Below are 144179 nucleotides of genomic sequence, written 5' to 3'. Positions count from 1 at the left end.
TTTGCAAAGCATCATTCTCATTGATCTCCCAATAGTTTAACCAGGCCCTTGTGTCCTTATGCCATCCTCGGTTAAGCCTCCGGTGATTTTGGCTGGAAGTTAAAGCTAGCTTAGGAAGTCTATGATTGTCTATGTTATTGAGCTTGTGCTTGTACATCAGAAACCTGAGCATAGCTAGGCTCTCAATAGAAGAAAGACCTGCTTCTATAAGGAGAATAGGATAGGGTGTATTACTTTTAATTTTCAGGTTATAAGTTATAAAACGCTTCTGGATTTGCTCAATCTTCCTCCATGATTCTCTGGAGATGCTGCAGCCCCAAACTTCACAGCCATATAAGAGGAACTTCTTTTTATCCCACATTATGAGGTTTGCTGTTTTACAATTATTTTCAAGACCAAAATAAGCTTTCCATCCCCCATTGATCCTTTTCTCAATGCTATGGTTCCAGTTGAGCTTGTGATGGATATCAATTCCTAGGTACTTGTAAGAATACATCCTTAATACCATGCATCATAGACTTTCCACTATTTACAATATTTTGTCTCAATTTACTATGGAAATGAGATATGTTGATTATATAACTGCATTTTAAATTATTATTATTATTACTATTCATTATATATATATATATATATATATATATATATATATATATATAGATATATATATATATATATATGAGCTAAACACAAACATAAGAGCATGTCAGAAGATTTTTTATCCTAAAGATTTATCTAGATTTTATCACGAAGATTTTTAATTTTTAAATAAGTTTTGTTACAATAAGATCAGACAATATCTTGTCTTATCAATAACACATGTTCAAAGAACTATTTCACAATCAAAATATTTTATATTTATTTTTTAGTCTTTTAATTAAATTGAAAAGAAAAAAAGAGTATAATTACTTTTTTTAGCTTAAGTAGGTCACAAATTCACCCTAAAAATATAGATTTCTCAACCATATTTTTTTAAAATTTTAGTTGAATTTTTTAAAAAATCTAGGTTACAATTGTCAAACTATAGAATTTGGGGTGCCCCTAACTTTTTGAGAGTGCTAAATTGCTAAATTGGCAACTAGGGCCAAACTCCATGTGGGTCATCTTATTTATGGAAGCTAATATTTTTCTTGGATTCCTCTCATTGAGAGGTGTAGGATTGATTTAATGATCATCCGTTTCCAAAATGTATTGATGGAGATATGAATTTATTTGTATTTCTTGACAATTTGTCAAGGTCGGCCAGCATGTAAAATAGTGTTGCACACCCCCAGCTAAACCTCAACGTGGGATATAAATAGAGGAGACCTTGAGGCATTAGATCAATCATCTCATCCTCACATCTCTTCTCTCTCCTTGTCTCTTGGGCATAAAAAGGAAAGAGAAGGCAACTCTCACATGGGAAAGAGGACGCAACTAGGGCATCATTATGAGAGGATGCAGTTAGGGTAGAAAGGATGTAGGAAGGTACAACAATCTTGTTTGGGGTGATTTAGGCCTGCGCTGACCAGCGTATTTCCTTCATTGACTGCGGCTTTGTGTGTGCAGCCTCTCCTAGGCTAGGGACACCTTTGTTGACTTGCTGGAGAGCTCATTTTGGACAACGTTGATTGGTTAGGGTTGGTTTCAGTATGATGTAGCATTGACTGTTGTTTTGACCATATTACATTGACTGTTTTGGGTTGCTATCACTGTTGTTGGAGACCAAATTCTCCTAAGTTGTCTTGGGCACATTTGGGAGCTGATTGATCACCCTTGCTATTGTTGTTGAAGGGTTTCATTACTGTTGCTGTAAGTCACATATTTGTGATATTGTACTATCTCTCTCTCTCTCTCTATTGAATTATTGAAGAATATAGAAGAATTGATTAAAGAGTTTCTTCGCATTGGGGTTTGTCCCTAGCTAGCACCACATCTTATGTCTCTTGTCTTGGCTTGTCTTCTGTTGATTTCATTTATGTTCTATCAGTGTTTTACTTTCATGTTAATGTGATTGCTATACTCGAAATTGACATTGGGCTAATAAGAAGAATTGAAGTAAATTGCTCTCAGCATAGAACATACCATAATTTAACATGGTATCAGAGCTAAGGTGAAGACAAAGGCCAAGCAAGAGTAAGATCAATTAGCAAAGACAGTTGGAAAAATACAAAAGGCTTCATGGGTTCCTCATCACACTTCCCCACTGAAGACAAGCTCCATGAGAAGTCTGACTATCATGGATGGAAGATGTCTCTTGATTTGAAATTGGAAGAGTAGAAAGTTTCAGACTATGTGAGAGGCAGAATGATGGAGCCTCCATCAAATGCACCTACTACTACAAGGAACAAGTACACTAAGGGTGAAGTGAAATAAAAGAAGATCATCTAGGACTCAATTAACAAGCGTTTGGTGGCCTATGTTTCCGAGTTGAACACCTCCAAGGAGATCTACGATAGACTAGTAAGCTTGTTTAAAGGTAATGATGCAAATCAAGTTTTCTTCCTAAAAAATAAGCTGAAGGATATTAAAAAGGGTAAGGACGAGGATATTCAATCCTACTTCTTAAGGATCACTGAGATCAAGAATGATCTCATATCGATTGGAGAAGTCATTTCTGACAAGGAACTAAATATCACTACTATTGGAGAACTCCCATTCGAATGGTATGTATTCATAACCACTCTTCTCAACAATGATCGAATTCTTGGACTTGAGGAATTGAAGGCAAGATGCATTCAAGAAGAGACAAGGATGGTGGAGCAAGAAATTCTTTCAAGTAAAGGCAATCCCATTGCTTTCTCCTCTCAAGCCAAAAGGAGAAATAATTCTAAGTCTAAAGATCACTTCAAAGGGAAGACCGAATCGAAGGGTGGAAGGAAGGGAAGATGCTTCGCTTGCAATAAATTTAGCGACTATGCGAGGGAGTGTTCAAATTAGAAGGACACATCTCATGAAGATGATAAAAATCACTCCCGAGGCAAGTCAAATCACAATCAAAGGAATGGCAGGTTCAATGGAAAAGGAAAGAGGAATGCCAAAAATCAAGGAAGTGGTCAACCCTCCAAGAAAGCAAGGAACTCAAGGTATGAATCAAATGTTGTTAACAATAAGAAAGATGAGTATTATTTGATATTGGCCCTCTCCATTACCTCTTCTCCGAACTCGTTGGAAAATTGGCTTATTGATAGTGGTGCATCAAGGCACTTTTCTAGTTACAAGGAAGCTCTCTCTAATCTAATAGAGAAGGAGACAAACTTGGAGATCATTCTTGGTGATAATTCCACCTATCCTGTTAAGGGTGTAGGGAATGTTACTCTTCAACTAAATCAGGGTAACACAATTCATTTGCAAGAGGTCTTATATGTACCTGATCTTAAGAAGAACCTAGTGTCCATTTCGGCAATGGAAGACAAAGGCTACAAGGTGGCCTTCATCGATGGCAAGGTACGTGTGTGGAAAACGAATTTTAAAGATGCTTTCACTCTTGGGTTTCGAGTTGAATCTTTAGATCAAGTCAGAGGAAGTCTGTTGGGAGTCATGTCTTGCAACACAACTCTACAGACTGAACTATGGCACTGGAGGTTTGCCCACCTTCATTATAAGGCTCTACCCAATGTGAGACAGATGGTGACTGGGATGCCCGAGTTTAAAGTAGAGAAAGAAGGTGTATGTCTATGGTGTGCCGAAGAGAAGCTTAAAAGGGGACCATTCCCCTCAAGCCATAGTAAGACCTCCAACATTTTGCAGTTGGTTCACTATGACATATCTGGTATGCTCCCCGTGAACTCTTTGGCAAGATATTCATATTATCTCACTCTCACCGATGATTATTCTCACAAGAGTTGGATATACTTCTTGAAAAATAAGGATGAAGTGTTCTCCTGGTTCCGTCACTTCAAATCCTTGGTCGACAATCAAATCGAGAAGAGGATCAAGACCTTAAGGACTGATAATGGGACCGAGTATGAATCCAATGAGTTCCATGACTTTTGCAAGGAAGCTCACATTCAGAGGGAGGCAACAACACACTCCTGAGTAGAATGGTGTGGTGGAAAGGAAGAATCGTACGATTATGGAAGTTGTTCATTCCATGATCCATGACCAAAGGCTTCCAAAGTTTCTATGGGACGAAGCTGTAAATACTGCCGTATATGTTCAAAATCGGTGCCCTCATTAAGAATTCGATTCCAAGACCCCTGAAGAGATGTTCACTGGTAAGAAACATGATGTCTCTCATTTTAGAATTTTTAGAAGTCTCATATATTTTCATGTTTTGAAAGAGAAAAGAAACAAATTGGGTGCATCTGGAAAGAAGGGAATCCTTGTGGGCTATAGCGAAAATTCTAAGGGCAATAGAATCTATGTGGCTTGTTAAAGGGAAGTCGAGATAAGTCATGATGTCACCTTTGACAAATATATGGTTCTTAGCAAGGATGAAAATATTCCTATTCTAAGGAAAGATAAAGAAGTTGACACTAGGAAGTTGGATGAAAAGGAAGATGAGACGCTTCTCGATGTGGAAGAACCTATGGATCCTAATGATCCCCCTCTGCAAGAGCCTTCCTCTTCTAGGAAGAGGCCAAGGAAAATTTTAAGGATGGAAAGTTTTCTTGAAGTTTAATAACATTGGCAGATCTCAAGAATCCCTAATATGCAAAATATAAAATGTTTATTGATATATTTGTAAAATTATTCAAATTTATAATGATTATATATATAGTCTCTATATAATGTTGGTAATTTTTAAGGTAAAATAATTCTATATTCGAAAATGTTGGCAAATCGTCTTTTATAAAAATTGGAAATTGATGAATCTTTTTTGTGGAAAAATCATGGAAAATTAGCCCACTAAGCTAACATTAGCCCCTAAAATTTTCCATGGAAGAGGCCCTCATTGCTTAGGGGGACACTTGATGATGCCGAAGGACGTATTGCACCCAAAGGGACTTTTAGTGAAAGTAAGAAGCTAACTAGGTATTAGGAATATTTGACCATTATGAGCACCATCATTCAAAATGAGTCTTCATCGTTCGAAGAAGGCGTGAAGAATCAAGTACGGAAGGATGCTATGAATGAGGGATACGAGTCCATCATGAAGAATGATGTCTAGGATGTGGTCCCTAGACCCTAGGACAAAACAATTGTCACCTGAAAGTGGCTTTACAAAATAAAGCATGGAGCCGATGGGAGTGTTGAAAAGTATAAGGCTCGCTTTGTTGCTCGAGGCTTCTCTCAAAAGGAAGATGTAGATTATGATGAGATATTTGAACCTATTTCCTCGTACACCACTATCCACTCGATCATAGCCCTTGCCACTTCGCAAGGATGGAACCTACATCAGATGGATGCCAAGACCGCATTCTTGCATGGTTCGATTAAAGAAGAAGTTTGTGTGGAACAACCCGAGGGGTTTGAGATTCATAATTTGGAATCTCACGTATGCAAGTTGAAGAAATCTCTCTATGGGCTGAAGCAAGAACCCCGAGCTTGGTATGAGAGGATCGATAGCTACTTGATGAAGCTGGGATTCACTAGGAGTGAAGCCTATCCAAAACTTTACTTTAAGGTTGAGGATGATAAGCCTCTCATACTAGTGCTATATGTTGACGACCTCTTTTTGACAGGGGCAGACCCTCTCATTCACAAATGTAAGAGGGAGTTGGCTTCCGAATTTGAGATGAAGGACCTAGGAGTGATGCACTATTTCCTAGGACTGGAGGTTTGGGAAAACCCATGAGAGATTTTCCTATCTCAAGGAAAATACGCAGTGAATATTTTGGAGAGATTTGGTATGGTGGACTACAAGCCCATGACTACCACGATGGAGCTTAACTTCAAGAAGTTATGCGGTAGTGATGTCAGACCTGTATTGGGTTATGATTCTAAATATCATCAACTCATAGGAGCATTGATGTTCTTGGTGAACTCACGTCCAGATATATGGTTTGTAGTCAACACATTGATCCAATATATGGTTGAGCCTCATCACTCACATTGGATTGGTGCCAAGAATCTTCTGAGATATCTTTGGGGCACAATCACTCATGGGTTAAGATACACTGTCGGAGATGTGAGGCTACATGGATATTCTGATGTTGATTAGGCAGGCAGTGTGGTGGACTGAAAGAGCAGTTCCGGGTGTTATTTGTCTTCAGGTTCTGCATCGATCTCCTTGATGAGTAGGAAGCAGAAGTCGGTGGCTTTGAGCACTGCTGAGGTAGAGTATATTGTTGTCAGTATGGCCTCCTGTGAGGCTGTCTAGTTGAGGAATCTCTTCAGTGAGATGTTTGGACACACGTTGGATACTACCGCGATCCTTTGTGATAACTAGAGTGGGATTCATTTATCAGAGAATCATGTATCTCATGATCGCTCCAAGCACATCGATATCAGGTACCACTTTATCTGGGATATGGTACAACGAGGAACAATAAGGCTCCATAATTTTGGGACAGATGAGCAGGTCGCTGATATTTTGACGAAGCCCCTAGGAAAAGTAAAATTCTTGTCTTTCTGAGGACTACTAGGAGTCATTGAGAGACCCTCTTATGAGGGTCCTGTGTGATGCATAGGGTCCTGTGTGATGCATACATTAAACTCTGGGAGCTCCTGGGGGCTTGGGGTACTTCTTGGAGTGACAAGCAACCATAGGGTGACTCACCCTCCCCTAGTTGTGCGTTGTATACATGGTGAATGGTTCCTCTGTGATACCCCGTGGTTACATGTAGGCATGAAGAATGGTTCATGCTTCTCCTACTAAGACATCCTACCATGTAGTCTAGGACGCATGGGAAGTACCTCTCATCTGGCCAATGAGTAGGGAAATGAGGATAGGGACCATAGTAGTACCGATGGACGCATCGTGTATCTACCATACTCCCTATGATAGGATGAAATTGATTTGGGATTAATTAGAATTGAATTCGGGTCAGTAAGAGTGATATAACTCATTGTCTTTTGGAACTGACTTCGGGTTAGTAAGAGTGGTATGACACACTATGTTCATTGGGATTGACTTCGGGTCAGTAAGAGTGCTATTTGGCACTCTCTTGTATCTGGGATTGACTTCGGGTCAGTAGAGGATGGTATGATACATTCTCTATCATTTCGTCTTCTTCATAGTTCAACACAGCAGAGCAGAGAAGTGCAGGGAAATGCATTTGATGGCTGAGATACTATCAACAGACAGATGGATTAGTAGATGGAGTTCTCCCTAGTTGAGAGGGAGTGTTTGTTATGAAACCAACTCACAAAAGGATAGAAAAGATAGATCAAGACCTTAGAAATAAGCCTCTTCGAGGGGGAAACCTCCCTTACGTTACACAAATGAATTTTTTTTTGGATGATACAAATGACAATACCTCCTTTCTATATATAGGAGTCTAAGGGGTCATAATATAATAACAGCTGGCATAACAATAATAATGTAAGGGCACAAAAATAACAATAGTGGGCTTCTATGGGGCACAATAATAACAATATGGGTACTACATGGGCACAACAATATAATAAGGGGGCTGCACTAATAATAATAAGGGGTTACAGTAATAGTATAGGGACCTAACATGTCCCTCTCCTTCAAAAAGTATTGTCCTTAATGCTTGAGTAGTTCTAGATGCTTCTGTATAAAATTATCATCCTTTCATGTGGAATATTCAGTGGGTAAGTTCTTCCACTTGACGAGATACTCTGAAATTGATCGATTTCATAACTGTTGACTTCTCGGTTCTATGAATGCTTCAAGTTCCAATATGAATTTTCTTTCCCTGTCAAGTGCTAGCAATATTGTTGGAACTGGGATCTTCGACAACTTATGAATGAGTTCTCGCCCTGGTTCGCCATTCTTCCATTCATCCCTTGCTATTTTTATCAAATTTGGTTGGATAATTATATGAACCTCTACCATTTCTGCAACAATATGTTCAATTTCACTCCTTTGGGCATATGGATATCTATAAGGCCTGATGTTTGGAGGAACACTTCCTGGAATCAAATGAATAGCATGATCATGATCATGAATACGTGGGAGACCTTTGGGAGTCTCAAATACCTTGGAATGATTGTTCAAGACTTTTCGGAGATATAGAGAAATAGATGATTTCGATGTTGGAACCATTAGCGAACATAATTGTGCAATTATGCCTCATTCTTCTTTCTTTAGAAGCTTTGTCATTCCGTTAGAGCTGATTATCTTTCCTAGTTTCCCTGTGATACCCTTAATTCAACTTCTTTCCTTTCGAAGAAAATTTCATCAAAAGTTCTTGAAAATTAAAAGCTATTGTACCCAAGGATTATAGCCATTGGACTCCTAGTACAAAATTAGCACCACCAATTGGAATGGAAAGAATTAGGCTATTCAATACATAGTCTCCCTTGGATAGCTTGATATTATGTCACTTTCTAGAGCAATTTATGGTTCCTCCACTTACAACCATCACTCGACACTCTGGCGCTGCATATAGGATGCAATTCAATTCCTTGGCTATCTTACAATGAATAAGATTATGGGTGATACTTGAATCAATCAACACTATTACCTTTTTATTCTTGATATGTCCTTCTACCTTTATAGATTGAGGAGTGGTAATTCCTACCAATGCATTACAAGATATGGTCGGATTCATTTCTTTTTTCTCTGGGGCTGGTTCCTGGTGAGTGTCCTTTTCTTTTGATGTTTCTTGAAACTTTTCTTCATGATATTTCACTGCTTGAACCTTCTTCTTCTTGATATGTATTTCTATCTTGAGAGTTTGAGGAGTGCTAATTCCTACCATTGCAATACAAGATATGGTTGGATTCATTTGTTCTTTCTATAGGGTTGGTTTTCGATGTATATCCTCTTCTTTTGACATTTCTTGATCCATTTCATCATTAGGAGGCCTTTCTTGTAGCAGCTTTGTCCCACCTTCCTTCAAACCTTCCATGTCTTTCTTAACATCTTCCATGCCTTTCTTCCAATATGCTTTCATACCATCGATATCAGCTTCCATGGCATAGATAAAACGATTTATCTTTTGCTTCTCTAGAATATCATTTACCGTTATATTCAACTTTTGAAAGTCCTCAATGTGTTCTGCAATTTAATCCTTTTATTTGAGATTTATCAATTGGCTAAAGAAGGTGTTTCTCTTTGTATCCTCATAATGTGCTATCATTTCCTCCATGAAAATTAATCACATGAGAAGTAGTTTACGAGAACAAAGCCCATTATACCATAAAAATTGATTTGGATCTAAATAATTAGATGCAATACGTACCTTTTGTAACAGTGGTATACCATGTAGATCAAAATATTTCTCCATCTGTAGTATCCAATTTATAGGATCCTTGCCATCAAACTTCCTCATCTCGCTTTTTGTTGATTTTAGGAGCTCGATCTTGAAATGACTGTAACTCTGTAATTTAGGATCTTTAAGTTTTGAAATTTCATCCTGTAATAGCCCTATGAGTCCTCTTTGTAACTCCACAAGTCTGATCACAATTGGATTCCTGAAGAAATATTTATCCCCAATTTCTCACGATCACCTAATTATACACTATTTCTGTAGAGTGAACTTGTACGACGTTCCACGTGTCACTGTTTCAACCTTGGGTTCTAAAAATCATACCCAAACCAAATACAATACGTCCTCTTTCTATAACTTCTTATGAAATTTCAATCTGATGCTCAGAGAGAAAGTTATGATGATTTTCCCAAGGTCACCTATTTAGGATGTAATTTGGGAGTCTGCAAAAACCCTAAATTCTTCAGATCATATATCTGACAATTTAGCAAGAAAAGATCTGAAATTTGGACCCAAGGTTCACATTGATTTCTTGTCAAACGGGTTTTTCTTTTATCATTTGAAAATTTGTAGAGAAATAGTTATAGCGAATATCCCACGATGACCTATTGTAGATGAAACTTTGGAGCTTCTAAAAACCCTAACTTCCTCAGATGATATCTCTGAAACTATAGTGAGACAAGATCTGAAATTCAGACCCGAGGTTCAGAGAGATCTAGTCTCAAATGGGTTTTGTTTTAGCTTATGAAATGTCGCAAAAAAGACATATAGCGAAAATGCCATGATAACATGTTTGGAGAAGCGAAACCCTAAAATCCAAAGCTCTGATACCAAATGTTATGAAACCAACAAACAAAATAGAAGAAAGTATAGATGAACACCTTCAAAATAAGCCTCTTCGAGGGGGAACATCCTTTACATTACAGAAATGAAAAATTCTTGGATGATACAAATGACAAGGCCTCCTTTCTATATATAGGTGTCTAAGTGGTCATAATATAATCAGAGTCGACATAACAATAATAATGTAAGGGCACAACAATAACAATAGTGGGCTTCTATGGGGCAAAATTATAAAAATATGGGTACTACATGGGCACAAAAATATAATAAGGGGGTTGCACTAATAATAATAAGGGGTTACAATAGTAGTATAGGGACCTAACAATGTTAAAATTTGAAACTAGGGCCAGACTCCATGTGGGTCATATTATTTATGGTAGCTGATATTTTTCTTGGATTCCTCTCATCGATAGGTGTATGATTGATCTAACGATCATCTGATTCTGACATGCATTCATGGAGATATGAATTTATTTGTATTTCTTGACAATTTGTCAAGGTTGGCTAGCATGTAAAATAGTGTTTCACACCCCCAGCTAAACATCAACGTGGGATATAAATAGAAGAGACCTTGAGGCATTAGGTTACTCATCTCATCCTCACATCTCTTCTCCCTCCTTGTCTCTTGGGTATGAAAGGAAAGAGGATGCAACTCTCACGTGGGAAAGAGGATGTAGCTAGGGCATCATTGTGAGAGGACGCAGGAAGGTACATCAATCTTGTTTGGGGTGATTTAGGCCTGCATTGGCCAATGTATTTCCTCCATTGACTGTGGCTTTGTGTGGGAAGCCTCTCCTAGGCTATGGATAGCCTCCGTTGGATTATTGGAGAGCTCATTTTGGACAACGTTGATTGGTTAGGGTTGGCTTCTGTATGTTGTAGCATTGACTTCTATTTTGACCATATTACATTCATTGTTTTGGGTTGCTATCACTGCTATTGGAGACCGAGTTCTCCTAGGTTGTCTTAGGCACATTTGGGAGCTGATTGATCACCTTTTCTGTTGTTGCTCAAGGGTTTCATTACTGCTATTGTAAATCACATATTTGTGATATTTTACTATCTCTCTCTCCCTCTGCTGAATTATTGAAGAATATAAAAGAATTAAGCAAAGGTTTCCCTGCATTGGGGTTTGTCCCTGGCTAGCACCAGATCTTGTGTCTCTTGTCTTGGCTTGTCTTATGCTGATTTCATTTATGTTCTATTGGCATTTTACTTTCATGTTAATGTGATTGTTATAATGGAAATTTACATTGGCCTAATAAGAAGAATTGAAGTAAATTTCTCTTACCATAGAACATACCATAATTTAACATAAATCTGTTTCTACCTTCAAAATCTAGATTGGAAATAAAAAATATTGGATTGTGGTGAAGAAACTACTATTAAGACTAAATTGCACCATTACTTTTGAGAGAAATCTTTACCCTCTATCCCTCTCTATTATGAGAAATATATTATAAATGCTATATAAAAATTAAATCCTTACCATTTAATTATTAAATGTAATAAATTAAATTAAAATTCTTAAAGTGATATTACATACACTTACCCATTTATTTATTGATATTTTTTAAAATAATAAATTATTATTTTTAATTCTAAACGAAATAATATAAAAATATATATTAAATATTTTAAAAAGTTATAATTATAGTAAAAGTTATATATATATATATATATATATATATATATATATATATATATATATATATATATATATATATATTACTTAATTAAATTCATTTCATACCTATTCCTTTCACCATATACCCAAAAGTTTGCTCTCAATAACATTTTAGTGATTATCATAGAGTAATGATAGTTATGAGCAGAGTTAATGATGAGAGTTGGTGTGGGTACCTATTATTATTATTATTATTATTATTATTATCTAATTTTAAGTTTGATAGACAATAAATTTTTGTATGAGACCCCCTTGTTTGTGGGACTAGGGACCCAACTCCGAGTAGCCATTTGAGTGCTAAGTCTACCTTCATGCATGGATTTGACTGCAAAACTATTTTAGAGTGAAAAGAGATTTGATTTCTCTTAACTTTGAGTTAAACATGGATCTAGGCTAGTTATATTTTAATTGAATCCACATGTAAATGTTTGCAAACATGTACACCTGGATCTAGGCTATTTATTTTTTAATTGAGTCCACATGTAAATGTTTACAAACATGTACACCACTACGACATCTCCCCATTGTTTTTTGCTTTTAGATTTAATTTTAAAAATATATATATATATATATATATATATATATATATATATATATATATATATATATATATATATATATAGATAAATTAAAATTAAAATAAAATATTTATAAAATATTTTGATTTTCAAATGAGTTATAGTTTTTAGGAAAACGGTATTGATAGCCCACGGTATTGTAACACAACCTATTTATAAGTCCATAATGACCATAGCAAAATGAGGTGAATATCCACCGCTAAGAGTCTTGTTAAGTTGTATCTTTATTATAGTTATTAAGTTTAATTAAAAAATGTAATAAAATTAAATCAAAATAAAATATTTTTATTTTTATTTTTATTTTGAAATGAGTTATGGTTTTTGGGCCTGTGGTATTGATAAGTCACGGTATTAGCCCATGGTATTGTAATAAAACCTATTTGTAAGTTAATAATATCCATGGTAAAATGGGGCTAAATATTCATTGTTAAGAACCTTCTTATATTGCAAAAATTAAATTTTTATGTGATTATTAATTAAATTTAAATATAGTTATAAGTCATTATTTTAATATATAGGTAAAATAGATGTAAATTTATAACCATTATTTATATGGTGTTTTAATGTGATATGTATATTATAATTTTCTTTTACCTAAAAAATATTGGTAAACAAAATTGCAATATATAAAAAAATTGAATTTAAAAAATATTTACTTCTAAAATCTCACATCAAAGATGCGACAAGAATATAGAAATATAACCCCTACAAAATCAATTGAAGTATATCCACTATAGGAAAGTACCAAATGTTAACAAGGAGCCAATGTCGTGGCGGTAGTTGCCGAGGTCTGCAAGGACAACACAAATGGATTGTATACTATCTGATTTGAAATGGGATTTGAAATGGAACTGAAATAGTTCACCTAGAGCTGTCAAATCCACGGTGATGTGCAGAATTTGATATGCAATTGGGTTTTATTCGAAACCTATGGATTTTGTTTTAGTTAGACCTACTGATTAGCTGAAACAGAGCTTATGAAGGGTGCAATTTTTCCTTTTCCTTTTGCTTTTGCGGTCACAGATTGTATTTCCATTAACTTATTTACATGGTGTTAGCGTAGGGTTGCTTATTGAAAAGACGAAAACATAGGTAAAATAATACCAAATACAATACAAACCTATTGTCATGTAAATTGTTTGTCTATTGTCATGTAAATTGTTGTATTAGAGTAATATGCAATGTCAAAAAACACAAAGAACATGTTAAAATGTAAAAATATTTTGCTAAAACTGATTGCTATCATCTTCAATCATCCAATATTAATTTATTCTAAATTAAATTAAATACAGGATGTAGAAAACTAAAAATTCTTTTATTGTAAATGTTGAAAAAAAAAAAATGTAACATAGCATCCACAAGTAGTGTAGACTTTAAGTGTTACATTATTATTTCTTATAACATATTAGTAGAATAATTGAATATATATATATATATATATATATATATATATATATATATATATATATATATATATATAGATATATAAGTAATATCAAATTTCAAATACAATTATGTAATGATGCATAACATAAATACTAAAATTTATTGACAATTTATAATAAAAAAATAAAAATAAACTAGTTAAGACAATTATTTGGTAAAATTGAATACACATTTTCACTCAGAAATTTAATTAATTCATAAAAAATAATAAAATTTATTAAAAAATTATAATAATAAAATAAAATAAACTGGTTAAGACAATTATGTGGTAGAATTAAATAGACATTTTCACTCCAATCCAAACAACAAATATTACTAAAGTGAAAATACTAAAACATGGTCTTACTTTTCTCATCTACTTTTCTATTCATTCATTAACTTTATAACTTTATATACCTATGACACTTACTTTAAGACAAACTAACTAATAAGTAATCAGTAACATAATTGCGTTGCCAACTTGAGACAGAACTCTCATTATATTATTATATACTTGCATATATTATATTATATATACTTGCCCCATTGGCACAGTTATATATACAACACGCGGCACCATAAGCTCTATCCCATTTTCACTGAGGTAGGGAATTTCAATGTTTTAAGCCGAAGTGAATTTGAAAGATGGAGATTTTCACTTCGAAAGATGGAGATTACAATCTTGAACCATAGGTTTTATATGATAAAGACTTTCCAGCCTTCTTTCCTGAACCCTTACCCACATTATCCAAAAAAACAAAAACTAACAAAACAAGATGGCTTACAACAAGCTCATTATGACTAAAATTTGAAGCGACAACAGAAATTTCAATTTCCATAAACATTTCAGCTTAATATATTAATAATACATTAATATGTAATATTTAGAAAAATAAAAAATATCAATAATAAAAACATTTCAGCTTAATATATTAAAAATACATTAATATGTGATATTTAGGAAAATAAAAAATATCAATAATAAATAAATATTTCAGCTTCAACGTGAAGCAAGTTAAACATTGAAATGCATAAATAAATATTTCCTCTTCAACGTGAACGAGGTAAAACACTGAAAACATAAATACACGTTTCTATTTGAACGTGAACAAGGTAGAAAACTGAAATAAATATGTAAAAATTGATTTGAAGTAGCAATCGAATTCAAAATATTGAAAGTACATTTTCTTGGTAAATGAGTGGAAATTGCAAGTTAAATAGTTCTATTACAGTAAGACCATAATCTTTGCGAAGTGCAGAACTTTCGCAGGGAAAAACCAGAATGAGTGATCATGTACACATGCGTACGAGTAAGTTACTCTTCCAAATTTCATGTTTTATAAAATATTTTAAGCAATACTAAAATTTTTAACAAAAGCATTTCAGTGTTTTTTCATGATAAAAATATGAAAATTACAGATTCAAGTGAATTCTACCTGCGGTCAGACGTGGTTGGAGATGAAATATTTTGAATGGTTATTTGGCCATTCGGACCAGTCTCTGCCTTTTAAATACTGGCCATGTCAAACTATCCTCCAAAGGAAAGGTCGGGCTCTGCTTGTCGTGTGGGAGTATGCGGCGACTTGCATGGACGATCCCCATATCGCGGCTGATGGTTTCACATATGAGTACAGCACCATCAACACTTGGCTTGAAAACAAGATCAATACGTCCCCAATGACTAATAACCAGACCCTAGACAATAAGTTCCTCATTCCAAATCATGCACTTAGGTCTGCAATCCTAGAGTGGAAAATTAAATCTGGATTCAACAATGCAGATTATGACACTAAACAATACTTGGAAAGACATAAAACTTCAAATAAAACCACCAAATTTCAGAATAAAAGAGATTTTCCATTCATAGTCAGGCTTGCAAAGGTTAATAATGCATATTTTCAATAATAATAATGCATATTTTCAATAATAACTCTTTTCAAAATAGAAAGATGATACTATTTACCGCAAAAGGCTCGGGATTTTGGAATGTTTGACACATTGTCTGCTATGATAGAAGGTTAGAAACAGAAGCATATGGACAAACCTTAAATATGAAATCGGAAAAACCACCTCCGAAGCATATAGCAAAGAAATAATAATGAAATGAGAGTGAAATTAATTCCTGATGAATTAAGAAAACACTTTATATAGTGAAAGCTTGAGTGATAGAAGCAAAACTATTACCATGAATAGACGAAGGGAACAGTGCAAAGAGTTACATGCCATCAAATAACCATGTTAAATGTTTGTAGAAATTCAACATTTTTTTATGGTGAATATTACATTAGATGGGGAATGCTTCGTTCGGTCTGGGAACTTACAAGTTGTAAAGGTGAAGCTCTGCTCGACGCTCTCTGCTCCTCTGCTCCTCAAGTTGTAAAGGTGAAGCTCCGCTCTCTGCTCCTCTGCTCCTCAAACTAGCTGCTCCACACTCTCTGCTCTGAACTTACTCCGGAGAATTAGCTGCTCGATGCTCGACACTCTCTGCTCTGAACTTACTCCGCACTCCTGACAAGGCATTTGTAGACCACCATGGACACCTATGCATATGCAAATAGCTGGCACTTGCAGCAGCACACTGCATGCATGACACGGAGAATAGGTAGCAAAAACTTAGGACAAACTAATAATGAATGATATTTTAATTTATTTTAAGACTTGATTTGCAATGAAACATTATATAATAACATGACATATATGTTAAACTACGCTATCTTAAAATATAAATATATGTAATTATGAAATTTAATTTTTGCATCCTTGTATGCCATTTAAAATATGCTTGGTTATTTATAATTATTTATTTCACATATTCACATTGATGTTAAAATATGAAATAAATTTCCTAAACCTTAAGGATCAACCATATTTCTTCCACTTACTAATGGTAAAAATAATGGATAGAAAAATATCAACTATTATTATCAAATGTATACATATACAATAAATTCTCATTTTGCATAATAATTGAGAGATATATTAAAATAAGTAATTTTTTAAAAAAAGAAAGCATAATAATTTTTTAGTTTGGTCCTATAGCACCAAAAATAAATATATTGAGATTTAAGTGATTCTTGAAAATCACCACTATTTATAAAAGTGATGCTCCAAACATAAAGTTATGTCAATTAAATAAGGACAACACCTAAAAATAAAATAATAATGAATGGTATTTTAATTTACTTCAAGACTTGATTTGCAATTAAACACTATAGAATAACATGGTGTATATGTTAAATCACACTATCTTAAAATATATGTAATTATTATAGAATTTAATTTTTGTATCTTTAGATGCCATTTAAAGCATGTTTGGTTATTTATAATTGTTTATTTCACATATACACATCAATATTAAATAAGAAAAAAAATTCTAAACCTTAAGAATGTAATCTACCATCAACCATACTTCTTTCGCTTACTAATAGGAAAGTTTATTACTAAAGAAATAATGAATAAGAAAAATTCAACTATTATCATCAAATATACTTATATACAATAAATTCTCATTTTTAATAAAAATAAATAAAACAGATTTTCAAAATTTTATAATTATTAAAGACATAGTTTAACAAATATATAACAACAATGTAAAACTAGAACCTGACACTACGAATTTTCTTACGTTTATATAATTTCCATTATCTTAGTCTATAAATTACTTATTAGCAAACTGCTTATATAAATTACTCAATCTTTATCTGTAAATTACTTATTGGTAAACTACTCATTTATGACGTGCACCCTAAATAATTGGACCTCAAATTTAAAGTAATTTTTGTTCACCCTCAAATACGTTTGAGAATAAAAAATTGTTCCACAAAACGTCAAATTTCCGCGACCCAGACTCCAATTTTCACATTCCACCAGGTATTCTGGTCCACCGATATGGCTCTGATGTACATTGCCTCAATAAGTCTGTACCCGTATATGATTTTCATGGAAAACATTTTTTCTTTCACTAATGTATAATGTATGTTTATCTCTGAAAACTTTGGATAACAAAAACTTTTCATCTCTGAAAACTTTGGATATCTTATTTTTACCCCGAACATAATGTCTTGAAAACTGCGAAGCACGCAATAAGACCCCCAACTTTGTTGTCCAATCAAAAATTACATAATAAATTTTATATTATTTTGTAATATGAAAACTTTGGTTAAAGTTGTGATGTACAACAATATTTTTTGGTCAAACAAGAGATTAATAGGCCGTCAACCCACAATCGATCACTAAGAGTCCCAAGCAGGGACTAATAACACTTGTAAATTGAAGGAATTTTTTTGAACCTCACATTAATTACCTCATTAGGTTCATGCCTATATTTAGTCAATGTCGACAAGTTTGGGGGATTTGATAACAACATACATAATATCAATATTTTTATTTCATATAGAGTTCTTGTTGGTTAGATAGCATTATCTACTTATCTGGAAATGTACATGGATTTTTGTATTGATTATTGAAGTGTTTTATGTACTGATTATTGAAATGTTTTATAGTCCAATATGAAAGAGATGTAATCATGAAAAACATAACATTAAATTAAAAATTAAATGAAAATTAAATAATTACATATCTATGAAAAAAATCTAGAGATATTTAAGTGTATTTTTTTTGTATCATATCATTTAATTCCATGTCATGTATTAATTTATTCATATTGAATGATTAAAAAAGTTACACATTAAAAAATTGATCCTTAAATTTGATCCCTCTCCGTATTTGATAAATCTGAATTTAATATGTATTTAAACTTGTATATAAAAAATATAACCTACTATTTTAAAAAATAGACCATAAGGTTTTCTCCATTTAGAGAACAAGGATATGTACATATTTCCTTTACAAATAATTATATTGAATTACGTAATAGAATTTTTTATGGAATTAGAGTCAAATTAAATTAATTAAAATGGAATTATTATTGGAATATAATTGTAATTAAAATAATTGGGTAGGAAAATTTCAATCAAAATTAATTTAAACTAAAATTGTATTTTATATCTATATCTATATATATATATATATATATATATATATATATATATATATATATATATATATATATATAATTTGCAATTTTTAAATATACAAAATGGTTTCAAATATTTACCATAAAATAAATTAATATTTCAATTAATAGGTGTGTTTATTTTGGAATAGGGTTTCCATAGTTTTAATTTAATTATAAATAATCAATATGTAATGGTAGTGATCAAAGGTTGAGATTTATCTCAAAAGTAGTTATGTTTTGTCTACCCATTTGATTAAATTGATCAATAAAAAGAAAAAAAATCATATGAACAAGTGCATATGAAATGGGTTATGGTTTTTTGGGCATATGGTATTGATAATTCTTGGCATGGGCCTATAGTATTATAACAAAACCTATTTTCAGGTTAAAAATCTCCATAGTTAAGAATCTTGTTACATGTCTTTTTAAATGTATATTTGATTAGCTCCTAGATTAAATATTTATTTTTTTCTAGTTAAGACTAACCTAAGTACCCACCGGGATTTGAACTGGTAACCTATCACAACGAGTGCCTTAACAGCGCACCCATTCACCATCAATCCAAAGCCCCGTGGGCTCCTATATTAAATATTTTTATAAGTAGTACTAAAAAATAATTTAAAATAAATTTATAATTTAGTTATTTATGCCAAAATGCATGTCTATTTTTGAAGAAGGCATCGAGTTTTAATTTAATTATCAATGTCTATTTTTGAAGAAGTCTTCCAAATTTTTAATTTAATTATCAATAATTATTTGATGGGTGTTAAAGATTTATATTCCATAAAATATTATATAATATTCTTAGTAGTATAAAATAGGTTAAGATTTATTTCCAAAATAGTTATGTTGTTTTTACAACCATTTAATTAAATTCATTAATTAAAAAAAAGTTTTATGGATAAGTATCATATAAATGTTTTTTTTTTTGGATATGTGGTGTTGATGAGCATGTGGTGTTGATCACAGTGAAATATCACAAAGAATGATAAATAAAAAACATTGTAATATATGCAAGTCACACAAGGATGAGTTACTGTAAAACAAATCCTCAGAGATAAGCCATTGTATTATAAATGATCCAATCTCTGTGATGTGATCTTGTAACATTTGTCAGCAATCACTGTAATGTTGTTTAGGAATATAAATGAACTACACCATAGACAATATATGAGCTCCTACAATCCGAATTCCAACTAAGTGATCTCCATACCTCCAAAGCTTGGCTCTCATACCATGTTGAAAAATATATAGGTTCATGAATTAGGGTAGATTTCTCCTCCTTGATAATTGCTTGTGAATGTTGTTGGTTTTTTATTATTGTTTATTATATCTTCTTCATCAAACGAATGTCAAATGTACAAAACATGAAGATCGCAAGAATACAAAGAACACAAGATATAGGCTCCAAGCTAGGACAAAACCCCGCCAAGGGGAAAACGAAGAAAAATTATCTTCTTATAGAATCAAATCAGAGTGAGATCTCTAATATCCATGAAAAATAAAGGACTCCAACCCTCAATATGCCAAGTCAAGCCCTCCTCCTAGATAGGAAATTCATCAAAAAAAAGAGACCAAAAAATGTACATCATAAGTAATAGATCTTCAACAAGAGATACATCAAGCCATAACTTCCATAAATCTAAGCTTAAGATAAACCCTTATTCAATTTCAAATTTTGGCCCTCCTTCCTTCTAAAATATTTTAGAATAAATCACGTGAATTGTGTGTGTTCAAATGAACTTAACTCTCCCTCTATTTATACTTTCTGAAGGGGTTCAAATAGACATGTCTTCTGGGGCAGGGACGACATGGCATCTAGAGGCAATTTTGACCCAAATTACATATTTAAAAAATATTTTTCCAGACTATAAATAAGCCTTTGAATTTGACCAATACAAATAATAATGAACATGAAGAACATGCTTCAATAAAATAATAATTTGACTTGAACATGAAACCCATGCTTGAAAAACAATTTCTCTTTTCTTATTTTTGTTTTTACATCAAATAAAAAATTACATAAGTATAAAAATGATTATGACGACCAAACCTAGTTACAAATTCCAACACAAGTATGGTAATAAATAGGTAAGAAAATAATTTGTTCAAAACAATGAAAATTGAGAGGGAAAAACAAGAAGATATAAATGAAATATTTAAGATGTGAGGCCTTAACAAACCCTTATTATCTTTAATATTTCCTTTTCATGTTCTTGCTTTCCCTCTTAATTTTTCTTCCTTCTTTTTATATTTTAATTAATTAATCATTTTTTATCTATTCCTCAACCATTTCCCCCTCCTTTGAATGCTTAATTTTATTACCTATTTATTTCACTTTAGTATCATTTTATTATGTAGTTTCTTAAGTCTTTGATTATTCTTAGAGTGATAAACAAAAACTTTAGACATCTCCTACAAATGCACATAGTTTATTACATTATTTACGATTGCGAAAATTTTCATGAACACTCATATAATAAAAATAATTTTGCATGATTTTTAGGGTGAAACTTTGCATTTTTCAATAGGAAAAACACAATGGGATAAAACTGATTGTCATCATTTCCATATGAAGAGAGTTGAAGATGAAAATCACTTTCCTTGTATTAACCATCTTATAGACTCATGTGATCTAATTTTCAAAATATTTGTCACACTACAAGATTTCTTGACTTATTGAGAAAAACTATAGAGAAAACCTAATAATCTCTCACCTTTTTAGGGTTTGAGCCTTAGTGGAGGCTAATAATCATCTAATTTTCAAAATATTTGTCACACTACATGATTTCTTGACTTATTGAAAAAAACTATAGAGAAAACCTAATAATCTCTCACCTTTTTAAAGTTTGAGCCTTAGTGGAGGCTAATAATCATCATCATAAAAATTGTAAGTCATAATATGATTATGATTATAATTTAATTTCTACATTTTTGTTTTCTAATTAAATTTATAATATTAATTCATTATCCAATGCATTAAATGAGATGTTGTAGTGAAATTTTAGATTAAATAATAATAATAATAATAATAATAATAATAAATAATGTCCCCTAATTTAAAAACTAATAAAAAGAAAAAGAAATAAAAAAATAGTAGTATTGCATATATCTTAAAACAAATTATAAATAATTTTTTCAACAAAAAAATCATAATGTGTATCAAAAAACAATAATGATGATTCATATTAACAACCATGATATTTATCCTAGGTTCCCTAATGGGGCTCTTACCAAGTTGTTAGAATAGCAATAGTCTCTTACATGTCGTCTCACTTCGACAACCATTTTCTGGTGGGCATAATAATTTGCATGCAAGGAATTTGTATGGGATTGGAGGTGGCAGACCTCGAAGAGAGAGCCGAGCTCTCCATATGGATCCACATGGGCCATGCATGGCACATCCTCGACTCACACCATGGGAGCCACCAACCAGGTTCTCATCGCACTAAGGTCGCATGCAAAGGGTTAAATTTTTCATTTGGATCATTTGTTTGGTTAACGTAACCCCTCTCATTTGCACAAGCATGGAACATATCTCCCATGGTGGATTGGTTATCATAGGACCTCATATTGATAATAAAGGAATGTTCATTTATGACCTCATTCTGGGTCATTGTTTTGGGATGGGGATAACATGGAGTCTGCAGTACACTTACATACTACTAAGGAATTTGTAGAGAAAATGTTTTAACTATGGTAGTCATGACCTTGCACAGATAGCTATTTATATGGACTTATTCGTTGGGTTGGGGTGGTGGAAAAATGGTTATCACGTGGTCTACATTCTTCAATTGAAGAGGTTATGTTGTTATTCATGGTCTCAACCTAAAGAGGTTGTAGTGGATGATATGATGGATAACCTGGGTATTTTCTCAATTCCTCAACCTCTCTTACTGGTTCAAAACTCTCCCGTATTGCATCATTAGGTACTCATATTTTGCTTAACTTGTTATAGTGGGAAACTATGTTGGTTTCTGAACTTGTTTTTGCATTATCTATGGTTTCCATGTGTTGTTGTGTTATTTTTACACAATTTTGGTTTGGGTCCCTTGTTTGAACTAGCTGCAGTACTTCCTTTCGCAACCTCCCAGAGTTCTGAACCAACGATCATTTCATTGAGTTGCAAAGTGTTGGTATGTGGTGTATGGTATCAAAAAACTCTTTTGGTCTAGTTATATTAGGTATATTTCCATCTGTCACCTTCTCATTTATCAAAACACGCAAACCCTATCATGTTTTGGTTTTCAAGTTATCTAGGTCTCAATGAAGGTATTTTGTTGTGAGTCTTTGTCTATTAGAGAGCAACCAGTCTTATGCAACCACAATCTATTTACATTCCTCAAAGTAGTCTGCAACCGATAAAGTAGCCTTATTTTGGGGTTGCTTTCCCTTTTGCGAGTTATCCTCAACATGTTTGCTTGGTCTCTATGGAGGTGTTTTTATTCGGAGGTCAAAATTCATTTAATCTTCAAGTATTTTCATATATTCCTCTTATGCCTGGTCGGTCGTTTTAAGGAGGGACCAACAATCATTTATTCTCTCAGTTTCTTTGAGTCTTGGTCTTGTGTTTTGTTGGCAGGCTAACTATGGAAATGGAACCACAACAATGGCTTCCCTATCATCGAGGAGGTGCTTCGAGGGCATATTCATCCAAACACCATTGGTTGTTTGGTTCAGAATCAATATCTAACTTTTTTTATGCGGCTACCATGGAATTCATACACGAGATTCTGCATTTAGAAGCAAGGGGGTTTTGGGATCGCATATACCATTCTGATTCTAAAATTGGTGGTAGTTCTCTGAAATGGTTTCCCGATCATGGGAAATCCAGAAACAGAGGACTGCATTTTCTCCATTCCATCACCCTACATCTCCAAATGGAAACATTTCTTAGTATGGTAATTCAGGACAAGCATGTAGAAAACTATAAGATCTTTGATGGACAAGATTTAGTTTGTTCTTGTACATTATAAATGGCTTATAACAGGTACAAAATGACAATAACTTAGGCACTTGTCAAACCCGCTCACCCCACTACTAAACAGTTATCTTAATAAACCTAGAACACAATGTTGGTCACATTTGTACCTCTATCTAGTAACCTTTATCTCGTAACCTTTACGGCTACTATTCAAGGTATAAATATATCCACATATGTATCTTATTAGGAAAGTATATGTTATGAGTTACAATGTAAGATATCCTACACCAATTACCATGATAAGAAAAATATTCATGGTATCCATGACAATCAAGTAAACCTACTGCCATTACCTAACCAGATGTCCAAACTCACGGTGATGAAGAGTTAGATCCTTGCTTCACAATGCTCAAGTTACCAATGGAAAAAATAGTCATCCTAAAAGGAAAGAATTAAATCATCTAATCCAACGAGGCATCAGTAAACCCCTCTTTTTTATGGTCTAGGGATTTACCTGTGGCATAGAATTCCTAAAGTACATCTCAACAAAATTTGATGGAACTAATTGTATAGGTTAGATAATTTAGATAGAAAATTGATTTTCCCTGCATGGAATCACAAATGAATTCATGAGTCTTTATGAGAGTCTTATATTTGGATCTTTAATGTTGGATATGGTCACAATCGAACAATAACTCATAGAGGCATTATCATGGTTAGAAAATATTTTTATTGTACCTTTATGAACATTTCCAATTAGACCCTTAGTATTTGGGACAACTAGAAAAGCTTAAACAATTTTGTTTAGTTAAAGAATCCATATCTTCTTTTAAGAAAATTTCCATATACATCAAAGGAAAATCTTATACCTTTTTTGGGGAATTATTTATTATTGGTTTGAAAGAAGAGATACTTGCACAAGTCTTGGTTGGAAGCCTCTTAAAGAGTCAAAGAATCCTAAACGCTAGCAATTTATCAAATTCAAAAAATGCCATCTATTCCCTACCCCTATTACACAATTCTCCCCACCCCTTCTACAAATGTCTATTTGTATTCTCCACCCCTCAAAATACACATGTTAACCTAAGAAAAAAATTTGGAGGAGAAACTTAAAGGTTTCTAGTACTACTATGATGAGAAATATTTTCCTAGGAAAAATGTATAGAGTAAAAACTTTATGGAATTTTAGATAAAATTTATATTGATTATGATCAATATATGAGTTTGGAGAATATTCCTCCATATGTTGAATACATTCTCTCATATACTCCATAGAATGTGGAACTAGAAATATCCTTTCATGCCTTTATTAGTATCTATACCCCTAAACCATCAAATTGACTAACTGAATCAAACACTGCAAATTCATTAAATCAATTGAGAATGATGGAATGCACAAATTCATTCAATTATGTGTATCCGAAGAAATATATTTTTACATCCATGTTGTGAATTTTTTTTAAATGAAGATCACTATTAGAGGTTCTATGAAATGTAATGGTGATTGTGAAAATGTAAGGCTTCAAATGGGTGATTATTCCATGAAAGAATACATGCTTGAAATTGAAACAAGTTGTTTTGACATTGTATTTAATATTGAATGGTTAAGGACATTAGGTTCCACAATTATGGAATTTCACTAGTTATGCATGAGCTTCTAGTAGGAGTGGCATCCCCACACTTTTAGGGGAATTAAATTTGGCTTGAAAAATATCATTATCTCTAGTCATATGGAAACTATTCCTAGATAAGGGAATCAAAAAAGTATTCATCATTTTCTTGCCATTCAAGCCTTTGAGACATGTTATCAACCCATTCATTCTAAATTGTGATTAGCATTAGCTAAACCCTAATATATCGTCGAACCTCCCCAGGGACTACCACCATATCAACATAATAATTATAATTCTCTTCCCCTTATACCAGGTAGCCTCCTGTTGGGTCGATAATATACCATTATTATTATCACTTTTAAACACGTATCCCACCCATTTCCACTATTCTTCATGATATCATTTGTTATAATTTATCATTTAAATCCATTTTATAAATGATTTATGCTCTTATGAATGAATATTATCTATTCTCCTTTATTTCTAATAAATTGATGATTATGCATTATTTTATCAATGATAGTTCTAATAAGTTGGTTATAGCATTATTCACCATTTTTAGCCTCCAAGGTAACTTCCAGATTGAAGATTTGATTTTTAAATTTGCCAACTCAGAAATTCGCTGGTTTAAGGAGTGACAGTTTTGCGGTTGAGATTTTGAGCCAATGGAGCAGAATCTGGAAAATCCGGAACATGGGTTTTGTCCAAAACGGGCCCAATTAACTTTCCCTAAAGAACGGTTTGCCCAAATTCGGCTTGTACAAAGAAAAACGTAGGGTTCTTTGAGCACGATTTTCTCAGATTTGTTGTTGCGGCCATCCTCCAAATCTCAGCTGCAAACACAAATTCATCTTGATTTTGTTGAGAGATGAAAGGAAATATATTTTCTTGTTGATCATCTGGTTAGAATCAACCCAAATTTGTAAAAGAAATCATGTTGTAATTATCTATGTTATAACTGCTCCCTGATCTTTCTCTATTTAAATGAAAACAAAGATCAGAGAGGGGGAGACTTGAGGATGACTTTGGGGATTCGAATGATGGTGAATTGATGATTTGAATTAGAGATTCAGAAGCAAGGATTCATGATAGGATAGGAGGAAGGAAGAATTGTTTTATGCTGTAAGTCTCAAAGCTTCAACTATTGTAATGATTTCACTATTTAATTATTAATACATAATTTGGGCGTTGCTGTTCACTCTTTTCCTTCTAAAGTAACCCAGAAGCGTCTGCTAGCGGCTAAGGGCCCAGCCTCTCGTGGAGTACGCTGCTGCTGTTGTGTGTCATATCTTTACAATTGTTGTTGTATCATTATACTGTGATTTATGCGTGGTTTGCTTATCTTTATTACTCGGTAATCTGATATATCTTTCATATGCTATGTTATGCTCTGTTATGATCAATGCACTAATGGTTTTTCTCAGGAAATCTGTGTAATGACTCTGCATTGTATAATTGAATCTTTTCAGAGTTGATCGCATGCTTTTAGTCTCAACCAGTTATTTCTGTTACAGAGCGTCTGTATTGAATATTACTGTCATTTGATTCATTTGAAATCCTGATTATGGGAATTCTGAAAGTAATTTATTCTATTTGGAAACATAGCCATATTATCCTTAATTGTCAGATTACTATATTAGTGTGAGGTGTGCATATATGATCGATGAGTGTTATTTCATAGCAGAGTGTGAGTAAGTTGGTTTTGACTCGCGAGATTTAGTTCTTTTAATTGCTGTTTCATTTACTGTTGTTCTATTTCCTTTTGCTATTTCATTTTACTTTCTGCCATTCCATTTACTTGCAATTGCTGCTTTGGTGTGAGAGAAGGTCTAGAGCTGTAGTGAGTCAGCAAGTCGCTGCTTAGCTCCCAGATCTTTGGTCCATGCTCTAATTTCCTTTCCATCAATTTCTAGAGGAATGAGTTATTGCTACTGTATCCTCGATTGATGGTTGTTTGAATGAATGATTTAGTTTAGAACATTTCAGTTTCTTGTTGTTCCAATTAGATTTATTTTTCAAGCATTCATTTACTTTTGGGTTTTAAGCACTATACTGCAAAACATTACTCTTGAGTAAATAGCCGCCTCAGACTGAGTACACTCTTGAAATACAAAGTCGTCCCTGGGTTGATAATTAATGTGAATGTAATTACGAGTTCAAAAGACACCTTTTTATCGCTCCACATTTTGGCGCCGTTGCCGGGGAGAGTGTAGCCATTTCTAAAGAGTAGTGTGAATCTTATGAGTGCCTGCTAGGGAAGAGTTGGATCTTAAAAACGGAAGGTAAGAACCTGCGTACGGAGCATGTAAAAGCCCTGCTCCCTCGTCCGCTTTCCAGCAGGACTGTCAAAGAACCTAGGGTAGAAATAGATGTTTGAATTTTTGTGTGAATGATTAGGAAAAAGATAGAATTTTTAAAAAAAATGAATCACATGATCTCACGCAAGTGGTGATGTAAGCACCACCCATTTCACTAACCGATTGACAGGAACATTTGAAGAAGGAGCCGCGAAGAAACACATGAAGAACATCTTAAACTATGGTAAGAAATGGCTCACGTTTCTACTTTTGAATTTCCTATCAAAGATCTAGGAGGAGTGACACAAATGCACATAATTCCCCCATCTTTACCAAATTTTCATGGTTTAGCAAATGAAGATCCAGATACATTTTTATTTGAGTTCAAAATACTTTGTAGAGGATATGATTATTGTACTAATGATCAAAGATTGAAAGTGTTTCCTCTTACTCTAAAAGGAGCAGCTCTCTGATGGTTCATGAGCCTAGGTGGGAATTGCATCCAATCATGGGAGGACATGGAGAACATATTCTTGAAGAAGTACCAAGACTATTGCAAATCCAATGAAGATATTTTCGGTATGATACAAGGGGAAGATGAAAGTTTGGAGGACTATGTAGATCGATTTCAATACAACCTTCAAAAATCAAAATATAAGCATTTGGAGAAAGAGATCTTAAAAACACTCATTCTTAAAGGAATCAAAGAGGAATGTTTAGAAATCTTAAATCTGATAGGAAAAGGTGATGTTTTTCAGTTATCATATGATGATGTTTGTGAGTTGTGCATAAGGTATTCAAGAGGAATCTCCAAGGCTGGTAAGAATTCTAGAGATGTTTGTTCTTTCTTTTCCAAATCTGCTACAAGAATAGGAGACATAAGAGCTGAAATCAATGTGTTATTTGAAAATTTTAAAGTTGATTTTATTAGCTCTCTAAATGAAAAATTGGATGTTTTGCAGGTTCATAAAAATCAAGAATTGGATGAAGTGTTTTACCCTCAGGACCGAAAGGAGCATCTCATAGATACTCACTCTTCCTTATCTAGGATGGAAGTAGCATATCAAAGAGGTAAGGAAGCTGCAACAAGGTCAAAACCACGGAAATCATGGCCTACAGGTATGGTTCAAAACACTCCCTCTCCACTTTCTTACTTGCATAATCCATTATGGAATACTAATGTGTTAGGGCAGCCATGTCAATCTCAATATAACCACCAGCAATTTTCCCTACAAGCTTGGCATGGTTCACCTTATGATTGCATGACTACTCTCCCCCATCTTGTAGCACAAGCACATTCTCCATATTCTCCACCAGCTCTTCCACAATATCTTGCTTGCCCATCAAAACCATTCACACAACCCAATCAACCATATCATCAAAATGCTCCATTCCTTACACATTTTCCTGCTCAACTAATTCCACACCCTCACCATAATAAACCAGTACAACATACTTACAATGTTGAACTGGCAAATTTACCCACCCTTCCCACCCATTCTATCTCACATGTGTTATTAGAGAAAACCTACAATGAGATTCAGAATGTTTCAAATGCAAAAATTGTAGAAGCTATGGAAGAAAATGAGGTTTCTTTTACTATGCATCAACAAATTATTTTAAAAGCTCAAGAACTTCATGATATGATGGATATGGGAAATCAAGAAAATAAAGGATACATTGAAGATTGGTTTCACTCCATCATTTGTTTGCAACATCACTCCATGCTTCAAGAATTTTTGATATCATTTTTTGAAGGGAAGATGGCTTCTCATACCCTAATTTTCATTAATATGCATTTTTCAAATTTGGGTATGTGTATACATGAATCCTTATTTCGAAAATGGCTTCACTGGAAGTACTCATATACGTAGTCATATTCATTTTTCAAATCAAAATAGCTTAGTGTAGAAAATAAAACAAATAAGGGAATAAATAAATGCATTTTGTTTTTCCATGTAAAACTAGTGTTTTTGTTGCAACATGCTATGCAAATCAACATTGGTGATAATTTTTTAATTCTTTTGTGTATGTAGATGACTTATAATGGAAATAATAGCTCTACAAACAATCATATTAACTTTTATCACCAATTTGAGAAAATGCTTGAATATCATATTTTTTTGGCTTGTGGGCTTGATGGAATTTCTGCAAAAACAGTCGGGACAGTCATGTTTTGAGGGACCAAAAGTAAATATTTTTAAAACCTGTTTCTACCCTAGGTAACCATTGATGTATACTTTATAACCCAATTTGAACCACTCAATTTGGATTTGAAACGAAAAAGTTAGAACCAAAACATTGACCGGATATCTAGCGGGCAGCTCATGAACAGAGTTGGGACAATCAATTTTTGGAGGCCTAAATGACCATATTTTTAAAACCTGTTTCTATGGTAGATTCCCCTATGAATCTAGTTTACAATGCAATTTGAATCACTCATTTTCAATATCGTATGGGGAAGTTATGATCAAAATACTGACTGTCTATTGTAAATCAGCACTCTTAAAACTATGCCTTTCCGGCTGTTCCTTACAATATTTGACCTTTGGAACAGCACTTTTGCACTTTCATGTTTTTCTGTTCCTTTTCGAAATGGAACAGCTACTGTTCCTTTTTGAAATGGAACAACACTTTTGCACTTTCACGTTTTGCTGTTCCTTTTCGAAATGGAACAACACTTTTGCACTTTCACGTTTTGTTGTTCCTTTTCGAAATGGAACAGCACTTTTGCACTTTCACATTTTCCTGTTCCTTTTCGAAATGGAATAGAACTTTTGCACTTTCACGTTTTGCTGTTCCTTTTAGAAATGGAACAACACTTTTGCACTTTCACATTTTGCTGTTCCTTTTCGAAATGGAACAATTGCTCTTCCTTTTCGAAATGGAACAACACTTTTGCACTTTCATGTTTTTGCTGTTCCTTTTCGAAATGGAACGACACTTGCATTTGTTGTTCCGTTTTCAAAGGAACGGCACTTGCGTTTTTGCTGTTCCTTTTTCCAAAGGAACGTCATTTCCATTTTCACACTTTTTTTGTGTGTATTTTTGTTTTTTTGGTGTGCATTTTCTTTGTTGTTTCCTACACGGAACACCACTTTTTGAGTGTTTTTGTTGTTCATGCAAAAGAGCAACACTTTGGGATTATTTTCAAGAGCAACCCTTCTTTCTTCTTGTGAGATTATTCCTAATCCATCTCAACCACATTTTACTAATTCCCCTTCATGGCATGAAGTACACTATTTTTATGAGGACAAGAATTATGGGTTCTTTTGAAGCAAAGTTAATATCATTCACGTTATAATCTTTAACCGGACAGCTCCTTGATGATAGATTTTTTTCAGAAGGGACACAATTATTTATATATCACTTTACAGCATTGTTTTCTGTTGAACATGATATTGATTGACCATGTTAATACCATGCTGGTTCCACCCTTCCTGGTTATAATCTTCTCTGTCTGTAATAAATGAGATTATGGGTATATTTTTTTTCTATTGACATGTTCAACTTCTTCCACCATCCCTGCTCTTAAGGAGTACTGAGCCTCCCTCTTTTTATCATCAACAGGTGTAATAATAACAAAATTTTGTTCGCAGATGGGGGATAGGGGGTCTCATTACGAGCCAGTCTACCATGTTCATAAGGCTGTAACAGAGTGACATTCCCGTTATGGCCACCACACCAGGGTTATGATCCATTGGATAGCCAAATTATCCATGGAACAGGAGGTCTCATCACGAGCCGGCCTGATCACTCTTGCTACATCCTAGTGAATGGCAGTGTGGTTATCTGGTTACCATGCCAGCACATTGATCTCTTCTGTAGAACAACACTGAAACTCTCTAGTTATAAATTGAGGATTCTGGCTCATATGGGTTAAAAAGCAACCCTGCCGAGGCTATGGACGCCTGCTGGCAGCAGCGGCTCTGCTTATGGTATTGAAGTTATATCTTATCGTCAATTATTATTATAATACCCTTTTCTTATTTTTCATTTTATCAGAGAAGTTATTTCCTTAACTTTTTCCCTGTTTTGAACCTTTCTGCATGAGAAATTGTTTTATGATCAATCGCATCATTTTCAACTAGAATACTATCAGTAAAGCATCTTATTGACATATTGTTGTTCTTTTTCTCTTTTTCATCACTTATCATCAATTCAAAGCGTCCTATCTCTTATTCATAACTATCTTTACACACTCTGCTCTCATTATAACCATAACTCTCGTCGCCCTACCATTGATATGTGTACTCTACTGTTGTATTGTTCATTCCCTTGCCTTGCCATCAGCATAACCCCTCTCATACGCTTTATGGTCATGGAATTCATTTTCCAATTAGAGGGGGGGGAATGTATGCATTATGGAATTGCATGCGATATGATTACTACACTCTGCCATAACTTGTTGATTTGACAAAAGTTTTTCTGACTGAAAGTTTTGCATGCATCTTATCTATTTCTATTCAAAACTAACACTATGGATTCAAGAACATTGTATGCAAAATAGTGCTTTGTTTACAGGCGAACAAAAAGTATGGGCAGAATTCTATTCGTAGCATGACCACACTATTGCACTTCACAGTAGAGGCTCGCGAACGTGAACAATTCTTCAGACATGATGTGCTTCCCTGGATTCCACCTTTTGCATCACTTTCAGCACCAACTCTGCCTACATCAGCTTCAACAACTGCCAGTCCATATATGTCATTCCACATTTTTGGAGGTAAAACTTGAGGTAAAATTGCATAGTTTTCTAATTTATTATCAATTTAGGAGAATCTAATGACAATCCATTTTGAGCATTATTTGTCATCCTTCATTCCACATCTTTACCACTTCCCCTTTTTCAGCAGCATGTCATTTTCGAGTGTGGGGGAGTGTTCCTTTCATTCATTTCTTTCTTATGACCATGCCATTCATATTCTTTATCATCCATTGCTATTCTTATTCACTCTCAACACCAACCTTATTCCATGTTGTTTTACACCAAGCATAGAATTCAACAACTGGTAGCAACCACCTCTATTTGTTTTCTAGCGTCGCATGAGGACATGCTAATTTTTCAGAGAGGGGGAGGAATTGCTATGCATGATGGATGTTTTCTACTTTCTTCCTTATTTAAAGCATACAATTTCATTTTTACACAGTGCAGAAATTGATTTCCACATATTTTTAAAACTATGAACTCAATTCTTGTAATTTTTGGAAAACACATACGTATCATTAATACAAACCCACACAATTTCAAGAAATATTGGTTCATAAAATTTCAGAAATCATGCACTCTCACCTAAAACCATTTTTTTTATATCTCATGATCCATGCATCAAAACGATCTGATTTTTGGATCATAGAAGCCTTCATATATTACAAATCTACTTGCAACATTTCAACAAAATCTGGTTTGTAGTTTTTGGGAAAATGGTTAATGAAGTTTGCTATTATCTATGTCATATTTTGCTGCAACTTCATACATATAGTTGACTGTCAATGTAAAAATTGTTATGCCTCCATCGCGATTGCTAAAATTGAATATTCATTAATTAAGGAAGCATTCATTCTCAAATTTTTATTGTTTGGTTAACACATGGTTTTTGTCTTTGGGTTGCATGAGGACATGCAATATATTCAGTTTTCGTTGCATGAGGACATGCAACATATTGAGTGTGGGGGTATGTTGGGTCGATAATATACCATTATTATTATCACTTTTAAACACTTATGAATTGGTATAATACTGTGAAGCCCCTTACCTAAATAATATGCATTGTGTGATTATGATTGAATCTACGAGATCCTTTTTTCCTATTGATTGTATTCCATAGCTTAGCAGTGATCCATTGTTAACAATCATGAAGCAATGTGGTCTATTACAATAGGGAGGTTCGAAGGTCCAAAACTATTTGGTGATAATTATAAGAAATGAAGCCTTATCAATTTTGTGATAAATAAATAAATTTTACATATATTATAATGTTTTCATTTTGAATCCTTGTTGTGAATTATTTATAATAATGCTAGGAATTCGAGCTAAATTTTCTTGTACAAATTTTTGACATGTTTCTATACTTATATACCATTGAATAAATGATAATCTGATGATGGATAAACATTTTTTTTCTACTTATGTTAATGATACATGGCAAGGTGAATTGCATGAGACAATTATGGGTTGTTGGCTTATAATGAGTATAACTTAATGACCATCAACAAAGTTTAAATGGTAGGGGAAATTTGTTAGCATTGTTATGGAATAGCATAGTTTTATTATGCTTCCTTTGAAAGAAAAGAACTTGGAGGATTTTACTAATGATGGCCTTGGATAGCTTAGGAAAATTTCATGGCTAGATTAAATCATGAAGTATTGGGTTATCCTTTGTTAATGTTCCAATGAGCCTTGATTCACCTAAAGCTATCATATGCTTAATAATATGCTAATGAACTAGCAATTTAAACATAATTAAGGTCATGTTTGTTTCAAAGAAGGAAACCATGGGAATTAACACACCCACCCTCCAACATTTTCAATGGCAAGGGGATTTAAAATTGAGAAGTCTTGGACTATTATAATGGGAAGGGAAACTATTTAGCTAAGCTAATATATGGATCTAAGCTTTAGGGATTATTATGAAACTACTAAGAACATTTCCTAGTTACAGGTAGTTGATGCATGTCTGCAATAGGTAGTCAAGGCTATATCCATCCTTAGTAATCCACAAGGAAAATATTACCTTGTCATATTCATATAAAGTCTTGTGCAATTAGTTGGTAAAATACCTAAGAATAATGTGACATCCTTGAGAAATATTAGGATTGATGATCTCAATCCTAGACTTGGTCACATGGACTAGTAGGGGCCATGGTAGTCCAAGCTAAGATAAGGGATTAAACATAGGGAATTGGGTTAGGAGGAATTTATTTAGTCTACTTATGATTTAGGTCGCCCAACAATCAATGGGATGGTTGAATAATTAACCAAAATAGCAAACATTTCCACCTCTTTAGTCTAAACTTTACCTCCTTAGTGGCCTAGTGCCAAGAGGTCTGGTGTACTCATTTACCTAACTAATAATTTCACTATCGAATAAAAATAATAGTCTCCCAATGGCCCATTTCTCGATTGACAAAATGACAACTAAAGGGAAGAGAAGTTCTCCAAGTTTAGAGTTATTCAATTAGTATGGACCAAGTTAAGAAATATGAGGGTATTAGGAAAGGCCAGTGTCTAGTGTTTGGTTAACATTATAGGTAGTATATAGGATATATATATGGAAATTTTTATCATTAAATCAATAATATTGGAACAAAGTAAATGAGGAATGTGTTTTGTTCTGCATCGGGGTGGCTAGTAGCCTAGATGCAAAAAAGTGATATGGAAATATGGATTTTTTGAAAGAGAGTGACTGAAGGTTTTCTCAAAATCGATATTATAAAATCTTTGTAAGCCCAACCCTTAATCATGTAAGGTCACAATACAACAATCTTCACAATAGAAGGAAAATCCAAAAATTTGTTATAGCTCTCATTATTTCTTGGTTAGATGTCATGGAATGAACAATTCTTGTGCTTCGATCAAGGTGGATAAAACCAAGTGCCATAGATTTCTCTTTCACCTTCATGCAGACATGTATAACACAAGAAACAAAGATGGAGATCATGTTGTGCTCATGTTGTCTAGTCCTCCTTCTTTTTAGGGAACTCCACAGAAGTGGATGAATAGCTTTAGAAAAATCAACGCTGGTGCAGGAGCATAGAAAGAGTGCATTTCAGCATTGATGTGTGCAAAGATCTGAGTATTGTGGATGGGAGTGGTGTGAAGCAGTGGCTTTTGGGTTCTCACCTTCTTCATGTTGGTGATACAAAGCATGCCCTTCATGTTGAAATTGAATGAATATATATTTAAAAAAGAGTAAGATCCTAAGTGGATTATCTAATATGAGAGATCAGAGTGAAATTATTGAGAAACAACTCCTAAAAATTCGGTGTAGTTGTTGTGGTGTAGTTTAATAGTTTGGAAGCTTTCACAAGGTTAGGCTAGTTGGTGGAGCTTCATTGTTGCCTTTGCTTGGAAGTCTACAAGTATTTTTTACACCACTGTGATTGAAAAAAAATTCATAGTGTTGGCTCTAAGTGGAAATACATAGGAGGTTTAGTTCCACTCTAATTGAAAAAACAGGTTTTTGGTTCTTTAAAACAAAAAGAAAGTACCATTGGTATTGTTTATTATTGAAAAAACAATATTCATGATATTTTTGATATAATGCATCTATATTAAGTCATTTGAAAACAAATGTGTGATGAAATATGTTTGCCCTGAATGTAAGGCAACATACTCTTTTTGTTTTTTTCCTTAATAAATGAAAAAAAATTGTCTAATTTCACCCCCATTTAATGATGGGAAATCCCCTTTCTCTGATTCTTTTCAATTATTTTTGAGGTAATATTGGATGAAATCTTAGATTGTTGAACTCAGTAGTACCTTTATCTCTCAAGTTCCATAAGATTAGATCCATCCTTTTTCTATGATGTTTTTTGATCATTTTTTTAAGATAACAGTGAATGAAATCCTTGATTAGTGTATCATTTAATAATACCTTTAATGTTGGAGTTTTATAATCTTGATTTGATATATCTTTAATAAATGGGAATTACCTTATGAGTTTTACAAAAAGAGGACTGCTACGCCTCAAAATCTACAAGGTGAGGAGCAAGGTACTTGCATCAAGTAAAGCATCGTGAAGGAATTATCAATGAAGGTGAATATGGTAGGCATTTCTTATACATATATTTCAAACTTATGATCCCATATAACTGGTTGGCCTTCCTTTTCATTTCATGTCTCTTATTCTCTCATACAATTGCCCCATTTATGCTAGCATCCATGCATATTACACATAGACACTAACATAGTTTCAAAAACAACAAAGACGTGCTTTACATCATTGTACATGACCCACATATCTATAATTCACCCATTTCAGTAATAGTATCAAATCAATTTCTTTCCTCACCCTTCTCTATCTAGTGAACCCCATTTTTTCATTGTAAGAAGAAAAAAATAGAGGAAATAAATTCCAAAATGACAGATTATCTTCATCCGCTTTATTTCTTGTTTTGTGCATTCCATTGCTTGGGAATGAAGGAAGACAGATTTTATGAGGTTTTTGAGGCAGAATCTCAAGCAGATGCCATTGTGATAATCATAGGAGTAGACCAAACAGTAGAAGCAGAGGGGCTTAACAGAGTGAACCTATTATTGCATGGACAACAAGAACAACTGGTATTAAACACAACAGATGCAGCAAGAGGAACAATGATATTAGTAGTAATGTTAGGGGCAATGGACATTTCATTTTCCATAGATAATTTGAAGATATGCAGCATTATGTGGGTGGGATATCTGGGCCAAGATGGAGGAGATGCATTGACTAACATAATTTTTGGTTAGCACAATCTAGGTATATTTACATGTCTATCTTGACCTTTCTATACTAGCATAGATTCATCTTAACCTCAAAATCATAGATTCATATTAACCTCAAATATATTGAGTCACTGGAACCGTCGAATTGCCAGAGATGTCAATTTAAATGTTTTTATGACCAATTATTTAAGAATATTATAATCACTGTCATAACCATTAGCATGATGAAACAATCAAATTCCTTCTTGAATTTTACACAGGTGGGAGATTGCCTATAACGTGGTATCCTGAAGAATTTGCAACAAAAGTGCCCATGAAAAACATGAACATGTGTCATGATCCTACAACTAGTTACCTAGGCTGAAATAACATATTTTACAAAGGGAAATCAGTGTACCCATTCAAATATGGACTGAGTTACACAACATTCTCTCACTCTCTAGTCCATGCACCAAAGTTTGTTTCATTGTCCCTTCATGAAATCCTACTTAAGCCATGCCATGGAATGAACAATTCATGCACTTCGGTCGAAGTGGAGAACACCAAGTGCTAGGGATTTCTCTTTTACCTTCATGCGAATGTGCATAATACATGCAAGAGAGATGGAGATCATGTTTGCTAGTCCTCCTGCTATTCAGGGAGGACCCTGTGTTGGCATTTAATCTAACATTCCTAGTGAACTTCTTCACCTCCCATACAAACCTGAATGATTGGGGAAGTTCACTAAAAACCCCAGACACTAAAGCAAAATATAGTGTCCTCACAAAGGAAAGAAAATGGAAATACCTTCCAATACCTCAACTTTGTGGATACTTAACTAAATTCATCCCTACTGCTATGGTGTAACCATACAAATTTTGGATTTTTCCATTGTTGCCTCCTCATGCATTTACTCCCATGGATTTGAAAGATGTATTCTACATTAAATATTACATCAAAGCAATAGAAAAAAAGAAAAGTAAAGAATGAAAATGTAGAGGCAGAGAACTACCTAAAGATGAGTACAAATAATGAACATGAAGTTAAAATGCAAGTGCTAGTTCACTCCTAGTATCAGTGGGAGTATATAAGGAAGAATAAGTCTTAGGCCTTATCTCCTCTAGTTGTTGGATGAAAACCTTAATATCTAGTCTCACTGATGGAGAATGTGCACAATAACCCATCGCAAGTTGTAGTGCTCGAAGTAATCCATCATCTACAAGACTTCTTAATCCCCTTAAGGTATCAATATCAAACAGATCCAACATACTCTCCACCAAGATAGTAGTCTTCACAATAGAAGGAAAATCCACAAATTTGTAAGAGCTCTCATTCTTGCCTCATTTCTTCCCAATGAGTATTTCTAATAGGAGAATGCCTTGTAGCCCTCAAGTGTAGTTGCATTCATCATCTGAGCAGTAGATGGCAGGGTCATTAACTTGTCTAGACTATAATTAGTAAGATATGCCACATAGTTTTCATCCACCAAAACAATCTTGTATTTGAGTTTTCCATGAATGATGGGTGTTTCAAGCCCAGTGTGAAGGTGGGAAGTCCTCTTGCTGCACCAAGAAAAATCTTGTGCCTGCGAGCCCAGCTCCCGGCCTCCAACCTCGAGCATCTTCAAAAGCAAGGATATTTTTTTATGAGTAAGACAAAGTAAGGACCAAGCACACATACCTACAAGATGAGGATTTTCTTGAATGAAGAAGAGAGCATTGCAAGACTTCATATTGAATCTAAAGCCTAACTTAAGTGTATTTGAGATGCATAAATCTAGTACATTCTTCATATTTTTTTAATATCTGGCTATCCCATGGCCTCTTGAATCTTATTATTGCAATCCTAACTTCAATTTCCAAGTAGAAGCAGTCTGTGGATACTTTCCAGGTAAAGTGATAGTATTTTCTACTTGTGCTATATATTTGGGAGAAATGCATTTATTTTGGAAGTGAAATTCATGTCTTGTCAACAATATAAAAACTCTAAAATGAAGAGGCCAAAAGGCCATCAGTTATATCAGTGCAATGGCCCATTTCACATGGCCCTATGAATGTCGTTTTGCTGGTTATAGAGGATATAGCCAACTTTCAAGGCCAAACTTTATTTGAATCTTTGTAATCCATGTATAGTTGATATTCTATGAATGGAGGATATAATCTAATCAATTTTCCTAATTTTGGAGAAGAAACAAAAGACAATAGAGAAAATATTCCTTAGTCTTGGGTTTCAAAATGGCAACTTACAATAAAGAAGGTTAGCCAAGTTGCCTTTCTTCTAATAATCATATACAAGAAGCTTCTCTCTTGTTCTTTCATAAAATTCTCTGAGAGGGACTATATTTTCATGAGGAAGTGCATAACACAAGCAACATAAATGGAGATCATGTTTTCTAGTCCTCCTGCTATTTAGGGAGGACCCTGTGTTGCTGTTTAATTTGACATTTTTGGTGAACTTCTTCACCTGCCATACAAATCTGAATGATTCAGGAAGTTCACTAAAAACATGACACTAAAGCCAAACAAAGGGTCTTGAAAAAGGAATGAAAATGTAAATACCTTCCAATACCTCAAATCTGTGGATACTTAATTAAATTCATCCCTACTGCTAGCGTGTAACCATGCAAATTTTGGATTTTTCCATTGTTGCATGCTCAGTTATTTACTCCCTTGGATTTCATAGATGTCTTCTACATTAAAGATTACATCAAAGCAATAGAAAAAGCAGAGTAAAGCATGCAAATGGAGAGGTAAAAAAGTACCTAAAGGTGAGTACAAATAATTAACATGAAGCTAAAATGCAAGTGCTAGTTCACTCCTAGTATCAATGGGAGTATATAATGCAGAAGGAGTCTTAGGCCTTATCTCCGCCAGTTGTTGGATGAAAGCCTTAATATCTGGTCTCACCGATTGAGAAGGTGCACAACAACCCATTACAAGTTGTAGTGCTCAAACTAATCCATCATCTATAGGACTTCTTAATCCCCTCAAGATATCAACATCAAACAGATCCAACATACTCTCCTCCAACACAGTAGTCTTCATAATAGAAGGAAAATCCACAAATTCGTCAGAGCTCTCATTGTTTCCTGGTTTCTTCCCAATGAGTATTTCTAACAGGAGAATGTCTTGTAGCCCTCAAGTGTAGCTACATTCATCATCTGAGCAGCAGATGGTAGGGTCATTAACTGGTCTAGACTATAATCAGTAAGGTATGCCACATAGTTTTCATCCACCAAAACATTCTTTTATTTGAGGTTTCCATGAATGATGGGTGTTTCCATCCCAGTGTGAAGGTGGGAAAGTCCTCTTGCTTCTCCAAGAACAATCTTGTGCCTGTGAGCCCAGTTCAAAGAGGGCCTCCCACCTTGAGCATCTGCAAAAGCAAGGACAACAAAGAAAATCTTCCTTAGTCTTGGGTTTCAAAATGACAACTTATCATGAAGAAGGTCAACCAAGTTTCCTTTCTTATGATAATCATATACAAGAATCTTCTCTCTTTTTCTTTCATAAATTCTCTGAGAGGGACTATATTTTCATGCCGAATGCCACCCAAATCCTTAATTATAGGCAAGTGTTTTTTCAGTCCTTGCAAGTCAGGGGAGCAATAGTTCCTCCTTGGCTAAGATTGGGTTTGTAGATAGTGTCATATCTGGTCTTACCTAGTACTCGACCTGATGCATTCAACACATACTCAACCGTGAGGTTATCCCCTTCAAAAATCACTAATCTACCCTCCACTGTTTCTTCATCTTCCAATTCATTCAAAGAGGGGTCCCCTCCTCCTCCCAACACTTTCATATTGTGGGCACCTCCAATGCCTATCAACAAGGACACACAAACAACAATGGTTGTCATCAATGCAATAACAATTCTTGCAACTTCCCTAGGGTTCAATCCATAATGCCTATGAACTTGAGTTCTAGCACAAGGTGCAAGAGGAGGCCGACAGTGCTTGTTTCCTGCAAATGACTCACTGCCAAAACTTAGTGAAAACAACGGAATGGGTCCACTGAGATTGTTAAGAGACAAATTCAAACTTCATAAATTCAGTTGGATAAGAGCTTTATGTATTGCACCAGACAGATTTATTGCTCAGATCCAACTCTTGCAGGCCATGAAACTATTTAAGAAACAAAGGCACGAGCCCTTGCAGATTGTTACTACTGAAGTCTAAAATTTGTAAATTATTTCATGTAACATTAGGAAAAGCAGGCTCTCGTATATAACTGCTCAAATCATTACCATCTAAAACAAGATCCACGAGCTGCGCACAGATCCAGACGCATGGATTTCGCTTGTGCTACATCTTTCTCTTTCCATACCTAAAGAATCATCTGTGGAAGACACACTTTTATCCAAATCAAGTGGTAATGTGTGCAATTGAGATGGTAAAGGTTGGAATTTTTCATCCATTTGAACACTATGTTTACTCAAACTCATTGGTGCTTGACCATATTCTACAAAGTACCTTAATCCTTGCCCTCGATTTTCTGGTTTCTCATCTCCAGTAAAATGTTCCAGTTTTTCAAGAGCCTGGTTTTTCTGGTTGCTCACACCCAATAGAGTAGCCAAGCAGCTTTCATTGCTCCAAGAACTCACAACTATCAATTGATTTGCGCCATGCTCTGGGTACATCACAAAGACGAGTGAGCGACCTCCTTCTTATAGGTTGAATATATTTTCTTGCAAGAAAGAAATACCTAAAGAATCATTTATGGAAGACACACTTTTATGTAAATCAAGTGGTAATGTGTGCAATTGAGATGGTAAAGGTTGGCATGGTTCATCCATTTGAACACTATGTTTACTCAAACTCAGTGGTGCTCAACCATCTTCTATAGAGTACCTTAAACCCTTTCCCTTGATCTTCTGGTTTCTCATCTCTAGTAAAATTTCCCATTTTTTCAAGAGCCTAGATTTTATGGTTTCTCGCATCTGATAAAGTAGCCCAACAACTTTCGTTACTACAAGAACTCACAACTATCAATTGATTGGCACCATGCTTTGGGTACAACATGAAGACAGAGCATCCAAGCAGCTTTCGTTGCTCCAAGAACTCACATCTATCAATTGATTGGTGCCATGCTTTGGGTACAACATGAAGACGAATGAGCGACCTCCTCCTTCATCATGACTTATAGGGAAACTAACACACCTAACTAACTAAAACTCACATTTGACGGGTCATAGTATTTCAATCATCGATTAAAAACTAACACACCTAACCAACTAAAACTCGCATCTGACGACTCATAATAGTTCAATCGTCTAACACAAGATCGACAGTGCCAAATGGTGTAGAGTGGCATTTGGGGGGAGTTCTTCTCAAAGGGAAACACATTACGGCATAATAAGTCATGTAACCTAAGACTATCAAACAAAGAAATGAAAGAATTAAAACTATAGCTAATGATAAGGTTGTATACGCTAATCTAAAAAATAAAAATAAAAATAATAAAAAAACTTAACCATGATTAGGGGGAATCTACTTGTTCCAGTGAAGGTGAAACCTCCTCTTCCTTGTTCTTAGAAAATCCTAATTCTACTACTTTCTTGGAAAGAGAAGTCACCTTGTAATCCAAATTGTACACTTGTAATTGTAGACTATCTATGCATAAGAGAATCTCCTATTGGGACTCACTTCTTTCTAACATGAATTTACCCAAGGTAGTTTTTATTTTCCAATAGATATATTATGTTGTTTACATATATTGGGTGTCCCTTGATCTAGTATTTCCTAGGTATGGATTCCACTGTCGTATATTTTATCCAACCTCTGTATCTGATAGAAATTTTCTTCCCACTCTTTATTCATTTTCAATAATTTCAATTCCTCTCTATCTACCCTAGGGGTTTGCTCCAAATAATATTATACAAAGGTTTTTATGTCATCTTGTTTTCTCATATGCAAGGAGACTCCTTGACCTTGACTTATGTGATGGCTAGGGGAAGAACAAGGATGAGACATGGATTTTGATAAAACAAGGTATTGGTGGAGTGGGATAGGGGACGTAAGGAAAATATCACATGGGAGAGACCAACAAAATAGTGTCCACCAGCTTGAAAGATAAAGCAGATCTACTTGGAACCATAATATCAATAGAACCAAATGGGATTAAATTTGGGCGCCAACTTATTAACTAATTGTGACCTTCTCCATCTTCACAAGGTGAGGTTCATGAACAGGGCCATAATTACAGTCATGTGTTTCCATAATCATATTTGAATACCTTTGTTTGAGATGATGGAAATTATTTCCTTTCATTCCATCCCTTTTATGTATGCATTTGTGAACTCCCATATGACAGCCAATCATGGAGATGAGCGGTGATGGTGTCTTGGGAGGAGTTGGTGCTATCAATGTTATTCAGAGAAAACCACATGGGGTTGTGTATATTGAATATTATTGAAGAAGTTTTTCATCCATGATGATATCGGTGATGATTTGTGTGATGTATAACCTTCAACAATGGGAGAAATTGTATTGTATTATTTTCCATGACAATAGTAAGAGCACTTTTTTTTCTAATGGAAACATACAATTGTTTTGCAACAAATATGGTGAATATGAAAAATTCTAATGGGACATGGAAATAGTGCTTGCTACAATTAGTATGGTGCATTGATAATAAAGATGATGATGAAATTGAGGATATAGAGAAAGTGTGAAATAGAATATAAGGCATGGAGTATGAAGATGATGATGATGATTCTTGCGAAGAGAACTTGTAATAGGATGCATAATGTTTCTTTGGTGTGATGACTTTTGTATAGATACATTAATCCTTCCAATTGTTTTATTGGTATAGGTATCTTGAAATGATTTGTTTCTCAATCTAGTTTGAGATCTTCATTGGCCTATTGCTAGCCATATTTAGTGTCTGTGTACTTGAAAACACTTATGAACCAAAAGTTTTCTTCTCCTCCCTTTTTTCCTTTGTTTTTCATTTTTCTTGTCAAGATATTGATGCCATTTCCGGTTTTCACTAGTGCCTTACCCCATTTATCCTAATAGGGTTTTCATGAGGAGGAATGCCTTTATTTAGACCTAAGGTTGCCTCCATGGTGGTTTTCAGCCAAAGGTCTATCCCAAGTGAATTAATGAGGTTTCCACTTGGATATTATATTATTATTATTATTATTTTCTTTTTTCATTTGTAATGTTTCTGATATGTAGGTGGTTTGAGAGCATTTTCACTCTCAACCACACCAAAATTTTAGGCTTTGAATATGGTTGACTTATTCCTTTTATAGAGGCTTATTATCGATATTTTATAAGGAGTGACTACAAAAATCCTTGGATTTCTTAGAGATTCACCTTTTTGTACTAGTGATTCGCCATGATTTTACAAGATAATATAATTTGGTGAGAGATTCGCCCAAAAAATTATATATACATATTATATTATTAATAAAATCACCTTCCACTTTTCTTACATATCACGGGGATTCACCCATTTATTATACATATAAATTTAGGGAGGTTCTTAAAATTTTCCTTGATTTACAGGCTCCAACCTAACGGAAATTCCAATGCCTTGGATTATCAGCTCCAATTGGAAGGACGCTCCAACACCTTGGTTTACAAGCTCCAACCTGAAGTATGATCCAAAATCCTATTTACCAACTGCAACTAGAAGGATGCTTCAACACGATGTGTAGGCTTCAATCTATCCGACCACCACCATTACTCCCTAAAGTGTTCTTATGCTCCAACCCGAAGGAGACTCCACTCTCCTTCCTTGAACCAACCTGCCACTTGTTTTGAACACTCCAACCTTTAGCTCACTCTGATAAGCCATGTTTAACAATTTTAAGACTGGATCCAACTATGCTCAAAATAAATACAAAATAACCTGCAATATAATCTCTTCTCAATCCAATCTGGTTCTACTCAAATTGTACATCGATGTTAGCTTCAATCAAATCTTCTTCCGTTGAACCCTAATTTCAAGCAATGTCAAATTTGCAATACAATGTCATCAACAACAAATATATTTATGCTCATCATCAATTCATGTTGCTAAATAGGCTTTAACAAACTGCAATACAATATTTATCCAACCATAAAATCTATTTCTTCTCATCATCAATATGTATCCAACAATATAAATGTTGATACTACTTAGGAACAAAAATAACCTTTGTCAATTTCATTACAACTTCTCTGCTCAAGTCATTAGATCTACTCCTCAAAACCCTAGCCAGGTTTGCACAACAATATGTCAATGATCAACCCTAAATTTTTCAACTTCAGAAGTAGCTCAACTTCTTATTCTCGACAAATAAACAAGAAAAATACTTTTTAAGCATATATTTGAAACCCTAGCATCCAGAAATATAAATCACAACACAAATCATCTATCCACATAAACATAAACACTACCTAACAACTTCAATCAAAGCCAACCAAACTCTCGACAAATTTCTACTAAATTATCTTTGCTCAATACATCAACATGGCTCAAAGATACATTCAACAAATAAACCCTAGTGTTACCACTATTGATACCATGCACTTAATATACTCCCACTACTTTGTCCAATTGTAAATTTCTGATATGTAGCCACAATACTACTATTAATGTCACTACTCTTGTAACTGTACTTGAGATATGTACTTCTCACTATATTACTGTCATTGTCCAACCACTACCATCAAGAACATTGCTTTAGTGCCTTTGCTTCTTATCAAAATATTGATGTCAATACAAGAACCACAAGCCTCTGTTATACATGGCATCAATAAGTTCTCCACGATACCCTATTCTCCACACTCGTACTGAAAAATTTCTAATTGGTATCAACCTGCAACATAAATTCTCCTTCTAAACTTTGTTTCAATTGTCAAACACACTGCCAACACATGCAACACTACAATATCTAGAGCATAACACTATTTGATTCATCAAACATTCACAGTTCCTTACACGGGCAGTAATACAATCCCTTCTATATTCTCAATAGAACATACAAACCAAACAAAATATACATCAACAATAATGTAATCAACAATAACAACTTTGCCTCCATAATCAATAGTGATAATTCATAAGAAGAACCTCGAACAATATATCGTTTCACCCCTTCACTACAATCGATATCTGAGAATGGACATTTTCTTATAGTTATTACTTTGGTTGTTATCCCGTTGATTCATTCAGTGTTCGAAAACCATAATGTAACCATTTTCTTCATACCTAGTCTCTTTGTTATTGACTAATCACTGTTGTTTCATCCCATAAAAAAAGGATTAAAAGTAATCAATACTCGACAACTAGTTACTATTTTTAGCAGAGTTAGGCCATACAATGGATCAATTATTACATAGCTTGAAATATATAAATCATGAATAACAAGTTTTCCTTGTTTGAAGACGAGGTTATAAAGCAAGAGATGCGAGAAATATGCAAGCACCTATGGAGTTTTAAATTCTAATTGTTATATGTCCATTTCAAAATAAATTTTAAAACTCTCCACAAACAATTTTTTTCCATATTATTACTTGATTTAATATTTTTAGGAACATTTTTCTAAATGTTTTCTAACGGTTTGACAAATGGAGCTTCCAATTGATGATATATAGTAAGAGCGTTCAATAACTGACATTGGCATCAATGAAACCACCATTCAAGAAATGGTTCGCTATAACGTTATTTAAATGATTGTAAGCTAGCCTTGATGGCCACACTAGGGTTTAAGCTAGAGATCAACTATGTCATATTTATAGAAGTGAGTTTAAGAGAGAAAGCATTGGGAGAAATTTTCCATGCAACATAAATCTCTTACATGCCTCATGAACTATCTTACATTGTTTGTAGGATATTGGACAGTGCTAAGATGGAATGTGCACTGGGACATGTAATTGAGTGGATGGATTAGATACATGGTCAAGCTATGTAATGGACATATTTGATAGTGAAGATAATGGATTTAAAGTGGGTTTACCTTTCTGTGTCGAAGTTTCCCACTATAAAACTATGGTTTGTATTTGATGGGTATGTGCTTTGTTTATGCTTCTTGTATGTTCTTGTTCCTTCTTGTAATATGGACTACACAAATGCTTTAACTATGGGCATGGAATGACTTAATGATTAAGACAATGTTAGCAAGAATAATTATTATAGAGCATGTAGGCTTTGTTGTAGCTAGGGTTTAATACTCTAACAACCCTCGTGAAAAGTTCATGTAATAAAAGTTAATAAAGGAAAAATAAGACCACAGTTAAGGGACACTTATTCCAAGCTAAATTTTGGGCAAAGATATCCTAGTGGGAATCATTGGATGTGTGTTTTGGCTAAGGAAAATTGGCAAAGGCTAAGGTAAAGGCATTAAAAGGGAAAAACAAATTTTTGGCATATTTATTTATGAAAATTAAGGAAATTAGGAGAAAAGTAAGGTGAAAAGTCACAGGTTGCATGTGAGGAGAAAATTAAAGGAAAATAATGGAAAATGAAGATAATAGAGGACTCATTCGTAAAAAGGCTTCTGAGGATCAGTGCGCAAGATTTTGGCTAACCTTTTCTTAGTTCAATTTTGCAGCTCTCTCATTATTTCCCTCTCTCTCTTACTCTTGGTAACTTAGAGTTTTTTGGAGCACTTTAGCTTTGGATCAAGGAAGGAAAAGAAAGAAAATGGAAAGGAAGGAAAGCAAGTATCAAGGAAGGAAAAGCAAGATCAGGCAGCTTCAACAGGAATACTAAAGGTGACCTTTTGCATGTATGATGTCCTAGATGGTTCATACATGCATGGCTTTACATGTTGGCATATGGTTCTCTTATTGTTGGTGGCATGGTTTTACCAGGTTATGACAGTGATTTTCAGCCTAGCCTTGCCTTTTTCTGGATGCCATGGTGTTGGGATGTTTATTTGGTTTTTTGAGCTTTGGTTTGCCGAATGGATTTCCGAATCCAGGGTGGAGGTGGTCTCAAGGTTCATTCCGAAAGGCCTAGGAATCCCTTAATCAGTTTTGGTGGGATACATGGTAAAGCCGGAGGGAGGTCTTGGATTAGGGCCTAGTGATTTAAGTTCTGGTTGCGGAAGCCTGAGAGACTGTTCTAGGCTTAGGGCCTAGTGATATGGTATTGAGAGACAAGGAGACATAAAAATCCTCAAGGATAGTGATGGATTCCATATGGCATTCCAAATTCGGTTCGTTTGTGATCGGAGCACCGGTTTTGGTGTGATCACAATTTAGTGATGGTGGAGGTTGTTTAACCTCTTATTTCCTTGGCTTTTCTTGGATTGGTTGTTCTATGAGATCCCACGTTCATGCTTGGAATATGGCACAGGGGTGACTGGCTAAAAGAGAGATTTGGTTCAACCATGTCTATGGTCGAGTAGTACGTGGAAGTCCCAAACCTGGTCAGATTTGCCGATGATTAATACAAGCTATGTTCTCTCACTTTTGTAATTGTTTATATGTGGATTTAATGGTTTCCATATCTCTCATATTTATATGGTTTATTGTTGGTTATAAGCATGTTTATCTGACTAGTTCATGTCCTGTTTATTTCATGTATTTACTTATAATTGTTAGATGGATGGATGAAAGACCTAATTGATGATATAATAGTTCATTGGAGAAGGAGGTGATCCTTCTAGTTATGTTTCATAAGTTCTTTTAGTCATTTATTCTCTCTCTTGTATGATCCTAGACATATAGCTTACATTGATGTCAAGTGTCTGATAGAATGTCAGTCCTGATTGGGGATGATGAAGCCTAATCCTAAGGTTGATTTTGAGTATTCAGTATTGTTATCATGTCTTCGAATGATTCTGAAGGTTGTAACAAGTTTTGGGTAGAGTTCAGGATTCTGGGCTACAAAAGTGGCTCAAAACTCAGGATCGCTGGCATAGGTCTGCTGAGAAAAGTCCATAGTCGATGGCACTAAGGCCTATGAGAGCGACTTTGAGTCTTTGGTCATTGTCTTGCCTATAGCATGGGACTGCCTCTAGGTTAAAAGGCTTAAATCATTAGTGGGGCTCAAGGAAATGCTGGTTGAGTAGCTAACATGTCTCCTGAAGGTGTTTTGCTGATGTGGATGGGTTTGTTTGATATGTTCCGTTGATTCCATTTCCTTAAGGTCACCTAGGAGATTGAATCCCTTAGTAACCTCTCTCATCACATGTTTTCCTGACTGGATGGTTGCTTGAATGGATCTAGGAGGAGGGGGTGATATAGATTGGTATCAGAGCATGGTTGCACTCTCCTTAGGTGAAGGTGCTTGGTCATGCATGCATGTCAGTTGCATGTGTGTCTCTTACACTTGCATTCCATGTGCTTGTTGCATTGCATCATGTTGATCATGCTTATAGTGAGGTTGTCATGAGGAGCTTGATGAAATTTTGTGGGATGCATCGTCAGAAGTTTATGACTGGTTGCATATGGTTATATGTCACTTACATGTTGATTGTATGTCTCTTGACTACATCCTTGTATGTCAGTTGCATTCTTGAATGTTTTGATTACATGTATTAGTCTTGTAGGTTGATTACAAGAATTGATCACTTATGCTCGACTACTTGCATTCATATGTATGTGTAGTTGATTAGGCATTCCTTATGCATGTTGATAGTTGCATGTGGCAATGTGTGCAATGGAGTAATGGTTGTTTTCATGCATGAGGTCACATCATGCATTGTTGATATGGCCTTTCATTGATGACTGGACCCTAGCTAGAATGTAACTTATGCGTTGATACACTTATTTGATATATGTCTATATGTTGTTATGATTATGTTATATATGTATCACATTGATTTGATGATCTTCCAGATAAGGTATCCTCCCCGAATTATGCTAAGGTACGTTGGTTTATTGTGATTTGGTTTAGCTAACATAGTATGCCTTGCAGAAAAGAGATCAGATGGCTAGCAAGGTGGTAGAATACATAGAATCTCCCTATGCATCAGATGAGCAGCATGGTGCGGGGCACTCTTCTAACGTGGTAGACACATTGAGAATCCTGAAGGAAGAAATAAGGAATTGCAAATTAGACAATGCAAAATCATGTAGGCACAAGAGAGACAAGAAGAGGTGAATGTGATACTACTTCAGAGTTTGTCAGATTTGCAGCGACATGGGACCACTTCGGATTAGCCATGGACATGAGGACAAAACTAATGGGGCATATGGCAATAGGTATCTTAGTGGACATAGGTTGGATAGATATGACACGATCAAAGATGGAAGGCTATTGGAAACTCTAGATAGGAGAGGTGATAGACACAATTACTATTCCATTATGGTTCTGATAGACATCATGATTGTCATCGTCATCATCCTTACAGGAGGAATGATATTGGATACTTGCCAGATGAGTTTAAGAAAGTGAAGCCACCTGTCTTTGATGGAGAGATGAAGAAATCATAGGATGTAGAAGCATGGTTGCTTGGTATGAAGAAATTATTTTGATTGCATGATTATTCAAAAAACATGAAAGTAAAGATAGCCACTTTCAGTCTCAAAGGTAAAGAAATTATTTGGTGGGAAGACGTGAAGAATGTCAAAAGTATACATGAGGAGGATTTGACTTGGCATGCATTTGGAAGGCTATTCAAGAAGAAGTACTTGTCGGAGAGGTACTATGATGACAGAGCTAAGGAGTTTTATGAGTTGCGGATGGGTTCTATGAGAGATGATGAGTATACTAGCATATTTTTGGAGCTTTTGAGATATGTTCTTTACCTTAGGGTGGAGAAGGACAAGGTTTAAATAAAAGATCGTATTGAGTTCGATGAGCCAAGATCGTTGGAGGAGGCCATTTGAAAGTTGAAGCATTGTTATGAGCAATCGAAGCGCAAAGTTGAGCGTAAGCATGACTTGAAAAGAAATGAGAAAGATAAAGGAAAATGGCCACTAAAGAGAGGAATACCTCAAGATGCAAGTGAGAAAGAAAATGCAGTTCCTTACAAGAGATTCAATACAACTGAGAAGGAATGTGGAGAGCAGCAGGCTAGAGGTGGTGGTAAAGAACCATTGCAGTGTTGGATATGTGGTAAGGATCATCATAAGAGGGATTGTACATAGTATTAGAGTGGTGGTAGACCCCAGATATACAATGCTTAGGAGGCGTATATAGTTGGTGATGTTGGTCATAGCATTCCTTAGATCTATGAAGTTGTGGACAGCAGGCAGGCGGATCATCAGGAATCGATCATTGAGATGGATGATAAGATTCGTGATCAAGTTGTTTCTATTTTGATTGATCCTTGATCTAACTATCATTATATTAATCCTAACTTGGTGGATAAGTGTGGTTTGAGAAAAGAAGCGTGTTCACCATTGGGTAAGAGCTTGTGCATTTGAGTTAAATGGTATGCCTATAGCAACACATTTGAATGTATTTCCATTGGGTTTGTATAGTATGCTTTTGGGTATGGATTGGCTATACCTTCATAGAACCAAAGTGGATTTCTTCGACAAGGCCATTGAGTGTGTGGATGATAGTGGGGAAAAGAGGAATTTGCAGGCAAAGAAGAAGCTTACATCAGTGAGGATGGTTGCACTATGCAAGCTAAGCACAGTTGTAGAAAGGGTTGTGTGATGTTTACTGTACACATTTCTAGTGACAAGGGTAAGGAGGTTGAGGATGCAGATGTGTTAAGAAGATACCCAATTTTGCAGTAGTTCCAGGATGTATTTCCTGAGGACATTACTGATTTTCCACCTCACAGGGAGGTAGAATTTTCTATCGATTTGATTCCAAGGGAAAACCTTGCATCAAAAGAACCTTATAGAATGAGCACACCTGAGTTGGTTGAGTTAAAGTTGCAGTTGAAGGAAATGTTGGGCAAGGGGTACATTAGGTTGAGTGTATCACCTTGGGGTGCACCAGTGTTGTTCGTGAAGAAGAAATATGGTACTCTTAGATTTTGCATTGACTACAGGCATATGAACCAAGAAACGTTCAAGCACAGGTACCCTTTGTCGAGGATTGATGATTTGTTTGATAAATTGAAAGGAGCAGTAGTAATCTCTAAGATCGACTTGAGATTGGGATACCATCAGGTACACATCAAGGAAGAGGATATCTTCAAGACTGCATTCAGGACCAAGCATGGGCATTATGAGTTTTTTGTTGCTCCATTTGGTTTGACTAATGCATTTAGTAGTAGTGTTGAGGTGGCTAAGAGAGCATCATTTGTATGCTAAAATTAATAAGTGCAACTTCTTTCAGACAAAGGTACATTATTTGGGGCATGTTGTCTCCAAGGATGGCATAGTAGTGGATCCAGAAAAGATAAGGGCAATTATGGAGTGGGTAACTCCTAAGAAAGTGGATGAGGTGATATCATTTATGGGATTGGCAGGCTACTACAAGAGGTTCATCAGGAAATTCTCATGCATTTCATATCTTATCACATCATTGCAGCGGAAAGGTAATAAGTTCAAATGGATAGAAGAATGTGAGGCTAGTTTTGAGTAGCTTAAGAAGTTGTTCACACATGCACTAGTGCTAAAGATTGTGGATCCAGAGAAGGAGTTTGTAGTGTGTACAGATGCTTGCAAGAGAGGACTTGGTGGAGTTCGCATGCAACAAGGGCAGGTAGTGTGCTATGAGTCAAGAAATTGAATGAGCACGAGAAGAACTATCCAATGCACAATCTTGAGCTAGAAGTGATTATACATGCATTGAAGATGTGGAGGCACTATCTTCTTGGAAGGAGGTTTACATTGATGAGCGATCACAGTGGGTTGAGATATTTGTTTGATCAGCCAAATCTGAATGCCAGGAAAGCTAGATGGTTGGCTACCCTTAGTGAGTTCGACTTCGAGATCAGATACATCAAAGGGAAGGAGAATCAGGTTGCAGATGCTCTTAGCAGGATGGTATAGGTAAACCATATAGCAGCTATGAGCTCTTATGGGATAGAGTTATGAGAAAGGATCTTATAGGCACGACAGCGAGATAGAAAATACATGGAGATTATGCACATGTTACAACAGATCAAAGGTAAAGGTATAGGTATAGGTGTAGGTACAGGTACAAGTGAAAACGTTGTAGAAATTTTGAATAATAAACACATATTCAATGGAGATTATCCTGATCATGTACTATTGCAGAATACATACACAATACATAAGCTCCTCTACATTGATCATCAGTTTAGTAGCATCAATAACAATAAAACATCAATCTCATGCACACATTAACACAGTATGTAACCAGGGGAAAGCTTAAAGCTGAAAACCCCACACTATCTGTATATTAATGATTGAGAACATGTAACATTACATAGTCAATACTCCTCACAAGTATCCAACACTATCTCCACCTATTACACACAAACCAGCTCAGACCCAAACAAGTCACAAGTTCAAATCTGCTCCACTACTTTGCCTGCCTCTATTGCATAAACATGCTGAGAATCACTCACACTGGAAATCACATGAGCACAGGCTATTCTACTGGGCAAATCAATGCAATACTCATTGGCATACTCAATACATTTCTTGTGAAAATCCTCATGCACAACTATAGTCACAACTGATAGCAATCTCAACCTCTAACACCTGTCCCTGTTGAACTGTACATGCACTTACATGCAACTGAGTTAACTGATGTATTCTTTAGTTTCTTTATGAGTTAATAATTAGTTTAACAACTCATCATTAGTCTATTTATAGTTAGACTAATTACAACTAGTTTAACCAAGTCAAACTAAACACAACTCCATCAACTCCACAATCAACTCCACCAAACTCAACTACTTGAGTTCTAACTGAAGTCCTGCATGCAACAACTCAACTGACCCACAAAGAAAGTGTATTTCCTTCTGACAGCTGCATGTGCCACATCTGTAGCTCAAACTGAAGTGCTCCAAGAGGATAAGATAAAGTTTATAGTCCAAATATTATTATGAGACAATAATATTAGACTTTTCTATTTTTGACTAGCAGTCTAAAAATAGACTCTGATCACTCCTGCTGTGATCAAAAAATAGAAGTCCATCTATTTTTCCCAACATGACCAATCATCCATAAACAACATTCTGCAACTCATAGACCATGATCCATATGTCTAGAAATAGACATAGTCTAAAAATAGACTTTGCGCCATAATTTTCCTGCGGGCCCACTTAGTGAAGGCGACTCCTTTCCACTAAGCTCCATCATCTTGTTGCATTCTCAACACTCCCTCTCAACAAGATATGGATTATCAGCAACCCCTATCCTTCCTCGGTGGTATTCGAATTTGCTCCTGGTGAGCACCTTCGTCAGAATATCAGCATCTCGATCCTCCATTGGAATGTATGAAAGTAACATGATTCTCTGCTGCACACAATCTCTGATATGATGGTACCTGACGTCAATATGCTTAGATCTATCATGAAATACAGGATTAGCCAAGAGTTTAATGCAAGTCTGGTTATCACAGTAAATCACAGTAGGATCCAAATGAGAACCGAACAAACCGACCAAGATCTTCCTCATCCATATAGCCTCGCATGCAGCCAAACTTGTTTCCATATACTCGGCCTCTGCTGAACTGAGTGCCACGGATTTCTGCTTCCTGCTGTACCAAGAAACTGTTGTCGACCCAATACTGAAGACCCCTCCCAGGGAAAATTTTAAGAACCCCCCATAAATTTATAAATATAATAAATGGGCGAATCTCCATGGTATATAGGAAAAATGGAAGGCGATTTTATCAATAATATAATATGTATATATAATTTTTTGGCGAATCTCTCACCAGGCATGGCGAATATTTTACTCAATTATAAAATGTTGTAAGATCTTGGCGAGTCTTTCACTAAATAATAAAACTTTGTAAAGTCCTAGTGAATCTTAGCATAGGCTACATGCTGGTTTAATTCCCCCATTTAAATAGGCTACATTCCAGGTGAATACCATGGGTCAATACCATGTGCCATTTTGGTGAATACCATGGGTCAATACCATGTGCCATTTTTATTTTTATTAATTCTAATATTAGGGTTAATAATGGTTTTTTGCATGGTATTAATAACAATCTAGTCCATGGTATTTGTCCCATAGTATTTTGGCCATAGGTTTCACCTAAATATAGCCCATTTTTTAAGTGTTCGTAAATATAAGGTGACTTATGGAGTAAATATAAAAAAATGTTTTATTTGTTTACCATACCTCTCGTTTATTTATATTTTTATTAATTTACCATACCTCTTTTACAAATATGGTATTTGGCCCATAAGATTCACTTAAATAAAACCTCTTTCTTGAGCCTTCATAAATAGAACGAGGGTTATGGACTAAATATAAAAAGAGGTTTTATTTATTTACGATACGTCTAGTTTATTTATATTTTTATTTATTTACCATACCTTTTGAGTAAGTATAAAAAGACGTTTTATTTATTTACTATACCTCCACTTTACCTATAATTTTATTTGTTTACACCCTTACATGTGTATAAGGTGACTTATGGAGTAAATATAAAAAATGTTTATTTATTTACCATACCTCTCATTTATTTATATTTTTATTAATTTACCATACCTCATTTATAAATATGGTATTTGGCCCATAGGATTCACTTAAATAAAACCTATTCTTGAAAATGGGCGAATGGATTCACTTAAATAAAACCTATTCTTGAAAATGGGCGAAGGGAAGGTTGTAAGTCCTAATTTCAAGGGCTAAATTTACCTTTTTTACCCTCTCCCTTAAAATAAGGTGGGCTATTTGAGGTGATTTGTAAAAATGTACTATGATACAAAATATTCTCCCACTAAAAATTTAAAACCCCTTAATTTCGCCAAAGGGCGAACATTCGCCCCTAAAATTATCCTTGACCCCTCCTGATGTGCTCTTTCTGTCCGTTGGGCTCCCTGCCCAATCTGCATCTGTGAAGCCACATAGCTTCACCTCATCCTCCTGTCTGTACCACAATCCATATCCCAATGTGCCTCTCAAATAACGCAATACATGCTTGCCCGCCTTCCAGAAGAGCTTGGTAGGCTTAACCATAGCTTGTGAAAGCTGGTTAACTGCATAGCATATATCGGGTCATGTATTGACCAAATACATAAGCGACCCCACCAATTGTCGATAAACAGTGGCATCCACTTCTTCTGCCGAAGTGGCATCCTCCTTCCTCCAACCTCCAGGAAGAGGAGTATCAACAGGCTTGAAACCATGCATGTTGAACTTCTCCAGTATCTCCCGAGCATACTTACCCTAAGAAATAAACAATCCACCACTGCACTGCCAAATTTCCAATCCCAACAAATAATGAAGGAGGCCCAAGTCCTTCATCTCAAACTCAGCAAGATCATCCTTGCATGAAAGTATCAACATCTCATCACCCGTTAGAATCAAATCATCTACATACAGTACAATGATAAGCAACTTACCCTCCACCACAATCTGGTATAGGTTAGGATCCGTGTCGCTCTTGGAGAATCCAAGTCCGGTGAAATAACTGTCTATCCGTGTGTACCAAGCACGTGGTGCTTGTTTCAACCCATACAATGCTCTCTTGAGCCTGCACACATGCGACTCACTGTTGAAGATCTCAAAACCTTCAGGCTACTCAATGTAAACCTCCTGCTCAATGACTCTATTGAGGAATGCAGTCTTCACATCCTTCTGATGAATGTGCCATCCCATCTGCGCTGAGAGAGCAAGAATCATCCGTATGGAAGAATACCTTGCGACAGGTGCAAAGGTCTCCTCATAATCGATCCCCTCTAACTGTGACAAGCCTCAGGCAACAAATCTTGCCTTGTACTTCTCCACACTCCCGTCAGCTGCCTGCTTAACTTTGTAGATCCATCTCGAACCCACCACTGATTTCCCTTCTGGTCTAGGAACAATCTCCCATGCATTGTTTCTGACAATAGAGTCATACTCTTCCACCATGGCGTCTACCCATGCGGGATCCTCCATAGCTTCCTCGAAAGAGGATGGATCAGTCAAAACACACTTTCTCATAAGAGCCATGTATCCAGTGTATCGATCGGTGACTGTCGCTGCCTGCGTTGGGCTGTAGGTGGTCCTACAACTTTCTCTGCATCTTGAGCCAGTCGCTCAGCTTTTGTCAAGCGCTTTCGACCTCTGATGGTTGGCGCTACATGAGTCGTCTCTTCCACTCCATGAACCTCGTCCTGTGGCTAATCCACATCCTGAAGCTCATCCTTATGAACTAATAGCTCCTCATCTGCATGCAAGTGTAGCTCCCTCTCAAGCGAACACTTCATGGCTTTCTCCTCCTGAAATTTCATATCCCATCGCACAACAGTTTTACCACTGTCTAGCAAATACACACGATAGTTGTGGGGCGTATCAGTGTACCCCACAAATATCACAACCTTTGTGGTCGGCTCCAACTTCTTCCTGGCATCCTTTGTCACATGCATGTAAACGTTAGCACCAAAAATCCTCAAATGAGAAAGATCAGGCTTCTTACCAGAATAAGCCTCTTCGGGTGTACTCATGCTAAGTATCCTATGAGGACAAAGGTTCTGCACATAAACTTTTGTATTGCATGCTTCCGCCCACAAGTGAAGGGGTAGGCCCTGATCATGCAACATCGCCCATGTAGCACCCATGATCATTCTGTTCTTTCGCTCAGCAACCCCGTTCTGTTGTGGGTTATGGGGAGCTATGAGCTCTCTTCGAATCGCTTCTGCCTTGTAGAAATCCTTGAACTCATCAGAGATGTATTGACCACCATTATCGCTCCTAAGAGCCTTCACCTTCTTCCCCGACTCCTTCTAGACCAGTGCTTTGAATTCACAGAACTTTGAATATGTCCCACTCTTCTTCTGCATGAAGAAGATCCAGCACTTACGAGAGAAATCATCAACAAAAGTCACATAATACATGTGTTTTGCTATCGAAGCAACTGAGAAAGGTCCACACACGTCTGTGTGAATTCTCTCAAGGATCGTCATGGCGTGACTATCCTTCTCGTGAAAGGTGGCTTTCACAAACATCCCCAAAGTACACCCCTTGCACTCATCTGATTGCGCAAGAGTGCCTCTAGGAAGCCCTATAGTGATCTGCTGCAGTATCTTCAAGGCTCCATGGTGAAGGTGACCCAATCTCCTGTGCCACAACTCACCATCATCCTGGTTCACCAATCCTTCTGCCTTGCATGCCATTGCTACACATCCATCTACATGCAACTGATAAAGGTTCCTCACTTGAACCCTTATCTTCCAGGTTTCACCAGTTGTCTTGCTGCGTAGGAAAGCCTTTCCCTCGTTGAAAACAACATCAACCCCTTGTCTTCTAACATCGCCACAAAGATAAGATTCTTCTTCAATCCTGGAACATGCATGACTTCCTTCAATACGAAGGGTTTACCAGACTCCCTCTCAAAGGAAATGGTACCGACACCGGTCACACTGTATCTACCATCATGACCCATCTCAATGTGCGCTCCAAGATCTTTGTCCTCCAGATCAGAAAACAAATCTCGATATCTTGTCATGTGAAAAGATGCACCACTATCCAAGAACCACACCGATCCCATCACACTTGAAACCAAGCATGTGATCAATGAAAAATCAAGCTCAAACTGCGAGGCTAGAGCCTCCCCTGCTGCAGATCTAGCAGCTTGCTTGTTCTTCTTCTTCTGTGGACAATTAGTGGCATAGTGTCTATGCTGGTGACAGTGAAAACACTTCACCTTGGACATGTCCTGCTTCTTGCCTTTCGCACCAGACTGAGAAGCTTTCTTGCTCTTCCCCTTCTTTGCTTTGGCAGCCAAAGCGCAATTTTCTTCATCAGGTCCCTTTCATGAAGATCCGTCCCTGGTACTCCACCTGATCTCCTCCTGCACAAGATCTGACCACAGTCTCTCCCATCCTGGCAATTTCTCCTGACCATTAATAGAGTCCTGATAGGAATGCCAAATCTTCAGAAGACCAAGGAGAGCCAATCTCACCAAGTCCTCATCATCGACAGTAACCCCCACACTTCCCAGCTCATATGGACACTAAGTGAACTTCGTGAGACACTTTGGCATACTGTCACCCTTCTCGCATTTGATGTTTCTGAGTTTATCTTTGAGCGTCAGCTTCCTCTGATCGCTCTTGCTTTGGAATAGATCTGTTAAAGCCTTCCACATCATGTATGGAGAAGTCTTTCCATGAAGGCTGGACACAATGTGATCCTTCACGCCCTCCAACAGAATCCTTCGACACTTTGCTGTCTTCTATTGCTAAGCGTCAGCTTGAGTAGCATCAGTAGGCTTTGGGAAATCAGTCTCTATGAACTCCTTCAACCCGTTATCATCCAATATTTCCTCCATCCTGTCCTTCCATTCAATATAGTTTGAGCTACCCTCAAGAGCATACTCCTATCGCAATCCGTTGAAAGACATTGCTTCTTTGACACCAAGAAAACATTGCTGCAAATTCGAATTCCACCAACTCCAAACTCAACCGCCTCGGATCTAAGATTCGTGAGAACAAAATATTTCTCGTACAGAGATTGACTGTATGGGAATTCACTGGATATCTAACCCTCCAAAGGAAGGATGAATCCAGAGGCTACCTGGCTCGATTACAGACTCTACCTGAAGAAATAAGATGTAAACACTTCCTAAATAGTAGATCTGATGATCAACAGCTCCGATACCATGTAGAAATTTTGGATAATAAACACATATTCAATGGAGATTATCCTGATCATGTACTATTGCAGAATACATACGCAATACATAAGCTCCTCTACGTTGATCATCAATTTAGCAGCATCAATAACAATAAAACATCAATCGCATGCACACATTAACACAGTATGTAACCCGGGGAAAGCTTACAGCTGAAAACCCAACACTATCTATATATTAATGATTGATAACATGTAACATTACATATTCAATACTCCTCACAATTATCCAGCACTCTCTCCACCTGTTACACACAAACCAACTCAGACCCAAACAAGTCATAAGTTCAAATCTGCTCCACTACTTTGCCTGCCTCTATTGCATAAACCTGTTGAGAATCACTCACACTGGAAATCACATGAGCACAGGCTATTCTACTGGGCAAATCAACGCAATACTCATTGGCATACTCAATACATTGCTTGTGCAAATCCTCATGCACAAATATAGTCACAACTGATAGCAATCTCAACCTCTAACACCTGTCCCTGTTGAACTGTACATGCACTAACATGCAACTGAGTTAACTGATGTATTCTTTAGTTGCTTTATGAGTTAATAATTAGTTTAACAACTCATCATTAGTCTATTTACAGTTATACTAATTACAACTAGTTTAACCAAGTAAAACTGAACACAACTCCATCAACTCCACAATCAACTCCACCAAACTCAACTGCTTGAGTTCTAACTGAAGTCCTGCATGCAACAACTCAACTGACCCACAAAGAAAGTGTATTCCTTCTGACAGCTAGATGTGCCACATCTGTAGCTCAAACTGAAGTGCTCCAAGAGGATAAGATAAAGTTTATAGTCCAAATATTATTATGAGACAATAATATTAGACTTTTCTATTTTTGACTAGCAGTCTAAAAATAGACTCTGATCACTCCTGCTGTGATCAAAAAATAGAAGTCCATATATTTTTCCCAACATGACCAATCATCCATAAACAACATTCTGCAGCTCATAGACCATGATACATATGTCTAAAAATAGACACAATTTAAAAGTAGACTTTGCGCCATAATTTTCCTGCGGGCCCACTTAGTGAAGTCGACTCCTTTCCACTAAGCTCCATCATCTTGTTGCATTCTCAACAACCGTAGGTATAGGTACAGGTACAAGTGATTAGGATGCAAACTATCATCTTAGGGAAAATGGTTTGGTGAGATTTAGAGACAAGATCTATGTGTCAAATTGTAGTGAGCTCAAGAAGGTTATCTTGAGGGAGTTTCACGCCAAGCCATACTCGAGTCATCCATGATATCATAATACATTGACAATGTAAAGAAGTCATACTATTGGCTGAATCTGAAGAAGGAAGTGGCAAAGTTCGTGGCTAGATGTTTAGATTTTCATCAAGCCAGGGCAGAATGTAAGTATCTAGGTGGTTTACTATAGCCTATAGTGATTTTGGAATGGAAATGGGAGGTCATTTCCATGGATTTCATCACAAGTATTCTGAGGACAGTAAAGAAGCATGACTCTATTATGGTCATGGTTGACAGGTTGAGCAAGGTAGCTCACTTTGTTCTAGTAAATACTACATATTCATCTAATGAGGTAGCACAAGTGTTCATCAGAGAGATTGTGAGATTGCACGGTGTTCCAAAGAAGATTGTGTCAAACAGGAATGCAAAGTTCACTTCCAAGTTTTGGAAGGAGCTATTTGTAGGTTTTGGTACAAAGTTGGCCTTTAGTACAACTTATCATCCACAGACAGATGGACAGACAGAGAGGGTCAACAAGATCTTGGAGGATATGGTGAGGATGTATATGATGCACCAGCAGAAGAAATGGGAGGAGTATCTTCCATTGGTTGAGTTTGCATACAACAATGGTTATCAAGAGTCGTTGAGGATGAGTCCTTTCAAGGCATTGTATGGGTAGAGTTGTAACACCCATCAGCTGGAGTGACCCAGTGAATAGGGTAGTTATTGGACCAGACATGTTGACAGACATGGAGTAGGAAATACATGTTATAAAGAATAATTTAAAGGAAGCACAGGATAGACAGAAGGGTTATGCAGATCATCATGGGGTGTTCAAGGAGTTTCAGGTTGGGGAGAATGTGTATTTGTGCATCAAGCCCAAGAAAATATCTTTGAGGATTGGTTCATGTGCCAAGTTGGCACCACAGTATTGCGGGCCTTTTGAGATCCTTGAGACGATTGGACCAATGGCATATCAACTTGCACTTCCTCCAACAATGAAAGTCCATGATGTTTTCCATATTTCATTACTTAAGAAGTATATAAAGGATGTTGATCATGTTATTGATTAGTATGTATTGCAGGTGGAGCAAGAAGGAGAGTTCCAGCCGGAGCCTCAGTGCATATTGCAGTGGAAACATCTCATGCTCAGGAACAGAGCCATAGAGAAAGTTAAAGTGCAGTGGAAGCACTTTGGGCCTGAAGAAGCTACATGGGAGATGGTGGATCAGATGCAGGCCCTGTATCCTTCATTGTTTTTTGGTTGAGGAAAAGTAGTTTTGGTTTGATTTTGGTATATGTTTGGAATATGTCTTGCTGATGTTATGGTATATGTATTTATATGTATATGGATGTAAATATCACCATAAGCTAAGTTAAAAAGCTCCAATAAGTGGTATGGGTGTCATATTATTATGGTTGTTATATTGTCATGTTGTCATGATGTTTTTCTTTTGAGCAGGCCTTTCATTGTAAATACTGCAACGAGCTAAGTTATAAAGCTCCATGGGCAGCATGTTTACTTTTCAATAGTTTTTCTGAGGTCATGGTGTGGTTTAACAATGAGGATAGTGTTCCCCAAAGGGGGGGGGGGGGGGGGTTCTATAACAACCCTGGTGAAAAGTTCATGTAATAAAAGTTAATAATGGAAAAATAAGACCACGGTTAAGGGACACTTATTCCAATATGAATGTTGGGAAAAGATAGCCTAGTGGGCATCACTGGATGTGTGCTTTGGCTAAGGAAAATTGCCAAAGGCTAATGCAAAGGAATTAAAAGGAAAAAATGAATTTTTGGCATATTTATTTATGAAAATAAAGGAAATTAGGAGAAAAGTAAGGTGAAAGGTCACATGTTGCATGTGAGGAGGAAATTAAAGGAAAATAATGGAAAATTACAAAAATAGAGGCCTCATTCATAAAAAGGCTTCTGAGGATCAGTGGGCAAGCTTTTGGCTAACCTTTTGTCAGTTCAAGTTTGTAGCTCTCTCATTATTTTCTCTCTCTCTCTCTCACTATTGGTCACTTAGAGTTTTATTGGAGCACTTTCGCTTTGGATTAAGGAAGGAAAAGCAAGAAAAGGGAAAGGAAGGAAAGTAAGGATCAAGGAAGGAAAAGCAGGATCAGGCAGCTTCAACAGGAATACCTTGCAGGTAACCTTTTTCATGTCTGATTTCGTAGCTGGTTTGGACATGCATGGATTTGCATGTTGGTATATGGTTCTCTTGCTGTCGGTGGTATGGTTTTTCTGGGTTATGAAAATGGTTTTTAGCCTAGCCTTGCCTTTTTCTAGATGCCATGGTGTTGGGATGTTTATTTTGGTTTTTTGAGCTTTGGTTTTCCAGATGGATTTTGGAATCTGGGGCAGAGGTGGTCTCAAGGTTCATTCCTAAAGGCCCAAGAATCCCTTGACTGATTTTGGTGAGATACACGATAAAGCCTGAGGGGGAAGTCTCAACTTAGGGCCTAGTTATCCAAGTTTGGATTGTGGTAAAGCCTAAGAGTCTGGTCTCAGTTTAGGGCCTAGTGATCCGGGATTAGATTGCAGTAAAGCCTGAGAGACAAGGAGATGGAAAAATCCTCAAGGATAGTGATGGATTCTGGATGGCATTCCAAGTTTGGTTCGGTTGTGATCAGAGCACTGGTTTTGGTGTCATCACGGTTTGGTGACGGTGGATGTGGTTTAACCTCTAGATTCCCTTGGTTGTTCTTGGATTGGTTGTTCTATGAGATCCCACATTCATGCTTGGAATATGGCATGGGGATGACTAGATGAAAGAGATATTTGCTTCAACCATGTCTATGGTTGGATGGTACCTGGAAGTCTCGAACTTGGTTGAATTTTCCTATGATTAATAAAAGCTAAGTTCTCTTACTTTTGTACTTGTTTATATGTGGATTTAATGGTTGTCATATATCTAATATTTATATGGTTTAATGCTAGTTATAAGCATGGTTATGTGACTGGTTCATGTCATGGTTATTTCATGTATTTACTTGTAATTGTTAGATGGATGGATGCAAGAGCTAATTGATGATATAATAGTTCATTGGAGAAGGAGGTGATCCTGTTGGTTATGTTTCATAATTTCTTTTAGTCATTTATGCTATGTCTTGTATCCTAGACCTGTAGGTTGCATTGATGCCAAGTGTTTAACAGAATGTCAGTCCCAGATGGGGATGCTCATGCTTAATCCTATCATTGATTTTGAGTACTCAGTATTTTTATGATGTCTTTGAATGATTTTGAAGGTTGTAACGAGTTGTGGGCAGAGGCTGGGATTCTGGGCTAGAAAAGTGGCTCAAATCTCAGGGTCACTCGCATAGTTCTGCTGAGAAAAGTCCACAGTCATTGGCACAGAGGCATATGAGAGTGACTTTGAGTTGTTGGTCATTGTGTTTCCTATAGCATGAGAGAGAATCTGGGTTAAAAGGCTTCAATCATCAGTGGGACTCATGGACAGGCTGTCTGAGTGGCTGACATGTCTCCTGAGGGTGTTTTGTTGATGTGGATGGGTTTGTTTGATATGTTCCATCAATTTAATTTCCTTAAGGTCACCTAGGAGATTGAATCCCTTAGTAACCTCTCTCATCACATGTTTGCCCAGCTGGATGGTTGCTTGGGTGGACCTAGGAGGAGGGGGTGTTACAAATACTTCAAAGAGATTTTTACAACATACTAAATGTCATTGGCATTTAACGTACAATAGGAAATACGCTCTTTGAAGTGCAACCTCCCATGTATCTCTCTTGAGGACTAAACAAGATTGGCCTAAAATAGGGAAAATGACTATCTTGCCAAACCAATGCCACTAAGCCCTACTTATTGAAGTAAGATATTTCACTTGCTACAGCTAAAAAGGGATATAAGGACAATCACTTTTCTCCTAGAAATCAAATTGGGGCCTTTTCACTTTTCAATCTCAGAAAAAATTACATTGTTGTTGAATCTTCTATCATTATTCTAGAAACATGATCTAAATGCATACTTATTTTTGTTTAATTAAAAAAAAACAACCAACATTCAGTGGCAACAATGATTATATTCAACCAGCAAATAACCGAAAGAATGCAAACTTTTCCACAAAAAAGGATTCTTATTGAGATGGTTCATAAAATTAGATAGAACCAAATCAATCAAAGCACAAAATTGCATCCAACGTGACTACCAATTCTCTACATTTTTCCATAAATGCAACATACAAGTTCACATAATTTTTCCCTAGAAAAGGTTGGAATGTGACGAGGGAAATAGTTCAGTTGTGGTTCTTCTTGCATTGTACCTAGTTCATTGTGACTTTGAATTTGGAAAGGATTCCAAACGCTGTCGAAACCTACACTTGGGCATCAATTTCTACTAATCCAATCCCGTAGAAACACCTCACAAGTATGGTTATTTACCAATAGTGTGAGTCATCCATTTTGTATCTGATAGTGCGAGTCATCCATTTTGTATCTGATAAAGAGAGCGTAAAGGAAAAGTTGAAAGATCGCCATCAACACCTTTTATGCTTCCAAAGAGTGAATTATCTTTTGTGAAAAATAAACCCTATGCTTCCACCCGAGCCTTTCAAATCCCAGCAACATAGAATTTACCCTGCACTTGAAATGGGAGTAAATACGAATTTCGATGACTACTTGAATTGGCTTGACATTCATGCAAAGGAGACTATGATTTACATTTCTTTCGACTATAAGAATTCCATTTCGAGTGCTTAGACTGAGGAGTTAGCCATGGGTTTGGAGGTCAGTGGCGAAGTTGGTTTGGGTTCTATGGAAACATTCTGAATCTAGAAAAAAGGTGCTCTTGTTAGCTCTAGATTTCATCCCAGAGGGCTTCCATGGTCGTAGGGTGGATAAGAAGTAGGGGTTTATTGTTTTGGGGTGGGCACCATAATTAAGCATTTTTCCACATCCTACCACTCCTAGCTTTCTCTCCCATTGTAGATGGAACTCTATGTTGGAGACGATGACGATGGGTATTCGTATGATCACCATGCCTCTCTTCACAAAGGAAAAACTAGATTCAAGCTACCAACCAACTCAAAAAAAAAACCTCTTTTTACCTCAAAAATTTCAACACCTTACTAAGCCTAAAAATTCAACTTCATGCCATACGTTGATTCATTATTTTGTCTTAATTTTTATATTAAGACAATTAAAATAACTCCAATTTTCATTTTAAAATAATTAAAACTAAAATGTATGTGTTTAAGTCAAAATATTTATCTTGTCTTAGAAAAAATTCTTAAAACCCCCCTATACATAGTAACATGACCCATCTATTTAAGTTAACAAGTGTGGTTACAAAGAATACTATATTCCATGTGTTGCTAATAATTAATGATACCTGAATCCCCAGGGGTGCGACTTGTTGATGAGCGAATGCACTGCTAAGTTGTTCGTGTCGTTGTGCAGTTCATAGTTTCAAACCTCATGTTACCCATGTGCTATGCTTGGGGGCGGTGCAGTTGCAGCTAGAGTTTATAGTGGAAGTTGTTGGGGATCAACCCCATGTCATGTGAGTATGAGTGTCGATGCGTTAGCGATTCCGCCAGTCATTAAAAAATAATAATAATGATATCTACAGAGTGTGGGTATGGGGTAAAGGCATCAACAAAGCAAGATGCATATAGCTTCAGAGTGGTGTTATTAGGGATGGTAAGTGGAAAACCTCCATTTTAACATATGCCTATATATTTATAACACATGCCTATAAACATTACCAAATGAGGGAGATTATAATTACTGACTTTACTTGGTTTTTTATATAAATATCATTGAAAATCGAGTTTTGAGTAGAATATATCAAATTTAATAAGTTCTTCCAATTAAATAATTAGTGTGAATTTAACCTAAATTTATTGTGTTCAACTCTATGTTTGTATTGCATACATCGAGGTCATAATATGCTTAACTTTTTTCAATATATAAAATATTATATCTTCTTCATGCTTTTGCAATAATGCAAAATGAGTCAAATGATACTTACCCTTCTACCTCTACACATGCTTTACATTCACATATAGCTTATTTTTGCATAGACTTTACCTTTACACATACCTTGCTTCTGCATAGTCTTCAACTTTGCACATCCTTCGGCCGCACAACTCTTCTCCTGCACATTCTCACTTCCACATGTCTACACACATTTTCTGCCTCTGCATACTTCTTTCGTACACCGCTAGACTGCACAACACTTATTCTGCACACGGACTATTCCACACAATTGCTTTCTCACATTTGTCCTTTCATGCATGATTTTGTACACAATGTTATCAAATGTTTCTATGTCACTTACTATCATTACAAAAATTTTGTGTTATGATATTTATCAATGTTTGATGGTTATTTACACCTTATAAATTATGTTTGGTACTCCATGTTTTTCATCCATATGCCATCTTTCCATATTTTTCATCCCTATACTATGTTCCCATATTTTTTATCCATATACTATGTTTATTTTTCCATATTTTAAATACATGAAATCTAAACAAAATTGTAACTAACTCAATTTCTGTATTTTTTTCCTTGTAATTTTTTACATTGAGTTATCCTATTACATTGAGTTATCTTATTGTTCATTAAATAGATTATGACATGGTTTTCTCTCCTTCTATGATTTTCAAAACAAAATTAGGAATCGCGGTAGTAAGATTTTAGTTTGTTTACTTTTAGTTTTAGTTACTTACTTTTTAGAATAATTTAATGTATAATTTATGATAAGTTATTTTAATTTAGTCTTTACTTTAATGCAATATAAATTAAAATAATTTGATTATTAATTTCACTATATTACATTTTTTTTTTTTGCTTAAGCAAGAGATGTTCCTTCCATTAACTTAGACATAAAATATTACATAGGTTACAAACAGAAGCTAAGGTGTGCCTACTCTCCCATAGGGAGAGGGATAAAAACTGAAAAAACCCATAAACTTGCCCTCAGGCCTCCAAAGCCAAATTTAACCTACTTTTAAAGCAAAAAGCTGACAAGAGGACCCCAAGTCTGCTTAGCAAAAGCCCACAATTTAATTCCGCACGCGCTAAAATTAGCCCGCAAAAAAAATGTAACGCTACACGATCCACGTTGACCGTTGATCTTGTTCTCTTGATCCAACAGTTAGAGTTAATATTGCACGGTCTACAAGCCTGCTCCATAACACGCGATGAGGGTAGTTTGCCAGACCGGTCCCCTGCCACGTGTTGATCTCTAAGTGGAATCACTGGCTTCCCTCGGAAACCACTTGTGGTTTTGATTGCTCGTGAATATAGTGGTTTTGTTCATGTGGTATTGTTATTTTGGTCCCACCTACTAGCCTGACCAAGAGTGGTCGTGGATCTGTCCTCTGCAGATTTGACGGCCTCAAACCAAATCGCATCCCCCATCCTCTCATGAGTTACCTTGCAATAATGCTGGTAAGCCTTCACGATCTTACTCAATGTGTCATCTGTTGAATGGCTTCGCTCATCCTTCTAAGAAACCACTGGCAGGTCTGAAAGCTTCCATTGTGGGTGGCATATCCCTCTCTGATTTTCCCCCCTATTTGCAATGAACAAGGAAGACTCGTCCTTTCGCATAGCAAGCCTAAGGAGTGAAATTGGCTTTCTGTGCCAATCTTCTTTGTTGTCCCCTTTGCGTTGATGTCCCCTATTTAAATTTCTGCCTCTGTGCAGACCTTCAAAAGTGCCCTTAGAGAACTGACAGTGCATGTTCTCTGAAAAACTGTTTGAGGTTCTCCTAACCGTTAGTGACCAATGGTGAGATTCCATCAATTACTCAGTTCTGGTAATACTCTCTATCCTTGAAGGCCCAAGAATAGCATTCCTCCTTCACCCTGTCCTCCATTACCTCCTCCCACCAGTAGTATAAGTTTGTATGCTTGTTTCGAAACCCCTCATTGGCAAGCCAGTCCGCAACCTTGTTGGCTTCCCAATGTACATGAGCCAACTGAAGAGTTCTAAGAATTCTTAAATGTGATTGAATTCTTTGGTAGATTTGTTGAAGCCGCCAGTGATTCGAGACTTTCTCTGGTGCTACTCCAATGTTTATCCGCTTGATTGTGTTTATGAAATATTCTGAGTCAGCCTCTATGAGGACATTATAAATATTGTACTTGAGTAGTATTTCTAGGCATAATTCCATCGCCATGAGCTCTGCCATATTTTTGGTCGCTTTCCCAAGGTAGCTGTGGAAAATGACCTGTATGTCTCCTTCCTCATCCCTCATGACCCCACCATAACTTGCTTTTCTTGGATTCCCTTTTGACGACTCATCTATGTTGAATTTTACAAAACCATGAGCAGGGGGTGCCATAAAGCCTTTTCTGTTGATTTACTACTATTATTCTTTATGGCGCATGGGGGGACAAAAACCTTCAACTCCAGTTTCTCTAGGATTTTGGCCTCTCTCTATCCCATGGGTTTTCCAGTTGTGTCACCTCCTAGGAAGTGAACTGTCTCTTTGAGATGTTTCAGGATTAGATTGAGGATGCTGCTCACCGAACTCCTTTTTTCCTTGAAAATCCTGCTGTTGCACTCCTTCCAAACATTCCAAATTAAGAACCCTGGAGTTAGTGCCTAGGCTGAGTCTATGGTTTCATTGTCTGAAAAATTCCTCCTCCAGTTTTTCAGGGTAGCAATGATGTCATTTACATTCTTGTCAGTCTGCTCAAAGACATCTTCCACCCAGTTCCACAGTGTTGCAGTAAATGAACAGCTATTTAGGAGATGATTAGTGGTCTCTTCCTGATGACCACACAGGTGACATCTGGAGGGGCCAACAAAGCCTCTTTTCCTAAGATTATCCCATGTCAAAATCTTGTCGTGTTGAACTAGCCACTGAAACAATTTTATTTTCATTCAATGAGGTCTAGTCGAGAGTTCTTTCCAAGTCTTATCAGTGCTTGGGAGGTTGAATCCTATATCTATTTGCTTGGCTTCCTTAGGGTTGAAGAGACTGGCCTTGTTCTTTCCCCATCTTAACTGATCATCAAAGGTTGAGGTTAAGATTTTCCTTTTTGCCAAAAGATCACTAAGGGCTATAGCTTGAGTGTCTAGCCTGCCTACATCACTATAAACTGTCAGTTTCCAGATTCTCCATTTCCCATTGTTTCTTGAATGATCCCAATAGTCACTTACCCTTCTTAAACCTTTGTTACTGGTATCTATTTGAATATCTGCTAATTTCTCACTTCGGATATTTTCCTCCTGCTACCAATTATCCTCCCAGAACCAGGCCAGATCTCCATTTTTGATCTCCCAGGAACTATGTTTTTGGACTAGAGCCCTATTCTCCCAGGCGTTATTCCATATTTTTGAACCCTTTATTTGTCTTGTCATTCTTATTAGGTTATTTTCTTGCCAATCCATTCCATACTTTTTCTTCTAATGTTTTTCCCAAGGGGCCTGTATTTCCTTTAGCCACCTCCACTAGATTTTGGCTCCCAAAACCCTGTTAAGAATTCCAGGGTCATGAAGACCCAGGCCACCATGGGATTTTGGCTTACACACCCTTTCCCATGCCACCAGGGCCCATTTCTTCTTTTCTTCCCCTTTTCCCCAGAGGAAGTCTCTTTGGATATTACGAATCTGAGTGATGACTCCAGTGGGTGCTGGAATGGCTGATAACATATAGATGGGGATGGATTGTAGAACAACCTTAGTAAGAACTAGCCTTCTTGCTAGATTTAGAGCTATGTTTTTCCATTTACTAATTTTATCTTTTAGTTTATTTATAACTGGCTCCCAGCTATCCTTGTGTGACAATTTATCAGTGAGGGGAACTCCCAAGTACTTTGAGGGTAATAACTCTCTTTGAAAGCCCAAAATTCTGGAAATATTTCTTTGAATCGATATGTCTGTATTGAAAAAGAAAATTTTTGATTTAGAGAGACTTACCTCTGTGTCCGTTGCCATGGCAAACTCTCACATAATCTTCTTGAAAGCTTTGGATTCCTTGACTATAAGTATCCCTTGAAGCATAGTGTCATCAACAAATTGTTGACGTGTCACCGCGTCCCTTCCTTGAGTGAGCCTTAACCCTTGAATTCTTCCTTTCTCCTTGGCAGCTCTAATTGCTCTTCCTAACCCTTCCATCATTAAAATGAAAAGGAAAGGAGAAAGAGGATCACCTTGCACTTGCCTCTGGTGGGCTTGGAGGTTTTGGAGGGAGCGCAATTGAGAAGGATTGAACAGCTAGCCATGGTAACAAGTGCCATGACCCATTTAATCCAATTGTAATCAAAGTCGTAGGCTTTTAGTATTGCTCTTATGTACGTCCAGCTAAGTTTATCATAGGCTATTGTGATATCCAGTTGAATAATCATGCCTGCCTGTTTATTGGTAATGAGTGAATGGACCACCTCATGAGCTTGAATTATATTGTCCAGAATTTGTCTTCCTTCCACATAGCCCGTTTGCTCCTCTGACACTAAGATTGGAAGGAGTGGTTTGAGTTGGTTGGCAATAACCTTTGATATTATTTTGTACACCACATTGCATAATGCTATAGGCCTAAATATGTCTGGGGAGGTAGCATTTTCCTGTTTGGGAATTAAGGCTATAAAAGATTCATTTAAAGCCTACAATGTTGTTTTATCTCTTCTCGAGTCTTCCACAACCTCCAGAATATCATGTTTTACAATTCTCCAACATGTTTTGAAAAAGTCCACATTGAACCCATCCGGGCCTAGTGCTTTTCCATTGTGCATCTCTGTAATGACTTCCTCCAGTTCCTCCTCTGATACTGGTCTATTGAGATTATGATTGTCTTCTCTGGAAACCAATTTAGGAATGTACTATGTAAATCTTTTTATATACAACGATCTATCTTCATTGGTTTCCTCTGCAATTCTTTGAAAATGCTGGACAAGAACCTCTTCCATCTCTTCATGAGTGTTCCTTTCTATTCCCTGATGATCAGTAAGTTTCACAATTCTATTGTTGTTTCTGTGAGCTATGGTGGATCTGTCAAAGAATTTGGTGTTTCTCTCCCCTTCCTTAATCCATTGTATTCTAGATTTCTATCTCCAGAATATTTCCTCTTGTAGACATTTGTTTTCCCATTCATGCTGAAGTCCCTCTACCATCTCTTTCCTTTCATCTATATATCCTTCCATGATAATAATTTGGTTTATTTCCTTTAGTTTCCTATCCACTTCTCCCTTAGCTTTGAAGATATTACCAAATTCATTTTTATTCCACTCTTTGAGTCTGCTTTTGATATGTTTTGTTAGGATATTCCAACACATAGGAAATAATTAAGTATAACTTGGTCTAGTATAGAGTTAGGTAAAGTGTGTTTCTTTACTATGTACATTTTGTAACTTACAATCTGACGGTCACGATATGTAGTGATCTGACGGTTCATTCTCTCCTCGGAATTACCGACACTTGATCCGTGGCTTAACACCCGATTGGTCCATGATCTCTATTTAAAGAGCATGGAGGGTCATTTGTAGGTTAACCGTTCATGAGAGAAGCTTATGTAAATTTTCATTCTTTTATTAATAAATTACCTGAAGTGGCCGCATTGGCTCAGGCCGTGGACTGTTTCCCTCTTTGAGGGTTTTAACCACGTCAAAAGTATTGGTGTATTGATCTGTGATCTGTTTGTGAGCGGTGTCCTTTGGTGTTCTGTCTAAGGAACTTACGCTGTAAATTCCTACATGGTATCAGAGCTATTTGAGGGCCGCGTCCATTGGTGATCCAAATCTGAAGTCGGTAGAACTGCATCCGACTACAGTTTCCTAGATCTACTATTTCTGATTGCTTTCGGGCCGAGAGGACTGCTCTGCTGCGTTGGGAGCATCTGTTCCAGTGAGGAACCCCTTTCGTTTCACACGAAAAGGTTTCCGGTAGCCCTAGCTGCGTCATTTTTAAGATCTAGTGGTATACAGTGTTTATTTGCAGTTTACAGTTATTTTCTCTCTGTTTATTTCGGTTTCGGTTTATTTAGACTTTTTTATTACCGGATCTGAACCTTTCATTTCTGCGTATGCTCTTTGCCCCGTGACTCTGTGTGATCTGCGCAAATCTGAAACAAAAAGGAAGGATTTTTCTCATGCGTATGCTCTTTTCCACTGCGCCTTCGTGTGATCTCGGAAAATCAGAAACATTTAGGAAAATATTTAGTTTCCAGCTAAAGCTAACCTCGAGCCACAAGGTTCCTTTTTTTTTGTATGTCCATGTTGGGTTTTGTGTTTTTTGTTTTGTAGGGAAAAAGGGCTTTCTCAAAGCCAGCACGCAACCCAAAGCTTCAACCCCCCCCCCCCCCCCTCTCTCTCTCTCTCAAATTTTTTGTATAACTCACCTGGTCCAAAGCTAATTTATGAGAGTAGAGGTCTTGAGTTCTCTCTCTCTCTCTCTCTCTCAAACTTTTTGTATAGCTCACTTGGTCCAAAGCTAATTTATGAGAGTAGACGTCTTGAGTTCAAGCCTCCTTTTTGTGGGGGCGGATTTTTCATTTCCGCACATTCCCACACTTCGTCGGCGACTTCATCAAATTTTCTTCAAAAAGCCATAACTTCTTCATCTGGAAGCCATTTTCAGAACCGTTTTTTTTTAAACAGCCTAATTTTTCGAGATCTTTCCATTGGAACACTTAGTTTCAGCATCTATAGCTTTAGTTTCTGTTCAAATGGAAAGTCCATGCCAAGTTATTCTTGACAGCACCAACTACTTCCAATGGTGGTCCTACATTGTGGATTTACTTAGAAGTAAAGGTCTCTACAGAATAGCCACAAGCCAAGAAACCAAACCGAAAGATGAAGATAAGGCAACTAAATGGGAAAATAGGCAAGATCAAGCACGTGGGTTGATAGGGATGTCTATTTCTCCAGATCTTAGATTCCATATTGCAGAACTTGATACTCCTGATGAAGCATTGAAACAAATTACTAAAGTTTTTAGAATCAAAAAAGAACTTAGAGCCCATCAACTTGAAAATGAGTTGCTTACATTGGAACCCAATAATTTTTCTTGCATTGAAGATTTTTTGTCCAAGTTCAAGACCCTTAGACTTCTCTTGGAAGGTGTTAAGGTTAAGAAGGAATATAGTAACCTTATCTATTCCATTCTTACTAAGTTGGGACCAGCCTACTCTGTGTTTGTTTCCACCTTCCATTCTACAAGAGAAGCCTTCATTTCTCAAGGACAAGACTACAAGTCCCCTTCCTTTGATTCTTTTTGTGATTCTTTAATAAGAGAACAAGAAAAACTCTTACACCTTGGTCTTCTTAATCTTGGAAACTCTTCTAAGAAAGCGTTAGTCGCCCAACAACAACCAAATCCAAAGAATCCTAAGAAGTTGTATCCTAAAATGAATGGTCCTAAGCAATTTCAGCCTCAAAATGAAAAATCATTTCAACAAAATGATAAGACAAATAAAGACAAAGGGAAGAAGACTGATAGACATTACAACTTTTGTAATCGAGATGGCCACTTAGAATCCAAATGCTTTAAGAAGATGGAAGCCTTGGAAGCAGCAATGAAGAAGCATAATATCCATTTGGAGCACTCTTCAACTTCACTTCATCTTCAGGAATGGCACTTTCTGCATGTGGTTGTCAAGCATCTCGGTCTGGCTATGCACTAAATGTATCTTCTTCTTCTCATTCTCATGAGAGGCTCATTAATTCTGGAGCCTCTTATCACATGGCCAAAAACAAAGCCATGTTTTCTTCTTTAAATGATTGTAACACCAAAAATATATATGTTGGTGATGATAGATCTCTTAGTGTTGTAGGGACTGGAACTGTTCATATAGACAATGGTCAGTTTAATGATGTATTATGTGTTCCAACCTTATCCTGCAACCTTCTATCTGTATATCAGATAACCCATTCAGGTGAAGGTAAAATCGTTGAATTTTCACCTCACGATGTTGTAATTAAGGACCTAAGAGATCCTAGACAAATTTTAACTACTGGCATTGCTGATGATTCTACAAGGTTGTATAAGTTTCACAACTTTGGGTCATCAAATCTTCCCTCAGTATTTGTTGCTCATAATGATGAAGTGAGAAAACTTTGGCATGAGCGATTTGGTCACTTAAACTATCGCTCTCTTCAGAATCTATGTAAAGAAAATATGGTGACAGGTCTTCCAATGGTATCTTGCAGAGATGGTGCTTGTTCCGAATGTGTACTCGGAAAACATCATCGGGACAGTTTTGAAAAACGTGCCTCTTCGCACGCCTCAGCCCCTTTACAGCTCATGCATAGTGATTTATGTGGTCCACTTCTAGTTGTTTCATTCTCTGGCTACAAGTATTTTTTAACTTTCATTGATGATTTCTCCATATGCACTTGGGTATACTTCTTAAAACTCAAGAGTGAAGTATTTAACATGTTCTTGGCCTTTAAGGCCTTTGTTGAAAAATGATCTGGACATCAAATTCTTAAGCTAAGATCTGATAATGGTAGAGAATATGTTAACAACAAATTCATCAACTTTTGCACTCAGAATGGAATTCAAATGCAACATACTGTTCCATATACTCCACAACAAAATGGTGTAGCTGAAAGGAAGAATCGCACCTTAAAGGAAATGGCTAATTGTATGCTTCAATCTAAAGGACTTAGTCTTAATTATTGGGCAGAAGCAATTAACTGTGCAAATTACATAATAAATCGCACTCCTACTAAGGTTTTAAAGAATATCACTCTAGAAGAAGCATGGAGCTCAATTAAATCAGATGTAAGTCACTTTCGTGTTTTTGGAAGTGAAGCATGGGCCCATATTCCAGATGAGAAACATAAAGCTTTAGAACCTAAGAGTGAAAAATGTATTTTTGTTGGATATTCTGAAGATGTCAAAGGATATAGACATATTCCACTTAAGTCCAAGAATGTTATCATCAGAAGATATGTAAAGTTTGCTGAAAATATATCGGCCTACAAGCATAGTTCGGCAGATCTGCCACCTCTTCCTATCTCTTCTACTTTTGAAAATATTTCTTCTTCAGATGATGAAAGCGAGGATGACAATCCTCCCCCACCTTCTCAGGATCCTCCTTCAGCTCCTCAGCTTCCAAAATGGGTCTGTGCTACTCGGGATGCAGCAAGTGATCTTGCCGGTGATCCTACAGATCAGCGACGTACACATTCTCAGTTCGAGAGAGCCTCTTCTTTACTGGCTCAAGCTTCAGTGAATTATGATCCTGAAACATTTGTAGAAGCTTCGGCCATCCAGATTGAGAAGCAGCTATGAATCAAGAATATCATTCATTACTAGCAAATGATACATGGGATCTTGTTCCTCTACCGAAGGGACGAAAACTTGTTAGATGCAAATGGGTTTACAGAACCAAGTATGGACCAGATGGGAAAGTTGATAAACATAAAGCTCGTCTTGTTGCTAAGGGTTTTTCACAAGTTGAAGGCATTGACTACACTGAAACCTTCTCCCCTATTGCCAAAATGAACTCTATCCACCTTGTTCTTTCCCTTGCTGCCTCTTTCAAATGGGAAGTCCATCAGATGGATGTTAAATCTTCCTTCTTGCAACGAGACTTGCATGAAGAAATCTATATGGAACAACCTATTGGCTTTATACAAATAGACTCCAGCCTTGTATGTCGGCTTAAGAAATCCATTTATGGTCTCAAGCAAGCTCCTCGAGCTTGGTATGCCAAAATGGATAACTTTCTCTTAGAAAAATGCTTTTCTAAGTGTCATTCTGACAATACTGTCTACACCAAGAAAGTGGGAAAGTCTCTTATCATTCTTGTTCTTTATGTTGATGATCTTATCATGACTGGTAGTGATCCCAACCTTATAAACCATGTGAAGTCTAGCCTTAAAAGGAAGTTTGAAATGACAGACTTAGGACACTTCCATTATTTTCTTGGTCTTCAAGTCTTGCAATCCAAAGAAGGTATTTCCCTTTCCCAGTCCAAGTATGCTTGTGATATTCTACGCCATTTTCACATGGAAGACTGTAAGCCAGCCCCTTCTCCCTTTCAGTCTGGAGTCAAACTTTTAGTCACTTGTAGTTCTCTTGAAGTTGATGCTACCTTATACCGTCAAATTGTAGGAAAACTTTTGTATCTAACCCATACTTGTCCTGACCTTTCCTTTGTTGTTGGCCTTGTTGCTCGTTTTATGCAAAACCCACGTGAAAGTCATTGGAAAGTAGCTAAAAGAATACTTCGTTATGTTCGAAGTACAGTTCAGTTTGGGATTCATTACAGTGCCGAAGCATCTCCTCTATTGGTTGGTTTGACTGATTCCGATTAGGCTGGTGACCCTGATGATCGGAAGTCTACTGCAGGTTATGTGTTCACTCTTGGTTCGGGACCTATTACATGGGCTTGCAAGAAACAAGGTTCCATTTCTCTTTCTTCAGCAGAAGCAGAGTATCATGGTGCCGTAGAAGCTAGTAAGGAAGCCTTGTGGCTTTGTCAGATCCTGTCAGAGTTTGGCTTTTAGCAATAGCATCCGAATACACTTTGGTGTGATATTCAAAGTGCCATTCAACTATGCAAAGATCCAGTCCAACATCAGTGCAACAAACACATTGAACTGCACATGCACCTCATCAAAAAGCTCATCCACGACCATGTTCTTGAAGTGCAATATTGTTCAACAGATGATCAAGTTGCAGACATCTTTACAAAGGCTCTCACAGAGGCGAAGTTCACTAAACTTCGATTTATGGTTGGAGTTCAGGAAGTTGTCACTAAGGGGGGATAGGCTCTAGTGCCTCCTCCCTTCTCCTATTGTGTCATATTTGTAAATCCTTCAATCCTATCCCAAGTTGTTCTTAAGGGGGGATGTTAGGATATTTCGACACATAGGAAATAGTTAAGTATAACTTGGTCTAGTATAGAGTTAGGTAAAGTGTGTTTCTTTACTATGTACATTTTGTAACTTACAATCCGACGGTCACGATATGTAGTGATCCGACGATTCATTCTCTCCTCGGAATTACTGACACTTGATCCATGGCTTAACACCCGATTGGTCCATGATCTCTATTTAAAGAGCATGGAGGGTCATTTGTAGGTTAACCATTCATGAGAGAAGCTTATGTAAATTTTCATTCTTTTATTAATAAATTGCCTGAAGTGGCCGCGTTGGCTCAGGGCGTGGACTGTTTCCCTCTTTGAGGGTTTTAACCACGTCAAAAGTACTGGTGTATTGATCTGTGATCTATTTGTGAGCGGTGTCCTTTGGTGTTCTGTCTGAGGAACTTACCCTGTAAATTCCTACATGTTTGAGCCTACAATGTAGAAGGAACATCTTTGTACCTTTAAGGTGCAGTTCCTCTTTCCACCATTTTTCAATGTTTGTTTGGAAATTTGAGTGTGTGAGCCAAGCATTCTCGAAATTGAAGGGAATATTCCTCGGTTTACCAAATAGAGAGGCTTCCAACTGTATGGGCTAGTGATTCAAACAACCTCCCCTTAATAGGAGATCTTCTGAAATAATAAATCTATCCAATTTTGAGGTTATTTTGGTAGAGCCCCCCCTCTTGTTATTCCAAGTGAAAATTCCATTGTTGGTTTCCAAATCTACCAGGTTCATATTGGTGAGGAATTGTTGGAAGGCAGCCACATCCCTACCAAGTGTTCTGGTTCCCCCTTTCTTCTCCGATAGTGACATAATCATGTTAAAATCACACCCTAAAATCTATGGCAAAGATGGGTATCGTTTCTTTATATCCTCCAGTGTAGTGAGGAGTCGAATTTTGTCATCCATTGGTTGAGGACCATAGATATTCGTTATCATGTAACATTTTCTATCACCCACTGGTTGGATGATCAAGGAAAGGTGGTGTCTGGATGCTTCCGCATCAACCATACCAAATTTCAGTTGATCCCAAAGAGTGAGAATTCCCCGAGCAGATTTGTTTGCCTTAACTTCAATGTATTCATATTTATTTAACCATTTGCTATGTTTTTCTCTGATATTCTCCACTAAGCATTTTGTTTCCTGTATGAACATTATGTCAGGGTTTTTCTCTCTGATCCTATTACTTAAATTCCTTTGTTTTCTTCTACCCCCCAGTCCTCTAATGTTCCATGTTGTGATTTTAATTGAGATGGGTTTTGAATGAGTAAATGGATAGGTCTTTCATCCTACCTGAGTCAATCATGAGTTTACCACATTCCAGCAACAATTCCTTCTATCCCTTCCTCCCTATGTTCTTGCGTGGGTTTTTTGTTAGTTTTCCAGTTATTAACCCTATTAAGGAAGCTCCTTTACTTTCTTGGTTATCATGTCCTTTTTTGACTCCTACAACAATTTGTTGTGACTTGTTGAGGAACATCTGTTGTACCTTGTCAACTTCCTCTTGAGGTATGGAGTTTATTCCTTGTTTTCCTCCTTGTTCTAAAAACTTTCCCAACTCTAGGTTCTCCCATTCCAGGATCTTTTGTAAGTCTTGGTCCTCTGTACCACTTTCACTTTGAATCATTTCATGGTCTTTTTCTATTTCCATGTTGCTCAAAGGTTCCTTCATGTATTCATTCTGTACCTGTGTAAACTCCATGCTCATATCTTTTCCTTTCCCCTTTTTTGCCTGATTCTCTATACCCTCATGATCACCTTCCTCTGTTTCTCTTTCCTCTAAGATCTCAAAACTGTTATGACATTTTGCTGTGTTCTCATTATCAACAGGCTTATTTTGTGTCTTCCTTCCCCCTCCTTTCCCTTTTCCTACCACTTTGGTGAAACCTATATTATCTTTCTTTTTACTGATGTTTGGGTGTTCCTTCTTTTCGTTAAGAGGACAATCTCTGGATAGGTGTCCATGCTCATGACATCTAAACGGGATATGCTCATAGTCTACTGTTTGCACCCATTCATCATCATAGACTTCTAGAATGACCTCGTCTGGAAGAGCTCCTGATAGGTCCATCTCCATGCAAATGTGGGCCTAGGAGGTATACTTTCCTTGCAGAGTTTCCTCTGAGATCTTTAAAAAATGTCCTAATTTATTGCCTATGGCTTTTAAAGACTCTGGCATCTAAGAATCTAAAGGTAAGGAGTAGAGTCTGATCCATATCGGTACCGAGGTGAAGGTTTCTCTTTCTGGCACAAAGTTCCTCGTCTATGGCCGCATGTAGAGATCAGTTGCTGCAAAGAAGTATGGTCGTCCTTCAAAGATCCTATCTCTATCCTCCATGCTTGTGAACACCACTGTCGAAAAGCCTTTGGATCCAAGATGTATATTTATCTCCCCCTTCGGTTTTCAGTTGTGTCTTATCCATGTGTACAACACCTTCTGCGATGGCCATATTCCCATAAACTTGCATATGATGGCATAGTTTGTCATGTGATCCCTATGCTCTTGCAGCGCTGGGTCATTCAAGACTACCAGCGGTTTAGTATAGGTTTTTGGTTTACAGGGCCCCACCTTGGTTCTGGTCCATGTCCCCTGACCTCTGTCTGCCACTTTCTCCTCTTGTCATTCTTCCACATGGGTCCCCCGCTTTGCATGGGTTTTGCTACCTTCTACCTGATGCGCTTCAATGTTTTTTGTCTTGATCTCCAAGAAGTTTTGATGCTTATTATTGTAGCCTAATGTTCCTCTATTTGAGACTACATTACTCTAGGAGGGAGTGGAGCTCCCTCCTCCTTGCACCTCCATGGTCGCCTGTTACTCTCTGTCAAACCCTAGAACTTTTCCTCCAAGTTTTTTTCTCAAACACCAATGTTCCACTATATTAAATTTTTAATTTTAATATAAATTTTGATATATTTTTTTAAAGTCAAATTTATCCAATCACATAGAAGCATCAATCTTGTAAACATCATTGTTTCACCCTTATGCAACAAGATCCCTCGATATTTGATAAGTTTGCAAGCATCAAGCTTGTGAACATTTTCATCTGGATTGGAATTAATCGGATATATTTATTTTCATCCATATATATTTTGCATTGAGTTTTACGTTTTACGTTGTTATCTGGGATATCTTGATTTGTATGCAATTATTTTATCAATTTTTATGGGTTTGCTTTATTTATTTATTTTTATATTGATTAATTTTTTTAATTTTATTTTATCCAGATACATATATTTTATTAGTTTTTATAGATTAATTTTATGTATTTATTTTAATATTTTATTACTTTGTATTGCCTTGTTTTATTTGATTATTGATTTTTATATTAATTATTTTTTTCTACCTAAATACATTTTTATCTCGAATATCTAGATTTGCAAGCAATTAGTTTTTATTTATCTTCATAAGTGGGAAAAGGTTGATCCCAGATACATTTTAGAATGTTTAATTTGGGTTTACTTATTATTTTGATTAAATTTTACTTTATTTTATGCTTGCGATGCGGTCAAAACAATATTGCAACTCGTCATTCTATAACCAGCATGGATGGATCTTATAGAAATCATGATGCGAAGCAAAAAACATTTACCAAATTCGGCCGAATCGGCTTGAAAAATTCGAATATTCGGCAGTTCGATTCGGTTCGGTGAATAACGGTTAAATTCGATTCGAGGGAAATATATTAGCTTTGGTTTCTTTTCCTAGATACTAGAAATAGAACTGGCGTGGATGGAGTTGGAATTATTGAGGGTGAGACTCGTAGTATTCCCACCGACTAGAGAGCATTTCTAATTTCCCTTGCTCGAGTAGAGAATGTTTAGCCAACATGTGTCCATGCAGGTTGCTCTATGTTACGGTTTGGGTGTGCTTCTATCCCATTTATTTTGGATTTACTTGAATGTGCAGCAAATAGAATTAGCCACATAAATAACTCCTTAACAATGTGCTTTTAAAGCTACTCGCTGGGAATGCTACTCTACACTTAGAGGTTTACTATTTTTTAGTTATTAATTAATAATGGAGTTAGAAAATGGGATAACTATGTGTTTGTTTGGATAAATTTATGTAATATTATATATATGGATGGTATTTTTAATAACTCTAATTTATAAATATTTAAAAGAAGATAATTATTTAGAAGAAAATAGTTTAATTGTTGGGTATTTTTAATGGGGAAAATACCAAAAACCAAGATTCAAACTAAACACAAAGACAATGCTCTGTTCTTTGACTCCAGGATCTTTTATGCACAGAGAGACTAAAAAAAATTTACTGAGGAACAGCGTATTTCACCATAAAATATTTCTATTCATTAAAAACTGATACAAACTTCATCCTCTTTTTCTGAGAGGGATTTACCACTGTAAAATCCTTTTTATATTCACTGCTGTGAAAAACAACTTACTGCTGTAACAAAAGTTTACATAAGTTTACTGCTGTAAAAAAAATTTACACAGGCTTACATAGATGAGCGTGGATATTACAAAATCTTCAGCACACAAAACATTCTCATTTCACCACCGTTCCATTACAAAAGTCAAAACAGAACTTTACAAAGTATATTTTGAGCACTGTTGTGCATACATCTCTGGTTCTCTCTCGCTGCTGCGAACACCAGTTGTTATGTTCCTCCCTAGTTGTTATGTTCCTCCCGTGTGCAACAACCACATAATAAAATTCAACACACAAAACATATATACGAGCTCCCCTTTTTTTTGTATTACATTTTATAAAAAAACGACCATACCTATCTTTAAATGCTCCATACCTTTTACATAAAAAAAACTTACGTGCTATATAAAAAAATATATTGAAACGTGCCCATACCCATATTTAAAAGGGCCACCTAAATCTACGTATCAATATTAAATTCCATAACTCTTCTTCTACGGCGGTCAAACTCAAAAAATTTAATCCACGCAAGCCTTTTAATGCACCTCGTATGCAGCTTTGGTGGATCAACGGTGGAGAGCGATGGAGTAAATCCGACGGTGGATAACGATATCGGAAGCCACTTTAATGATGAGCTTTACCTCCCGATATGTCAGAGATGCTGATGTCAGGTGAGAGCCACGCGTCTTCACCAAATCGCATCGGAGCGAAACATACGGAAACTGCTTTTCCCTGGATGGCGGTGCAATATCCCTCAAGCTGGTTTGTGGTTTCATGCTGGCGGTTTTGGGGAGCGCAGTACGGCTGCGTTGAAATTACATTTTCAACACTCCCCTTTAATTTCAACTGCTGGACATTCGGTCATACCGAGACACTTCCTCAAAAATTCAAAGCTCTTCTGATCCAGTGGCTTTGTCAAGATGTCTGCAACCTGTTCTTGAGTCCTGCAATGTTCTAAGACAATTTCTCCATTGTTCACCAATTCTCTGATGTAGTGAAACCTTGTATCAATGTGTTTCGTTCTCTTATGAAACACTGAATTCTTTGACAATGCAATAGCTGAGCTATTGTCACAAAAAATCACTGTCGCTTTTGCCTGCTCTTGGCCTAAGCTTCTCAACATTCTTCTCATCCATACTGCCTGACAAGCTGCTGCTGTCGCTGCCACATATTCAGCCTCTGCTGTACACAATGCTACAATGGACTGCTTCTTAGAAGCCCATGAAATGGCTTCTGAACCCATATTAAAAACATAACCGGAAGTGCTCTTCCGATCATCTACACTTCCAGCCCAATCGCTATCTGTGTACCCAATTAAATCTGAATGTTCTGAGGCATGATATAAAATTCCAAACATTTTAGTGCCTTTGACATACCTCAAAATTCTCTTTGTTGCCTACTAATGTGCCTCCTTCGGCCTCTCCATAAATCTGGAAATCAAACTAACAGCATACATTAAATCAGGCCTAGTTGCTGTTAAATACATAAGGCTGCCCACAATGCTTTTGTACAGGCTAGGATCAAAATCCTTGCTGCTGTCCTCTCTGCTGAGTTTTAATCCCATCACTGTGGGAGTGATGGCTGCCTTGCATTCTTGCATGTTAAATCTACCCAAAATTTGATTTATATATCTTGCTTGAGATATAAAAAATCCTTTTTCATTTTGATCTACTTCTATGCCTAAGAAGTATCTCAACAAACCCATGTCAGTCATTTCAAATTCATCCTTCATGACTGATTTAAAATTCTCAATAAGATAAATATCATTTCCAGTGAAAATAACATCATTTACAGACAAGACAACAATTAAAATTTTATCATCCTTTTCCTTGATGTAGACTGTGGGTTCTCCTTCACATTTGTCAAATTCATTATCCAAGAGATATGAATCTATCCGGCTGTACCATGCTCTTGGCGCTTGCTTCAGCCCATAAAGGGCTTTCTTCAATTTGCACACTTTGTGCTCTTCACCTTTCTTCTCATATCCGAGAAGTTGTTCCACATAGACCTCTTCCATTAACACTCCATTTAGGAATGTTGACTTCACGTCCATTTGGTAGACTTTCCATTTGTTTTGAGTTGCTATGGACAGCACTGCTCTCACGGTTTCCATTCTTACAACCGGTGCGAAAGTCTCCTCATAATCTCTCCCATACTGCTGCTTGTACCCTTTTACAACCAGCCTTGCCTTGTGCCTTTCTATCTTGCCTTCAGCATTGCTCTTGGTCTTATAGACCCATTTCACACCAATGACTTCTTTGCCTTTTGGTAACTCAACCAAATCCCATGTTTTGTTTCTCTCTATGGCATTCATCTCCTCATCCATAGCTTCTATCCATTTCCTATCTTTAATTGCATCTTCGAAATGAATAGGATCATCAACATGACAATACAAGGCAAATAAGGAATTCATTCCTTCATCATAAATGTCACTTAGATTTCTAAATTTCTTACCTCTTTCACTTGGTGTGCAAGTGCTTGAAGATGCACTTGAATTTCCTCCTTGTGGTGTGCTTGGAGAAGCACTCTCATTTATCCTCAATGGTGTCCCTTGCTGTCCTTGTGTTGGCACTGCTGTTTGGGGATGCATTTCAGCCACTTCCTCTTCATCTTCATCATGAGACAAACAGTTCTTGACATTCACTGTTTTCTCTATGCTTCCATCCCAAGCTTCTTCCTCAATGAATTGAACATCCCTGCTTACAAATAACTTCTTGGTAGATGGGATGTACAGCTTGTAGGCTTTGGATTCATCATTGTATCCAATGAAGATGCATTTCTCCCCTTTGCTGTCCAACTTCCTCCTTAGCTGATCTGGTATGTGTGCATAGGCCACACAGCCAAAAACTCTCATGTGGGTGACTCCTTGCTTTCTCCCACTCCATGCCTCTTCTGGCACTTTGTTCAAGACTGCTTTTGTAAGACACCTGTTCAATATATAAACTGCACAATGTACAACTTCAGCCCAATACTCATTTGGCAAATGTTTTGCCTTCAACATGCTCCTTGCCATCTCCATGATGGTTATTTTTTTCCTTTCAGCAACTCCATTTTGCTGCGGAGTGTACCGAGTTGTGAACTGTTTATGTATTCCATTTTCTCTACAAAACTTTAGGAATTCATTTGAGATATACTCACCTCCTCTATCAGTTCTCAATACTTTTATGTGCAGCCCGCTTTGGTTCTCCACAAGTGCTTTGAAATTTTGGAATTTCTCAAAGACTTCACTTTTGTTCTTGAGGAAATATATCCAAGTCTTTCTTGTAAAATCATCAATGAATGTCAAGAAATATAGGCTGCCAGCTAATGATGGAGCTTGCATTAGTCCACACAAATCTGAGTGGATAATCTCTAAGGGTGTCTTTGCCCTTATGCTCTTCCCTGATGGAAAACTTTCTCTGTGTTGTTTTCCCAAAATGCAGCCTTCACATAGGCTGTCCGGTTTCTCTATCAATGGTAATCCTCTTACCATTCCTTTTCTGCTCAATAAGTTTAGGCCTCCAAAATTTAGATGCCCGAATCTCAAGTGCCTTAACCAGTTCTCATCCTTTGGCACGCTTTGGAAGGCCTCTTGGGTGACTGCTGCCATTTCCCTTTTGTTCTTCATGTCTGCCCTGATCCGGAGAGGGAACATCCTGTTCCTTGTCATCTTCACTTCAGCAATGCATCTTTTGCTGGGTGGTATATCCATGATGGTGCATACATCATTTTTTAAGAAAACATTGTACCCCTTATGGACAAGCTGTCCAATACTCAAGAGATTACATCTCATTCTGGGGACATAGTATACATCTACTATGGTTTTCCTTTCTCCTTGCTTTGAAAATATTTTTACTTCTCCTTTTCCCATAATAGACACTTTACTATCAGTTCCTAGTGTGACTTCTGATTTCACATTCTGATCTAGAGCAGAAAAGAAAGCTATGTTTCCGGTCATATGGTTGTTGCAACCTGAGTCTAAAAACCATATGTCCTCACTATGTGTTTCAGCCATGTTACAAGCTAACAGGACATTTTCTTGACTGCTGTTTTCTCTTGTAACATTTGCATTTTGTCTGTTGTTCTTATCATGTTGTTTCTTTCTACAATCACTAGCATAATGTCCATACTTTTTGCAATAATAGCATTGAACATTAGATTTATCATACCTTTGTCCTTGAGCCTGATACTGATCTCTTTGTTGGCTGCTGCCTTGACCTTGGTTCTGATTTGGATTGCTGCCTCTTCCTTGTGCATTTGATGGGTTGTTCCTTCCACCTCTGTTCTGGCTTCTGCCTCTTCCTCTTCGGTTTCCTCTTCCTTGACCTCTTCCTCTTCCAAAGGACATCTGGGTCTTGAAGGCTTGCTCAAGAGATGAGTTTTCATTCCTACTCAACCTTTGCTCATGTGTTACCAGTGATGCATGTAGCTCATCAACTGAATAGTTTGAGAGATCCTTTGTCTCTTCAATGGTGGTGACTATGGCATCAAACCTTGAGGGTAAGACCCTCAATATTTTCTCCACAATCCTTCTGTCTTCAATGGTTTCTCCATGAGTTCTCATTTGTGTGATTACACCAATCACATGAGTGAAGAATGAGTCAATGTTATCTGACTCCTTCATGCATAGATTCTCAAAATCCTTTCTCAGCAATTGTAGTTTTGCTGTCTTCACTCTCTCCATGCCTTGATAGGCTGTCTTAAGGGTTTCCCATGATTCATTTGCTGTCTTAGCTGCTGCTAACCTTGGAAATATACTCTGGTCTACTGCTAGATACAACAACACACGGGCTTTTGAATCCTTCTTCCTATTACTCTTCAGCTGATCCTTCTCTCCCTCAGTTAATGCATTGAACTCAGTTTCATCTGCTGGTTCTTCAAAACCATCTTCAACTATTTCCCATAAGTCTTGGGAAGGAAGCAAGGCTTTCATAGTTATTGACCAGTAGTCATAGTTCTTCCCATTAAACTGTGGGAGCTGGGTATTAAACATACCCATACCAGTGCTTATGCTGGCCATTCCTTGACTGTGTATTTAAAAAAAAACTGATTGTTTCTTTCAGCAGCAACACAAAGAAAAAACTTTGAGAAATACCTAAACCCTTCGTTGTCTGAGTCTTCTATCTGCCTGAGAAGTTTTGCTGCAGCAACAACCTTCTCCCTTCAGCTTCTTTAAAGAGCCTGGTCCTACTCTGATACCACTGTTGGGTATTTTTAATGGGGAAAATACCAAAACCAAGATTCAAACTAAACACAGAGACAATGCTCTGTTCTTTGACTCCAGGATCTTTTATGCACAGAGAGACTAAAAAAAATTTACTGAGGAACAGAGTATTTCACCATAAAATATTTCTATTCATTAAAAAATGATACAAACTTCATCCTCTTTTTCTGGGAGGGATTTACCACTATAAAATCCTTTTTATATTCACTGCTGTGAAAAACAACTTACTGCTGTAACAAATGTTTACATAAGTTTACTGCTATAAAAAAAATTTACACAGGCTTACATAAATGCGCTCATGGATATTACAAAATCTTCAGCACACAAAACATTCTCATTTCACCACCGTTCCATTACAAAAGTCAAAACCGAACTTTACAAAGTATATTTTGAGCACTGCTTTGCATACATCTCTGGTTCTCTCTCGCTGCTGCGAACACCAGTTGTTCTGTTCCTCCCGTGTGCAACAACCACATAATAAAAGTCAACACACAAAACATATATACGAGCTCCCCTTTTTTTTGTATTACATTTTATAAAAAAACGACCATACCTATCTTTAAATGCTCCATACCTTTTACATAAAAAAAACTTACGTGCTATATAAAAAAATATATTGAAACGTGCCCATACCCATATTTAAAAGGGCCACCTAAATCTACATATCAATATTAAATTCCATAACTCTTCTTCTACGCCGGTCAAACTCAAAAAATTTAATCCACCCAAGCCTTTTAATGCACCTCGTATGCAGCTTTGGTGGATCAACGGTGGAGAGCGATGGAGTAAATCCGACGGTGGATAACGATATCGGAAGCCACTTTAATGCTGAGCTTTACCTCCCGATATGTCAGAGATGCTGATGTCAGGTGAGAGCCACGCGTCTTCACCAAATCGCATCGGAGACAAACATACGGAAACTACTTTTCCCTGGATGGCGGTGTGATATCCCTCAAGCTGGTTTGTGGTTTCATGCTGGGGGTTTTGGGGAGCGCGGGTGCATTGAAATTACATTTTCAACATTAATTATTTAAAATATGGAATTTTTTTTGTTTAAATTTAAAAAATTACTATAGTTATAAATTAAATGTAAGATGTATATTGCTAAATTTTTTCGAGTAATCGAATTATTTTCGTATCCAATAGAATTCGAATTTAGTAAGTATGTTATAAACTCTTTATGGTTTGAGGAATATGTGGATGATTTTTTTTTGTTAAACCGACACCGGAAATGGTTATCAAATGGAAAAAGATTAATTAACATTTTTATTTTTATTTTTCTGATTTTATTATTAATTTTTGTTTTTATTTTTCTAAAATATAAAACATAATTTGGAAATTTAGAAAAAAACAAAAATATAGAAAATAAAATAAAAAATCATAAAAAATAAAAGAGATAAACTTGAAAACAAATAATGAAACATACAAATAAAGTCAATAACAACAAATTCAAATCTATTAAGCAACAAAAACATTTAAATTCGAAAAAGTTATGGAAACAAAATGGGAACAAAACACGAGAAAACTAAGTAACAAAATAGAGGTATACAAAGGAGATGGGATATTGAGCTTTATTTGCAATGCATAGATCAACTCCACGACACCATTTTTTAATTTTGGTAAAGAAAATTTTGTTTTTTTTCTGAACCTTGCAAATTTAAGTTGATCGCAAATCACCCTTAAAAAACAGCTCTTAGACTTGCTCTCAAATTTGTATGTTGTGGAGAAAGCATGAAAAGACTTAAGATGACTCGATCAAATAATTTTATGGTCATAGTTAATTTGTTATTGAAATTACTTTTCCCGTAAGAATGCTACACAAAGATACTCTGAGTTAATTTGTAAAATATACTTGTGATATGGTTTACACAGCAACTGTGGAAAGATTCGCACTAGAAGGCCGTCATGATCGCTTTCACAGCTGTCAATCTTCGCCACTCGCTATTTATTGTCCAACTCCTCCGAGCTGGCTTGGATTTTCCAGCGCTTTGATATCAATGATTTCATCGTTTTTTTCATAAATGAAATTCTTGTTTTTGCTCTCCTCGGAGACAGACTACCTTATTATTATTGTTCAATAATTAAAATCTTGATTGGCATGCAATTTTCTTTCTGAAAATTAACGTCCCATGTAGTTCCCCATGCTCTTGTCAATGGTTCTTTTACTTCTGTGGATGCACATGCTTCTCTCTTACATTTACTGGCCACTCCTTGTTATTTTAAATTTATATTTTCAAAAAAAAAATTGTGTGAAAACTTGTGTTTTATGGTCAGAATTGCTTTCTTTCATTTGAACTGTAAATTTAATAAAAACTGAGCTTATTTTAGTTTAAAAACTAAATAATATTGATTTTGGTTATTTTAGTTTGAATTATTGAAAACTTTTGGTTTATGGTCACAATTGCTTTCCTTCATTTGAACTGTAAATTTTATAAAAACTGAGCACAATTTTGTTTTTTTTAAACCTTATGTTTTTTTCCTTATAGTTTAAACCCTTGAAAAATTTGTCCTTCCTCAAGGACTTCTCATGTTAGAAAACAAGAGCCTGCAAATTTTCCCTTCTTTTAAAATGAATTCTAAACCTTTTCTTAGCAACAACTTGATTAACGAGTTTTACGAGACATTGATAATTTAAATGGGGCAACTCACTAGCTTTATTAAATCTTATGCAAAGGAAAATTAAAGATTCATTCTATATTATAAATACAACATTACAAACTAAATTTCCATAAACAAACGCCTACTTTGTAAATGAAGAATAGTTTTAATTATAATTTATAATGTCTTAAATCAAATGTTAAACAATCTTCTAATTACCTTTTTAATTCTAATTGAAGATGATACATGTCGTCGACACTCATCTTGTGAGTGCCGCTTGTTTCAAGTTTTCGGGAAAGTCTTGTTCGGGTTTGCTATTTGTTTGAATTTTACAGGAAAGTTGCCACCTTGTTTTTTTAGTTTTGCTGCTCTGCTTAAGAAACCCCATTAGAAAATTACACAAACATTTCATCGTGTCTGTTAAGCCCTCGCGATACGATCTTGGCCGTTCATAGCTTCATTAACTTTGTTCATTCGTTTATTTTCTTAAGACCCCACGATAAGATCTCCACCATCCATCTTCTACTCGTTGATCGATCCAATAGTCCCTACATGTTACTGCATCCTTACATCGTCCTTTCATTGATTTTGACCTCCGATTGCTCTTCCGCTTGAAAAACGATTTAGCTTAGTTTCCTTTGCTTACACCTTAGTCTGGGTTTGATGCTCTTTACCTCGCATTAGATTAGTGTTGATTTAACAATTTTGCTCAATGTAGTTTTTTTGGATGGTTAGTTAAGTTATGGTATGGTTTACCATTTCATGTTGTTTTCTTCGATACTACATAGTTGTCCCTTAGGATAGATTTGCTCTTCTTCCATCGAAGAGTTAAGCTTCTTCCGACCTTATAGAAGTTTGGTTTGCTAAATGAGTAGTGACAATAGAGAGTATCTTTACTTTTACTTGTGCATATATCATTGTCACCGCCAAATTTGTACGAACCCCGGGTTAATAAGTAAATCTAGTAACCCCTGGAATTGTAGCATTCTTGTTACAATACCTAAACTCATCAAGTTCTTAATCAAACCATAAAATTTTTATTTCATTTTCAAACAAAATACCTCAATATTGTTACGAAAGATAAGAACCATGGAAGTGAGAATCATAGTTACCAAATTCGGCCGAATCACGCTGAAAAATTCGAATATTCGGCAATTCGATTCAGTTCGGTAAAAAATACGATTAAATTTGATTCGATCAATGCAGAATGTAATTAGTTTCTGTTTCTGCCAAAATTGACGTGGATGGAGTCAGAATTATGGATAAGGGAGAGTCCCGTAATATTCCCGCCAACCAAAGAGCGCATCTCCATTTTCCCTTGCTCGACTGGGAAATGGGGACTCCACATGCCCACAATCAGCAGAGGGAACATATGGCAAAAACATAGGATTTGCAGCCTTTAACAGGAGGAACAGAATTTACAACGTAAATAATTCCTTAACCATGTGCTTTCTAACAGGATTCACTAAAAGAGCTAATTAGATATTTAGTTTTTAAGTTATTAATCAATATACACGTTATTTTTTATTTTTAAGTGATAAATTTTTTTTGATTTGAGGTTATCATCTTTTTAAAAAATGATTTTTTTTTAAAATAATATTTCTGGGTGTAATTGTTTTTCCAAAAACCAATTTATATAATATTATATACAAGTATAATATTTCTAATTGTTTCAATTTATAAATAATTAAAGGAAAATAATTTAATGTTAAAAAATATAGAATTTTTTCTTAAAATTTAAAAATATAAAGAATTTATAAGTTTTATATTTTCGAATTTTTTCCGTATTGAATTTTAATCCATCAAATTTTTCCTGTATCTAATCGAATTCGTATTCGTATTCGAATTCGAATTTGGTAACTATGATTGCAACTCGTCATTCCATAACCATAACCACAATGGATGGATCTCATAGAAATCATGATGTGAAACATAAAACATTATAAACTCTATATTTCCCTATCACAACCGTAAGATAACGAAATGAAATTGTAAATCAACCATTAAGATTAACCTATGAATTAGACAAGAGGTCTGCGTGGCAGGTAGTCCCTGCCCTGAAAGGAAAGCGAAGAGAAGACACTCGCTTCGGTTCCTGGGTCAGCTCATCGACCGAATCAGAAAAGACTACTGCTTTGCACAGGTAGTCCAGATACTGGCTTGATAAGAAAGCACCCTCGAATGGTAAAGAAGTCCACCCAGTCCGCGTAAGGCTCCCATGAGTAGAGATTCATGCTGACATTCTAGCTTTGATTTCCAATTGGAAATGACTAGCATAGAAACCTGAATCGCCTGCTGGATTGACAGGGTCGAGTAACAGCGTCGACTCTTGGATGACTAGTGGGCACGAACTACTGGGGTGCAGACTAAATTGGCACGGACTAGAGTTTCAAGCAATGACTAGTGACCAGTAAGCCATTAATTCTTCCATTTCTAGTTGCTAAATCCTGTATTTTTATTTAACTAGTCTATCATGATCTGGGTAAGCTGACTCCTAGGCATTGAATTATCTATCCCATGTGCCCTTATTCAAAATCCTGTATTTTTATTTAACTAGTCTATCATGATCTGGGTAAGCTGACTCTTAGGCATTGAATTATCTATCCCATGTGACCTTGTTCAAGGCCATGTTAGTTATTAAGCTTTATATTTCATTCATATAAAGGAACGGGTTAGTACATTGCTGAACTGCCATTACGATTTCATACCTTCTACTTAACTTCACTGAACCACTATTCTTTTCCTGTAATCTCGAGAATATGCCGTTTGATTTCTATGTGTTATTAATACTACTGCGTCCTTTTTTTCTAGTTTCAAGATTATTTTTATTTCATTTCCTTTTCGCATGCATGTCTATCTGTGTTCAGCAAATTAATGGCCTTAGTGTTGATCCTGGCCTTAACATTTTATATTGAGTATAAACAAATCTCTGGAAAACTTGATCTAATTTTATGACTATCAGAACTATTTCACTAATTTTATGACTATTCTATTATTAATAAAACTATTTCAAAGGCAAATCCAAAAACTCGAACCCAAACTACATGAGACACAAATAATAAACCATACTACTTAAACTAATTTCCTTTGACACTCTAAGTACTTACTATATGAAATTGGCTCATGTTAATTGATAGTCTCGTTACCGTAACGGTACTGCTCTCTTCAATGTTGCAATAAATATACAGTCGCCCATTTTGGTTGCAGGGAATTCAGCAAAATGGGGTCCAAGCGGCGGTGGTGGGGAATGAATTAGACAATGGTTTGTTTCCTGTGAGCGACCGTGGATACGTGGTGACAGTCAAAGGAAACAGTGGAAGAAGGCTTGCACCATATAGTCAGTACTCGAGTTGTTCGTGTTGCCAATCAGGGAATACAAATTATGAACAAACTACATGTTGTTACAGAGAAGAATTCTCTGGTTCAACGTGTACAATTAAACTGCTCTCATGCGGAAGTTGTAGTGGTTGGGAATAACGTTGCCAAGTTCCGTAAGAGGCCTCCTCGTACATGTGCTTCTGTGAGGAGCATACATTTACAATAATTTTACGAGATGATACCGCCAACGTGGCACTCCATTTTTAGGTGGATCAACTCCGAACGTTTAATTTAAGACAAATAGCATGCATACCAAATGTCCAGATCTGGGAGGCTTCTCTGTCAGGTTCGATGAACACCAACCTGCATGCTGTTGAAAATGTAATTTCCACTGTGCAAGAATTGAGGCCTGCAGCAGCACTATGCTAATGACCGAGCGCTTGCATTCCTACCAAAACAGCGCCGGAAAGTTACCAAGGATCGGGAGACATAAACACTCCAATATTATGAGAAAAACCAAATCGCAGGCAGGCAGTGGCAGCGATAAGAAATATCGCCGATGAGCGATTGTTGATATCGCATCAGCGAAGTCGCAGTGGAGAACTTACAAAGATGCATTTAAAGGTTGCGATGAGCGATCACCGATATCGCATCGGCGTATCGCTATAGGCATTTTCAATATGGCAGGCTTTACTATGGATTATGTTGCGACCCAATAACCCGGACCCGACGGGTATTCAATATTTTGTTTAATATTATTTCAGTTCCGTAAGCGGCTCTTTTTCATGTTTTAATGTATTTCAGGCACATATATATATATATATATATATGATCGGAGGTATCGGCCCATAGCGCGATCGGCATATCGCAATCGGGGAAACCATGGGTACACAATCTTTTATATGAGTGCTATGCGATGAAGCCCGAACCCGATGGGTTTCCGAAGCATAATGGTTTAACTTTTTGAAGTTCGTCAAAAGGAAACTTTATGTGTTCTGCAGTGCTTTTCATATATTTTCAAATATGAGGAGAAAGAGAGAATTGGCGCGGAGAGCGGACGTGAAGCAGTACAACAGTAGGCGAATGCATTCAATTCTTAGTATGGCGAAGAAGGAAACATGTTGCAATCCAACTCTTTCACATTGAATTTCTTAGCCACCACAGTAAATATGAAATTCAGTCGAGGACAAGAAGGATAGCCTCGAGCAGCTCACAGCATGGGTCTCCATCCTCATTCATTAATTGGCTCAAATTTTGTATGTAATTAGTTTTTATGTAGTTGTGTAAATAAAAATGTAGCAGTGCTCAGAAGTCCACAGAGAGAGTGAATGTGTGCAAAAAGCGCAGCAGCGCAAGTGAATGTTTGTAATACGCAACAGCGTAGCATACTGAATGTAATGGGAAATGAATGAATAGAATAGTACTGTATTTCTTTCTAGTGAATCCCTCTGAGTGAAAGAGGATGAATTTTGTACCAAGTTTTTTTTAGTACAAACCCCTTTTATGCATGTTATACTCTGTTCTCAGAAACAATCTTTTAAACTTCTGCTGTGTTAAAGATCCTGTGGCAGCATCACAGTATTGTCTCTGTGTGCAGTTTATATTGTTTTTGGGCTTTTGACAGAAAAATCCGCAACACATGCATACCAAATAACGTGACAACCAGATCAGTGTGAAGGTAGAAAACATGAAATTTTACAGAGTAGTGCACAGTCTGTGCCCATAGTCATCAAGGTTCAAAGTGCAGAGTCGACGAAGATTGAACAGATTGTAGTGAAGTTCTTTACCAATTGCTTGCATGTAATATTGGAGCAAGTTAAGCGGCCCGCTTCCCTCAAATTTATGCAGTGGAGGCAAGCTTCAATATATTCTTGTTTTTGATGACGAATTTACAGGCCAAATCCCTTAATCGTATGGGAACTGTAAGAGTATGTTGCGTTTTCGTGTGAATAAGAATACACTGAAAGGGAGAATTCCCAGGGGAATTTGGGAGTTCCCACATGTTTCGATCCTGGATCTTAGCTTCAAAAGTTCAACTCTTTTGAAGGGGAGATTGCTCCAGCAATTGGGAATGCGAGGAATTTTTCTGAACTATATCTGTAGAGAAATGGGTTCTCTGGAAACTTGCCAGCAGAAATTGGGCAAGCTTCGTAGTTGATAAAAGTCGATGTTAGAGGTAACAAGTTAACTGGAGCTGTACCTTCCGAGATTGGGAAATTAAGCTTGTTGAATAGTATGTATTTGCAGGAAAATAATCTTTCAGGGCTCATACCAGCTCAGATTGGACACTGTAAGTTTGTGTCTTCCATTAATCATTGCATATAATGAGCTCAAAGGACCAATTCTTGGCAGCCTTGGTTTTATGGAAGTCCTTAATTCTCTGAATCTTTCCAACAATACGCTTTTTGGAGAAATACCCAACACCTTGGCTACTCTGAAGCTCATTTATGTAGATTTCTCTAGGAACTCTTTAACAGGACTAGTGCCAATTGAGCTTATCAACCAGACCAACAACAGAAGCTCTTTTGGAAACCCTAGCCTCTGTGGTCAAGGCATGGAATCTTTGCAACCCTATGATTTACATACAAGGAGATTTTCTGGAAACCCTAGCCTCTGTGGTCAAGGCCTGGAATCTTTGCAGCCGTGTGATTTACATACAAGGGATGTTTATCACAAGAGATGGATAACTGGGTGGATTGTTAGTGGGACTGTATTCTTGATCCTCGGCATGCTCATCAGAGGATGCAGGTTGCATCGCAGAGATTCCAATAAGGTCAACAACTAATCGAGTTGAATCAACAATTATGGAAGCAAAGTAAGCCATGGAAGTAGCGGTGGCATTTGAACCGAAACCAGTGGTCCCACAAAAGTTGTTGAAGAGGTGGAAGTGGCATATTCACTCACGTTGGCAGTTCATTTCATTTGCAGGGAGAAGCATTTCATTTCATTTGCAGCGAAGGATCATAGGTAAGCTCACATTCGATATACTCTACAGTAGACACAACAACAACATTAATAAAAAATTAATTAAAAAATTGTGACAGATTAAAATGCTCCGAGTCTATAAAACAGTTAAACACATTCACATATAAAATAGTTAAACACATTCACATTCTACCTTTTGTTTTTGACATTTGTTTCCGCTTTGGTTTATCTTAGGTTGCATGGCCATGCATACTTACATCTATTTTCCCATGCATAGTTACATCTAGGCTTGCGATAGTAGCTGCCCAAGACTGCTTCTTGTCTATTTACGTCCCATATTATTTCTCCATATTTGCAGTGTGGCTTCAGCGTCCTGCCCTGAGAACCATATTTGTAGTGTGGCTTCAGCATCTTGCCGTGAGAACCAAAGTATGGCTTTAACATCTTGTCGTGAGAACCAAAGCATTAGAGAAAATATTTACAGTGGCTTCAACATTAAAGCATTGAGAATCAAAGCATTAGAGTAAATTTTTGTTTGAGAAATCTGCAAAAAGGTCCGCTGCTATAGAGACTTTGGAAGTGCGGCTACCATATCGTCTTTGAGAAATATGCAAAAAGGTCGGTTGTGATAGAGTCTTTGGAAGTCCCACTCCCATATAGTTTTTAGAATTGAGGAACTGAAGACAAGTGGCCATAGTCTTCAGAACTAAAAGCAAGTGGCTACTTGCATGCAAAATTTCAACATGTATTACTCCCATGCAAAGTTTCCAATATGTGTGATGTCTACAGTCCTGTGACCTCTTAACTTCTCCTACTTTTTTCAAACTGGAAGTGTTTTAAAAACTAAAGTTAGCATTAAATAATTGTTACCATTAAATAATTGAGACTAAAACTATCGAAATCAATTCACATTGATCCTAACTTTTATGTACATTTGCCTGGATATGAGGCCAAATAAGATGTTAAAATGTTTAAATGAAATTGGTCAAGATCACTGTGAGAGGAAACCTATTGGTTGATGAAAAGGTGTTTAAAAATAATGTATAAAATATAAATTCAGGTTTTTGTGAATTAAGTAACTTGGTCCCTATACTAGACTAATCAAATAGCTAAAAACTGATTACAATAGTCGCTAGACTAATGAAGCAGCTGAAAACTGATTATAATAGTCCTTGCGGCCCCGAAACCGCTAAAAACTAATTGCAATAGTCCCTGCAACCCCGAAGGGGTAGGGATTAATAAATGATTGGTGGGCACTCTCTCCAAATGACCACCTTATCTTGAGTTTTTGAAGCCCAAATTTAGACAAAAATAGCTTTTTGGAAAGCTATAGTGTGAGGAATATGTTGGAAGATTTTTTTTTGTTAAACCGACTATGGAAATGGTTATCAAATGGAAAGAAATTAGTTAACATTTTATTTTTATTTTTCTGGTTTTATTATTAATTTTATTAATTTTTATTTTTATTTTTATAATGTATAAGTAATAATTTAGAAATTTAGACAAAATAAATAAAAATAACAAATTTCTTTTCTAATGTATAAGTAATAATTTGGAAATTTAGAAAAAAAATGATATAAACAAATAATGATAAAAAAATAAAAGAGATAAGTTTTAAAATAGATAAGCTTGAAAACAAATAATGAAACATACAAATAAAGTCATGTAAATAACAACAAATTCAAATATATTAAGCAACAAAAACATTTAATTTCAAAAAGGTTATGGAAACAAAATGGGAACAAATCAAAACTAAGTAACAAAATAGAGGTATATAAAGGAGATGGGATATTGAGCTTTATCTGCACGAAAATCATCTTAAATTTTAAGATATTTTTAGTCCCTGCCATCTGGCAATGGCCAGGGACTATAATAATCGGAAACCACGATGTTAACATTAATTGACCTGTTTGTGACCTGCTTCTTAGTGCAGGTTAAGGGAGTAGTTTTTTGGTACATAATAATTTATTGTGTTAGGTTATATATAATTATTTTTTTCCAATCAATTTTAGAATAGTTTAAAACACCATGTTAATGCTAGCATTAATCCTAGGCGTTTAATGCTTGGGATAATGCTTGGCACATTGTTATTTCAGACATACAGTTTGCTGCATGAAGATGGGAAGACATGTCGTGTCTACTCTGCATGTTGTTCTGGCACAAGTCCACCTGGTCATTTAGGCTCAAGCTATCAAGCTGTCATTCACGCTGAAGCTGTCAAGCTGTCATTCATGCTGAAGCTGTCATTCAAGCTGTGTTTCAAGCAGGCCTAATACAAAACTAGAAGGAGCTAAGCTAATGAACATTGGTAAAATTGATACATACCTGAGCAGAGCCATCCCTTCGTAAAGCCTGCTTTTCTATTTCTCTATGTCAGGGGGAAATCATTCTGTAGCACTGCAATTCTCTGAATCAGTGGTGGGCTGAGATTCATCCATATCCATAGAATCACCAAGAGCGGAAGTACGACTGCAATAAAGCTTACCCTTCCTGCGAGCCCATACACTGTGACTAGTTTTGGTGGCGTTCGTTCCTGCCATATCCTTCCATGTCCTGCCAAGTCCACGATGTTGGTAATCTCTTGGCTGAACCAGACCTGCTCAACGTCGAGATGCTCCTGGCTCTTCGGGGGCAGTGTGGAGCGGTTGAACTCGAATCGCAGGGCGAGAGTGTGGATGAATCGTTCGAGCCGTTGCTCGGTCTTGTACAGCGCTTCGGCGTTGGCTCTAGCACCGGTGAGCTAAATGTGACTTGGCGGAGTACCCAGGCACTTGGCCAGGGCTTGCATGAAGGGAGGCTACTACACGCCCTGCATTATATTGATGTCGACGACGTTAATCGAAGGCGAGTCGGTGTCCAACGCTTCGAGTATTGCCTGGTTTTCCGTCAGATGTGCAAAGCGGATGAAGTACGTCACCTAGTTCAAACAAAGATATGCCAACTCGAGCTCCGTCACGAGTGCCTCTGGTCCAGCTATTGACTGCGGCCAGGTAAAAATTGCCTCGAGTCCTCATTTTTCCAGAATCTCACAACTCTTTCCTTCCAAATGAAAATGCAGCTCAAAGAACACACAACTGTGCTCGAAGGACACACAAATTTCCCCTCCTCAGGCTATGCATGCGTTCCCTTGAAGTTCGTCGATACAAAACCCCAAGGCCGGAGCTAAATTCCTCAGAATAAAATGCAAGCACAGAGAAGACTAAATGTTGAAGCTCAGATGGTCGTTTAACCACCCCTCCCTGCCATATGACCGTCAGCTTTAAAATTTCTTTCGCTGTCTCTGTGCATTTTTTCCACCTCCGAGAATTCTTTGTGCCTGGAGGAAAGCGAATGAGCCCATCCAGGTGTCAGGGCATCCAACGGGCCGTCTGATTGGACAATCCAATGGTGGCCTTCGGTCGTGGTGCATACAAATAGAGATCGCAGCCATCGGTTGCAGATTCTGATATGAAAACTATATTGAATTGAACGCAGTGAATTTCTTTTACTATTTACCTTCAATGCTATGATGACTAATGCTTTTTTAACAGTGCACTGTTGCCATCTGTTTCATTGTTAGCTTGTTTGAAAAGTTCAACTGTCAGATAAATATTCAAAGAATGGTTTAGATCGATCCCCACATTTAATTAAATTTTTTAATTTATTTCCACATTTAATTAATTTTTTTTACTTATGCAAAATTAAGCAATCACTTTATTTAAACATCAACAATTTTTTCAAAACATTATTATGGATAGTTGGGTGTTGGTAATGTGAGCAATCTATTGTTGACTTGAATTTTGTGCTATCACTCCATTTGGAAATTGTGTGGTGTAATCTCCAGATGTCAAGCAATATTCCACCATCTTGGTGTGACGATTAAGTAATATTGCATGTACTTGGTGGCCTGCAGCAAGTCCTTGTGATGAAAGAATTGTTATTGCCTGCCACGAAAGACTTGTTATTACCAAGAGTGATTGTCGATAGAACCCAGATGGAGCATACGTCCTCGGACCCACCCCAAACGAGGTTTTCAATTAAAGTTTTTTACTTGTAGTGAGGGTGGATCACGTAGTGTGCCAGCTGTGACCTCATCTGCATGTATTACACTTCCCCACTGAGCACTGGCAGGTATGTCTATGAAACACGGGCCTCTTATGTCTCTTCGCCTCGGTTCCACCCTCACCCTGGTGGTCTCCTCTCTAGACATGGCCACCGAGCTTCTCAAAACCCATGATCAACTTTTCGCAAACAAATGGCAGTGTTCCATTGCCAAGCATTTAACATATAGTTTTGTGAACTTCACATTTTCTCTGTTTGGCCCTTACTGGAGGCAAATGCATAAACTCTGCGCTTTAGAGTTTCTGAGCTCCAGGAGGGTAGATTACTTCCGCTTTATTAGATAAAAGGAAGTCTCATCTATGACTAGCTCTAGTATCAATTCAGACGATTCTCGTCCCTTAAACATCAGGAAAGCTGTGGCATCCCTGGCTACGACTATAACCTAAAGGATGGCATTTGGTAAAAAATATTCAGACACAGACCTAAAAGGTTTCAATTCCATGGACAGAGAATGTCTTTTGTTACTCAGCTCATTTGATATTGGAGATTACCTACGTTATTTAGGCTGGATGGATTTCCAAGGTGTCAACCGCCTGATGAAGAAATTACACAAGACACAAGATTAGTTGTTAGAGAAAGTATCAAAGTGAAAACTGTTGTAGAAGAAAGTTCCATAGCAAAATGGAGGAACGCCTTCAAGGCTTACGAGGACGCTGCAAAACAGTATGCATTCATGGCTAATACAAACACAGTTTTGGAGATGGTATGTATCACTCTCTCCTTTCTTCTATTGTATGCTTGTATCATATACTATACTGTGATTTGTTATCATTTTTATGTCTTGTATTTAAAGTTAGTTTTGCATCTATAATCAGTGGTACTCAAGAAAGTCTTAAGCTTAAGATCTTGGAAGCTATCAATTCAAATATTTCCATTTGAACAAATCAACCCTATTTGCATCTTCAAATATGTTGATGTAGCAGGTTTGCTGTCTCAGCAATGCCCTAAATTTGGGCTGAACAGAACCGAAATTTGGCCCTCCTCTAGCCCTGTGGCTACCGGCGGCCTTTGACTGACGCTCCCCTGCCCAATTCTAAGTGGAACTCTCACTTAGCTCCGAATTTTTTTGCGTGATCTATGCCTCAACTTTGATTGAAAATGTAGAAGCTATCAATTCTAGTAGACAATTTTAAATTGTTGTAGCATGTAGGTTGGGATTCATGCTAATGAAATTGTATGAATTTTGCTTTGTGTAGAGAGCAGAAAAGGTACGAAGTCTAACATACCTTTAGCAAGAAGAAGTTACATTGCAAACCAACAATTTGAAAACAATGTGTAATTTGCATCTGCGTTGCTTGGATGAAGCTCTCATTGAACGAGTAATTTGCAATTTCGTTGGTTGGATGGAGCTCTCATTGAGGGAGACTTTGTAAAAATGCCCCAAGCAATAAAATGGTTGAGATGGGAAAACTACCCACTGAAATGCTTACCATGTGAATGGAAGATGCAACAACTAGTTGTACTAGATTTGAGTTTCAGCAAAGACATCGAGGCAGCCTTGTCGAGGCAGTCTAGAAAACTTTTTCTGATGAAAAGGTGATTAGGAAGGGAAAATATAAACAAAAATTAAAGCTTGTATTGCTTGCATGTAATTTCCACTTCCACTATGAATAAAATCTCTCATATTACCAAAAAGAAATACTAGGAAATACCTGCTAAATTAGTTAATGCTCAATGCTTTTGCAGGGTCCCCACAATCTAAAGGTACTGAAGATGAATTACTATACAAATCTGATTTCTATACCAATATTTCCCCTGGCTATGAACCATCTCGATCATTCAATTGGAAGTCCCAGATGATATCAAGGTTCAGGTTATCCTATCCCGCTTCGTGTCTTGCATGGGTGCCTTAGGCGTGATTCAAGTTTTCCTAGGGAGATATTCCAAGCTGTATCCTGAGATAGTCTTTTAGTCAGATCAAGTAAGGTCCTCACCTGATTCTTAACAGCTGCATCCCAACCAAAGACATATCACCCTTTTCAGTACGAATAGGGGAGTAGTACAACGAGGATTGTGATGATCGGCATGTCATCCAAACTCAGGAACTCAATGGGACTCAAAGATCCCAACAAGAAAGTTTAGATAATACATCAATTGCACTTGCAGTAAATTTCAATTTTACATGGATCTGTTGAAGGCATGTAGGTTAGTTTTCAGTTTTTAGATATTTATCTCAAACACAAGCTTGCTCTCTCACTGGGCAATAAACTACTGGCTCGGAGTCCATAACTACCCCACTCAATGTAGGGACTTGCTGCCTCACAGCTTCCCTTGTTATATTTAGAAACCAATTTGAAGAAAATAAGAAGAATCTCACTTGTATTAATTGTACTTCAATTAAGTATAATATTTTTTACAAGAGGTTGTGGATACTTTTTGAAGACCTAGATGTTATTTGATCAACTTCTTTTTTTGCATATGGAAGAGAATATGTAGTATACTTTCTTATGTATGTTATGTTTTTCGATTTCGGTGAATTTATGATATTCAAATTACTTCTATTCATTGAATAATATAATGCTTATTTCATTTCTTTAAATGAAAGATTCATATGATTTCATATGCTATTGTTAAAACATTCCTTGATTATTTAGATATTCATTATGCTATTGTTAAAACATGCTTTGATTATTGAGATAGGTTAAGTTGTTTGTTTTATCTTAATTAAATTATGATTATGTGTAAATAATTCTAAAAATATAAAAAAATATATAATTGTTAATTTTTCTCAGCAAAGCATATATTGGTTATGTGGTTGATTGAGTTTATATTTTAATAAAAAAACTATCATTTCAAATAGTTGTAGTTCTCTTACATGTTTTCATTTTGGTATTCTTTCCATGTCTATGTTAATGGTCTAAGCAAGGTCCCCAAGAACCAACAATAGTTTATAAATAGGAAATAATGACTTGTAAATTGCATCCAAAGAGAAAGTAATGGTTTGAAATATATAGGTTCATGGAGAAATTTTGATTTTTAGATGTAGATTTTGAACTTGATGCCACTTTTCGAGACAATGAAAAGTATTCTCTATAGAAGAGAGCAGCCAAAGCCATGATATTTCCATACACAAACATTATCCACTAAGTACTTCACCATGTTGACCTTACAATACATAAAATATTTAACAATTAGAGGGTCATCATTAGCTCTTTCAAGCCCAAGGACATACATGTAATGTGTCAACTTCCTCAACCCAAAATCACTTATAACTATTATTTTCTCTAGCAGTTCCATAATTATGGATGTGTGCAATTTGATTTAGAAATTCCTCAATTAATTCAAGACTGATGGTACAGTGAAAATGGATTCTATGTTGAGGGTTTCTAGAGCTATTCTACTACCTACTCCAATTCAAGAGCCTTTTATGTTGCCACTTTGATGAGCTGACTATATGGTTAGAAGAATCTTTCTCACTTCTAGCTAGGATGGATTCCCATTATGAGGAGATATGGTTACATGGATTCATTTTCAATTGGGTTGATATCCTATCCGATAACCTATATAGGAACATTGGGCCTTTCCTTGAGATCAAAGTAGGAGGAGGAACTCCCTCTTTTTATATGTTAGCCTCTCTAGGTGATGCCATTTGTATTCACACTCCTTTCCCCCTAATGAATTAGCATTGGATTCCTAGTTCTTATCCTACACATATCTATCATTCTAAGCTATGGGAAGAAATACTAAAGAGAATGTCTATTAAATCTATAACTATGTGTTAATCCCTCTCCATGAGAGAATTATAGGTTCCCTACCACCTAGGTTTATAGAAAAAAACCTGAAAGGATTGGACCAAATAGGGGATAGGAATGTAGAAGAAACTTTTTCTTATAAAATTTTTATGGATGTCCTTCCCCTCCTCATGTATTACCCAAGTTTTCCCAAAACAAGCTTTTACGTAGGGAAATAACTTATGAAATTGTATCCATATGCTTAGCTAGAGACCTACATTGGCCCTCTTTCCCTATTCACATAGGCCTTTATACTTTATCTAATGTACATCAAATATTTAAGCTACAACATTAGAGAATATATTTTTTCATATATCAAATTAAATGACATGATCCCTCAAATGTCATCTTTGAGCATTGCATTCGACTAGGTATAAAGGAATATGTCTATGAAGAATCACCTTTTTGTGATATTTTTATTAGAGCCAAATCCTATAATAAAGTTTTGTAAAAAATATAGGAACTCCCATATGACATAAAAGATGATTGTATAGAATTTCAAAAGATAAGGAGGAGGTGCATCCTACCAATCCTACAGACAATAAGTGAAGAATAGGTTCAAGAAAAGGTCGTAAGTTCTCCTTTGACCTATGATATCCAAGCAACAATATCTCAGACATAGGTAGCACCACAAGGGAAAAATCAGCTAGGAAAGCCTCCACGCCACTAGGTAGAGACATCCTCTGCATCTCAAAGAGGAGATAAAATATCCTAAGAAAATACTAATCCATCTATGATAATTGAAATATTATCAGATGAATAACTAAAATAGAAGAGCACACAATAGGCAAGAAAATAAATTCAGGATGAATAGGCCATATTTGAAAAAGTCAGGTAGGGGAGAGCATCAAGGAACAAGTACATAGTAAAGAAAAAACACCCTTGAGTGTCATTCTAAATGGAACCATAATAGTTATTAATTCTAAAACAAATTTCAAATCAGGAGTTTGATTCACTAACCATAGGCAAAATAATGGACGAACTAACTAGTATGGTAGCCTCTAGAGTCATATCACAGAAACCCATATCAGTTATTCATGGGGTTTCAACCCCACATATTATTCATGTAGATTATTTTTCACCTATTAAAGGAGCAACATTCACCTATTGAATTGGAGGACATTCATCCAATAGATGATTTTTTTCAGTGCAAAAAAGGGAGAAATCATGAAAGGTATAACTTAAAAGACAAAGCTTGAACAAGATGATGAACCTCAAGTGCAATAGAAAATAACATGGGATGATTCTAAAGACAATGATGAGAAATTAGAAGGAAAGCTAGCAGATTGCATGGGATCATTTGCTTCAACTAATATCTGGTCAATACAATAACTTGAAAGAAATCAACAAACATAGAAATGATAAAGTAGCTCAATTAGAAAAGCAACTGAATAAACATCAATTGTTGTCTAAATAAAAAAAGAGACTAAGTGTCTCAGAAGCATAACAACAACACCTGGATTAGATGAAAACTCTAGAGCAAGAGGAAACAATAGAATCCACCAGGACTCAACAACATTTTATTTTCTCTAATAAACTAATAGATACTTATATAACCCAATTATAACATTAAATAGACCAATTAAAAAATGGTATGATAGATATTAACAAGTTCAAGTGAGAAGCGATCAAGGCTAATGAATAGCTCTGGAAAGTCCAAGAACGGTTTTGTAGGGATTTGAACTTGGTTCAAAATATATTGTGTTTGGTTAACAACTTTTTTGACAACATAACTCATAGAGAAAGTTAGATCAAGATTATGATAACTTGATCATGTTAATATCTTAGAAAGATGCATCCAAAGCAGAATCTTCCTCAAATTTTTGAAGGAGAAAAAATAGAAGGATAAATTTCTTTGAGGAGTTGGAAGTGAAAACTAAAATAATCAAATAAATTGGTAAAATAAACAAAAGAAACCTACACTTCATTAATTAATTTCAAAATTAGCATAGTAAGAGATATGAGCATGCTCAATGTCTCATTTTCAGATGAAAAAAAATTAAAGCATAAACTTCTATTGGTGATGTGCAAAGGTATAGAAAAATCATTGACGAATAGATTGAACAATTAGAAAGAGTTTACCTTAGGACCATCAATTAGTTCTTAGTCAAACCATAAAATTTTTATTTAATTTTTCAAACAAGATACCTCAATATTGTTACAAGAGCTACCAACCATGGAAGGGAGAATCATTAATTATGAAATCAATATCTATTTACAACCACCTATTTTAATATCTAAGATCTTGGAAATTTACTCCCAGTGGAAAACATATATGGAATCTTCTTGGCCATCTAAACCTTTGCGTGAAGAGAAATCAACACAAGAAAAATGAATTCTTCCGAGATCCTAACGGTCTCATCTTTTCTTAACATTTTGTTGTAGTATGAATCATTTTTGTTGAAAAAAATAGGGAGAACCTCTAGTTTGTTATTTTGTAATATTATTTAAAGGAACTCCTAAGATTCGAGAAAAGGTTTTGGATTTTATAGGAAAAGGTTTAAGCACTATTAGAGGAGCTACCTTTTGGAGAATATAGGAGCCTTTGAATAATTTTTCCTCTAATGTGGAAACAAGTGTGGTATATTTATTTACATTCATTTATTGCTATATGAAATCAAAGTCTCAAATGTTTGTTGAGTCAGTTTTCAATACTATATGTGTGGATGAACTCTAACTCCACTAGCGTTAGGAATTGGTTCAAAACCATGGTATATTTAGAACGGATTAAGTAAATGATCTTTTATGTACGTTCTAGCTTTCATGTTATCATTTAATTATTCATGTGGTGCATGCATTGTCTACGGTCAAGCTTAATAATTGTTTCGGTTTTATGATCTAAATCTATTTTCATAACAATTTTATTTAATTCATACATAGTTTAATTCTCTTAAGGATAGGTTATATTTATAGTTTAGCATAGAATATTTGATTTTCAAACACTTAGAATATGATAATTAGTTTTTCAATCCTATGTTTAAGATAGTCTTTACACCTTTTAGGAAATTTTTTTAGAAAGTCTTCAATGTAGGAAAAACATCTTTTTACAGCAGCAATGCCAATATACCATTCAGGATTACCATAACAAATGAATATAGGTCTAATTGAAATCTTGATTAGACAATTTCCTCTATTGTTGTTGGCTTAGTCATTCCCAAGCATCAATACCAAGACATAATATGAATGAACATGTATTATTTATTCGTCACATATTTTAATGGCTTGGATCAAGTGGAAATATATTTTTCGATGTGTCAAGAAATCCTAGTGGGTGTTAAAACCTCACGCATGGTAGCAGTGTGGAGAGAAAATACATTTATATATATATGGGATTAAAATACCTTCTATAATAAGCATATGTTCTTCAATTATGGATTTTGATACATATATCTTGAATAAGTATTCTATATAAATGGGTATGAAAAATATGCATTCCACAAATGATTAGCAAAGATATATCTTAGAATGGTAAAGCCTTGACATCATCTTGAGTCACTTAAGGAGTTGCAACATATTTTTCTTTGAGAGACTAATTGCAAGTTAGTAAATGAGATGGTAATAATTTCACGTACAATTGAAGTAAGGATGAGAGTATGTCATGGTCTAATTGTTGAAACCCAAAATCATTGAGCCAGGGGTAGGAAAATGCAATGCCCTAATCTTAACCCCTAGAAAATATTAGACAAATACCATGCATGTGTTGTGATGATGTGATTAATCAATGAGTATCAAGATAGAAGGTTTGAGTTTTAAATGCCTTATAATATAAAATGTATAATGTATGTATCTAAGACCTAAATAGAGAATGGTGGATAATTTAAACATAAGCTTAGTGACTTTTGTTTACGTATTGTTGGCTACCCTAGGCTAATGTCACCATGGTTTGTATTTTATCATGTAAAGGAGCTAAAGAGGTTATTACAAATTAACAATTAAGCTACGAGTTCGTAAGAGGGGAAGGAGAAAGGGAAAGGGAAAGGGAAAGGGAAAGGGAGTTCTTGTTAAGTTTGGCCCATTATTTCCATGTGTTCTTTGGAAATGTACTACAACATATCTTATTGTATGAGGAATTTTATTGAAATATTATATTATTTTTTAATCAAATTTTCGAACTAGATTATTGTTGTCCATCCTCACAAAATTATGATTAAGGATGGATCACAATAATATGGTGTGAAAGGTTGATTCAGAAATGGATGCAATATTTCCATGAAATTCCACATACAATGATACAATTCCCAAAAGCCTAAGGTTTCATTTACAAATATAATCTAAGATTAAGTTGTAGAATGTAATACCCCTCTGTCATTGTAATTATTTTGTAATTGTTTTTATTAAAGACTAAAGTATGCTCGAAAGAATGGCATAAAAGCCATTAGGTACATGAAAACATTTATGTAAATAAATATTGTTTATTAATAAAAATATGAAATAAAAGTACTGAGGAATGAGACACTTGAATAGGAGATTCTTGCCTAAAATAATGCTTCCATGAAAAAGTTCTTGATAAAGTTTTAGATAAACTTAATGGATGGGAGACAAAAATCCATTAAGTTTCTTAGCTAGGGAAATATGTTATGTTGGGGATAAGCATAAAGCATCGTGGGGGATAAAGGTGATAATTTAAGGAAAAACCTAGGCAAGTAGTTGTGGAAGACCACAAAAGCAGGACATCGCTAAGGGAAACATCCAACATGGAAGAAAGGTATGAAATACCTAAGAAAGAATCAACAGAGGGGTTGATATTTCTGGAAAGTATTCTCATCTCAGGGGAACTGGAGGTGCAGTTCATGACTCGGTGGTGAGTGTGCTCATTAAGTACAATTTTATGACTATGACTCTGGTTAGGATGTTTGTGTTTTAGTTTTATGTTGATGCCTACGAACTCTATGATTATTTGGTTGTATGTGTATTCTATAATGATTTCAATATAGCTATGACTTTTGTAATCATTTCAACACAAATTAATTTTGCAATTGAATTATGTGATTACATAGAGATATTTAAATTCTTCTTATGAATGTACTTGCTTATAAATTGTGAAGAGCTAGTATAGGAAAGGAAGGAAGCTGAAAATTGATAATTATTAGGGTGGATAAAATATATCATGATGAATACTGTATCGAGAAACGATGATTTTTTGTGGTTGGGTGGAAGGTAATTTAGGAAAAAAAAATTAGAACATATTTCTTCTGATGAAAGTAAATTAATTAGCTCGATAGAGTGCATATTTTTCGGTAATAATGAGATTTATTGTGTTTGGATGAACTAACTAGATACATATTATGTAGATGTATTAAGGTACTTACTAAGAATAAAGTATTGTAAAATACATGAAAAACATATATACATAGTGATGTGTTCACCAGTGGTTGTAATAACCACACCGAGAAGTTTGGAGTGAAGCTTGTTAGTCAAAATAGGTAAGGAAGGATAACGTAAATATCTAGTCGCATCGAAGACTGTTAGCCAAAATAGGTAATGAAGGATAACATAGATATATATTTGCATCGGTGTTGTGAAAAAAAGGAATTAGGAAGCTTACAAATGAAATCTAATTCTTTAAGAAAAAAAAACATAAATAGGTTGTAAGCCCTAGTAAACGAAAATAGTCTTTTCCTTTCTCTAATAAGACATCCGAGTGGGAGAAAAAGATTTTCCTAATAAGTATGTATACAGTCGTATATCAGAACAGTGAAAAATTTCAATTTAACAAGATACCATAATCGGTGTAAGAAAATAATTTACGTAGAGTACGTATTCCTCATTCTCAACATTTGAGACAGAATCGAACAAATGGCCAAAGTCTAACTTGAAAAAATTTCTAAAAGTACAGAGAGGCTTCTGCAATAAAGAAAAGGGTATAAAAATAGAATATTAAATTGACTTGGAAGGAACTTGTATATTCTACTACACTACATGTAAATATTGGCATAAATAAACTCAAATTTCTAGTATATTCATCCTGTGATCATAGAGATGCCTGTATAACTAAAGAACGAAGTACAATATTGACAACGAAGTAATTCGGTGGGAAAATATTAGAATCCTTTCTATAAATAATTTGAATTTTGATATGCAGCATAACTGAGTATAAATTACGAAAAAAACTTAGAAATATGAAAATAGAGGGTAACCACTGTAACAATTCAAAATTTATATAATCAACAGTTCCAGTCGAGTGGGCATGTTCATGTAGGAATTATCCTATATCATTTCCTACAATGCTTTGGAATACAATTTGCTTCCTGGTACCACCATACGTATTACAAATGATGACCCACTATTTGCAGAACATTCATCCAAAGAAAAAAAAATTAACTTAAGTTTGAAACCCCAACATTCACTTTGGGATGAATGAAGCCATTAATTCACACTATGGGGACCTTACAGGAGGCAACGCATCGTGGCAACCAAGAAGGGAGAATAGACCTTAACAGAGGAGGCAAAACTAGATTGTGTGCAATAAGCCATTTGGGGAGTTTTACATGCGCGAGGCATGAGGAAAGAGTAGGTACCTGTATGAAAGTACAATCCATAGAAACCCTTAGACCAACAAATGGAGTTGGGGACAAAATTGAACAAATAATCAATAAGTGAAATGAAACTTAAAACTCATGGCTGGAAAGAGAATTTCACCTTGATTAGAAGTTGTTGAAGTAATATGGATTGAGAATCATCAGCCGAAACACTGGAATAATGGAAAAATAGTTCAGTAGTGAAAGTCACCATAGTAGTTCTAGAAATTAGCATGGAGAGTGCAGTAGACGAATTCATTAACATTTTGGAAGAAAGGAGAGCTAAACCTAGAAGCTCATGGTGTATAGGTGTTATGATCCTTATGAAATGGGAATCAAACCCAAATGGGCATCGAAACCCTATGAAACTGAGTAGTAACTTTAGACCCAAAATAGACCATAGGAATCACCTATAACAGAAGAAAAGAAAAATCAGAATGCTAAACAGAGAGACTAGAACATAAAATTGTGGAATATTTTCATCGAACCCATAACATATTACCTAAGAATGGAAGGTGCAACTGGAACTCCAACCTTTGCAACCATACTCTCGGATGAGAACCCTAGGTGGGACAAGTAACATCACCCAAAAAAAAAAATATCGTAATTAGTATGAAAAACTGGAATTTGAATGGTGAAACGTAGAAAGTAGTCACACCTCTGAGAAAATAAAAATATATATAAATATGAGCCACCCCAAGTTCAGAAAACTAGAAAGACACCTCCTTGGCAGTGAGGAGACGAAGTTCTTGCCACAACCTGAGCATTATTTGAGCTTCCAAGTGAAGTTACATTGCCAAATGTCGAGAGCGAATGCCACAACGATCAGGGAAGTGACCAGACCCTAACCAGGCGGTAAGAGAAGACCACGCATGAAAAATTAGAAAAGAATTGGAAAACCGATGAGGGTACTGCATTAGGGTTACAAGAAAGAATAACCTTCGTCGATTCACCAACAATTCATCTAATCATTTGTACAAGAGGGACTGACAGGTCCTGGTGCATTCACATGGGCCAGACTGACGTGCCCACACCTGAATACACCAACGCCTCCAGCCCATGTGCGCTATACGAACTGGGTGTAAGTGTGACAAGAAAATATGGTACTGATGTAACATATGAAGCATGGAGATATCATAGCATAACCTACTTGGTTACCAAATAAACGCAACACTTGACACACTTAGAGAAAGGAACAAGAATGTGCAGCCAAGGATAGTATTATAATCATGTTTAGAGGTTAAAATAAATCGAACCCTACCTGTAATGTGGAATTACAGACCTTTATTAGTATAGAGTATTAACACATGAAGTGGCTTACAGACCTTTATTAGTATAGAGTATTAACACATGAAGTAGCTAACCTTGGTGAGAGATAACTTAATATAATGAAAAGTAACAAATTTAAGATATAATCTAGGGGATAAAATAAAACATGAAGAACATAAAATGACTAGGGCCATAAGTTTCCTAGGGTGTTATCTGTAACATTGACTCTATTATAAAAAAATAAAAATAAAAACACATAGTGGTGAGTAGAGGTTTTATAACAATTAGAAGTGGAACTGTGCTAGATGGTATTAGAGCCCAAGTCACGCTACTGGGCCTTATGAAATTTCCATAAAATGATAAGAAAAAAATAAAAATAACATAATTATTTATGTTTGGACTATATTTTTTATTTTGTTTAATTGCAATGTTAAAACAATAGAAAAAATGGCTGAGAAGGGTCCAACCATCACAAAAGGTGCAGATTTGTATGTCGAATTAGGAAATGGGACTACTCCAACAACTACCCAGTTCATGGACATGATTAGAAATTTGCAGCAAGAACTCACATATTTGCAGAGCAGCAATGAGCAGTTGTTAAAGGGAAGCGAGGAACAAGAAATAATGATTAGAGGGATGACTAAAAAATCTAGCCATAAAATAATGGAACCTGAGATAGTAAAAGGAGAAGAAAGGAGCATAGATTCAGAGCAATCTAAAAGTGGGGTGATTCTAATAAACATATCCCAAAACTCAGAAGAAAAAGAAACAAACATAATTACAAGGGGATTTTGGAAGATCAAGCCTCCTAATTTTGATGGGGAAAAGGAGGAGGATGCAGAGGTTTGGTTACTTAATATGACTAAATACTTCCAGGTATATGATTATGAGAGAAACCTGAACACAATATTGGCCATTTACTAGCTACAAGGTAAAGCTACTCTTTGGTGGGAAGAGGCAAAAGGTGTGCATTTTCTTGAGGAAAAAACAGTTCTTGGGAGGAGTTCTGAAAACAGTTTAAAAACCACTATTTAAATGAATGTTATTATGATGCCTGTGCCAAGGAGTTCCATGAATTAAGGTTAGGAAAAATCACGATGGATGAGTTTGTGGAAAATTTTACCAATTTGTTGCGGTATGTACCTTATATTAAAGAAGAAAAGGCTAAGGTATAGAGGTTTGTGAACTATTTTCCTACTGTGTACAAGGAGCGGATTGAGTTCAAAAATCTGAAGACGATGGATGAAGCTGTAAGGAAGGCCAGGTTATGCTACCAGTAGTTTAAAAAGAAAGGCAAGGGCCTAAAATTCTGACAAAATAAGGATAGAACCAAACCTATATTGGGAGCTAAGTGATAGAAACTAGGACATCTTAAGAATTTTGGTAAGGACCATCAACGAAAAAATTTCAGTAAGGTAAATGTAAATCAGCCGGCACACTCCCAAGTGGGATCAAAACCCATGGACCTAAATGTTAAAAGGAATAATGGGGGAAAAGAGAAAGAACCACTAAAGTGTTTGGGTGGTGTTGAACCTCATTTTTTGAGGGACTGTCCACACAATCCTATATCTGTATGAAACATACAAGTTGTCTATGAAGCCACTACAATGAATTACCTCACTAGGGATATCCCTAGAATAAGAACAACCTTGGAGAATAGACCTGCAAATCATCAATCCACAATGATTTAAATTGAAGGTATTATTTTGAACCAACGTGTTTCTATTTTGATTGTTCCGGGGCATAGCTTAAGTTATGTAGCACCTTAGGTGGTAGTGTTGAGTAGGTAAATCCTCTCTACAGACAGATACAATCCCTCTAGCCCAATGAGTGGGTATAGCAACAAATGAGACAATCTACAAGACACTTTCTAGATTACAATTGAAATAAGAGAAGAGGAAGGATATCTACCTTGCTGATCAGATATTGATACAAGACTTTAATGATAGCTAAAATTTCAAAGTGTTTGAAAGTGTGTTTAACCTGAATGGCTGGATAGATCACACCTTCTTGATTCTGGTGCCATGAACGGTTCGAAAAACTGACACAGTATGAAGAAGTTATCGCAATTTGAAAAAGTTGAGTAAACTGCAATTTCCAAGAATAAAATGATTTTTGGAAAATATTAAAAAAATAATATTCCAAGGAATATTCCCTAGAATATTACTTGGAATATTCCCTAGAATATTCCTTTTTTTTCCGACCAATCAGGAGCTGACACGTGGTAAGCCCAGAAGTCGCCACGTGGCCCTGGAATGGTATTGTAAAATTTTGTTAGGTTTCGGGGGAATCGAAGCTGTGACCTCCGACAAGCTAGCACAGCGCATTACCAACTCCACTCAAAGTGTTTCTTAACATAAAAAGGTCGAATTGAATATTTAAGTTCTGACTGGTTGCGGTTTGGGGGCTAGACCGCAAGTGGTCATACCCACGAGTGGTCCATAAAATTGTTCACATGTCCCGCGAATTAACTGCAGGCTTGAATAGATATACCGCCAATGTTATTCGTAACTGCTGGTGTAATACCTATCACATGAGCACCTAATGCTGATGGTTACAATCATTTCCATTGGCTAATCTTGGTGGAGAGCTAAAAAAGGCAGATCTGGCCAAATTTAACTACAGTTAACTGGAGTTCACAAGATTTAGTGGATCATCTTTAGGGAAAATTGTCTAAAGGCACTCTAGAAGCAATTTTCAGCCTAAGAGAGTGAAACAGGAGGCTAGATATGCTAATTGAGGCCTTCTAAAGCAAATGGAATAGTCAAAAGAAGTTGAAGAAGCTATCTTCAAGGAGATTTTCATTCAGGGAGATTTTGGAGCTAAGGGCCACCAGGGGTTGGAGGCAGTTGCAGGAGGTACCAGTATTCGTTCTCACCAGACAAACAGTCATTCTTGACTGTAATGATCCTTATGAATCCATTGCAAGGGTTTACAGAAGCATCTGAATACTGCTAAAGTCTGAGATGCTACAGGGAATTTTCAGGCAGCCCTGTGGCAACCGTGGAGGAAGCCTTAGATCGAGGATGCAGTGCTCACTTTGAGAAAATGAATAGTTTATTGTTGATGTCTGATATGTGTTGGATACAATAGAATAGGTTTCAGAGATAGTTGAAGAATTCTGAAGGAGTGAGTGCCATCAAGAAGCTAAAGGAAGCCTCATGAACCGATTGAGGGAAGCAAGTCTAAGGGATCTTAGATATGTTTCCAAAATAATGATAGCCATGACAGGGATATAGATGGTTTTCTAAACCATTTGGTTTAGTCAATAACCATTGGAGTTGAGTATGGAACTTGTAAAAGAATTGAAGCCATAATCCCAAAGAGCTAAGTCAAATTGACAGAAGCTCAAGGAGACGTAGCCCACGATATTTGGGTGAAATCCTAGATTAAATTTGCTATTATGTGTTGATGTTTATTTTCTACGTTATATGGCTATTATGTGTGTCTAATATCAGTAGAAATAAATCAACTTAAGTCACTTAAATAGTTAAAAATAAACAAAGACATACACCTGTTTCAAGTACTTAATTCTACAATTGTCAACATAAGCTAGATCATATATTTATAAGCTTTGGAGTGAGAGGTTCTTGTAATCATAACAAGTTGTTAAACCCTCATTTCAAATTAGGTGGTACCAGAGTAGGATTCTTTATTGACAAAGAAAAAGATTTCTTGTTTGAAAGGTGTTCAAATAGTCAAATTCTACTGTTTGATTGTTTGTAAACTGACTATTGTTTGAGTTTGCAAACGTGAAGGGAAAGGTACTAAAAAGCTAAGTCCAGGTGAGGACAAGAAGGAAGAAGGGATGAAGGCATTCTCCTTACCCAAAGGACCTCAAGGCAACCATTGAAGCATAAGAGGGTTTGTTTACAAAAGGCTTCTTGAATAAGAATTTGATTCTATTGCCATTTAGTTCGGAAATTTGTCGTTAGTTCTTTGAAATCTTTGAGAATTTTGTTGAAGTGCTTTTGTTCATTTTGATGATGACAACTTATACAAGTGAGTTTTCCAAATCCTCCTCCTTCACAAGATACTTTGATGAATACATGAAGCTCAAGATTTGTTCATCATGATGGATATGGTGAGAGAAATGAGAACCGAACTTCAAGAGCAGCTGAATTCCATGAAGGAAAAGAAGAAGTTGCCTTCTGAAAAATTGCAGGAAATGGAGAGACAAATTCATATTGCAAATATGGATTTGGAAAATATGCATGAGTTGGAGACATAGCTCCTTGCTGCCAAAGAAGCCTTAGTCAAGTATCAACTTGAAGAAGAGGTAAACAATTCTAGTTTGTCTTCAATTTCATCTAATAATGTTTATGTTGGTTCTTTTGAAAAACATACAAGAGGCATAGGTTCCAAATAAATGTCCAAAATGGGCTATGAAGGAAAAGGATTGGGAAAACATGCACAAGGTATAGTTGATCCAATAATGGTTGAGGAAAGGCTTAAGTATTTGGGTCTTGGCTATGGAAAATCTTATGGAGAAAGTTCCAAAGCAGTCATGAAGGCAATTGAAACAGTTCCTAGAAGGAGTTTCATTTTAGGTTCCCTACCTCAAGTTTGTAAAGATTGTATTATTGGGGAATGCAATTGTTTGAAACATCATTTGCAGGAAGAAGGTGTACATAGGCATACACTTGAACCATAAAGTTGTGAAAGCTCTAAAACCATTGAAGTGATTGATGGTGTTCCAAAAGGAGCTACTTCTTCATTTGATTCACCTCCTCATGGAGGTAATGAAGGTGAAAGAGAATGGTATAAATCTGATTTCCATCAACTTCTTTTGATTATGTTAAGCATGATAAATTTCCACATAAGCATTGGAAAGCAATTGCTTGTTCCTTTTGTGGTTTGGTTAAACATAGTGTTTCTAGATGTTGGAAGAGAATGGCCACATACAAGAAAATTTTGAAGGAGAGAAGGCAAGAAGCCAAAGGTACATTGGACGAGGAAAATTACGATGTCAAGAAGATGAACATGTGTTGTACTTATTGTCATAAGCAAGGACATATTGCTGAAAGGTTTTCGACTTTGAATCCAAGAGTGCTTCAACAAAATTTGAAGAAAGTGGTGAAAGAGTATGGTAAGAATGGAAAGGAAGTTTCCATAATTGATGTGATTCAAGATGAACCACATGTTGATATCGATGTGCAGTTAAAGAAAGCACCTTTAGTGTGGATTGGTAAGAAATGGTCAGAGTTATTATCCAATTAAAGTTACATGGCTTTTGATGAGAAAAGAAATGTGTCACATCTATTTGAATTTCTTTGCTAATGGAATGCAAGTTGCAGGATGGAAAAGTTGAGTATGTAGACTCACTTTATTGCAGAAAAATTATCTTCATTTCAGCTTTGAAAGTACATGTACATGTGATCAAGGATCTTGTACTTATGATTGTACTTAAGATAAAGTTGAAGAATCAAATACATGCATGAGGATGGAATGTATGCTGATAGGGATGTTAATGATTTCCTTCTATTTGAACATGTATTTAATTGACTTGATCGAAAGATATCGACCATCATATTGTTTTGTTTAAACATGCATGTAATTTCATGTCGACTTGGAAGAGTTGATTTGGTCTCCAAGATTGTAAAAGGGAGATAATGCTGAAGTGTTTCATCTTTGTAAATGAATCATTAAAATTCTTTTTGTACATGCTTGACTTGAAGGGTCAAATGTTTGAAAAGGCATGATTTGAGTTGGATTGGGATTTAGTCGATCATTTGTACACAAGATGTAAAGACATGTTGATGATTCACATGATGTGAAATTTGTTTCTTTTGATGGAGCAAGAATTTATGTCGTCAAGTTGTTTTCTTATATTTTGACATTGACTACTAAAGGAGATTTGAAGCGATGTTCATCTACCTTCTATAAATTCTAAATGAGTTGAAGGAAGACAATTCTGAACAGGAGGACAAGCGCATCGAGGAAGGGAAGTGTTGACTATCTTTGAGATTTGGTTCAAAGGCACTAGTCATGTAGGCAAGTGTATGGAGGCTAAAAGAAGAGGGTATTGTACTCTCATTTATTGTTTAGATTAGTATATCAGCCTTTTGGGGTCCAAAAAATTCCCAATGGGGAGGAGTGATCAGATATTGATCCAGGACTTTAATGATAGATCAAATTTCAAAGTGTTAAAAAGGGTGTTGAACCCGAATGACCGGATAGATCTCATCTTCCTGATTCTGGCACCATGAACGGTTCAAAAAACTAACACCGTATGAAGAAGATATCACAATTTCAAAAAGTCAAGTAAACTGCAATTTCCAAGAATAAAATGAATTTTGGAAACTATTAAAAAAATATTATTCCAAGGAATATTCCCCAAAATATTCCTTTTGGTTGAGCAATCAGGAGTTGACACGTGGCAATCCCGGAGTTCTGCCACGTGGCCCTAGAATGGTATTGTAAAATTATGTTGGGGTCTGAGTGAATCGAACCTGTGACCTCCGGCAAGCTAGCACATCGCGTTACCAACTCCACTCAAAGTGTTTATTAACATACAAAGGTCACATTGGATATTTAAGTTATGATGGTTGTGGTTTGGGGGCTGGATCACCAGTGTCATACCCGCCAGCGGTCCTTAAAATTGTTCACATGTCTTGCGAATTAACCACAGGCTTGAATGGATATACTGCCAATGTTATCCCTAATTTCTGTTGTAATACCTATCACATGCATTCCAAACACTGACAATTACGGTCAATTCTGGCAGTTAAGCTTGGCAAAGCGCTCAAAAAAGCAAATCTGACCAAATTTAATTATAGTTAACTGGAGTTCACCAGATTTAGTGGAGGATCTCTAACGAAAATTGCCTTAAGGGACTCCAGAAGTAGTTTTCAACCTAAGAGAGTGAAACAAGAGGCTAGCTAGGCTAGTTGAGGCCTTCCGAAGCCAGTGGAACAGTCCAAAAAAATTGAAGAATCCATCTTCAAGGAGATTTTCATCTAGGAAGATTTTGGAGCTGAGGGCCACCAAGGGTTGGAGGTAGTTGCAGGAGCTACTACTATTTTTTCTCAACAAAAATAGTTATTCCTGATTGTAATGAGCCTTATGAATCCATTTAAAGGGTTTACGGAAGCATCTGAAGACCTCTTAAGTCCGAGATGCTACAGGGAAGTTTCAGGCAGCCCAGTGCCAACTGTGGAGGAAGGCTTAGATCAGGGATGAAGTGCTCACTTTGAGCAAATGAATAGTTTACTGTTGATGTATGATATGTGCTGGAGATGTTAGAAGATTTTTCAAAGATATTTGAAGAAATATGAAGGAGTTGGTGCCACCAAGAAGCTCAAGGAAGCTCAGTGCACTGATTGAAGGAATCAAGTCTCAGGGATCTTAGATTTGTTTGTAGAATGATGACAACCATGAAAGGGATATAGATGTTTTTCTAAGGCCATTGGTTCAGTCAATAGCCATTGGGGTAGAGTATGGAACTTGTAAAAGAATTGAAGCCATAATCCCAAAGAGCCAAGTCAAATTGGCAGAAGCTCAAGGAGATGTAGCCCATGATATTCGGGTGAACTCCTAGATTAAATTTGCTATTATGTGTTGATGTTTATTTGCTGCATTATATGGCTGCTATGTATGTCTAATATCAGTAGAAACAAATCAAGCTAAAGCACTTAAACAATTAAAAACAAACAAAGACATACACATGTTTCAAGTACTTAATTCCGCAATTGTCAACATAAGCTAGATCATATATTTATAAGCTTTGGAGTGAGAGGTTATTGTATGCATAACAAGTTGTTAAACCCTCATTTCAGATCAGGTGGTATTATAGTAGGATGCTTGATTGACAGAGCAAAATATTTCTTGTTTGAAAGGTGTTCAACTAGTCAAATTCTATTGTTTCATTGTTTGTAATCTGACTATTGTTTGAGTTTGAAAACTTGAACGGAAAGCTACTGAAAAGCTACGTCTAGGAGAGGACAAGAAGGAGGAAGGGCTGAAGGTATTCTCCTTACACAAAGGACCTCAAGGTAACTATTGAAGCATAAGAAGGTTTGTTTACAAAAGGCTGTTTGAATAAGAATTTGATTCTACTCCCATTTAGTTCAGAAATTTGTCACTAGTTCTTTGAAAGCTTTGAGAATCTTGTTGAAGCGCTTTTGTTCATTTTGATGATGACAAATTCTACAAGTGAGTTTTCCAAATCCTCCTCCTTCACAAGATTATTTCATGAAGAAATGAAGCAATATTTTTTCATCATGATCGATATGGTGAGAGAAATGAGCACCGAACTTCGGAAGTAGATCAATTCCATGAAGGAAAAGAAGAAGTTGCTTTCTGACAAATTTCAAGAAATGGAGAGACAACTTCATATTGCAAATATGGATTTGGAAAAGATGCATGAGTTCGAGACATAGCTCCTTGTTGCCAAAGAATACTTATTAAAGTATTAGCTTGAAGAAGAGGTAAACAATTCTAGTTTGTCTTCAATTTACTCTAATAATGTTTATGTTTGTTCTTTTGAAAAACATACAATAGGCACAGGGTCCAAATTAATGTCCAAAATGGGCTATGAAGGAAAAGGATTGGGCAAACATGCACAGGGTATAGTTGAGCCAATAATGGTTGACGAAAGGCCTAAGTATTTGGGTCTTGGCTATGGAAAACCTTATTCAGAAAGTTTCAAAGTAGTCATGAAGGCAATTGAAACAGTTCCTAGAAAGACTTTCATTTCAAGTTGCCTACCTCAAGTTTGTAAAGATTTTATTCTTGAGGAATGAAATTGTTTGAAACATCATTTGTAGCAAGAAGGTGTATAGAAGCATACACTTGAACCAAAAAGTTGTGAAATCTCTAAAACCATTGAAGGGATTGATGGTGTTCCAAAGGGAGCTACTTCTTCATTTGAGTCACCTCCTCAGGAAGGTAATGAAGGTAAAAGAGAAAGGTATAAATCTGATTTCCATCACACTTCTTTTGATTATGTTAAGCATGATAAAGTTCCACATAAGAATTGGAAAATAATTGCATGTTACTTTTGTGGTTTGGTTCACCATAGTGTTTCTAGATGTTGGAAGAGATTGGCCACATACATGAAACTTTTGAAGGAAAGAAGGCAAGAAGCCAAAGGTCCATTGGACAAGGAAAATTATGCTCTTAGGAAGACAAACTTGTTTTCTACTTATTGTCATAAGCAAGGACATATTGATGAAATTTGTTGGACTTTGAATCCAACAATGCTTCCACGAAATTTGAAGAAAGTGCAGAAAGAGTATGGTAAGACTGGAAAGGAAGTTTCCATAATTGATGTGATTCAGGACGATCCACTTGTTGATATCGATGTGCAGTTAAAGGAAGCACCTTTGGTGTGGATTGGTAAGAAATGGTTAGAGTTCTTATCCTATTAAAGTTACATGTATTTTGATGAGAAAAGAAATGTGTCACATCTATTTGCATTTATTTCCTAATGGAATGCAAGTTGCGAGATGGAAAATTTGAGTACGTAGACTCACTTTCTTGCAACAAAATTATCTTTATTTCAGTTTTTAAAGTACATGTACATGTGATCGAGGATTTTGTACTCATGATTGTACTTAATAGAAAGTTGAAGAATCGAATACATGCATGAGGATGGAATGTATGATGACAGGGATGTTAATGATTTCCTTGTATTTGAACATGTATTTAATTGACTTGATGGAAAGGTATTGACCATCATATTTTTTTGTTTAAAAATGCATGTAATTTCATTTAGACTTGGAAGAGTTGATTTGATCTCCAAGATTGTAAAAGGGAGAAAATGATGAAGTGTTTCATATTTGTAAAAGAATCGCTAAAATTCTTTTTGTACATTCTTGACTTGAATGGTCAAATGTTTGAAAAGGAATGATTTTAGTTGGCTTGGGATTTAGTCGATCATTTGTACACAAGATGTAAAGACACGTTGATGATTGACATGATGTGAAATTTGTTTCTTTTGATGGAGCAAGAATTTATGTCGTCAAGTTTCTTTCTTGTATTTTGACATTGTCTGCTAAAGGAGATTTGTAGCAGCAAAGGTCGCCATGGAAGTGGCTTGGAAGAGATGTTCAACTACCTTCTGTAAAATATGAATGAGTTCAAGGAAGACAATTCTTAACAGGAGGACAAGCGCATCTAGGAAGGGAAGTGTCGACTATCTTTGAGATTTGGTTCAAATGCACTAGCCATGTAGGCAAGTGTATGGACGCTAAAAGAAGAGGGTATTCTATTGCCATCTACTGTTCATATCAGTATATCAGTCTTTTGGGGTCCAAAAGATTCCCAATGGGGAGGAGTGATCAGATATTGATCTAGGACTTTAATGATAGTTCAAATTTCAAAGTGTTTGAAAGAGTGTCGAACCTAAATGACTGGATAGATCTCGTCTTCCTGATTCCAGCGCCATGAACAGTTCAAAAAACTAACACCGTATGAAGAAGTTATTGCAATTTGAAAAAGTCCAGTAAACTCCAATTTCCAAGAATAAAATGATTTTTGGAAAATATTAAAAAAAGAATATTCCAAGGAATATTAATTGGAATATTCCCTATAATATTCATTTTGGCTAACCAATCAGAACTTGACACATGGCAGGGCCAAAGGCTTCCACGTGGCCCTAGAATGGTATTGTAAAATTTTGTTGGGTTTCGAGGGAATCAAACCCGTGACCTCCGGCAAGCTAGCATAGTGCGTTACCAACTCCACTCAAAGTGTTTCTTAACATACAAAGGTTGCATTGAATATTTAAGTTATGATTGGCTACAGTTTTGGGGCTAGACCACTAGTGGTCATACCAGCCAGTGATCCATAAAATTGTTGACATGTCCTGCGAATTAACCACAGGCTTGAACGGATATACCCCCAATGTTATCCCTAACCGCTGGTGTAATACCTATCACATGCATGTCAAACACCAATGGTTACATTCAGTTATGGCGGTTAAGATTGCTGGAGCACTAAAAAAGGTGGATTTGGCCAAATTTAACTATAGTTAAGTGGATTTCACTAGATCTAGTGGAGGATATCTAGGGAAAATTGTCTAAAGGCACTCGAGAAGAATTTTTCGACCTAAGAGAGTGAAACAAGAGGCTAGCTAGGCTAATTGAGGAAGTCAGAAGCTAATGGAACAATCCAGAGAATTTGAAGAAGCCATTTTCAAGGAGATTTTCATCCACGAAGATTTTGGAGCTAAGGGTCACCTGGGGTTGGAGGCAGTTCCAGGAGCTACTACTATTCGTTCTCAGCAAAAAAAAAGTCATTGCTGACTGTAATGAGCCTTTTGAATCCATTTCAAGGGTTTTCCAAAGCATATGTAGACTACTAAAGGACGAGATGCTATAGGGAAGTTTCAGGCAGCCCAGTGCCAAATGTGGAGGAAGGCTTAGATCAGGGATGCAGTTCTCAATTTGAGCAAATTAATAGTTGATTGTTGATGTATGATATGTGCTGGAGATAGTAGAACATGTTTCAGAGATAGTTGAGGAATTATGAAGGAGTTAGTGCCTTCAGGAAGCTCAAGGAAGCTCACTGCACTGATTGAAGGAATCAAGTCTAAGAGATCTTAGATTATTTTGCAGAATGATGATAGCCATGACAGGGATATAGATGGTTTTATAAGCCCATTGGTTCATTCAATAGCCATTGGAGTTGAGTATGGAACTTGTAAAAGAATTGAAGCCATGATCCCAAAGAGCCAAGTCAAATTGGCAGAAGCTCAAAGAGACATAGCCCACGATATTCGGGTGTACTCCTCGATTAAATTTGCCGTTATGTGTTGATGTTTATTTTTTGAATTATATGGCTTTTATGTCTATCTAATATCAGCAGAAAAAAATCAAGTTAAAGAACTTAAATAGTTAAAAACAAACAAAGACATACACCTGTTTCAAGTACTTAATTCCGCAATTGTCAACATAAGTTAGATCATATATTTATGAGCTTTGGAGTGAGAGGTTCTTGTAAACACAACAAGTTGTTAAACCCTCATTTCAGATCAAGTGGCATCAGAGAAGGATGCTTTATTGACAGAGAAAAATATTGCTTGTTTGAAAGGTGTTCAAATAGTCAAATTCTACTGTTTGATTGTTTGTAAACTGACTATTGTTTGAGTTTGCAAAATTGAAGGGAAAGCTACTGAAAAGCTAAGTCTAGGAGAGGACAAGAAGGAAGAAGGGATGAAGGCATTATCGTTACCCAAAGGACCTCAAGGAAACCATTGAAGCATACGAGGGTTTGTTTAGAAAAGGCTGCTTGAATAAGAATTTGATTCTACTGCCATTTTGTTTAGAAATTTGTCATTAGTTCTTTGAAATCTTTGAGAATTTTGTTGAAGTGATTTTGTTCATTTTGATGATGACAACTTCTACAAGTGAGTTTTCCAAATCCTCTTCCTTCACAAGATTCTTTGATGAAGACATGAAGCAAGATTTTTTCATCATGATGGATATGGTCAGAGAAATGAGCACCAAACATCGAAAGTAGTTGAATTCCATGAAGGAAGAGAAGCAATTTCTTTCTGACAAATTGTAGGAAATGGAGAGACAACTTCATATTGCAAATATGGATCTGGAAAAGATGCATGAGTTGGAGACATAAATCCTTGTTGCCAAAGAATACTTAGTCAAGTATCAGCTTCAAGAAGAGGTAAATAATTATAGTTTGTCTTCAATTTCCTCTAATAATGTTTATGTTGGTTCTTTTGAAAAACATACAAGAGGCATAGGGTCCAAATTAATGTCCAAAATGGGCTATGAAGGAAAAGGATTGGGAAAACATGCACAGGGTATAGTTGTGCCAATAATGGTTGAGGAAAGGCCTAAGTATTTGGGTCTTGGCTATGGAAAATCTTATGGAGAAAGTTCCAAAGTAGTCATGAAGGCAATTGAAATAGTTCCTAGAAGGACTTTCATTTCAGGTTCCCTACCTCAAGTTTGTAAAGATTGTATTCTTGGGGAATGTAGTTGTTTGAAACATCATTTGCAAGAAGAAGTTGTACATAAGCATACACTTGAACCAGAAAGTTGTGAAAGCTCTAAAACCATTGAAGGGATTGATGGTGTTCCAAAGGGAGCTACTTCTTCATTTTATTCACCTCCTCATGAAGGTAATGAAGGTGAAAGAGAAAGGTATAAATTTGGTTTCCATCATGTCACACGGAATCAGTCAATAGTGCGGACACAACCGACCTTCCTAGAAGTCTAAGACATTCTAATGACAAACAAAACAAACTAGAGCTATCCTTCTCTAAACATGCATTATGATATGAGAAATCAAGTGTTTCGTTCTTACCTTTGTCCAAACGCTGTTGTAGAAGTCCAAGCTTTGTTGATCTGGATGAGCTCCTCCTTTTCCCCAAAACCTGCAATCACCAACAGCCAAACAATTAAATAGCACCTGATTATAACATAAAACAAAGCATATTTAACATATAGACCAAGGAGTACATGAAATAACTCATAAACAACAAGTTATTGAGAAGAATGGACCAATTTGCATTAAAGGTAATCAAAAGGAACCATTACAACCTGAGCCTTGGTGTTGTGAAAGCTCCTTCCAGGGTCCACAAGAGTCTTCCTTTACTTTGACAAAGCTCACCCACTTCCAATTAGAACAAGCAAAGATGGCAATCTCTCCTCACAAGCTTCTAAATGGGAGTCCTAATTCCTGCAACATTTACCCTTAGAAATGTATAGCTTTCAACCTCTCCTCCTTTTGGCCCAATGCCTGTATTTATAGTGTTCAAGAGGAAGTTAATCAGGTCCACCATCAATGGGATGATCCCCTCTTTGGTTGGGATAGCTCCCCTATTTATGGGATAAGTTCCTCTTTGGTAGGAGTGCATGAACCATCTGGAGGCGCTCAATACACATCGAACAACCTTCTAGAATGCTCTAGAAATAACCACAAGTGACTTTTTAAAGATGAAACTTGCGCATTTTAACCTTTTCAGGGGGACGCACCTGCACCTTTACATACAGAGCGTCCAAAGACGCAGCTTTTGTGAACCTTGGGTGCGTCCCCGCAGGTAAGGTTGAGAGAACCTGCGTCCCGAGAGATAAATACATTTAGAAAGACTTTCTCTCTTTTTTGGAGTTTGACATGGAAAGCAGAGGCATAAGACTTGCCTAAGAGGGTAGTATGACTGTTGATAGAGTCATCCTAACTATAAATAGTCATGGTGACATTTTTTAGTGTAACAGATTGCCCCCTAAAGTGCGAAGCCTGGAATAGATTAGGGTTTTGTATTATCTAGGAAGGGTGAAGCGCTTTATCATTTCAAGGATTATCTTGTGGAGAGCCTGGTCAGAACCTGCAATTTTCAAAACAAAATACATGTATAAGATTATATCATCACTGAGGTAGGCTTTCCCATACTCAGATTAAAACTTTAACTAACAGACTAACTACTCTGATACAGGAATGATCTTGCAATACATTATAATCATAGACTTTTGTAGACACAGTATGGACACAGCCATCTGTTTATGATTAGTCTACTTAGATAATGAATACAAAACTCCTCGCAGCCTGGATGGTAGAGACTATATCCAGGGTCTTCATCTCTACTTCTCGAATTGGTACGATTCTAGCCATGCGAATAAATGAGTTGATGTCGCACATGGTAGAAACCACTTGATTACCAGTCGATGATGTAAACTGTTAACAAGCGTGAGAGAGACCACCAGTAATGTCAATGGTTCTCAAAGTACCCAGTACAATCCATGAGATGTGAATGAATGAGTCGGTGTCGAACATTTCACGGAATCCTTTGATCGAAAGTCAATGATGTAAACTGACGTCAAAGGCGAGAAACCTGCCATTGATGCATGCAGACTTCAAGGTACTGACGATTTCTAAGTCATCTCTCTAGATAATGTGTTGATGTCGATAGAAAGTGACCCGTTGTAGGCAAGCCCGCAACACGAAATCATTGTTCAAGTTGAAGAAATGTTGCTGTAAGGACTGACTCAGGGATGGTCAAATGGATGACAAGTATTTTGCAGATGAAAGTTTTTACTTGCAGACCTCTTGAACACATAACGACACGACATATGGCTTGGTGATAAACGACTCAAAGTTAATCCCCGGAACCCGGCTGAAGACTTTCAAAGTGGTTTTGATCAACTGTGAGGTAAAGGATTTCCCAACCCAGGTGAATGAAAAGTGTCGTGTTCAAGAGTGGTAATAAAGCTTCTTCTGAGACAAAAGGTAACAAATAGGCTCATTCTTCTCTCTTTTCCCCCACCATTTCTGGAAAGTACCTCTTTATTTTTAACAAGCTTGAGGAGGATAACATATGCTTGATTATAAGCTCATCCTTCGGATGAGTCCAACCTAGTTTTGATTCGAACCCTAGGAAGGAGTGGTTCGTTCCTGTTTGTAATTGAATAGGTCCTTTACTGTGAAATGTTTAACGAGCCCAGTATAGGAGAAACTCGGCGTTTTTCAATTTTAGAGAGTCTAAAAAACTTAAGAAGACTCCAAGTTGAACTTTTTCGTAGATTTGTGTCCCTCAAGCCCGAAAAAGTATAAAATAATACCTGGGGGAACCGCTTGATCTTGCGACCAAGGAGTACTTTCATAATTAGTGTCACTGACCTGAAAAGTAAAAAGCGATCAAAGACACGTCGTTTTATTTCCGTATCGAGTTTGAAATGACAAAAACCCAGCAATCTTTTCCTGATTTTACGGTCAGAAAAGAGCTATAAGGGGACCGTCTTTTAATTCCGTTTTAACGAGTGTAAAAGAAACGCTCGGCAATCTTTTCATTTTTTAGGAGTCAGAAAAGGGCTTAAAAGATGACTCTAATATTTTCGTTTGTGAAAAAATGACAATTTTCCCTCTAAGTCCCTTTGTCCTGCACAAAAGCGACACATTACTCATAACTGTTTAAGATAGGCAAAAATACATCGAAAAACATCTTTCCATGGTGAAAAATGAACAAATTCATCCAAAAAACCTATAAAAAGACTTTTTACCATGTCATTTTTACCGTTTGACTGTTGAGGTTGAAAAAGGAGCTTTTGGCAAGAAACTTCCCGTGGTCGCTGCGGAAAATCCGACCGTCAGAATCGAACGCCGTCTCTTCCAGGTATCTTACAACATCCTACTCTTCAATTTCATCCGATTAAAGTTGATTTTTAGGTTATAGTTTTGTTTTTTGGGGGGGTTTAGGTTTTAGAATGCGCCCCTCGGTGGACGCAGGTGCCCTTCGGGTGACCTGCGTCCCCCGACTTTTTCCTATACAGGAAAATGGTCGGGGGAAGCAGCCCACCTTCAGGCCAGCTGCGTCTAGACGCCCTGTGTTGTAAACGCGGGGTGCGTCCTCCGTGAAAGGCGGATTTTAAAACCCCAATCTCCACAAATGACCATTCAAATTTCCCCAAATCAGTTCTAATCATTGTTTCTTGGTGTGTAGGGCATTCACCATGTTGGATTGGAGAGAAAGAGAGCATGAAGATGTTGATTTAGCTGCAATTGAACATCAGCCTTCCATTGATGCCCTAAAAGAATGCGGGCTATATAAATACTGGGCCATACCTGGCATGAGGGCTCAGGTAAGATTCTTAGAATGGCTGGTTGAGAGATGGAACGTTCAAGAATAATGTTTTTACATAGGAGGGCACCAGCTCGAGATAGAGCCCTCAGATGTATACTTTCTCACTGGCTTGCCAAACAGAGGCGAGCAACTCAATCTAGCCGGGACTAGGCCGGGTGGCCAATCCCTTGTTAGTCTCCGGGAAGATTGGTGCACACCTGGTGCACACCATTCGAAAGGCGTGGAGATCAAACACATCTCTCTGCGCAAACTCAAAGTTATAGCGTTCACGGTTACCAGAATTTGCGGCGCGGCCGCTTTACACATTGCTTCCGGGTCCCAAATGCGGATGGAAATTGACTGTTACCAAGGCACCATTTTCAACTGGTGTGATGCTGTGTCGGCTAACGTGAAGAGCCAACTGACTAAGGCAAAGAACGGACGAATGAAGAATTTTGGATATGGGCCTTTAGTCGTGAGCTTTGCCTTAGAGAGAGTTCCGATGCTGATCCCTCAGCAACTCACTGTTGATATCTTGGGTCCTCGGGAGCCAAAGCTGGTACGATGGGTTGCGGTGATGGCCCGGCATCCTGACGAGGGCGCGGCAGTTGTTCGATTTTCTGATAGTTACTTTCACTGGTTGGAGGACCAGGTTTTCTCGATCCAGGACTTTCCATATGCCGGAGTAGATTTTCGAGGTGATCCGGACATGGTTCTTCCACAGGGAGAACAATGGGATGACAGAGGTACTTTATTTTTCACCAGTTTTCAAATTATGTATTTTTTTTTGTTTTTTATATATATCGTCTCAAAACTGACAGTAAAATTTTCAAAATGCAGATGTTGGTCCACAGCGTCCAGCCAACCTCCGGCCTTTTGAGAGGAGACATCCAGTTGCACCGGTACCGGCCCCACAGGACGCGGCGGCTGCAGAGGTACTAGCTGAGTTGGAGCATGATCTAGAGCGTCTGACGGCGGATATGCCTGAGACTACTATGGATGATATTCCTATCAAACTTCAGCACTATGTAGTTGCGATCCCTGGACCGTTTAGGAGATTTTTGCGCAAGGTAGCCCGTGCAGTGGTGTCGTATAGGGAGCACCACCAGTGATTGACTAGTCACTTTGTAGACACATGTGACATTTTTGACTTTTTGTACTCTATCATTTTTGCCGATCATAAGGTGTTTTTCAACCTATGATCGAAGACGATGTATATTTTTTGACACACTCCTATCTATATATATATCACTATTACCGGCTTATCTTGTTTAACATATGTGATGAAATGTTTTTAAATTTACTTGCATGATTATCGTAAATGTCTGTCCAACACTCGAGAAGCAATTGCATCTGCTAATGTATTTAAGGACCTTGGAATATGCTGATATTCAATGTAATCAAATTCACGTTCCAAGAGACGCACTCTCAAAAACAACCTTAATAACACAGGATTCCTAATGGCATAAACTCTATTAAGCTGTAATACAACAAGTTCAGAATCTAACCTCACTATCAAACGTCGAATTCCAAATGAAATAGATTCGGATAATAATTCAACCACTGCACTGTATTCTGCAATGTTGTTCGTTGTTTGACCGAGGCTTACCCCATGCATAGAAACTAACTCGTCAGAGGGTGAATAGATAACCCAAGCTGCGAAAGAGATATTCCGTGTACTACGACAAGCACCATCAGCAAATCCAATGTATGTTTGGAGAGGCGTCGACATCTGCAATATCAAGAGTAAAACCAAGATAAGCCAGAATAACGACGAAAAACACACTCGCTAAGCTAAGCACACTGACTAACTAACAAACATACTAGCTAGAAAGAAAACCTAACCTAACTAAAAATTCTCCATACCCACCATTTAAGCATAATACCTCTTTAGGTAAAGTCCATTTCTGGGTTTACCCAAAGAGTCCCCATCAAAATCTACCAGCTCATAAGCCCCTTTTGCTAGCTTTCGCTTTACAATATAGGGTCCATGCCACATAGGAACGAATTTTCCAGCACCTAGCTTATCGTTAGCTTGATCATATAAAAGCACTAGGTCTCCCTCCGAAAAACTTCGAGGGGTCACATTTCTATCATACTGAGCTTTCATTCGCTTTGCGTGAGTCTCGATTGCCAATGCAGCGTCACGTCGAGTCTCATCTAATTTAGCTAAGTACAATAAACGTTTCTCCTCTTCGGAAGTAGCTGGGAGTAATTCGACAGCCATTTGAAGTGATGGGATTTCGCATTCAATGGGTAACACAGCTTCCAAGCCATAAACTAGCTGGAAAGGAGTGAACCCTGTTGAGGTTTTTACTGAGGTTCGGTATGCCCATAGCGCCGAAAATAACATGTTGTGCCAATTCGACCGATGAATACCAATGGTTCGTCGGATCATGATAACCAGAACTTTGTTGATAGACTCAACCAAACCGTTGGCTTGCGGATAATAAGGAGTAGAGCTGTCGTGGCGCAAACCAAGCTGGCTTGTAAGCTCAGTCATCATGATGTTTCGAAAATGGCTCCCATGGTCAGTAATGATTGCTTGTGGGACACCAAACCTAGTTATAATATGATTGAATACGAAAACTGCAGCTGTTTTGCCGCTTGCGTCGAATGTAGGCATCGCCTCGGCCCATTTAGTGAAATAATCAACCGCGAGGATGATATACGCATGCCCCCCGGCCGAGTGAGGGTTACAAGTAATAAAGTCGATACCCCATTTGGCGAATGGACCAACGGCAATTATAGGGTGGAGAGGAGCAGGTGGTGCGCGCATCTTTCGATCAAACACTTGGCAGTTGTGGCACTTCCGGACTGCAATGATACAATCTTTAAACATAGATGGCCAGAAGTAACCAGCGCGCAACACCTTCTGAGCTGTGGCATACCCAGACATATGACCGCCACATGCTCCAGAGTGACAATCATTCAAAACCCTCTCAGCCTCTTCGTGAGTTAAACAACGTCGAAAAACTAAGTCTGCCCCCCGGCGATAAAGTGTATCTCCAATAATTTTGTATTGCTGGGATTGAAACCGAATTTTTCGACGTTCCGCCTTTGAAGCTTCAGGCCGAAAGGTTTGGGTTTGGAGATAGATGATTATATCCCCGTACCACGGATCTAAAGTACTGATAAGAAACAAAGATTCGTCCGCAATGGACTCCTCTGCCACAGTCTCTGTGTCAGTACGCGGGAAATCACACATCAATTCCGCAAAAACTAAGGATTTCTTAGACTTGGACTTCTCGAACTCCAAGTCGAACTCTTGCAGGATAACGATCCATTTAGAGTACTTGCCCCCTAGCAGTTGTTTTGTCAAAATGTAAATCATAGGGTTGCAATCCGAAATAACTGTAGTTTTACGGAGAAGAATGTAGTGACGAAAACGCTGGACAGCTTGAACGGCTGCCAGGGCCAATTTCTCCACATGCGAATATTTTAGCTCAGTGGGATTTAAGGTCCTACTGAGATAATATATCACATGCTCCGCTCCGAATTCATCTTCTTGAACTAACACCATTCCAATGGTGGAATGCGAAGCTGCGAGGTATAAGAAGTAGTCCTGGTTGTAGTTGGGAGGATGCAACAACGGTGCATGGGTCAACGCGTGTTTAAGTGCATCAAAAGATTGTTGGGCAATCTCGTCCCAAAAGAATTGAACGTTCTGTTTCAACAACCGTGTAAAACCTTTAGTGACCTCGGCGTAGTTTGGGATGAATCGGCGTAAAAAGTTCGCTTTCCCTTGCAAACTTTGGAGTTGGCGCAAACTCGAAGGAGGAGGCAATTTGATGATAGCCTCGACTTTCGAGGGATCGACGCGAATGCCGGCTTTTGAAACAACAAATCCCAGCAATCGACCTGTTTCTATACAGAAAACACACTTGTGGGGATTCAACCGAATTCGATAATGCCTACACCTCATAAAGATTGCTCGTAGGTGGACAAGGTGATCAGCTCGATGTAATGAATGAGCAGGCAAATCATCGAGATACGGTTGCACAATGTGCTTGATGTCATGAAATGCGTAAGACATCGCCCGTTGAAAAGTGGCCCCGGCATTCTTAAGCCCAAAAGGTAATTTGCAATAAGCAAATGTCCCCCATGGACAAATGAATGCCGTTTTTGGTTGGTCGGCAGGTAGAATATTGATTTGATTATAGCCCGAAAAACCATCCATGAAGGAAAACATTTCACTTCCGGCACAATCATCAATAATTTGATCGATATAAGGCGTAGGATAGTTGTCTTTTGGACAAGCTCGATTGATATCCCTATAGTCGATACAGATTCTTATTGTTCCTTGTTTCTTATTGACCGGAACAATATTCGATACCCAATCCGTTAACGGGATCGGATAAATGAAACCTGCTTTCAACAGCTTTTCGACTTCTGCTTTAATCGCAGCCGCTTTTCGAGGGTGAATCTGACGCAACCGTTGCCGGACGGGTTTAGCATCCGGGTAGGTTTTTATTTCATGAACAACAATGGCAGGATCGATTCCCGGCATTTCCTCGTAAGACCAGGCAAACACATCGCGGAATTCTTGGAATAGGGCCTTGTAAGTTTGGATTTCATCTTCTGTACATGCGGCACCTATATGAATGTTCTCCTCAATTCCGGGCTTCACTGAAATATCAATGGGAATAGTACGAGAAATATTCCCTAAATTCAACTCTGAATCAGAATGTTTCGTTGGATCCTGAGCGTCTTTGACATATTCAGCGGTAAAGATAGATGAAAAATCATTTTCAAATGCATCATCCTTAGGTAAAAACGAAGATCTGTGATGGAGATCCTCCCATGGTAGATCGTCTACACTTAGGATTTCGCGAAGTTGTTCGTCAGATGACACGACTTCGGGAAACGCTATCCGTTCTAAGGTTGAGGTGAAAAGTGACTCTTCACTGACCACATTCATTTGGTCGATCTCGGTTGAATGAGAATCGGTAAAAGACATGAGAGCTTCATAAGCAATTTCATATGGACTCAAGGGCATAGCATCACCGAATGAGTCTATCTCAGAGTCAGATGGGACAATCCAAGGATCATCATAAATAATGTTTTCTGATGTAATCATATGAATTGTTGCAAATGAAGGTTCTACGCTGAGTGGAGGGAGAGGAAAAGTTCCCAGTAAACCGGAATCCTTAACTAAACCTACACCAACGTCCCTATAAGGGATTGTCGTCTTACCGACATGCTGGATACTCTCTGAAGAGGCTGGGTCGGATGAAAAGTATGTCAGCTGATCAATAGTCACGATCTTACCGTTATGTGGAAACTTAATTACTCTGAAGACCGATGAAACGACCGCTGTCATAGCATATGACCAACTTCGACCCAAAAGAAGGTTGTAGTCTAGAGGGGCATCAACCACTTCCACATCCAGACTAACGGTTTTACCTTCTACCCCTATAGGCAATTCCTGTAGAATACCAAACGGACGGAACCCACGGCCATCAAAGGCCTTAAGGATGGTGGGGGATTGGTTCAACGAAGGAGAACCAAGGGATCTCCAACATTGAATCGACATAATACACGTAGAAGCTCCCTCATCAATCACAGTCCTATGAATAGGCCTGTTTTTTACTATCACTGGAATTTGGAAAGCCATTTGATGGGGGAGACGCGGTGTACTATTTTCTAGATCGAAGATTATTAGATTCGGGTCCTGAACATCAACAGCTCCTATAGCCGACAAAAGCAATTTTCGTTGTGCTGGGCATGATTGCAGCACTTCTAACGCCGACATTGCTGAGGGTGAAACAGCTAAGTCCTCAACAATGTTGTAATTCTGGGCCGCTCTCGCATGTGGATTGAAAGCAGACCTTCGAAGTACACCCTTGGCGGGCGGTTTAATTACTAAGTCCGGGTTAGGTTTCTCGATCTGTAGTGGATCGGAACCAGGAGCTGAGGTTGATGGGTTAGAGTGAGAAGATTCTGCTTCCTTACCATCAACAGGATTCTTACTACCATAATCTTGCGATCGAGTCGCAATCCTCACATGAGACATCATCAAAATGGGTTCTTCACTGGCATTCGAGGAAGAACCTATCATCTTATTCTCCTGCTCTGGAAATGGATTTTTTAACACAGCAGGAGTGGGAGAACCTTTGACTATTTTCACAACCTCGGCCCGATGAGGGCAATCTCTCGTAAAATGATCCTCTTCACAAATAAGACAAGGATATCGAGGTTTGCGCTTTTCGTCATTGGTTTCCGACTTTTCTATTTTCTCCTTCGGAGCCTTGTCTGCTTTAGCCTTCTTCTTTCCTTTCTTCTTTCCGTCGTTTTTTGATTTGGCCGTAGATGACTCTACAGCGTGAATATCGGCGGTAAGTTCAGGAGAAGACTCTCCTGTCGGGGAATCGGGCAAAGTGATAATAGGAGTAGTTGAAGCCTTGGAAGACTTCTTCTTGCTCTTTGTATTCACGATACCAATCATACCATCAGCGGCATGAGATCCCGAAGGAGCAGCAGCGATTTGATTCGACTTTGGAAGATCCGGAATCTTCTCGTGTAATGTACCCGACTGAGTGTAAACTAAGTCAAGGTATTGTGCCTGAGCAATGACTTGCTCCTCAGTAACTACTCCGGCCTTAGCTACATCTTCAGTAATCTTGGTAATAATGATTTAACAAACCATTCAGCTAAGATTTGGTCCGGGATAAAAACTTTCACTAGCCTTCTTCGACGTCTCCACTCATGAATGTGATCAGAAATATACGTGGAGGTTGATTGTTTTAGTGAAGTTAATAACTCCGTGCCGTTATCGTATCTGACCGGTAACTGAAAGTGAGTTAAGAACGAGGTAGCTAACTGGCTAAAATTGTAAAAAGAGGCCCGTGGTAACTCAATGTACCACTTGGCCGCGAGACCAATGAGTGTACGCTGGAAAAGACGTAAGCGGATCGAATCATCCGAGATAGAATTTGAAGCACACCAGAGGTGGTAAGTCATCACGTGATTGGACGGATCCTCTCCAGACTTACCTTCGAACTTGGGTATATCGCTGGGCAACTTATTTGGCATTGGCGGCCAGAACGGAAGATATTGAATTGGATCGTTCGTTAGGCGCGTCAAGTCTGGTAAATCCAAAGTTGCGATAAACGGTAACTGCCGGTTAGGATCTCTAAAACTCTGGGTCACAATACCGGCCCCAGGAGGAGGATATCCAGGATAACTAGGAACAGGATTCGCATTTGGGATATTATATCCTCCTGGAAAACCAGGATTAACCGGACCGTACTGGGGTTGCTGAGGTTGTTGATAAGTGTACCCAGGATACGGTTGATACTGGTAAACCGGTTGTTGGACAGCTTGCCCAGGTTGGTACTGTCCCTGGTACGGAGGTTGAACAAATTGAGGTTGAGTAGTGACAACCGTACTTATACCAGGCTGGCCTACAGGCATCTGGACCGTGGTTTGAATCGTAGATCCAGACAACGGTAAAGATGTCTGAGGAGTGGTTACAGAGACAGTAGAAACCGGAGCCGTCGATACTCCAGAAGTAAGTATGGTAGATGTAGCGGTAGTTGCAGCAGCCGTTTGAGATGGAGTACTAGGTGCAATTGGCGGCTGAGTAACTACCGAAGTTACAGAAGTTTGAACACTTGACTGGACAGGTTGCGGTTGCTGGGGTGGACCAGAAACTACGGGTTGTCCAGCTTGAGGTACCGACTGTATACTTGGCTGCAACACCTGTTGACCCTGTGACGGATCCCACACTAACATTCCAGGGTATTGACCCATAACAGGTTGAGGATACTGAGATCCATAGCCAGATTGAGGATAGGATTGATAACTGTAAGGTGCAGTTCCCATACCTTGACCATATGATTGACCTTGAGGTGGTTGATAACCTTGACCTGAGTATTGACCTTGAGGTTGATAACCTTGAGGTAAATACGGGTACTGGGGTTGACCTTGACCTTGAGGTTGGTACCCTTGAGGTTGATACCCTTGGGGTTGATACCCTTGGGGTTGCCATCCTTGAGGTTGCCATCCTTGAGGTTGATATTGATACTGAGGTTGACCTTGGGGTACATATTGAGGCTGGGGTTGACCTTGAGGTATGTATTGCCCCATAGGAGCATACTGACCTTGAGGTTGCCCCCCAGACACGAATGATGTACCTTGAGGTTGCCCCCAGGCATTAACTGAGGCTGCCCCCCAGGCGGTAATTGGCCACCTTGAGGTTGGGAAACGGGAACTGAACCTGACATCATGTAAATGTCTCCTACACCCAATGGTATATTACCACTGTTTCCAACTAATAACCCATGATCAACGGGTTGAGGAGATGCCCCCGCAAAGGTACCAGAAAGAGATTGATACCCAGTGGGAACAGAAGGACCGCCATGTAAAAAAGATTCAGGACTTTGTGTAAACACGGACGACTGACCAGACATATTTACAGGAGTATGAATACCTCCAGGTGGAAAAGGAGTACGAGGTGTAGAAAAACCTAGCCCAAAGTTGTCTAAATAATTGGTTAACGAAAGGTACCAAGTAGTACTTCTAGGAGGACTGTAAAAGATAGATTCACGCTCCCTTAGATCAAGGGTAAGTTGATCTTCAAGATTAGAGACGCCTATTTCTTCCTCTGGAACAAGTTCTTCAATAGCAATCAAACCAGTAGGAAGATTTTCGGTGATAATTCTTTCTATTCTCGGTGAATCAGGAACACTAGAAGTCGGAGTAACAGGTTCAGATATTTCTGGTTCTTCGCCTGTATCACTAGCAGACGAAAAACTACCAACAAGCTCAGAAACTGTAACAGCTTCGGGATTATAACCTGTCTCTAAACTTTGGTAATCTGGATGGACCACCAAGGAAGATTCTCCTTCTTCAGGTGAACCTACTCTACTGCCACTAGGAGGAGTTACAAGGACCTTCAACCCTTCGTACTGACCCGAAACGTCTTCAGGAGATTCACCCCGCGATCTACGGAGTTTTCTTAACAAATCTGTTCCGGTAACAATTTCAGGTGACTTGCCCCGAAGTCTACGGGACTGTCTCGGTAATTCCGCCACAGCTAAAAACTTTTAACTACTACACACGAAAACAAAATAAAATTTCAAATCAAACCACCTAAAGTCTCTAAAGAACCAAACAAATTTGAATCACACGCCTAAAGAATCTAGGGCGTCAAACCAAACACAAACAGTAGCCTTCCAGACCGAAAGCGCTAGTTGGTGATGAAGCCCAACATCGCTGGATTCAGTACAAAAGTGGCGGGTGGAACAGTTACCCCGGCAACCTGCTTAATGAATAGACTGGACCAAGTTCCTCCACTTTAACCGTCTCGAGTGAAGTAAACCCACCATAAAATCCAAGTGAGTCTAGCCGACGTCTGCTCTAGGTATAGTGGGACCTTCCCTCCACCGTCACCTCGGTAGAATCCTAAAGATAATGGTCACTAAGGTTACCAACCGCAACAAATGCACCTGGGGGAACAGTCTAAACTCCGACAGCACGCAAGGGCAGAGTAGCAAGCTCAATCCCCTTGCCGGCTCCTTGACAATAATCCAAGGTTTACCGACAAGTGACCCCTGGCTCCTCGACAATGGTTAATCCGAGGTTTACCGTTTGTAATACGTGCGTGTCTGGCGTCGTTCCCAACGAGGGGGGATTGATCCCCTCACTGGTTCGGACACGAGCTCGTGCTTCTCCTTTAAGAGGAGCTTTCCCAGAGTACAAGTGAGACAATTGGATTTATTCTATCACAAGATAAGCTACTTGTTTGGTTTTGTTGTCTTGGAGAGTTAATTACTCACCTACTCCAAGACACTAGCCTGATCTAAATTGGTGTTTCAGAGCCCTAGTAAATAAAAGTTACTACGTCGATTTTACTTTAAGCATTCATTTTATGGTTTTTCTTTAAAGACAAAAGGTAGTGGAAGTGAAACCAATGGTGTGTAGAATCGACTCAAACCACTAGAAAGATGCACCTAAGATGATTTATGCTACTTTCCTTTTTCAATAAAATTCTTAACTAAGAGAGTTGAGAGAATGCAAATTTTAGAGAAAACAACTTCCTTAGAAAAGACAATCAAAGAAACAATTCTCTTTTTCTTTTCAAGCATGCAAACATGACCACTCTTTACGTGCACGAAAAAACTCTTTTTCTTTCAAAACTTTTCAAAGGAGATGTTTTTGTATTTTCTCTTTTTAATAAAGCATATAAACCTATCTTAACAAAAAACAATCTCAAAGGCTACAAAATCTATGAAAACTTGACTCACAAGCAAATCAAAAGAGAAATTACTCTAAGCAAACCTAACAAGGCAAAAGATCACAAAGATGATTCTAGGTTGTTTTACTTGATCAAAATCAAATCAAGGACCAGCTAATGCAGAATCAAAAGACTAGTCAAAACAAAACTCAAATCTTTTTGTTCTTTTTGTAAAATGGAATTCAAGACTTAATCAACAAGCACTTCGAAATTTGCCCAAGAGACAACTCAATGGTAAGTTGCTCTCACAGGTAGACTTTATGACAGGTCTGACTTCTTAGAATGCTGACAAAACCATAGAGATCTAAGGCTTGACAACTTCTACCGCCAAAGTCACTACAAGACCTACTCAAAAATCAAACCCTAGGGCTTATACTTCGATGAAATCCACTAAAACACTCAATGCTATCGAAACAAGTTCAGGTGAAGATCTTTGACAAGGGACTAATGAATCTGGGCAGTAAAAACTAAGAAAAAACAAAATCTAAGAGCAAAAAATGCAAAAAATGGAATTTTCTCAAATTTTAGCAGGGGACGCAGGCAACCCGTTAGCACAGGTGCGGGCCCGCTCTGTGCACACAACAAAAGTGTGTCCAGAAACGCACTGTGCAACACTCAGAGGGTGCGTCCTACTGAAAAACTCAAGAAAAACCTAAATGAATCTAATCCTAAGCTAACCCACCCAAAGTCAAAGTTACAGTGCCAAAACCAGAAAAATAAACAAAATTTCTCAAAGCAAAGTTCACACAAAGGAAAAGACTTTTCTCATCAATGGATTCCCCAGTGGAGTCGCCAATTTGTCACCCGGAATCAGTCAATAGTGTGGACACAACCGACCTTCCTAGAAGTCTAAGACATTCTAATGACAAACAAAACAAACTAGAGCTATCCTTCTCTAAACATGCATTATGATATGAGAAATCAAGTGTTTCGTTCTTACCTTTGTCCAAACGCTGTTGTAGAAGTCCAAGCTTTGTTGATCTGGATGAGCTCCTCCTTTTCCCCAAAACCTGCAATCACCAACAGTCAAACAATTAAATAGCACCTGATTATAACATAAAACAAAGCATATTCAACATATAGACCAAGGAGTACATGAAATAACTCATAAACAACAAGTTATTGAGAAGAATGGACCAATTTGTATTAAAGGTAATCAAAAGGAACCATTACAACCTGAGCCTTGGTGTTATGCAAGCTCCTTCCAGGGTCCACAAGAGTCTTCCTTTACTTTGAGAAAGCTCACCCACTTCCAATTAGAACAAGCAAAGATGGCAATCTCTCCTCACAAGCTTCTAAATGGGAGTCCTAATTCCTGCAGCATTTACCCTTAGAAATGTATAGCTTTCAACCTCTCCTCCTTCTGGCCCAATGCCTGTATTTATAGTGTTCAAGAGGAAGTTAATCAGGTCCACCATCAATGGGATGATCCCCTCTTTGGTTGGGATAGCTCCCCTATTGATGGGATAAGTTCCTCTTTGGTAGGAGTGCATGAACCATCTGGAGGCGCTCAATACACGTCGAACAACCTTCTAGAATGCTCTAGAAATAACCACAAGTGACTTTTTAAAGATGAAAATTGCACATTTTAACCTTTTCAGGGGGACGCACCTGCACCTTTACATACAGAGCGTCCAAAGAAGCAGCTTTTGTGAACCTTGGGTGCGTCCCCGCAGGTAAGGTTGAGAGAACCTGCGTCCCCAGAGATAAATACATTTAGAAAGACTTTCTCTCTTTTTTGGAGTTTGACATGGAGAGCAGAGGCATAAGACTTGCCTAAGAGGGTAGTATGACTGTTGATAGAGTCATCCTAACTGTAAATAGTCATGGTGACATTTTTTAGTGTAACACATCACACTTCTTTTGATTATGTTAAGTATGATAAATTTCCACATAAGCATTGGAAAAGAATTGCATGTTCCTTTTGTGGTTTGGTTAACCACAATGTTTCTAGATGTTGGAAGAGAATGCCCACATATAGGAAACTTTTGAAGGAAAGAAGGCAAGAAGCCAAAGGTCCATTGGACAAGGTAAACTATGCTGTGAAGAAGATGAATATGTGTTGTACTTATTATCATAAGCAAGGACATATTGATGAGAGGCGTCGGACTTTGAATCCAACAATGCTTCCACGAAATTTGAAGAAAGTGGAGAAAGAGTATGGTAAGAATGGAAAGGAAGTTTCCATAATTGATGTGATTCATGATGATCCACATGTTGATATCGATGTGAAATTAAAGGAAGTATCTTTGTTGTGGATTGGTAAGAAGTGGTTAGAGTTCTTATCGAATTAAATTTACATGTTTTTTGACGAGAAAAGAAATGTGTCACATCTATTTGCATTTCCTTGCTAATGGAATGCAAGTTGTGGGATGGAAAAGTTGAGTATGTAGACTCACTTTATTGCAGCAAAATTATCTTCATTTCAGCTTTGAAAGTACATGTACATGTGATCAAGGATCTTGTACTTATGATTGTACTTAAGAGATATTTGAAGAATAGAATACATTCATGAGGATGGAATGTATGACGACAGTGATGTTAATGATTTCCTTGTATTTGAACATGTATGTAATTGACTTGATGGAAAGCTATCGACCATCATATTATTTTGTTTAAACATGCATGTAATTTCATGTCAACTTGGAAGAGTTTATTTGGTCTCAGAAAAAAAATAGTCATTCCTAGCTGTAATGAGCCTTCTAAATCCATTGCAAGGGTTTATAGAAGCATCTGAATACTTATAAAGGCTTAGATGCTATAAGGAAGTTTCAGGCAACCTAGTGCCAACCGTGGAGGAAGGCTTAGATCGGGGATGCAGTGCCCACTTTGAGCAAATGAATAGTCTATTGTTGATGTATGATATTTGTTGGAGACAGTAGAAGAGGTTTCAGAGACAGTTGAAGAATTTTGAAGGAGTTAGTGCCATCAAGAAGCTCAAGGAAGCTCAGTGCACCGATTGAAGGAATCAAGTCTAAGGGATCTTAGATCTGTTTGCAGAATGATGACAGCCATGATAGGGATATAGATGGTTTTCTAAGCCCATTGGTTCAGTCAATAACCATTGGAGTTGAGTGTGGAACTTGTAAAAGAATTGAAGCCATAATCCCAAAGAGCCAAGTCAAATTGACAGAAGCTCAAGGAGACGTAGCCCACGATATTTGGGTGAACTCCTAGATTAAATTTGCTGTTATGTGTTGATGTTTGTTTGCTGCATTATATGGATATTATGTGTGTCTAATATCAATAGAAACAAATCTGCTTAAGGCACTTAAACAATTAAATACAAATAAAGATATACACATGTTTTAAGTACTTAATTCCGCAATTGTCAACATAAGCTAGATCATATATATATATATATATATATATATATATATATATATATATATATATATATAATCTTTGGAGTGAGAGGTTCTTGTAAGCATAAAAAGTTGTTAAACCCTCATTTTAGATCAGGTGGTATTAGATTAGGATGCTTGATTGATAGAGAAAAATATTGCTTGTTTGAAAGGTGTTCAAATAGTCAAATTCTACTATTTGATTGTTTGTAAACTAACTATTCTTCGAGTTTGTAAAGGTGAAGGGAAAGATACTGAAAATCTAAGTCCAGGAGAGGACAAGAAGGAGGAATGACTGAAGGCATTCTCCTCACCCAAAGGACCTCAAGTAAACCATTGAAGCATAAGAGGGGTTGTTTACAAAAGGCTACTTGAATAAGAATTTGATTATACTACCATTTAGTTCAGAAATTTGTCATTAGTTCTTTGAAAGATTTGAGAATTTTGTTGAAGTGATTTTGTTCATTTTGATGATGACAACTTCTAGAAGTGATTTTTCCAAATACTCCTCCCTCACAAGATTATTTGATGAAGGTATGAAGCAATATTTGTTCATCATGATGGATATGGTTAGAGAAATGAGCACCGAACTTCGAGAGCAGTTGAATTCCATGAAGGAAGAGAAGGAGTTGCTTTCTGACAAATTTAAGGAAATGGAGAGACAACTTCATATTGCAAATATGGATTTGGAAAATATGCATGAGTTAGAGACACATATCCTTGCCGCCAAAGAAGACTTAGTCAAGTATGACCTTGAAGAAGAGGTAAACAATTCTAGTTTGTCTTGAATTTCCTCTAAGAATGTTTATGTTGGTTCTTTTGAGAAACATACAAGAGGCATAAGGTCCAAATTAATGACCAAAATGGGCTATGAAGGAAAAGGATTGGGCAAACATGCACAGGGTACAGTTGAGCTAATAATGGTTGAGGAAAGGCCTAAGTATTTGGGTCTTGGCTATGGAAACTCTTATGGAGAAATTTCCAAAGCAATCATGAAGGTAATTGAAACAGTTCCTAGAAGGACTTTCATTTTAGGTTCCCTACCTCAAGTTTGTAAAGATTCTATTCTTGGGGAATGCAATTGTTTGCAACATCATTTGTAGGAAGAAGGTGTACATAAGCATACGCATGAGCCAGAAAGTTGTGAAATCTCTAAAACCATTGAAGCGATTGATGGTGTTACAAAGGGAGCTACTTATTCATTTGATTCAGCTCCTCATGAAGGTAATGGAGGTAAGAGAGAAAGGTATAAATCTGATTTCCATCACACTTCTTTTGATTATGCTAAGCATAATAAATTTCCATATAAGCATTGGAAAAGAATTGCATGTTCCTTTTGTGGTTTGGTTAACAATAGTGTTTCTAGATGTTGGAAGAGAATGGCTACATATAGGAAACTTTTGAAGGAAAGAAGGCAAGAAGCCAAAGGTCCTTTGGACAAGGAAAATTACGCTGTCATGAATATGAACATGTGTTGTACTTATTGCCATAAGCAGGGACATATTGCTTAAGGGTGTTGGACTTTGAATCCAACAATGATTCCATGAAATTTGAAGAAAGTGGAGAAAGAGTATGGTAAGAATGGAAAGGAAGTTTCCATAATTGATGTGATTCAGGATGATCCACATGTTGATATTGATGTGCAATTAAAGGAAGCACCTTTGGTGTGGATTGGTAAGAAATGGTTAGAGTTCTTATCCAATTAAAGTTACAGGTCTTTTGATGAGAAAAGAAATGTGTCACATCTATTTGCATTTCTTTCCTAATGGAATGCAAGTTGCAGGATGGAAAGTTGAGTATGTAGACTCACTTTATTGTAGCAAAATTATCTTCATTTTAGGTTTGAAAGTACATGTACATGTGATCGAGCATCTTGTACCTATGATTGTACTTAAGAGAAAGTTGAAGAATCAAATACATGCATGAGGATGGAATGTATGATGACAGGGATGTTAATGATTTCCTTGTATTTGAACATGTATGCAATTGACTTGCTAGAAAGCTATCGACCATAATATTGTTTTGTTTAAACATGCATGTAATTTCATGTTGACTTGGAAGAGTTGATTTGGTCTCAGTGATTGTAAAAGGGAGATAATGATGAACTGTTTCATCTTTGTAAAAGAATCATTAAAATTCTTTTTGTACATGCTTGACTTGAAGGGTCAAATTTTTGAAAAGGCATGATTTTAGTTGACATTGTATTTAGTCGATCATTTGTACACAATATGTAAAGACATGTTGATGATTCACATGATGTGAAATTTTTTTATTTTGATGGAGCAAGAATTTATGTCGTCAAGTTGTTTTCTTGTATTTTGACATCGTCTACTGAAG

At 36.9% G+C, this 144179-nt stretch overlaps 1 pseudogene; it reads right to left on the bottom strand.

Annotated features, from left to right (window-relative positions):
* Window positions 1–39848: 39848 nt before the first annotated feature.
* LOC149247670 (putative kinase-like protein TMKL1 pseudogene) lies at window positions 39849–98456 on the bottom strand (annotated as a pseudogene).
* Window positions 98457–144179: the final 45723 nt, after the last annotated feature.

Source organism: Pinus tabuliformis, chromosome 7, assembly GCF_031772625.1.
Source record: "Pinus tabuliformis cultivar Carrire ecotype Pingquan chromosome 7, CPIR1, whole genome shotgun sequence".
Lineage (NCBI taxonomy): Eukaryota > Viridiplantae > Streptophyta > Pinopsida > Pinales > Pinaceae > Pinus > Pinus tabuliformis.
Note: the sequence above shows the minus strand (reverse complement) of the source record. Positions and strands in the feature narration are given on the sequence as shown.